Source organism: Eutrigla gurnardus, assembly GCF_963514095.1.
Source record: "Eutrigla gurnardus genome assembly, chromosome: 20".
NCBI classification, from domain to species: domain Eukaryota; kingdom Metazoa; phylum Chordata; class Actinopteri; order Perciformes; family Triglidae; genus Eutrigla; species Eutrigla gurnardus.
Genome location: NC_139931.1, coordinates 10,982,003 through 11,104,103, shown reverse-complemented (window position 1 = coordinate 11,104,103; position 122,101 = coordinate 10,982,003). Strand labels below are relative to the sequence as shown.

Below are 122,101 nucleotides of genomic sequence, written 5' to 3'. Positions count from 1 at the left end.
AGTCTACAAGCCATCTACCGGACACCCTCTATTGGTTAGCAACAAAAAGGGCTATTAGTTACATCCACTCAACCAAAGATATTCTCTTCTCTGCCCTTTCTTCCTCTTCTCACCAGCCCTGTTATCACCTGCCCTGCCTGGTTTAGAACAGTGATAGCCTTAACTACCCTTTTACAGGTAGAAACACCCATAACAAGGATGCTAACTTTTGTGCTTGACACATATTTTATGTCAGCTCACTATGAAAACGGCTGCAAAGTTGTGTGTGTGTGTGTGTGTGTTGTGAAAGCGGGGTGCACACATGTTTGTGCATATCTCAATTATTCACTTTGTTTAAATCTCTTAACAGAATGAAACATCAAGCTATAAAGGACTGGAAGATATAACAGTGTCTTGTGTTGAGTCGGCAGAGGGTGATCTCGGAGGAACAGATGTGTTGACAACTACTGGGGCAGCACTTTGGTACGAGCGAGGTGAGCAGAGCTCCCTGGTGATCCGTATCAACAGTTTGGCTGTCAAATGCCAAAGGCTTCACGAGATACAGGCAATCACACACAGTTTTCCAAAGCAAAGGGTCGAGTGCAGAGGTCAACAGCACATGGACAAGCAGTGTGAGTACTGTGTGAAGTTAACGTGCATATACACAATGTACAGACATCATGATCATCTACACAGCTGGGTCAGTGGTTTTCAAAAAGTCCTTGATAGTCAAGATGTGTTCTATCTGTCTCGGCATCAGTGAGCTCCGTTCCTCGTTTTTATTCCGAGTTAAGGAGCGTCTAGCATTGAAGTGGAGCTGTGGGGCGGAGGAAGAACTCCCCCTAACTACTGTTCGGCTGTCCTGTGTTCCAGCACAGTTTGTGTTTATGAAATGCTAGCACAGCCCTGTGTGGCTGTCCAGTTGAGAGACGAGGGAATAGTGAAAAATGGAAACGGAGGATGGTAGTCGGAAGCAGACCACAGCAGGAATGAAGTGATGGCAGGGAGAGCCACCGAATCAGTTGGAGGTGTCTGAGTGGACGCTGCCAGGAGGACCGGGAGGAGAGGTGACCGAGGGGGGGTTGGTGGTGTCCTGCCAGCTGTTAGCCTGCAAACATTCAGGGAAAAGAGTATTCTGCATGAAGGAGTTTCATCATTATTAATTACTCTAGATCAGCTATATTTTTGCCGACTATTCAAATGATGCAGCTTCCAGATAGCTCACTGATTAGGGCTCGCCGTTCTTTTTTAGAGCAACAAAAGCCGCAGAAGAGAGGCAAATTGGATTTGGCTCGGCACTTGCTGTTCAAAGATGTCGAGGCTCGTCGTTACATCACCCAAAGCTAAAACTCGGCTACATTTGCTTTTAAAGTATAATAACCACGAATGTTTTGAACCGTTGTCCAACAACATTTCAATGACAATATTTCAAGGTGCAGATTGGATCTCATAATTGTTCAAATATGTGTTATTTGTACCATAGAGATACATTTTGAGCATATTCAAGGCGACTATCCTGGCTACCAACTGCAAACATTCATCAGGTACATAAAATAAGGTATTTTTAGTTGGTACTCACATCCAGGCGATGATGGGTGTAGAGGCCACTACCCGACAGCTCCTCATAGCCGCCCGTCAGGTGTGTAGCACGGTGCAGGGTATCCACCTGTCAAAGACAAAACATACCCACAAATCTCAACACTACATTTGGACAGTTTTTTTTGTTTTTAACAACCACAGACTGAACAGAGCCACAAACTTATACTGAATGCCGGTCAGAGCTGGTCTGTATTACTGACCCACTTCCTGCTTGTGAACTAGTTTCACTAGTTTTTAACGTAACAACTCTCCATTAAACAACGTCTGCTCCAATTGCCATGAAAGACTGCAACTAAAGCCTTTGTTTATTATGAAATTCCTATATTATATTATTATATTTTGCCTTACAGCAGAAATCTGTGGACTCTTCCAGAAAAACAAAACTGCGTTCAGTGACAGACAACAATCAGTTGTTGGCAAGGACAGTTCAGTTTGAGGAAATGTCTTCTTTGTCTACCTAGGGGTAAGGACATATGGAGAGATGGGATCAAGGAAAGTGAGGAAAGGGCAGGGAAAAACAAGGACTAGAAGGGCAGGTGACTGTTGAAGGAAGGTGCAGGAGAACCTAGAGGTAGAGAAACTGACGTTTAATCAGAGGGGTTGTTGGTTCAATCCACAGATATTCCAGCTCTATGACAAGATTCCTCAGGAAGGCCCTGATATCCCTAAACTGCTCCTGGGGTTCGGTGTTGAGTCTGACCCTGTGCTCTCAAGAAATACATATGAATGGGACGATGTGTACATATAAATATAGTAGGATATGCAACAAAAACTGGCATTATTCCTCTTGAGTGAAGCCAAGCTCTTCAGGGCTCACTGTACAGAGCAAAGACGGGTCAGTTGGATTGTGTGTTGTTGGGGGAGGAGTTGATGGGGGTCAAAGGTGAAGTCAGGATGGGATCTGAGGAGAGGTCGAGTTCAAAAGGAGCTACGCTAAGGGTAGGTATCGAGGGACTCTGGGTAGGTGGGATAACAGCATTGAGGTCAACTCTGCAGCTGTCCTCAGTGCATACCTGCGGCTGTAGAGAGGGGGCGATGTTGAGACCCTCCCCGTTGAGGGAATGCAGGCTGAGGTAGGCATCGCCTGTGTGAGACAAACTGTATGACCCCGGTGACCCTGCAGGCAATATATATAGCCAATATCCAATCAGCTCAACCACAGTGCCATGGGGTCAAAAGGTCAGCACTGGTCATGGACATTGACTGAAAGAAGTAGATTTTAATAACCAGCTTCATTATGCGGGGCAATGTTCTGAGCCAGCATATTGTGAATGGATAATTTTACAAACCTTGAAGCCTGGCTTCTCTTTAGCATACATAGCATCTGCACACACCAACTGTTTATTGTGTGCCAGTTGGAAAATAAAACCATTAAAATATAAAGTAAAACAAAATCACAAATCTGTTCCCATGAGTTGGTGGTGTTTGTCTGTAATCATGGGCTACAATAAGTCAGGGCTGGATTGCAGTGGATGAAAGGAGGCGTTTCTTTCCGACAGCAGGATTCATTGCATGTGTTGTGGTCTGCTTTAACCACGTTTGAATCCCTTGAATCAGAAAATTCTTGTTGGAAACTCACGTTTACAAAAGAAAAACTGTGTGTGAGTACAAATTTACATAGAGATATCCAGTAACTGATTACATTGTATCTGACCATAGAAGTCGAGTCATATTGCATTCTTAGCATGCATCTCACCCTAACGGTTTGGAATTAAGGTTAATACCAACACTATTTTGTGCATTTTTCACCAGTCAAAAGATCATGGTATGAACTGAACAATTAACTATGGTCAATTGCACACATCTGCATATTCAGTGATTTGTGCTATACTACCTCTTACTATTTTGACCCATTTATAAAATGCCATTTCTCACACAGACAGCTTCGAGTTTGTCACTAAATTGGCTGTCCAAAGTGGTTGCCATTTATTTTGAGAAGGGGAAGGCTAAGGACTTAATTCAAAACGTCTGAATGGGCACCTACCTGGTCCAATCGAGGTTATTATTACTGTGTGCCATGTGTTGAGTAATTATTTAAAAATAAGACTATGTAATACATAGATGCAAAGATAAAAGTAACACGCACAAAGCAATTCAATAAATAATGAATGGGGACGATTTGTAGAAAGAAATGATCAGAGATGGACAGAAAGCACCTGAAGCAGACATCAGATGAGTCCCTCTTACCGACACCATGAATATCAGTTCCACAACATTTTTAAGTTTTGGAAAATATGTTAGGAAAGCACACACAAAACAGCACAAGATAAAAGCAAATCACAGACTAAGGCAACCAACACTGCACAACCCTCAGCCGTCTGATCCTAAACAACTGTCCTTCACACCATCTTTACATGACAGAAAACCAAATGAGCTACAATCAACTTGAAATCTTAAACATTTGAGAAAATATGGCTAGGATACAATACAATCAAATGCTTCCTGTAAAATATTGGAGATTAACTAGGTCACAAATGTCCAAATAAATTTTCTTCTTTCTTAGATTTTATTTGATGTTATGATTGAGACAAATTATGCTGCCAGAATGTGAAAGTGGGCACTACCCTTAACAGCTGGCCTGCAGCAGCAGTACAGAATGAGTAAAGCTTCTCTCTAGGTTTCTTATTATACACAAGTATATTATTTACTGTGTTGGCCAATTATTTGACATGAACACTCTGAACAGTGCGGACAGTTGGCCGAGAGCTCACTTGCAGTGTACAGTGTGGCATTTCCTTTAAACAAGTCAGTCCTTCATACAGTCATAGTGTATTTCAATGGGGTTCAAGTTGTGGATCTGAAGTCTGTTAATGAGAAGGGACAGGGCTCGTTAATAGACAAGATGGAGCAAGTACCTGAGTTGGGCGTTGCCGGAGAGTTAGCCTGGCTAGCCTGCGCAGACACATTGGCAGCATCCACCGCTGTCTTAACTGCGTAGAGGTTTGCTTCCTCCTGGAACTTACCGATGTTCTTCTTGTAGCGTATTCTCTTGTTGCCAAACCAATTAGAGACCTGAAGAACAGATGAATGTCAGCTATGTGGATTCCATTATCTGTCAGTATATTCCGTATATTTCCCCCCCTTATAAACATAAAAAAAAACATGACAATGTCCTTTTGCAATCACCTGAGACACAGTGATCCCACACTTTTTGGCCAGTTCCTCCTTGGCTTCCTCACTAGGGTAAGGGTTTGACAAGTGGGAGTAGAAATACTCGTTCAGCACCTCTGTAGCTTGCTTGTTGAAGTTGCGCCTCTTACGTCTGCCACACAGAGAGAAAGGATAATGACCAACATGCTTGCAGTCTGACAATGTCAACAAGCTGAGATCACTTCAGCCCTCAAGAAAATAACACACACACACACACACACACACAAAGAGAGAGAGAGAGACAGACCTGGCGTCAAGGAAGCGTGAGCGGAGAATCATGACGGCCTCACAGGTGCTCTGTTTGAGCTGCATCTGAATGGAGCTGAACTTGCGATGGATGATGGCCACCATGCGCTCAATCTCTTTGGGAGAGATGGGCCGTGTGCGAGACTGCTCTCTCAGCAGGTTCATTACATGGTTGGTGAACTCACTGCAGGCCTGGACCAAGGAGAGAGAGACGGGAGTTGAACACTACTGTAAAAAGATAGCCCAAGCACAGATTCTATCCTATCCTGTGTCGTGACAGATTTGATGATGACATGCCTCAGCTGTCCGACTCCTGTCAATGATGCCTCATCTTTTCTTTCTCTTTTTTTTGAGACAATAAGGGTAACATCAGGATACTCTCTTTGTGAGTTTGTAGTAGCATTGGATCCATAAAATACAGTCTTCAGCAGTGGTTCTCAAACACTGCAGCAGCTAATAATATTAATGAATATATCACCAAACACTGAGTGTTGCATAGCTGGAATAAAATCATTAGTTTACTGTACATTTCCTTTTATGATGACGATTGTTAACTGGCTGACAAACCCACATACGTTTATCTCTCCCACTGACTGGCATACATGTATGTAACATGTTCATGATTGTGGCTAACAGTATATCTTCAAGCAGTTAGGACAGTTCTGCACACACCTGCTCGTACTTCTCCAGCTCAGAGTGATAGATCTGGCGAATCTGGGCGAGCTTGGCTCTGTAGTCGGAGTGTTCAATGCTGCTGTCAGTAGGTGAGCCCCCTGCTGCTGCTGCAGCTGCAGCCGCTGCAGCCGATCCTCCACCCTTCTCTGGTCCTGACACACCCTCTGCTAGCAACATGTTGTCCAACCGCATGATCTGGGGATCTGGGGGGTCCTCCTCCTGCACACCTCGTATACTCAGCACTGGACAGAAGAAGGGAAAAAGTATAGGAGTTTGTCAGTCACCTGTTTAGAAAAAGCCTGCCCAAACTATTCTAGAGCTGAAAAAAAACCTGTTGGTCAAAATGTTTTTGAAAATTGACAGACCACACATTTCCCTTCAAGGAGAAGGTGAATACTGTGGGTTCTAGGGATGCTTTGGAAGACACTTTATCACTGCTAAAATTCAAAGAAGTGCAGCCCTGTCAAAATCCAGTCAAGTGTCTCCCCTGAGTCATTGCTATGAGTGCCTGGCTGAATTCTCAATGAGCCCAAACTTCCTCCAAATCAACAGCAGAGGGCAGTGTGGTCCCTCTGTGGCAGGCTGCCAAAGATAAGGGCATGAGGCATGGGACCAGTAATGGGAGTGCATGTGCTGTCACTATGAGCCCCAGTGGCCATAAGTATAGTTATCAGTTGCTGCTCTCCACCACTGCATTATACCAGGACCTCTGTCAGCCTGCAGCCATGCTCTCATCTCTCTCTCACACACACACACTCTCTCTCTCTCTCACACACACACACACACACGCACACACACTCTCTCTCACACACACACACAACACACACACTCTCTCTCTCTCTCACACACACTCACACACAACACACACAAAAGTTTATAACAGAAGCCGATCTTTTCAGAGCCTGAAGCTTTTAACACCTTTTGCTTTTCAATCATTCAACTTCAGAAAGTAAGAGAAGAAACTGGGGATCACAATTCAGTCTTGGGCATACTACGTATTAACTACATTTATTTTGTCAACTGTAATCATGATATGAGACGTGCAGTACCTATACAGAAATTAAAATAACGGGGGATATTAGACATCGACAGAAAATTAAACATTCTCAACCAACTATTTTGATAATTGATTAATTGTTGCCGATATTATTTAAGCCAAAATGCTCAACATTCATCGCTGTAAACTGAATATCTTTGAGTTTTGGGCTGTCACACAGATTAAGCAATTTGAAGACGTCTCTGAGCAATTGTGTTGGGCATTTCTGTTATTTGTTTAAAAGATTGTGGCTTAAACAACAACTAAAAACAAGCAAATTAATTGATAATTAATTGATCATTTGCTGCAGCCACAATAGTGTGTCCACAGGTGTTGTAGTATGTTGATTTTTAAAACTGGAGAGTAAATGAATGAGGATTTTGAAGGGAGACGCCAACAATATGGATGACAAGATTAATCCCAGTGGAACTAGGCTAGGTGGTTATCCTCGTTCCGGATTACGCTAGTTACTCAAAGCTCATCATCAAAGGTTAGGGGGTGCACGAACTCACAGCTTCTCTTGTTAGCGCAAGTTACATATTGATTATTTACATTGTTGTCATAGTAGTCCCAAAGACTTGGACGCTGAAAAAAGGAAAGAGTTTTCAGCCGTTGAGCAGTCAGAGCTGACAAATGAGCAGAGCTGTACTGTAGCACTAACAGATGTGAAAGAAATGAGGACAAAAACAGTTTTGCTTAAAGTTTCCAAGTAGTGTGGAGAAGAGGAGTTTTTTGCTTTTTCAAACATCATTTGATAAATGAGTCTGTTCCACCATTTAAGGCCTCTCATAGCAAACTGTCCAACTTTCCCTCCCCTTTTTTCTTGTTCCTTCTTGCCTTTTTTCTTTCCCTCCGCTTAGGTCTCCTCTCTCTCCAAGGCACATTCCTGCTCTGCTGCTCCCCCATCTCAGGGCTCAGGAATGCAGCAGACCCAGCCGCCTGAACTAATGACCCTGATTCGCCCATCTCTTTCCCTCCTCTTTTTCTTTCCTTTCAGTCATTCACAAACAATCTCTGTAGTTCCTATCAGATAACCTAAAGATAATTTATTGATCCCGAGGTATTCGTTTTGTACCTGTTGCATCTACATGACTATTTGGATACTTTGCCCATGCACTAATGGCAGTTAAAGCTTTGTGTGTACTGACAAAATGTTGCCCATTCCACCAAGGACAGAGCCAGTTGTATGAACTTATGCGTCGGGGTGATCTTTACTGTACATTCGCTAAAAAGTACAACTGACCTATAGTGAAGAGGGCAACTGTGGCTCTCAAAGCTTTTCACCTCTCACCCCTCCCTTTTGCCCCCACTCCTCATTATGGCCCCCAGCTGTAGCCTAATGCCCCTACATTCCCCTAATTACTCCAATTAAGCTGTGATTACCCACAATTGCATTCATGCACAGTCTAGTGGCCTAGTGGCATTATAGCAGCTGCTGAGATGACTTAAGAGACTGCACAGAAAAAGACCATATGACATGGGCGCAGGTTAAAACAGTCTGAGCATCACAAACCAACAATGAGACCCTGACAAATACAAATAATAAAATCTGCATGTCTGAGAGCTGGCTGGCTGTTTTGCCAACATTTAAGCAGCGCTTCCTTTTGATCAAATAGCTCCTGAAATCGCCACTGGGCTGGTTATGTTACGGAGAAACTAAAAGTCAGAGTGCTGTAAGTAATGATACATAAAATTTGCTTTTTTTTTTTTTTTTTTTTAATAAGAAGACAGCTTAGGGCCCACAGCCTGCATCCACAGCTCTTAGAAATCACACCATTATGCACACGTTACCGCCCTAGCTGGGCTGTGTGGCATTGAGAGACGGAGCGAGCAACACATACTATGAAATATTCAGGGTATCCAGCTGGGCTTTCGCTGCATACATAATCATTCTCATTTCTGCACAGCCAATGTGGAAACAGTGTGTGCTGTGCAGACACAACACACAATATATGAAGTGGTGCAGGTAAGGGTGAACAACCTTACCAATAGTGTAGTGCTGTACATTAACTGTAATGCCTTCCACACATAGGAATAGATAAGACTTAAACGCAGTCAGTATATCATTGCTCAGCTCACAACACAAGCTTTATCCTTGTCTGTCTTTTCCCTCGCTAGCATCCCCTTTTTCACTCTGTCTCCCCCCAACACACATCCCCTCCCCCCTCTCCCTTTCAGCCCACCCCTACCCACCTCCCCCAGTGCCCCCCCACCCTCCCTCTGTTCTCCATTTCAGTCGAGTTCTCCATGTGAGCCGCAATCCCTCATGCTGTCAGCCCCCCCCCCTCTCCCTCTCTCTGTAGACAGACAGGATTAGCATTTTAATTGCATCAGCTCCCTTGGGTATTCTCAGCCTTTCACTGGGAGAGAGCAAGGGAGTGGGAGAGAGAGGATAGAGAAGGGAAAAAAAGGGGGAAAAAGGTAAGAGAGAGAGAGAGCGAGGGTAGAAGGAGAACCAAGGAGAATTGAAAAAAGGAGTCACAGGAGAAGATATGTGTGCGAGAGAGGAAGAGACAGAGAGAGAGAGAGAGAGGGAGGGAGGGAGAGAGGCTACAGAAATATACGGATTCCAGAGTACAGACGTGCCAGAGAGCGAAAAAGCCAGAAAGAGTGAAAAGATAGGACTGTGAAAACAGTTTTTCCTTTCATTACAGACAGAGAATTCAGATAAAGAGAATGGGCCAAAGAAAGATGGTTTTCACAATGAAAATACGCTCCATGAATATGCAAATTTGCCTCACAAAAACAAATTTCAACTGCAGCTCGAGAGATATGATGGGTAAAACCCTGTATAAGAATTAAAACTGTTTGCGCGTGAGGGCAAAACAAATTATTTGCAACCCTTAAAAAAAAAAAAAAAATCATCCACACCCCTATATTGTTGTTGTAAAACAGGAACAATCTCTATTCAGACGAGCGTTTTAGCGCTGTTTCAGAGTAGTATGACATATATAACATAATTTAACTGTACAAGCATAGACAAAAAGGCTGGCAACACTTGTAATTAATCAACTATGTTGAAATTAACCTCGAGCAGTAGTCGAGTCTGATGTTTATGTGGGTAATGAATCAGGAAGGGACACCGAGTTATCTTTTTCCAAAGGTCTCCATTTCTGCACGTCCAAACTAAAACACAACCCTGAAGTTTTCAAACTAAATATTTGTAGTATTGCACTCTCACATTTAAATGAACAGAGCACTGCTCATTATTGTTGTACCATGTTATACTATATTCCTGCAAATGTACATTTTTCTAAAGTCGGGACCTGGCAATTCAGATTTTTGCTGATGTTTAAAGAGGTCTAATTCCATTTCTAATATATATTTGACCTTGTTATGAAAACATCTTCAAACTACATTTATTTCAGTTTCTCATCAAAAAATAAATTGAACAAGATTAGATTTGAACACATCATGAAAATGTTATAAATCACCTTTGCCCCAATATTAATTTTTGCTGTATAGAGCTTGAACGTATCATAGTGCAAGTCAATGAACCCTCTGTTAACGTTAGCTGTTCACTTATAAACAGGACTGTGCAAGAGAGAGACTCCATGCTGGCGGCTGACGAGCCGGTCACTACGATTACTCTGAGTAGCATGCATTAACCATAAGACTACCATAAGATTCCATAAGATTCTGATTAAGTTAGTTGCTTTCACTTTGCCAATGTGCAGCATACCTGTTTATAAACAACTATTTGCTTCAAAATAAGACCTAAAAGAAGATAATTCTCCTCTTCTTCTCCTCTGAACTGCAGCAGCAACATTGAGGAAAGATTTTCACAGGCTGTTGCTGCAGGCCACACATTCAGCAACATGACAGCTCCACAAAAATTAAGCCAAAACATCTTGATCGCCCCTTGGTGGATGTCTGTTAGTTAAGGATTTGATATCCAGCTGCGTTTGCTATCGTCTATCTTGAAATTGTCAATATAGAAGTTAACCTTGTTTGTTGTTGGAGGGCAAATTGTGATCGAGACTACTATTCAATCAAGAGCAGCCCTAGTGGAAGTGTGACGCAACCCAAACCCGACACCACTTAATATTCATTTTATTTTTCCATGTTCTTATATTGGATCAGTTTGACTTCCACTATGCAGAAAACAGTGATGAGTGGCTTTAGAGAAGAGCGAGCAGTTTCATCAAATTCCTTGACCTTTAAGTCCATGCAGTGAAATACAAACTTTCACATTCATTTTGGCCCATTAGTCACCCAGTAAAGACTAAATGTAAAATCATATGCTCATATAATGCTTGTCAACTTTCACAAACAAGTTCCTCTGTGCATATAGTAATTTGATTGACCATACCATTCAGTAAGCGCTAGGGTGAATACAATTCTGCCTTGATCAAGTTGAAGAATATGGCATTAAAAATGAATTATTCTCTGATGGGCTTTTTGCCAAATGGATATTGGGTAAAACTAAATGTTAACTGCAAATTCACATTAAAAAAAGGGTGTACCCCATTCTTCTAAAATGGTGTTATTGTGTGGAGTACAGTCTACTTAATGAGACTAATCCATATGTCCATTCCTTCTTTAAGCAGCTCACGCTAATCAGCATCTGTTTGGGTAGTCCACAAGAGTCCTGTTGCCACACACACACACACACACACACACACACACACACACACACACACACACACACACACACACACACACACACACACACACACACACACACACACACACACACACACACACACACACACACACACACACACACACACACACACACACGATTAAGGTGTGAATTGGAGAACTCACACCTTGGGCAAACACAACACTTCAGTCCAACACATCATTAATCAGCCCTTAATTAACTAAAGAGAGAGGCTTGGACACTCAAGCGATGACTATGTGTACCCCCTTTGAATGGTCATACACAAACACACACACACACTAAAACACACACAAACACTAATGAGGGATGGATCTATTTGGGTTGTGACTTAATTTGCACAGATAGATGGCAATAAAGGATCTACACTGTCTCATTTATATGCTGCATAGTATGCAAATATTTCGATAGCCATTCAATAGGTTTTTGCAAAAGTGTCCTGAAAAGCAAATAAAAGCAAACATATATTTAAGTTAATGATAATGCTTAAAATAATTTTCCTGATACTAATAGTAGTATTTTCATATATAGTGCCCGCCCAGGAAATGTGAAAATAGAAATCAAGCGCCAACAAAGCTCATCATATAAATTGAAAAATACTAATCAAAACGTAACTTAAACCCCCTAAAATAATACAGTAAACTCAAAACGTCAATAGTCATATTTTGTGCATTTGTATTGTTAAAACTATGGGCTTGTGAGCAAAAGGTAGCACAAAATCTGGCTTCAGTCACAAACGTTTGGGTAGGACTTTGCATTATTATCTGGATGAGTTTGTGAGTCAAATAATACACTAGCATTCGCTCATAGCTTGTATTCACATATAATCTTACGAATGTTCAATTTGGGGGAAACCATCAGACTGACTAGTAATGGACCACACAGATATGTTTAGCGACTAAGAAACAGAAGATCTTGTTCAAGAAAATAATTTGCTGACAATATGGCACATGAACTAAACGTCGAGCACTCGTAACAACATCTCCAACATGATACACCCAGTCTAGTACAGTTCTGCTCACGGAGAAAAAACGAAGAGATGTGAAAAGAAAGAATTTGAAATGTCACAAGAGGAAGAGGAGGATGACGAAGAGCACCTAAGCAGGAGGCTTGTTAAAGCACTGCTAGGATCTTCCCCCAGTCAACTCTCATCAGGCCAGCTGCCTCCTGTGCTCATTAGCACAGACTCTTAAGGAGCTCCTAAAGACTTTGTGAAAAATGAACGCTCATTTGAGAGGTCGTTAATTTGCACTGTTATGCAAATTAGGTGGCAATTAAGCGATAGATCAGAAGAGCAGTGCCCATTTATAACAAGTGAACAAGCATTATGACACAGTCAGATGGTGCCAGAGAGAGCTGAGGCTACATAGTTAGTCTGCACAGGTCCAGCGTACCAGCTTAGTATGGAATAAAATCACTGTCTATAATGTCTGGCTGGTCCAGATAACAATTTACCAGTGGTTTTACAGGGTATCTTTAACTGGCTTTGCTAACCCGTACACATGTATGAATGTACATATTACAAACTGATGGAAACCCAAACTAATCATCTTCTCAGAATATGGATTTATTCAAGATTAGCAAACAGTACTATTACATAAAGCCATCCATCTATACTGATGAAGAGTGTCACAAGTTTAAAATAAGCATGGGCTTCCCAGTATCTATAATAACCCCAAGCATAGCGCTAATCTTGGGGTTGCTAACCCCTCCTCCCTGGCCCTGACTTTTCCATTTCTCCCCTGCATGTATGACATGGTGTGAAATATACAAACATACATCTGGGACAGCAGTGTGCACTACTGCAAAGGGGTGGAAGGCTCCCATCAATTGTAATTAATCCTTAATTAGTCAGGATTAGGCGCTAGGCTCCAACACTCTCCCACCCCACCGCCACCAAACTAATGCAATCCAGCTGAGACCACATTTACATATCTTTAATTAAAGAGATGCCGGCTTCTTTTAAGAGCAAAGCCTAAAAACAGTGCGAGAGGCCTGGACATGCTGAGAGGGAGGGCAGATGAGATGAAGAGTTAGGAGTCCACCCTGTGGGTGATACTTGACCACTACTGATGGGTCACTCATAAATAGCACTTCATTGTGTCACTTGTGCCAGTTACATTTCAGCAATGTCTACCAATATGTATGCATGGCCATGTCTTGCTGGGTTTTATTTGTTGCCCTTTATAATTTGCTGTAACCCCAAATAATTATGTTCTTTTTACTTTCAGTTTATGTCACTTTTTTAAAACACATTGCCAGTTTTAAATATCAGGCAAATGGCAAAATGCTTGATCGATGTTGACCCATGTTTACTAACTCCTCTTCCAATAAAAACCTAACCCTAAACACCCTAACCTAACACACAACAAAATTGACATTTACCCAAATATAACCATGCAATTTATTAACATGTTTGGCCACTATTAAAGATTTGATGATCAGTTATGCATATCCCTGTGATATACTTAGTGAAGGCAGTCAAATTACTGCTCTTGGTGAATAATGGCCAAAATCATGCTGAAGCAGTCTTTAAGGTGAATAATTCCACTGAGTTTTTACCATCCAAGAACAAACTCCAGACAGCAGTTTCCCGTGTCAATACAGATAGGTCCGATTCCTAGAGGAATAATACCACATGGGGAAATCAGTTGGCCCACACACCATTAGGCCTAGGCTGAAGGTTGGGGTGCTCTGCCTCCCCACTTTGAGTTGGGTGGTGGGGGGTGGTGGTGTGTCTGTCAGGGCCAGGGGTCTGTGTGATATTAGCCGTCTGCCAATCTGGCTTGGGGAATGGACACCGAGTAATTACTCCTGCTCTTACTGCCTCATCAATCTCCCTGTATCGCTCCTGCACCCCCCAACACACACTATCTTTTTTCGTTCTCTTCGGCAAAGGGGTCGGGGAAAGAGAAAAGAAAAAAACGATTGAGTGGCAGGACAGCACAAAAACAACAGAGAATCCTGAAAAAACAATGAGATAATCCAGCACCACTGCAGAGTGGGTGTAAATATAAAACTGACTCTTTAAAAATAGAAAAGCAAAGGATTTGACCAAGTGAAAAGGTGACGTGGCTGTACAAAAGGTGGATGGCCTATTCTTGTTTTAAACCCAAGTGATAGTAAAACTGGCAGTGACGGTTTGGTAGCTTCACATAGGTCAAATTTCTACCAGAAACTATTTTTATCTTGTAACTGCTCTTTGCTTAAAAGGCAATGTATGCTTTGCCTCATAAAAATATAATAAGACTTCCCACAGGTTCCTAACAACTCATAAAAATTTTATGGCTCTGTTCCAAATTGGGCTCTTTGAAAACTAATAATAATTAAGTTGCTTTAATGAGGCATGTGATTCACTAGACTTCATGTACTGTAGTCTGACAGAGTCCATGGAATACAAACATCTAAATCAATCATGATGCCCCCCCCCCCACCCCACAAAATTAAAAAAGAAAAAAATAATCACAAATTGTGCGCTACCAACAGGCTAACACCAATGTGTGATGTTGTGCTGTCAACATTCATGCATGGCCTCTAAAATAAAGATACACATTTAAATGAGATTTTAAGTGTTTGCTCTGGCTGTGAATTAACACATGGCAACCACGTGTGACTTTTAATGGTGTTTTGTTACCATTTTTTACAAAGACGTGATGCTGTAATTCAATTAACAAGCAACTGTGACCATTTCGTAGGTGAAATGTTTTTACTCACAAAATTGAGTGCTGTGAATGCCAAGGTACGGTAATAATGTGATTGAGGAACTTAGAAGCTTTTCAAAAAAAGAGGTAGGATTGTACATCTCTGGACAGTCAAATTGATGTCAATTACTTTTTTACTGAATTATTTGTTAGTATAATAACTATTTTAAGATATAATAACTAAACAGGAGAAGCTTTTATATTAAATGCAACCAGAAATAGCAATGGAAAAACAGAAACCAGAGAGCGAATCCATAGATTTGGCTAAATCTCACCATTCATCCATCTTGTCAAAACATTAATAGGATGTGATGATGGGTCGTCAGCTAACCGCCTTGCCAACATACTAGCTAAGTGCTGCTGGCTTTGCTGGCAGGCTCCGACTGTGAGATTTGGGTGGTTGTAGGTGTTTACAAAATTTTCCATCCAAGATAGTTAATATTACAGTCAACTGAAAAAAACATTACAGGAATCATGTTCATTTTCAACCAAATAGCTCATGATTTGAAGATCCACGCAATGTATGCGCTCTAATAAAATCTCCAACTCAGAGGATGGAGAGAGAAGGGACTTGGCCTTTGGTGGAGGCAGACAGCAAATACCCAGTGCCCCAGACACATTGTTAGGACACTGGCACAACTGGGCACCTAAAAGAGCAATCAACTGGCTGAACTTAACATCACACTGGCTACAGGCCATCAGGATATCCTTGTTGGCAAACCCTCACCATTGTTGCTGAGGGATACATGGCTTCTATGAGTGGTGGTGTACAGTTACACACACACACAGAGACTGGCACATTAACTCAATAATAAAAGGTGACACCGGGTTAGCCATTTCAGTCTTAAATAGCCATGGTGCTCACTAGTTTACCACTATTTACACACAGCCAATTAGCTGCATTATCCCACAGAGCTGTTTATCAGACAGCTTATCAAGATGAGTGGCAAATGTTGGGGGTGTGACGTGTCCACGTGAGGGGGAGGAGACTCACAACACACTTTGCCATCTCCAAGCTAAAATAAAAAAAACTGCTTTGCTTTAATTCTACTTTAAAAAAAACTTTTTTTTTACTTTCATTTAAAACCTGACCAAAAATAAACAACAGGGAATGTTCAGGCTTGAAAGAGGGACCGGAGCAGGGTGGCAGAACAGAGTGAGTGACAGATCCACTGCTGTCATGTGTATAGCACAAGGAATGCATAAAAGTAAGGAGAAATGCCTCAAACATGCCCAAACTTAATGAAAAACTTCTGAGAGTAACTGCAGTGGCTTGTGAGAGATTTTGGCATAAGCTGTCCCATTGCACCAAGAGCTATTTTTACAGCAAATACCCATGAGAGCGAGGGAGAACAGAACTGAGTTGAAGCAAAGCCACTAGCTCTTAACTTTGATCATTTCCCGTCTCTCTCCGAGTGCTTTAATTTCTTTTTGGAGTGTATCTTTAATAAAGTATTAACAAGAATCACATTTCACGCAGATGGAGGTCATGTTTAACGTGGGAGCTCAGGACAACGCAGGCACTGTTGTAAAATGGGGGGTGTTTTTTGGGGGGGTGGGGGGGCACTGGCATTTGCGCAGAACATTTCCTTTACAATGAAAACAATCTAACCAACTGCAGCACTCAGAGGAATTCACCTCCCATCCCCCACACCCCACCTCCCCTCCTCCACTAGCACCATTACATTACCATATCAAAGCCCCGAGTTCAGAGCAAGTCTTCTCTTTCAAGAATGGGAGCGAGGCAGAGGGAGGGAGGGGGAGAGGACAAGACCGAGGCAGTAGGAGTAGACCCAAGACCGAGTTCGCTTTTATCCTTTTTCGGTGTGTGTATGTGCGCAAGAAAGACCCGAGTGTGTATGCGAGTGTGTGCCGACACAAGTGCATGTTTGTTAGCGGAAAAAGACTGCAGAAAATCTGTAGAGATACTAGAGGACTACTGATTGGGTCTTCCACAAGCTGCACTGAAGAGAAGTCAATTCACATTCCAGAGGCACATAATGGGGCCTGCAGGGGGTCTGATGGAGTAGCAGAGAAATGCCAAAGCAGGTACACAGTGCAGTAAGGAGGGCACTACGTGGCAGATGGCCAGCAGAGTACAGGCAACGCCAAAGATCTCCACAGCTTGGTTGGCATAGTCATCTCGTCTATGAATCCTTTCTTAACCTTCATCTATGAATTCTGTTTTTCTGCTCAGCGTACTGTAAGAGTTCTCACATACCCTCTCTCTAGTTTGCTGGGAGACTAAATGTGAAAATCAAAGTGAATGGCATTAGGGTAAATAAGCCCACTGGTTGCCTGGGAAACAGTGTACCCTGCCCCACTCACTCAAGCCTAGCCTTTACTTTTGTCCAATCACTGGAGAGCAATAATACATTATTGACAGAGGGCCACAACAGGCAGCAGTGCAGCATTTTCAAATTCTATTTGAACAAGGGAGGTTTGCTGTTAGAAGATACACAAGGCAAGTGAAAGAGAGAAAAGCACACCGAAAGACAAGAACGGAGAGAGACCTGCAGAGGGAGAGGATTTAAAAACGCAGCCCATTTACACTACCATAACCATCAATCTGCCATCCGTCCCAGGCCTGCGTCTTTGAACCACACTAGAATCTGTCAGATAGCTGACTTGAATAGCTAAGAAGATGGGAATAAGTAGCATGTTGCCTGGAATAATTGTATTAATAAAGGGCAAATCTGATATATTCACATTCATTTCTCAATCATTATTTGTTAAGACAATGTTAGAATAGTTTCTTGTTGCTTTGAATGGAGGTACATCATTGATATGCATATCAATGTATTTCCAATACACAATTACCCAACACTTTGAGAGGTAGCTGTTTTAACAGTGTTGGAGGAAAGAAAATGTGTCTTTGTACTGAAATAGCATAACAGTTTCACTGTAAAGCAATAACCCCTGTGGAGTTTAACATATCTGCCTGCTGTCAACGAGCTGTGCATGAACTTTCTTTTGGAATCAGATTTTTTTTTTGGGGGGGGTAATGCAACCATTAATGTATATTTAGAATGATCTTGGACTATAGCATGCAAACTACATGCAGCTAAATCAGTCCTATAACAATTACAATCAATATTCAATCAATAGAGTTCTCTGCAAGGCCATTTAAAAAAGTAAGTTGGTGCCAGGGAAAATGGAACAAAGGCACACTACATCTCAACACTAGGTTACAGCCTGTGCAGACTGGAGAACACAAAGAGAGCGAGTGAAGTAGAAACTCACCCGTCTTCTCTTTGATCTCACAGAGAACGCTGAAGAGGGCTGGCTTCATTCTGTGACAGTTCAGGGCATGCTTCCTGTAAGAGAGAAGAGGGAATAAGAGAGGGAGAGAGCAAGGAGGATTACGATAAACAGACCTCCATCTCAAGTCATTCCATATCCTCCCCCATAAAAACAGGTAGAAGAGCTGTATGTATTATGCATACAGCATGTCAAGAGTGTAGTGCAACACAGCAGGACAGAGCCACGTTGTTTAAAGGTATTTTCAATAGGCAAATGCCAGTGTCGGTGCAGAAACATCCCCGATGCGTAAATCGGAACTAGCAAGAGTAATGTTGTCATTCGAATGCTATGCACTGTGAGATAGGTAATGATGCCAAACCTCAAGGTCATCATTACTGAGCACCATATTCCGATGTTAATACAGAGTAATCTAGTTTCTACCACTTACTGAAATGACTTGTTCCATAAAAGTAGATGGGGAGTTGATAGTTGAGAGGATTCGGATTAAGTTGCAATTTTAATTTAATCAGAGACGTTCTCTTTATTGCTAAACAGGCTAATAACAATTAAAAGAAGAAACTTCTACAGTTCACTCTAATCAAATCTATATATATTTCCTGCTAATCCACATCCATGCACCCACACACACCCATACAGCTTATCAGTGTATTAAAGCGTGTAAAACTGGAATGCTGTAACAAAGCCCTGTTCCCAATAGAACCCTAAATTACTTGACAATATAGTGTCTAAGATTAACTACTGTACGAACAGTGGACACCAATTAGATCAGAGATAGGCAGTGATAAGTAGTACATACAGAACTGCATTTTAAAACAGATGTTTTTCAAATTCTAAAATGAATGAATGGCAAAAATAACATGTAAACATGTAACTAAACATGCAATACAAGCATATTACACCCGTGTAGTCTATAATATTACATTGTTGTGATTGTCAGAGAGGTGCTGTTCAACTCTACAGTATGTGTGTGCCCAAAGTTACAGTGCTGTTGTATCATCTTTTTAAAAATGTTTATGTAATTTTGTGCACCCCTTGCATTTTCATGACTAGTTCCACATATAAAGAAAACAAGGATATTTAAGTTTTCTATGGAAAGTTTTTCAAGTCACAACAGGCATCACTTTTTGCCAAAATAGATGTTGTCAGTGGCAACAACGTAGGCCTAAATGTGTAATTGGAAAAAGTGCAACATACAGTTAGGTGAAAAACAAAACCAGCATGAGGCCGCCGTTTCTGATGAGCATGAATTGGGAAACATGAAACAAGAAATAACCTGAAGTCACCCCGAAATAAAGATATTTTCCAAATAACATGACTAATAACACAGTAAAAACAACCACAGATGAACATGATTTGGCTACACCTGACCTCAACACCAATTCCAGTTGTGAATGTCCACTGCAGTATTAATGAGGGGACTGTGGGCAAATAGTGCGCCTACTGTATGCCACGAAAGACTGTCTTTCTGTGAGAATATTCTGTGAGGCACTATAATGTAAAGAGTATGTGTCTAGCATTAAATGTCATTTTGTCCACCAATTCTGTCACTGCTGGATTGAGTTGGGGGAGGGCTGCCTTCAGCATGGAGGGTATGAGCAGGAGGGGGAGAAGGAGGTGCTCATGCGGTCCTGTACTGACCTGTGCTGGAAGTTGAGTGGCAGGCCACCCCCTGCCATGCCCCCCCCTGCTCTCCCTCCCTCTGTGGGGTCGTCTGATCCACCCCAATGCGCCGGCGATTCTTCTGGCCAGCATCTGAACATATGGCGACAGGGTGAGAGGATGAGGGTGGATGGTGCGCAGGAAGTGTACTCTGCAACACCGAGTTCTTGCGCTGTCCTGACCACTCCCCATCCCAACACACTGCCACCCTACACGACAGGGACGTCATGCTCACATGTGAGCCACCACACATTAACTTGTAGACCAGGGCCGAGGAAAATATTGACGTGTGGGTGACAAACTTGATCAGTGTTAAGTATGATGAAGATATATACATTTTAAGTCATACCAACGGATACATATTATTTATAGCAAACTATGTGTAGTCAAGTAGTCTGGTTTTGTCCTTCTACCTGAAGTAAACATGAGAAGCAAATTAGCAAACAGCCTAATATTCCACACTTAGCATCAGCTAATGCTACAAATATACTGTTCGGGAGATGAATATTTTAGTCTCAAAATTGCCTGAAATGATTATATACATACTATTCACATGACAGCAGTAAGGAATGGAGCTCTACATGTCACACAATTTGTACCCAGTGAAATTTCAGCAGGCTGCATTTTTTAGTATTAGTCCTGCACATATATGGTGTGAAGAGGACAGCGCCGAGTGGGAGTTTAAATCAATACAAGCATACAGCAAGGACACCTCTGGCACGTCCGAAGCAGCCACACCTTCAGTTAGTTTTTCAGAATAGCCTGTTTAAATCTAAGTACGAACCCAGTATGATTTCATATACTCTAATTGGACCTTTAAATCCGAATCATTTAAATTTACATTATCTGTTGGACCATAGTACACTCTTTTATAAATGGTATTCACAAATCATGAAGGGAAAAAAAAGACTGGGAGAAGATGAAAAATAATAAATATTGCAAGCAAAACTATTTGCATTTGTCAGTAAAATAAGGCCTCATTAAGTCCTCGAAGTTGTAATGAAGAAAAGGTAATATCCCAGTGTTCATAGGCTGCTGGTATAGTATCATCCCTCCCCCTCACCACCATCTCATTAATAGAAACTCGATTTGCGGACAGCTGCACTCGCGTACACATTATAGGAGAATTGATTGCACCCAGCACACAATGAAAAGGATGAACACCAGGGAGGGAGGGAGTGAAAGAGGAGTGAATTAATTAAGAGAACCAGGTGGTCAAATGTTGGGTGGAAAATCACTAGCTAATGACACATCACACTGTGGCCAGAGTCTTGCAGTGGACGCTTGTCTATTGTTGAAATGCTGTCGCTACATCTGAAATTGCCTGTATGCTCCTGGAGCCACATGGCAAATGAGTGTGGGTCAGTCGCCCACTGCAATGCATACTTCTCAAAAAATAATCATAGACAGAATACCTCAAACTTTAAGTGACAAGTCACATGAATGGATGATCCCTGTCATCACATACAGCATCGAGCTGATATGTGGGACAATTGGGTAATCCTTACCCTTACCTTAATTTATCCGCTCATTTGCATTTCAATGACTAGTGTTATCGACACTCATTTGATGTGGAGAGGCATTTCGGAAACATGTTGTTATAATTAGACAAATCTAATTTGCCATAGTCTGAATAGTAATTTGTGAAAGCTTTGGCAACCTGACCAGAATGCCTAGTTTCACGAATAGCTCTGATGCGAGTAAACTTAAAAACATGCCTAAAAACATAACCAATCTCAGAAAGATTTGTATGTACTGTTGACTTTCTTCTTGGTAGTTTTGATAATTATTGTAAATAGTAATCTGTGTTCCAAAAGGGATATTGTCCTGTAAGCCAATGGGAAGACAACTAAAGTCATGAAATGTAAAGGATGGGGTTTTTTGATGCATGGGGTTAATGAAAGCTTTGGGGAAAAAATTACTACTGCTGTGGCCTAAACGAAACTGTTATTGTTCTTTTTTTAACCATGCATTCAAATACAGAATCACTGTTGGGCAAGTGGTTGTGTACATTTTAGACGGCAACCATTGTCACAGACTCAATAGGGAATTCAAACTTTTTTTAATTTAACACTCCATCGATACACCAATTAAGATTAACATAATCGCCCCCTTTTTCAAACAAGCGAGCGTGTTTACAACCTACAAAAACACAATAAAGCACGATTTGAAGTAACAAAGAACCTCCTTCCAAAACTACAACAGCCCTGTAATGTGGGTGTTAAAGTTATTCTTAATATAAATGCATTAGATCGGCAACGGATTACTATGTAACGCGAAGTTGCGTTAATGCTGCAAATTATGCACTGCCTTATATTTACGTGAACGTTTCACAGAAAAGCTTGAGAAAATAAAGACACAGAGAAAGCACTTTAGCTAAGCTATCATGTGTGGAAAATGGCTCTTCGTCTGTCTTACCTGGCCTGTGCTTCGTCCAGGCTTTCGTCGGTTATGGCCATTATTTGCTGTAGGATATCCCCTATGTCTTGTTGAGGTTGGCCGAGCGACTGCTGTTTCCTGACCGAGTCTGGGTCACCGACGTCGGCTTGTGCTAGTCCACCGAGTCCGGTGAGACCCGTCATCATCCTGGTCTGGTCATCCATACTTTCAAAGAAAACTCGCCGTTTTCCTCAGTCGAAGAATACACACAAATAGCTAGCCTGTTAGCTAGCCAGCAAAGTATTTTCTACGACAAATCATACAACACTTCTTTATGTACCCGACCGCAGCGACGAGGAAATAGTTATGGACCGTTGTCATAAAACAGATCGCACAAACACGCTTTACATTCGCTTGTGTTTTTTCTTCCTTCAAGTCAATAAACGCGGCCAGGCTAATGTTAGCTAACCACCGAGTGAAAAGCAGCTAGGTTAGTAGCCGTAGCCCAGCAGAAAAGCAGCAGGGACACACATGCACAGACTGTGTGAGCTCGCCAACAGCGCCTCGCACATTTTCGAATTTAAAAAATTTGAAAACGAAAAAATCATTGCAACAGACAGCACACTCTTGTCCAAAAAATAAAACTCGCCGATTTAAAACAAAAAACAAAAAATGAAATAAGACAGGAATGCAGCGACGAAGCGTTCGGACCGTCTAGCTCCAATCAGAAATCTCCTACCAAAACAGACTACGGTTTGCCATTGTTGTTGATGTCGCGCGAGGATGTGGGACGTTCTTCTGGGCTGCGCGAGGAGTGTGCGTCGCGTTGACCATTGAACTCGTAGCACCACAGGAGCGCGAGCTTGCGGGTGGGCTAATCGTTAAGACTACTATAAGAAAAGCTGCTAATAAAGATTATACATGTCCATAATAGCTGGTGCACCAAATATTAATTTAGTAACATAGGGCTCCAGACCATGTAACTGTATTATTCCTCCAGGTGATGAGATGCTCCTCTTGTATGGCCTTTACAAATGGATAGCCCCTTACGTCATCAGCATCCTTTGCTTGTCCTATTATAATTGGTTCAAACCATTTTCCTCGTGAATATAAGGTGAAATCACGTACTAAAATCATTTTCTAAACAAAACTTTGAAGCTTATTCGTGTAGGCATTTAAAGGATGAGGATGGTGAGCTAATGAGATGTACATACATTAAAAAACGTGTAATAAAACCAAGGTGTTAAAGCGTCTGCCATTGCACGCATGCTTTAAATGTGTGTATGAGAAAGTGCACAGGTGTATGACTCTAACAAGCTACAACAGCATGTCCTTACACAGAAGTAAATGTGTTAAATGGAAAGGGGGGAAAGGGAGTATACTGATTTGGTCTCTGGGAGTTCGTGTTAATACATACGTTGTACCTAAAAAGTTAATGCACTGATATCCCTATGTGTGGGCAAATTGTTGCAATCTCAAAGCAAAATAGTCCAACCTAAGAATGTCATTTTGTCATAAACCCCCAATGAATGAAACATCCCATCAGTTTTCAGTATGAAAATGTTGACAGCACAGATTGAAAACAAGTGTCCTTGTTTTTTGCAAACTGGGCAATTCTGCTGTAGTTTATCACTCAGATCAGAGAGACAGCTTTCCAAGACGAATGGCTGGCTGAATGAATGTGGAGGAGAGCTGCAGCAAGCCTTGCTGTACTGAGAAGAGATGATGGGTGTGCATGAGGGAGTAGGCCCAAACTGGCAGTGGTTTATGCTGACTCTCCACACATCCATCTACCACAATCTGTAGCTAATCAATCTAAAGTTAGAGACAACAAGAATAGAGAATACAGCAAACCTAAACAGTAATTGTTTTTTGCATGTGCATATATACCAGTCACAACTCAGGTTTCTTGGTAGTCAAAACAAGCAGTGGATTTTAACGCCTTTAAATGTTACCCCTACCACAACCAAACCTCCAATCTTATTAACATCAGGCATTTAAGCAGAAAAACTAAATGTTCATATGTAACATCACAAAGAACCCTGCTTTTCTTTCTAATAATAATATTCCTGGAGAGCCAGGTCATACTCGAGGCACCTTTATCCAAATGTGTAGCACTACGTCCAAATCAAACACTTTAGGAATTACTTCTAAATTGTAATTTACACAAGCCGTTGTAGTTGTTTATTGCAACGGTATACCATGCAATATCTGAGCTGCAGGGTTTATCAACCAACCCCATAGGCAGTCTCACTGTCATAAGAGGCCTACCCTTAAAAGTAAAAAGAGGGTCAGTGGCTTTGTAAACTTTTTACCTTTTATTGTTGGTGATTCATTTAAGGATAATTTCTTTGAAACTTCTATTCATTTGGATGCTAAAGCTGCCCTCCTCTCACCCCACAAGCATCAAGCCTCATTTTCATCTAAATAAGAATCGATCTTTCCTGCTGTGCACCATCCTCCCTTACTCACAACTCTCACGGTCACAACCCCGCTTGTCTTCTCTGTACTTGTCCCTGTGGTCTTTAGTCACTCCCTTGAATACAATCAAGTCAAATTCAGCATACTCCATGGTGGCAACCATAACTGCAGAGCACAGAAAGTCATTCACTTTTATTTATTGTTGACAACTGACAAAAGGGTGTTTCTTCATGTTATAATCATCAGAGAAAAAATAAGTATGAACATTAATGAGTGAATGGGTCCAGGAGATAGGAGTATTAGTGAACAAAGGTTTGACTGACTGGTACAATGTCAAAGCTTCGTTCTGCATCGGTGACCCAGCCAAATGCAAGAGATGGGGGTGAGTCACTGTGGGGGAGGGGCCTCCTCCTGAATGGTCAGGGGACACCGCTGAAGTGAAATAGATGAAGCACCGAAACAGAGTAAATGTGACCGAGGACGAGCATGTAAAAAGGACTGTAAATAAACTTGACTGTAGATCATATTCCTTATGCATTTAATTCTGTCTAGTTCATTATTTTCCGTTGTACAAGTTCATTTCAATTTAAAAATGGCCACTTTTCAGAATATTTATACAATAAGTTATCAGACCACTTCAATTTTTCACAACATCCAATGACTTTAAGTTGTTAAGCAAGTCAGTATACATTTGAATATTTCTGTTTCGCGTATATACAATATCCTTGTTTTGAAGGATGTTGTCCTTAATCCCTAACAGCTGGCAGTTTGGTCTAAACAGTTTTAGGTTTTACAGGTAGAATCCACTTAATAAAGGCCTAGCAGGAAAATACACTCTGGCAATTAATATTAAATAGCCAGCCACTGCCACCTGCTGGTCAATCACATGGATTACTTGAAGTAACTCTATTACGAGTCCTGCTTGACACAGAAAACATAAATTTAGAGCTGCAATAACGAGACTGAGCAAGAAATTGTATGATCCCAAATCACATAACAGCAGATATACGACAAATTACACATATATGAGCTTTATATACAAGTTAAAGAGTCATGGTCCATTAGATGATTGATTGCTTGGGCTTGCCTCCTGCCAGTGACTATGTAGTTGCAGAGGATAAAGGTGCTGACATTAGGTTTCTGATGAGGTCAGGCGAATGACCCTGGAATCCTGCGTCTGCCGCTGGTAGGAAAAAAACAAATTAAAAGTTGTTACGTCAACTTCATTGTTTATTCAATTGAAAAGATTTTTAAAAACAAATAAAACCATTACCCAATCGGCCACTTGTCTCTTTCACCAGTAACTGTGACTGCTCCTTGATGGACAGAAGCTCTCGAACCATCTTACTCTGAGTGTCCATCTATGAACATAAAAATAAGGAATAACTGATTATGTAACATTGTCAAGTAGATGTGAATTTGTCACATAAAATTAAAGCGGTTTCCCTTTTTTTGTGGACAGCACTTAAGCTGCCTATAAATCATTAGCATCTGCTTTGTTTCATCACTTTCACTGCTGCCAGTTTATATGTTTATTATATAAGAATGATGTAGTAATAAAGAAAAACCTTAAATATTTCGGCTTTTGCTAAAATACTCATAAATTCTACTATGAATACATTTGATATTTTTTAAGTAATGATATAAAAGTCTTATTTCCAACATACAATCATTGCCATAGTGTGAAGCATGGGCTGTTGTCTACAGAGGAGGCTGTGGTAGTCAGGTTTACTCTGTATGAAATGGTACTGTGAGGACTGGGCTACAGATGAAACATCTAATGAGGCGCCTCCTTCTTGGCCCTGCTCCACTTTCCTGCAACAAAAGGGCACATTATTGATACATAATTGAGAAGATAATTTTGACAGTCTCTCACTACAGTATTTCTCAATGGTTGTTCACATGTTCACCTTTCCAATTCCTCTGCTTTACTCCGGTGTTTGTTCAAAAGTGCCTCCCAAGATTCACTTTCAGCCTTGAGCCTAAAACACAACACAGGCCGTTTAAATAATGTGGTAGGTCAGTGTGTTTTTAAGTTTGAATGTATAGTTTGTATGAATACTTTGTATGTGCTTTAACGATATTAAGAAAAACATGCCTATTGATGGCTTTTTGGACCTTTTCCATGGCTTTTTGCACTACAGGATCACTAGAACTGAGAGCAAAGAACAGAGGTAAAAATCCAGTATAAAACATACATTTGTATATCAAAACAAAACAATTTAGAAAATGCATGCAGGGAAATGAATACATAAAAAACAGCTACAACACCTGGCTGCTCGAACAGGGAGTTGACGACCCCCTGGTTCATCGCATATGCTTTTGGCCACATGTCCCCACTCTTTCTGAATGTGCTCAACTGCACCAAGGAAGACACAGAACATGGATAATGAATTAACTTGTACTGAATATAATGACAGCATTCCAGGTTAAATAAAGAGACTCCCATGAAATATGTACCACATGATGCAGTGCAAGCACTAACCTTGTTTTTGAAAAGACTCTAATGAGCCATTCGGCACTGACTGCAGCAAGTTTTGAGTTCTTTCTATTGCCAGCTAGAGACAAAGCAGAGGTGGTTAGACAGAGATGCATTCATTTTAGTTCAGAAGTACTTTATTTGGACATCTTATGTACAGTAGGTAGGTACTCTGAATTAAACCATAACATCTGATACATCTCTAAAGTTGTATATTTCAATTTAAGTGTTTCTCTTATAATGCCAATTTTATTGCATTGCAAAAGCTATAGTTATTACTTGCAATCCAGTAAGTGTGCCTTCTCAAAAAGGTTTCAGTGATGTACCATTTATTTGTTCAACACGAACTGGTTCCATTTTTAATCCATTATCTTTCCTAATATTTTCAGTTAAGTAGAAAAAGATCTTCATCTCAAATAGCCAACACCGGGTAGATGACAATTAACCCACTGTGTGCTCATTTACTTATTCACATTTAGCCACAATTAATTTACTGTCATACTCATGACCCCTCAACACTCACCCTCATTGAAGCCTCCATCAACTTCTCAAGCCTCTCTGGCTGCGATAAGGATGCACTTATGCTCCTGCACAAAACTACAATGGACATATAAACAGGAAAACACATTTGAGAAACAAACTATACACTTCGATAACCCATGATTATTCTTGGCTGATTAAAAGAGTAACGTTACTAGAAAGCCAGACATCTCACCCTGACGTTGGTTGGGAAGGGCAGGGAGAGAGCGTCGTGTTATGGTAGCTCTCCTCCAGGATTTCCTCCGTACAGTGGGGTAGACAGAAGGACCTGAAGGTCCCTCCTTCATTTCTTTCTGCGTTTCCATTTTGTCCGTCTCCGACTGTCCTTCCCCTGCATCTGCCGTCTGTGTGGTGGGTGACAGGGGGACGGGACGGGGAGACTTGTTCGGGGGAGATGCACCGGGGCTTGTGGAGGAGCATCTTTTAGATGTCCGTTTCATAGAGTTGACCTTGGCAGATCGAACAAAGAGCACAGTACAGTGACACTAACGTGTAACACGATTAGCGCATGGGTAGATAATTAGCAGAGACTTTGTTACTTGTTGACTAGCTTAAACTGCCTTACCTCGTTCTGGGTAAAGTTGTCTGCAATGGCGACACTTCCGCAACTGCAAGAACAATTGATGATTTTATAAGCCAACGTCAATGTTACGTTACGTTAATAGAATTTCAGTCAAATACATTATTTCATATTTTCAGTTGACTGTACGTTAACGTTACTACACTGTTTGGCTGACGCGTTTATAACCGTTAAGCACTGCAGACCACGTCAATAATTTACTTCGGAACAAGCAAAACAGGCGGCTTTAATCTTTTCCCCCAGTATCCGCAAAAGTTTTATGTAAAATACGTTCTTTCAGCGGCAAAAGAATAATACAAACCCTTCTTGTCCATCTTCCGAATGTTTATCCGCCATTTTTTCTTTCAAATACTTTTCTTCACAACGCGCGCCCAACAAGCCAAACCCTTCTGAACTAAGCACCATGGGAAATGTAGTTTAATTGTAACAAGCGAACAAGCTACAAAGGCAAAGAGCCTCTGTGCGGGCAATAACGTACGCTGTAGTTGTATGAGAAGATCTTCGAGTTTCGACAAAATCTTCCCATCATGTTTAGCTTTCTGGAAAACAGATGAAAGAAACTATCCTTGAGACATATATAAAACATCATGTGGCCGTCACCCATTGTATTTGGAGCATGATTATCTACAAATCTGTGTAGGTCAGACCGCTGGCTATTTGTAATAGCTTGTTTCTTTTTTTTTGCAATATAGCATAGTTATCTGCCACTTGAAGTTCAGTCATGAATAATGACCTAAAACGTCCCTTCTTTTACACTACTTGTCATTCATGTGTGTTCCCCTTATCATGTCTAACCAACACTTACACAAGCTTTCCAGGGAACCAAACACATATATTGACACATGCAATGCCCGAGTTCATTTCTTATCTTATCCGTTTCATTTCATTCATTTTGAATGGATGTACTGTATATGTATATATATTTTTGTTTTGTTCCTTTTAGATTAAATGTTTTGTTTAACAATTCACAAGAAATCCGGTGATACAATGTTTGGCTACTAGTTCTTGCATGCTTGGAACATTACTTGATTATATGTCTACTAAATCTTTTCCGGGAAAATCCATGTTTACATTGCGCTAGTTTGTTCAACAAACAAAGGTTTATGTAAGTTCATATTAAAAGATAAACAGCTTAATATAGCTGTGACCATCATGTTTGGTAGTTGATCAGTTGGTAAATAAACACAACATTTACAAGCTTCGATAAGCTTTTCTTCAATCAACCGACTCTTAATGACAGGGTATGTTTGTTTGTTTTTGCCAGTTTAATGGTTCCCCTGATTACTTTTTCCTTACCGACTTATGGGGACAGCAGCATAGTTCATGACCAGCTGGACAGCTCAGCCTTTCCATATGCAGACACATTAGTACTTGACAAAACACTTGGCAGACCTCATAATTTGTATCTGTAAGTCTTTATAAGTCTGTTAGAGATGTTTTCACTTTTTACAAAATCAAGGAGAGGAATCAAAAAACCCAAAACACTTTTGCAATTCTCTTAGAGAATGTCCTTTCTGTGTTCCTGTATTTTTCACTCTGGCTGGCACACAGTCTCCCACTCCACTAAATACTGCTGTCTTTGTGTCCTTGCGTAGGAGTGGGGGGGGACAGATCAAGAAAGAGAGAAATGTAGAAAAAAAATCATGTTATGAAGAAAAGAGAAAAATAATTGAAAATAAGAGCTAATGAAAATGCAGAAACACAGATGGTTAGGGAGGGGCAGGGCGAAGGTAGGGACAGACAGAATGTACAGTACTGCACGCCATGACTGTCTCAGCTGTCTTGTGTATGTCAAAACAGCTTTAAATCACTTCCTCCTACAAAGTCTTCTCTCCCTTTACAGTTTGGTTGGTAAGGGCAGCGGTCGCTGTTGGCACTGAGTTCAAGAAGGCAGCCTGAGAGTTCCTTTGCCCAACAGGAACTGCAGAACACGGTCCACCAGCAGAGCGGCAACAAAGTCCACCACCAGAACCTGGGCAATGATTAATTTGAACTGCAAGGAAGTAAACGGATAGCATGTTACTTGTTGAAGTACATAATTATTACAAGATTATTTCAATACATGGTCAAATAATGTCAGCTCACCTCAGTTGGAATATCTACAAGAGCAAACTGTTCGTTAAATTCTGGTGAGGAACCAGTAAGAAGTCCCACAATGGCTAACCCTGACAGAGCGATGCTCCATAGTAGTGGTCGGTTCTCGCTGAGAGACTCCATGAAGGGGTGACCCTTTTGGACACAAGAAATTCTGTGAGTTTGTATATAAATAGTGCAGAGACAACAAATACTTATGTCATTAAGAATGAAGTACCTTGTAGTTAATGGCAAAGGTGGCCATCTGCATGGCCATGGACATTATATACACGGTGCTGTTAATCAGACTGGGTTCAAACTCTTTATATAGATCTGCAAACTTCTCCTCTCTGCGAAAGAACGAGTGAAATGTTATTATAATGTATTAATGTAAGGTTTTTAATGTAAATATTTAACTTGCTCTCCCGCTCTTTCATTCCGTCTTTCTGTGAATTACCTGGGCGGACTTCTGCTTTGTGCCTCTTTGTAAAGAAACACCAGACTACAGAAGTGAACAGCAAACTGCAGCAGTACAGTCAGCACCGTATACAGGTTGAAGATGTTTGGTAAGGGCCGCTCTCGAGACAACGTTTTCAGTGGCTGTGTAAACGGGGAAAAACAAAAAATTCATTGGTGTCATTGTAGAAGAAAAACATTCAGTAAAGACGACCTTGCTAGGAGAACAATCAATCAGCAATATGACATAAACTCTCACCTTTGATCTAGAGATGAAGAGGAAGCATCCAGCCAAGAGCAAGCCCTGTAGGGTCGCCTGGAAATCGCTGAACTTGACCCCCTCGAGGTAGAGTACAGACTGGCTGTAGGCCAGCACCAAGGCATTGAGAGCGAGGATCTTGAACATCTGGAGTGTTGTCACCAAAGTGCAACGGCCTTGCTTTATTACATGGCAGACTGGGAGAGAGGAAGAGTTTCAGAGGAGGGGAGCAGCTTCATGTTCAGATATTTAACTGTGTCAACAGCTGAAATCATAAACGTGTGTTACTCACTGCACTGTATGGAGGAGAGTTTCGAGGTGAAGGGGGCAGCAATGGAAGCATCCCCCAGTTTCACTACTTGTACCTGATCCTCTTCAAGTTCCCGTAAGACTTGACTGATCCTCTCCTGTTACGGAATAAAGAATGATGTTTAGACCAGTACACTACAATTCTATTATTTCAACAAAAGGTACATCTATGCATTATTTTTATGTTGGTAACTGGGTTATGTGCTGCATTCACTGGTCTGGCAGTGAACATCAATTCGTTGCAGTCACCGGAAGTAATTAAACTATTCCCTTAAGCATCACGAAGGAGGTCCTTCTTGAAGAAACACACCTTTTGTGCTGCAAGCTGCTCTTCTCTCTGGGCCATCACCCTCTGCCTGGCAGCCCGAGAACTCAGTTTGCCTCCTGAACTGACAGGTGGTAAAGGTCTGGGTTCTGCTGGGGGTGCCTCCTTTTCTCTCCCCCGTTTCTTTCTTTCGGGCATGCGCTCAGGGGCGTTGGCTAACAGAGCAACACCTGAGGAAAGATTATCATCCTTACACACTGTTGGGGTCATACATAGCGACACATAGTTTCAGTCTTTATGGTTGATAAATCTTACCTATGTGGGCATGTTTGAGAGCTCCAACATCATTAGTGCCATCACCGCACATCAGTGTCACATAACCCAGCCCCTTTAGACTTGTGATGACAAATTCCTGAAACAAAACAGGAAATTATTAAAGCTAATAGTTTCCACACAACCCTCGATGCCCACCCTTAGATTTTTATATTGCTCCATACAGAACCATCAATATGTCATAATCAACGTACTAATTACCCATATATTTCCCAAAATGTGTTTCAACATCCCTCAGAGAAATTTCCCTAGTGTTTCTTCCAATTACGTGCCAGACAAAATGAGTGGTGTCCCCTACTGAGACTATATCTACCTCTGCTTCATCTGTGAAGTATATAACCGTGTTATTGGTGAACAAAGAAGCCTTTGCTCTTTGACAAAAAACCCACCATCTGACACTGACTATTGATGTTTGAGATAGCTAAACATCTAATGGTATCTTATCTGTAGTTTATAAACCTCAACATGATGGCTTGTTGATTTTTGGGACCTACCTTCTGTTTTGGACTGACACGGGCAAACACTTGTATGTGAGGCAAGAGGGCGTGGAGTAGCCGGGGATCGCAGCTCAGTCTGGCTAGCCCCTCCCCTGTTACACACAAATCAAACTGGCCCACAAACGAGGGAACGGAGGGAGGAGGCAGTGGTACGTGCACACTGCCATCAATGGACTCCCACTGCCACTCACCTGTGGAAAAAATATAACATCAGAGGTAAATTATTCTGTGCTTTGTCCATATCCTTATTCAAAAGTTATAGACCTAGAGTGACATCGACCATGGGTTTCTCAAGTTGTTGCGACACTCAATGTGGGTGGCTCCAGCTGTCACAATCTTGGCAGTGATGACACAGCGTAGCTCTCAACTAATCCAAAAATGGGCAAAGAGGTGGATTGTCGTTGGAGCTGAGGTTAGCTTGGGTGACAAAGAATACCGCTAGCAGCCAGCGACTAGTATGGGACTCCCCTGTCTGTCAAAATGGCCACGTCCATTACATCTTACGGTTTTCATGAATGGAAATATAGACGAGGCTGCAGACACATTTCTGCTGTAAATGTTGGTATATAAGCATGAGGTCTATGTGGATTGAGTCACTTTTGGAGCCAGCTTCATGTGGCCATTTCAGGGTTTGCAGTTTTGGGCATTTTCACAATGGTGAGTTTGCAGCAAAACACCAGCTACAAATGGATTACTACAAGGAATATTTATGCCTTTTAGGCACGACCACTATTATGGACATCGTTCTCCACTGGCTTACTTAAATTATATGTAATTCTGTAAAATGATGACTTGTCTTACCCTGACTCGGGCCTGGCTGCAATACAAGTGTGTGTTCTTTCTGGATGAAGTGGAGCTCTCTTGCTACATGGCATGCCGTTAATGGGTTGTCGCCTGTGATCATCACAACCTGATGAAAGAAAAGGGAGAGAAATTATCCATCTTAAAGCCATGCTTTTTGAGTGTGTATGCAAACTTGTGTTTTGTCATCTTATTTACATGATGAGATGCCTCCTGGATCTCTCTGATGACTGCCTTGCTGTCGCTCTTGAGGGGGCAGGACACAACCATGAACCCGGCGAAATGCAAGTCACACTCCAGAGCATCTCGACTTATCTCCCGGACCTATGAGACCCAAAAAGATCCATCTCAGTTTGTAACTAAATCTATTCTCATCAGACAATCGGATATAATCTCAAATAAGAACCTGCTGATGACTGAGGTGTCCTATCTCTTTGCAACCCAAGGCCAGCACTCTGGCTCCTTCCCGCGACATTTCCTTGTGGACGTCGTCATAATTTGCCGGGCATTCTGCAAACTAGAATCACAGACACATTAGAGCACCAGTAGGTACACTTGATTAGGCTAGACTAAACCATGCATGCATTAAGGACATGTACCATTCCTCGGAGTGTCTCTGGAGCTCCCTTGACGGTTGAAATGTAGCAGAGTTCAGTAGAGCCAAGTTTCTCATAAGAGGCCAGGACTGACATCCTCTTCAGAGCGCTGGCAAAGTGGAAGCGCTGGTGGATCTTAAGTCCCTGGGTTTTGATGCCTCGTGGGAATACCTTTTCATCTGGTCAAACAGCGAGAAAGACACGTAAGTGCTGTGCTATTAAGCAAAGAAACCTAAATGTTAACATCTACATTAACATGCAAAGCATTTGAAATACAGCATTACTTGAAGATGCACTGGTCAAACAACACCACCAAGTTGAACACAGCAGACTTGGTGCAACATGAAAATGTATACCACAGAAACAAATGCAAATTTGAGACAGTATGTAGCACAACACATTACTTGTGTTTACTGGAAGTCATTTCCCTGTACCTTTAGTGAGGGTCCAGTCAGCGGCAGTCAGCATGGCCTTCTCAAGTGGATCTCCGACTAGCTGCCCATCATCAAGAGTGACCAGTGAGTGACAGGTGGCCACCACCCGATGTGTCTCCACTGGGATCTCAGATATAGGCATCACCTCCTTTCCTTCTCTGTCATAAACACACACACAAATCAATACCCTCCACTCCACACAGTGCAAATGCATGTAAATATATACTAACATATCAAAGCATATCATACTATATATTATATTATATACACGTGTGTGTGTGTGCTTCGGAAATTAAGATGTTTAAAGTAGAACACAGAGAATGGTTAGCAGGATTTACCTGAGGCCTGCTACTCCTCGTACCACCAGACTGTCACTGGTCAGTGTTCCCGTTTTGTCAAAACAGCAAACTTCCACTTTCCCTGCAAATGGTATCCTGAATGGTTCTGTGCAGAATACATCTATGCAGGGGTAGAAAAACATTTATTAAAATTAATCATTGCTGCTACAAGCTTTTAATTATAAGCTGCTTGTCCAAGTCTTGATATCTATTCTATACACATGCCGGATAGTAGCACACACAGACATACAAAGTTTAGCCAGGGCGATAAGTGACGTGTTGACAGCCAGGGAAAGCTCTATGGGGAGTTCAGGTGGAACCACCGAAGTGAGGATGAGCGTGCACTCCAGAAACAGTTTGTAGCGGTTCCTGCTGGCATCCTTAGTCCCTGAGAGAGCGATACAAAGCACACATATAGTATTTAGATATTACTTATGCACTCATATCCAGATCACCTTGACTATGATAATGTCTGTGTTCAATAAATATTACATCTTAATGACTTGATTTATTGCAATTCACCTTCTAGCCACACATAAAGGGCTGCAGCAATGGCAAACACAAGGAGGAAGAGGATGAAGATGAAAGTCTCCAGATTGTTTGCCGTCACCCTCTTCACACCAAAGAGGATGGTCCGCAGCAGTTTACCCTGGAGTCAAGTTTTAACACACAATCAGTACACTTTTCACAGCTGTCTCATTATATTGTAAAAACAAGAAAATTCAATACAAGGAAAAAGTGAATGTAGTAATAAAGATACACTCAGAAACGTCCTCACCTGAGAGGTGTAGAATCCTGTTCTTAGTACGTAGGCCACACAGCCGTTGTCTACAGCTACATATAAAGGAGAAGGTTAATGGGCTTGCCTCTTGATCTGATGATGAAGATGGGCAATAGATGCACTATTCAATTTGCTAACACAACAGCCAGAATATGTTGTTGGTAACAGATAAAAGAAGAGAGGAATTAGCGCTTACGTTTAAGCCCAGCACTAGCCTTTAAAGGGGGGCTATGTTGGACCACTTTTGTCCCCCCAGAGATGACGTGGAGTCGAGAGTCTATCTGAACATCCAAAATTCGCTCTGGGTCCAAGTCCTCCACTGGCTCCTGCACACTCCAAATTGTAAGCAGTAATAATGATACCCCACAACAGTCCCATTCCACTTAGAAGGCACTCTTAGGCCCTCAAATAATGTTATAATGTCTTTATTAGTTTGCCTCTCACCTTCATCTGGGGGACCGACTCTCCAGTCAACATGGCCTCATCCACAATGCAACGTCCCCTGAGGAGCAGCACATCACACGGTACCAAGTTGTCCTGGGGCGAACGCCCTGTGAAACACAGAATACGCATTTTAAACACACAATAACAGAAATCGTAAAAAATGTTGACAGGACATTTACCTATTGAGACAATGTCACCCGGCACAAGCTCATCACTTGAAATAGGTCTCCACTTCCTGTTGCGATATACCTGGCACAATATACATCAAATGAATTAGGGATGCTTTAAATACAATGGAAACACCCTGTAGACAGTGAATTTTCAGATGCAAGACAAAATATTGGTAATTATAACATTTTACACACTACATTTTAAACTTGATCAAGCCTACCTGGATCATGTAAGGCTTGTTTCCCATACGGCGGATCTCAGACATATTCCTCATTTGCTGCTGGACCAGGGAGGCCTCGAACGCCACCAGCATGAACAGTGTGAAAACACTGTAGTACCAGTACTCATCCAGACACCACAACCCCACGCAGAACACCTGATGGATGGCAAACAATCAATAACTTCACATGGAAACAGATAAGATGAAGATGGTCAACAATATAATATCTTAAGCCATTAAACAAGTAAAGAAGTATAAAGTACATTTTGCATTCACACACGCATACCTGGAAAACAAAAAAGGGAGCTGTGGCCCTCTCTCTGAAAAGCTCCAGGAAATCTGGCACAATCATCTCAGCACGATTGGTGCCGTAGCGCTTTTCTGCAGCTCTGAGTTCGGCTTCCTCCTGGTAGCCACGCCAGGACTGAAATTTGCCCATTGGATTGTTTATGGGGAATGCAATTGGAAGGAAACATTTCTTCTCGTTGTGGTCAAATATGTAACGGATCTTTTGAAACTCAAAAGATAATATCTTCTCCCCATTCTCATCCTGTTGGTCATAAAAAAAGAAGGACATACAATGTTTATAACGGCGTTCATTCAAGATAGAGCAATTCTTTTTTTCTTCGATTTCTCCATGAACACAAAAGATGGTTGGGGAACAAGTCCAATGACAAATAAAATGCTTACACTAAAGCCATGCCAAACCAATCACTGGATAGGATTGGCAAAAGCTGATTTTACACAACTAGCAAATGTTGTGTGCCAAAATATGAACTTTGCAGACAGAGAATGTGAGATGTGGGACATGTTTCTACTTAATACAACTTGGAGCATCCTGAAAGTAAATGTGTTAACTGACCTGGTCCCATTGTAGTGCCACAAGCTCTGCAGAACCGTTGTTGGGGGTGGGTATGACTTTTGCCAGTGTAGCCTTGTTTGGGTCTGGTTCCTGTGAATACAAAAGAACAGGTGACGAATTCACACACTGTGGCAGGTCATTATTATTTTTGGTATAGCTGTGTGCCTCTTGAACTTAAATCCTCTCAAGTAAGACTTGCCCGGACACACAGCTGCTTGGTCAATATTATTCAGGCACATACTTAAAGAATCCTTCACTTATACTGAAAAATTGTACATATTCATGTTATTGATAAAAATCTGTTTAAATGTTTTGTAGGATCTAGGCTCTTACACAATTGCTAACTCACAAACTTGCGTAATATGTCGATTACCAACTGTCACTATAACGACATTGAGGTTCAATTTAAATATTGGGTAAATTTGCAGTACAGAGCTACTACTCCCAGCAAGATAATCTCATGAAATTGTCTGGCATGCAAGTTAAAAATTAGACTTTAACTTTCAATTACAATACAAAAATAGACTCTGAAAAGGTGAGCAATTGGGTTTCCATTTACATTAGTGATTTCCCCTAGGCAGGAAGAAATTATAGCAATCTTCCTTCTACAAGCGATATGGGAAAACATTGGGAAAACATTGTTGTTATAACCTATGTTTACCTTGGAACAAGTGAGCCAACAGTGCGCGTGCACGGACCAATAACCAGAGAGCGCTGTGAGGACGTGCGCGATCCCGATAGCGGCTAGCGACAGGAGGCCTGCCTCCGGATACTCGGACGCACCATACACTCCTAACCACACGTACAGCCAGCCTGGGTAGAGAACCGCCAGAAACGGGAGTACTGTGCCGTGTAGTAGCCGGGGCCTGCGTCTGTATAGCGTCACCGAGCTCACCAGCTCGTCGCCGGTCCCGCTGTCATGCTGGTTGTGGTTAACAGACGGGGCCATTTGCAGCTCACCCGGTCCCTGGATCCCGTCAGCAGCCATACTCCCCTCTTTCTCGGCGTCGTTCATTGTACGTTACTCACACCACTGCCCCCCTCTATCATCCACCACCCCCCGGCGTGCTGTAGCCGGTAAAAACACGATTCTACACACAGCGCGGTGCTCAATCCAGCCTTCTGAGCCCGTTAACTGAATCACTAGTTCTCCGACCGTAGCTTCCGCATACGTAAACACGCAACGACACGTAAGGTTGGCTTGGCACAGTATGACTAGAGTCCTTAAGAGTCTCTTAAGGACTCTAAGTATGACTGAACCGGTAAAAAAACTGACAAAATCAAATCTGCCACACAGTTAAATCGAGTGGTTTAAGTTAAAGTTAATGCAACACGCGAATACATAGGTTTGTTTGATAAAATATCGATTTAAATTGTTGTTAAATGCTTCAATTATACGATTAGGTGGCTATCGCTTTAATAAATGCGTCGTCATCGCGGGGGAGGAGCTAGAAGAGATTGGCACAAATCTGAACCAATCACATTAAACAACTATTTCAGAACGCTGCATTTCCAGCCAATCAGATAGTAAGGGGTACAATCACGGCGTAGTTGCCGCACAGACATGGCTCCACATGGAAGTACTGGTGCTATAACCTTCTTCGTTTGAGACACGCGTAACACGAGCACCATGTAAGACTTTTAAATATGGTTCCTCATATCAGCATTACATTTACTACGTTGTCTTGTCTAGGGAAGTAGGTACGGACAGTAAAGAGGTCGATGCATACTGTAAACAAAGACGTTTTCTACTTTGAATGAGGCTGCATCCTTCACAAAACTGTTGTTGATTGAGCAAGTTTATCAGGTTGCTGTTCGATAGCTTATTGGAGTTGTTTTATAATCACTGATTGATGTATATGCATCTGTCACCTTCCAGGCAGGCTGCTATGGATATCACGGCAAAGTATTGCCATAAGGAAATGGAGGCATATGGGTCATGTGTGGCCTCCAACCCATCAACATGGCAGTTAAAATGTCATGAACTGAAGCTGAAGGTCGCACAGTGCACATCATCACAGTAAGCCAACATACTTACATTAAATTCACTCCTATTTTCCTCAACATTGTTACACTCAAAGTACATTTCTATATTTGTAGTATTATTGTTATTATTATTATTAATTATAAACATTGTTATTTTATTATTTATAGCCCAGTGATCCAGAAGATCAGACAGGATTGTTCTACAGAATTTGTAGCGTTTGAGCGCTGTCTAAAAGAAAACCAGGGCCAACCTACCTCCTGCTCATCACACGTTGCTCGCTTTCTGGCCTGTGCAGAGACAGTAGACCTCAGTGGAGTAGGTAAGTCCGAGCTGGAATCAGCCACACACAACTCAAAGTCACATAATAATAGTTGTGAAGAGAAATCTTTTGTTTTTTAAGAGAGGGATAGGAACATGCAGAGTATTATATCTCCTCACTTGTCTGTTGAAGAATGGGGTCACACTGAATAGTTTTTGCATGCTGGTAATTCAGACTTGCAGCAGTTAAGTACTGATCATCTTAAAAAATGTTCATGTTCCTTTTCTTTTCCCAGCCACAGATCCGGTACCCCAGCCATCGTAGCATTCGGACATCTTCCAACACCTTGAGAATACTCCTGTCTTAACAGCACAAATGGATTGGTTTTGTATCATGTGTCCCAGCCATGTTAGTGTATGTACTGTGACTGTTAGGATATCTGTTTCCCTCTGTGTGACTTACTGTGACTGATTGTCTTACTTTGACAAAGACATAAATTAATGCAACACTGCTGTAATTACTGCATCATTTTTCTCATACTCCATGTACGTGTTGTAATCATGTGAAAATAACATTTATACCTGCCCGTATGTAGAAAGTCTCTTTATATTTTCCGGATTTCTATTGAATTATGTCTTTAAAATTTGACGTCAGACTTGAGTTACACATCCGGTGTGGTCATCGTCTGTTGTTTTCTGTTGCTTATATCTGTCCCTCCCACCCTTGCCCTCTCCAGGTCTGAGTCAAAGTCAAATATTAAACAGGAATGTACCACTCCCACACAAACTATCCTGACTACTCAGTGACTGAGAAACTGGGAGTCTGGGAAGAAAGGAGAAGTAGGAGGCTGTCCACTTCTAATCAGCAGGACTACTGAGAGAAACAGAGGGAGGATATTGAGTTATGAGCCCTGTGACCACTAAGCAGAACAGACCTTTTCTGGTTCAATTATTAAAGCTTTGAAGAGGAGGGGAACAAATTCCTTTCTTTTCATGTGTAATATCTTCGTTTTTTTTACCAGATGAGAAACTAATCAGTGCATCATCATTTATCTTCTGTATAACAATAAGGCAAGCACACTTCAAAGATGAAACCGCAGATTGTATTGAAGATACGGCAACATTACATTCAAAGCACATCACCTGGCAGTCACTGAACAAAAAAAAAAAATCAGAACTCACCTAATACCACACAAATAAGTTACATTCACAAAAATATCACTGTAAAAATACAATGAGTCAGTGATCAGAGTCGAACATAATGTCATGAAAGAATGTCACAAGCTGTAGCCGATCACTAAATGAAACGAGTATCACCCTAGTCCTATTTTATTCTGCACCACATTGTGAGTCTGATCCTGTTGCGCTCTGCACTAGCTATCCAACTTCAGTTTGGAGGCTATTTCTTTAGACCTACTTTGTGACACATAAATATCATGCTACAATTTAAATATTTGCTGATTATCACAGAAGAAGGTACAAAATATCTACCTAATATCTAATTTGAGATGTTTGAGAAAGAATTTATTACAGAAATTGACTACAACAATTAATTGTAACACAATCATACTCACGTTTACATTTGAGAGCACATTATAATGTGCCCATTGTCCTAACTTTTGGGCATTTTATATCTATTGGTTGTCATTTACTGCACTGCTTCTTAGTGATTACATTATAAAAGAAGGGAAAGCTAAAGAAAATAATGACTTATATAACCCTGTTTCCGCATAAGGCTCCTCAAATGACCCTGTAGTGTTGTCTAAAATGCGAAAAGAAAAAATGATTTTATTTTTTGGTCCATATTTATACTTGTCATGCATTATCAAAAACCAAGAATGAAGTTTGAAATTACTATTTTACAGAGTTTCATCCTCTTCGCAATCTGCATCCTTGAAGTCACTGGGCAAGTTTCATTTTAATCCTATCCAGCACAATATCCTGAGTTATAGCTCAGGTTACATAAACATACACACTAACCTGAGAGCAAAATTGTACTCCAATCCATATACACTATTGTATATACGCTGCAGTCTTCCACGCACAATAACTAATCACGAGTCCTGTCAAAAAAAGTTATGCAATATTCTAATTTAATTCAGACTCTTAGCTGCTCTTAAAGCCTACCATAGACTCCCAATTTATGTAACATGATTGATGAACTTACTTTCAACAACCAGTTATCTGTAAATCATGATATACATATTAATATCTTTGATAAGTGTCTTTTGTTTGTCGTTTTTGTTTTGTCAGAAAGTGCCATGAAACGTGTTTCATTGAACATTACATAAATACAACAGAAATAATTGAGGTCTTTTTCTTTTACATATCTTGGACATTTACAGTGTTTGAATTTTCCAGCATGTGATTCTTATCAAAGAAATATGGTTGGAACATGACGATTAATCTGCTGCAAAGTGATAGTGTGACTATGTCTGGCTTTGTGATTGTTTTGGCCTGATTAAAGCTCAGAAGTATGTTTGGGTGTAGGCTGTTACATGGAGAGTGGTCCCACAGGCATGTTGATGGACAGACTCCATTAGCTGCATCTCTGAGGTGAAGGGTGGAGCACAAGTGGCAAGGGTGAGAGTTTATGGTTTAAGGGTCAGGAGGTGAAGTAGGAGTTCTGCATGGAGTAGAGGCGGTCAATGGGGTTTCCCACTCGCCCTGGCAAGAGACCGCCGTCCCCTGTTGCCAAGAGGCAGTCTCCAAGGTGACCGAGGCTTCCATCGCTGTCCAGGTCATGGAACACAGTCTCTGACTCTGCGTTAAAAAAAGAGAGTGTACACAGCTGGAGTTGAACAGTCTTTAATTACCACCAGAGAGTACAGAATAAAGTGAAAATAAGCACTCATTTAACTCAAAACTCAAAAGTTAATTGAAATAGACATTGAGTCACTCTCCGTATTTTAATCTCAGCCTTTTCCACTCTTTCAAACTTTAATAAAAAAAATGTCCTTTGAACATCTGCCTGTCGACTATTGCAACATGATGCCACTCTCAGAAAATCACAAGAACATATAGGGCAGCGCTTTTGTTTGACTATAGGGTATAAAGCTCTGTTAAACTCAGTGGTTTGGAAGAAGGCTGACATTTACAGTACTTTAACTACTTAACTTACTGGATGCTCCCATGACTTTTAGTTGCTGTTTGGACAGTGGGGAAAATACAAATATTACATTTTAAAATTGCAGTTTGACCTCCTGTCTTACCATAGGAGTGGAGCTGCTCGCTGTTAAGCTGGGGCGGTGTAAGCCCATGTCGAAAGGGTTCTCCTCCATAGATGTTGGGGTCCAGAGTGAGTAGCTGCTGACGTGGCAGAGAGGGATATCCCAGCATCCCATCCATGCCATGGGTGCTAGAGCCATCTGTGTAGAGATGATCATTCCTTAAGTCATACAATGCCATAGCTTATTCTTCTATTCTTCTTGGTTCTGCATTGGCGCTTTAAGCTCTTACCCTCACTGTCGTCATTGCTCTGGCGGCCCCCTCTACTCGGTCCTCTCCTGGTCCCTCCCAGCTGCTCCTGTTCCTGCTGCTGCTGCTGTTGCTGTTGCTGCCTGCGAGCTATCTTTTTCATCTGAGGCACAAAAACAATGTCTGTATCATTTTTTCTCTCTGTGTTAATCCGTGAGACAGACCATGTCCTCAGGAAATGTGTAAAATCTAACCTTGGCTCTCTGGTTTTGAAACCACACCTGCACAACCCGCACCGTCAGCCCAGTCTCAGCAGCCAGTGTCTCTCTCACCTGCAGATCACCGTTTTTCATTGTTTTTAAAATACAACCTTTACAGCGTCGAGCACAAGTTGAGATGAATTGCTATGCAGACTGACGATGCCCAAGGACAATAAAGTTTGCAAGGCAGGGGAGTATTCTCTGGCACAGACTTCCATTGATAAAACAAGCAGGTCCACCCACCTTGCGGCAAGGCTTAGCAGACACTTCAAAGGAGGCCTTAAAAGCACGGCGCTGCTGTGTGGTCAAGATGGTGCGTGGTCGTTTTGAACGCTTGTGCTCCTTGCCTTCATCACCACCTTTCCCACCACCAGAGCCACCTCCACCATCCTCATCTTCACTTTTTACTGAGCAAGGTAAGCAGACAACAAAACAGTTAGAACAGCCCACACAGGAGAAGGTATATTTTCATTCATCCATAAATGAAAATTAAGCACTGAAGTGAGAAGAAAATGTTTCTCAAGTGTTCAATGCTACATTGTTCCAGCTGCTTCTGACTATCATCAGAAGTTCAGATACTTCTGCAAGGCTTACAAAACATAAGTAAATTATTATTTTAAAATAGAGGTAATATTAGTGCTCGATATCTAACAATGTTTTTAAAATGTTTTATGATGCTCAAGGCATTTGTGTTACAGTAGTCCAGATGATTGAGTCAATAAGTGCCTGAGATGCATATTTTCTGCATACATATATGTATATATTTATGTATACAGAAGAGCGAAATTCAAATCAAATCTGGTCCAGGCAAAGCAGCCTCGCAACAAACCTACTGTACCTGATTCGGTTGGTGTGGGACTAATAGCAGCCAGCATTTCTCTCTCCTTCTCATAGTCCATGCGGCAGAGCAGCTGGCCTTCTTTCAGCACAAACTCATCACCTCTTTGCAGCCGGCGTTCACACTCGCAGCAGGTGAAGCAGCCCAGGTGGTACACCTGGCCTAGCACGCGCATTATTAGCTCTGAGCGTCCAATCACCTGCAGGCAGGCGCTGCACTTCCTTACAAACAACCTGAAGGTGCACAGAAAGACACACATATGGGCTTGTATGTAAATAATTCCATGAACTGTAAATAACGGTGATGTGGGAGTGCAGAAAAAAGAACAGCGAGGTAATTAAAGATGGAGGCACAGTCACAGAGCTCCGACACACGTACCCTCAACTTAAACGATTCTGGGAATTAGCATAGTCTCTTAATTAAAGGTCATATGAACATTACCCAATTCACACAGCAACAAGGTGAACATCTGCTGAGAGGAATAACAGTAGTCGGCATCATTGTATTTTCTTTTCTTATTACAGTAGGTGGCAGTAGTAAGCTTAAGATAAGAGCTGCCTGTTGAGAGTCTTTCCCTTTTAAATCCTTCCATGTGGAGATCTGTTTGAAGAGCTAAACTTCAGTCTATCCATATCCCATCCCACCCACAATCTTGAAGTGCTTATTTAACTCTATAAAGCTTAATACAGAGTCTTTCTCGGGTCCATCGCGTTTCCCCGTGACCACTTTTTCTCCTTTTGTCCCGCTGTCTCTCCTCCTGTGAGATGTTATAACCCTTCAATCTCTGTCCTGCCTCACCATCTCTTCACATCCCTATTTCCATTCACAGGCCTAAGTCTCTGCCATTAAATTCCTCTCAAATCCCTGCTCTCACATGCACTTGGTTTCCTCCCCCTACCTCCCCAGTGTTCTGCCAGCAATCCCAGTTCTCCCTCACGCCCTCCAAGCCTGCCTCCCCAGTTCACTGAAACTAATAAAGACAGGATTAATTAGATTGTTGTTTAAACAGTGCGATGGCCAGACAGACGCTGTAAACTCATAACCAGGGATTGGGGATAGCATGGGGTTAATCTCTCTCCTCTCACTTATGCACACTAAAACACACTTACACACACAAACATAGACACTCACACACACACAGGCGTGCATACAGAGATTTGCACCCACCCCACCCACTGAGTAGCTGACATTTGACTAGTAACCCATGTTTCACTCTCACCCATGGTCATGGCGGTGGTGCGAAGTTGCAGTCAGGAATCAGAATATCAATATAACAGGAAGAGTTACAGGTAGTCAGAGCGTAAGTTTAAGAAAGAGAAAGGTCAGCGGGTGCAGAAACAGCACCGAGAACAAAACACAAACCTGGACAAGAGGGAAGGGAGGACGAGAGAGAGGGGAGTGGACAGGGGGAGGAAGGGACAAAGGCAGAAGTGTTGACGCTCCCTGACTGAGTGATAGGAAGGTGTTGCTGCCCAAATCTGGAGTGTAAAGAATGAGCCAGGTCTGCACATTAGAGCTCCTAATCTGTGATTCTGTCCCAAACGCAGCTGCTACGGCTAATCTTTCTCAATCCATCTGCCAAACGCTCCCCAAATTCCCCAAATGACATTGTCGCTAGTTTAACATCATAACGCGAACACAAGTGTCCCTATAAACAACCCACAGCTCTGTTGTCACATGGTCTTGTATTAAATTTAAGGTCACTCAATGTATTTTTCTTACGGATAATATGCGGCATCAACATAATCTACAAAGGAGAGAAATCACCACCTTGCTCTTGCAGCGTCACCCTCCATCCAAACAGACACTTCAACACCTTAAATGCTTCCTTTCACTGTGAACAAAATGCAACAGAACAGTATTGTCACAGGATTGCTTGACATAAGACTGATGATGTTGGTGGTTAAGTCCCACACTCCCTAATCGGGGTGTACACAGCACGGCAGGAATTTACTCAACATGGCAAATGAAGACAACTTGGGGCAACCGCCACAGAGGGGGGTCTGTAAGTAGATCAGTCTAATCCCTCTAATAGAAGTATCATTCACACCGGCCCTGACCAGGGTGTAGCTTCCAATAAATCACTTGCATCTTCTGTCGGTTAAAAACACGTGAATTTAGTGGATTTAGGTTCCACACCAAATGTATACTCACTTTTTCTTCTCTATTCTCTAAACCTTCTATTCAGAGATTTTATCAAAATAGATTGGCACATGTTATGCTTTTTGTGTCATATTTCTGGCATTTGTTTATGATTATATATTTTGTTTACAACACAATATGAAGGTAAAATTCAAAAATAATTATGCATTTAAGACAATCCAATTTTGATTATGTTATGGAATCACAATAAATACATGTTTTTAAAGTTTGAATATCACTAATCAGGCATATTTTTGCTCAGGAATCGGTTGAAAAAATATTTCCAACACTGATGATCACTTATGTCTTGCTTTTCAATTTCCACAATCACAAAAGTGTAAATGAATTTTAACAGCTGAGGTGTGAAGGTAAGACCAGCTTTAAACAAATCTATCAGAAAATATTTTTGAAAGAAGACTTTGCTTTGGATTTAGAGGGCTTTCCTTTAATGAAGAGATGTGTGTAATATTCATGATATGTACAGAAGTGTGAGTGCAGACAGAAGACTGCTGTCTGCTTATGAGCTTGTGATGTACAGAACCTCAGGAGCTTTGGCTGCGGGCACCTTTATGTTTAGTGCCATGGATTTCTGAGGGGTTAGGGGGCACAACTAATTACAAGCTCACTGATTATGAGATCAACTACAGAGTGGCAGAAAAAGGTGATGTGCTGTGAGTGTTGGGTGGTTATAATCAGCCCTTTCCTTCTTGCTTTATTGTAGATCCTACGCATACAAACAGAATAACAGAATCTTCATCATCTCCCTAAGCTGCGTCATGTGGCATTGTTTTGCCTGTGAGCTCTGACAAGCACAACATTGTGTGGACCGCAACCACAATCATTCCATAAATATGTATGTGTCTTAGAGCGATTACAGTTGTTGTGCTTGCTTTCATAATTGATGAATATTTATATAGGTAGTTTGCCTTGTATTGCATAGGGTTGTATCAGTAGGCAAGCCCAGAAGACCCTAACTTGGGCTAGATTATAATGGCTGGAGTAAAGATCTAACTGCCCTCACCCTTTTTGATTCCTAACCTGTTGGTAAAATGTATTTCTCTCTCTAAACAAATTATTCATGTTCTGGCTTGTGATTCCCACATACAGTATGTTCTACATTTGAAATGACCATGTGTGTCACACAAATGGGTGTTTACACATTCACTGAAAATGAAGGCACATCCAAGGATTCATGTGATGGGTGCAGAGAGAACCATTTATATGCAACAATCTTACTTTTAAGTTGTATTCTGTTTAGTATCCATTTCTAATATGTGTGTGTGTGTGTGTGTGTGTGTGTGTGTGTAAGGGTGTGTGTGTGTAGATGTGTGTGCGCGCACTTTCGGCGGATATTGCTCTGTGAAGCAAAATGGCTCAGAGCCAGGGTTCAGTAATCACATCATCTCCTTTTATTAAATCTCCCTGCACTGCTTCTGTGTTATTAAAATCTCCCAGCATTCCCCACGATACTCGCTACCTCTGCCACCACTCACTCACACTCACACAAATACACACACGTGTGTTTATATATATATATATATAGTACAGTCACAGTGAGCCACACACAGGCATAGGTATACATACAGTCACATGCGTGCATAAACACAAATATGCACAGTTTGTGTGAACACAGATAAGGTGCTGAGGTACAAACATCAATAAAACACTGACAGATGCTGACATGTGTGCACCGTATCCGTCATTGCATCAATAAAGTAACATCATAAGTTGTCCTCTTTCTCGATGGATGCTCTCCAAAATGTGTAAAAGCAATGTAATAGTTGTTTTAGTCACCATGAGGGCCTGCGATGTATGAAATATCTGCACAAACCCCCATCCGATCTCGCAGTTATACAGTTACATGTCATGACTCCCACTGTAAACCGTACACATTGGTAATAAGACCAGCTCTACATGAGAGCTACACTGATGCCTGTAACAGTCAGGCTCTAATGTAATGTACCTGTGTAAAGTAACAACAAAAAAGCTGCATGGTGTGCATGGTCTGCGTGATATGTGCATGCAAGCTACACCTGATGCCACCAAGAATGAATGCTATGTGTGAGGATATGGATGTGTGTTTGAGTGCGTGAGTGAGTGGGCGTGTGTGTGTGTGTGTGTGTGTGTGTGTGTGTGTGTGTGTGTGTGTGTGTGTGTGTGTGTGTGTGTGTGTGTGTGTGTGTGTGTGTTAGTTTAGATAAAACAGTTAATCCCCAGGCCACCAGAACGCAATATCCTGTCTGCCCGTTTCTCATTTCCTGTCTGTCTCTGGCGGAGTGGGAAGCAGTGGGGAGGGGGTGGCGGGGGACAGCGGGACCCGTTGCCCCAGAAACAGGAGATACAGCCGGTCGATTTGAGAAAAGTCTACGCCGATCTCCCTATCTCTCCCTCTCTGGTGCGACCCCCTATTCTCTCTCTCTTTTTTCCTCTCCCTCTCTGCTTTTATTATCTCAGATTTAATAAAGCCAAGGCGAGCAGCTTGTTCTGCCATGAAACATTTATTAGCTGTCTGTTATAAAATTGTTGTGGGGGAGGAAAGATGATGGGGTCTCATCTCACATTATGCAAAAACAGTGGCAATATCACCCCCTTCTCACACGCACACATACACATGCACCCAGACTAAATCGGCTGCATCCCTTCCTAAAAATCTCAGGCACCCATAGTCTTTAACTTGTCCATTTCGAACCCTTTCTCCATCATCAATGTTTTTCCATTTATACCCTTAAACACCACAAAATCAAAACACCCCCCCCCCCCCCCCGTCCGCCTTCTTCTCCTCTGGCAAACCTCCAACCATCAACTGTTGAGCTGCAGGTTCAGAGCTGTTGTTTTAGAACCACATGCATGTATCATGTGTAGCCTCCCACTGGGATTGTATGTACAGTCGTGTCCGTCAGTCAACCACAAACTTTACTTCCACCTGCAGCAAAAAAATGAAAATATTTTCTCACTTTCCTCGGATGATTTCTATGCAGATAGTTTTGGATCAATTTGCTTGGATTTGTAGAATTTGTGCTGCTGCACAAAAGATGATATTTAATTAAAAAAAACCTTCTCTTGAATTCTAGAGACGAGATATCAAAACATGACAAAACCAAAACTATCAGCTTGGTTTGATAAAAATAAGAAGGGGGTCAATTATGTTATTTTAAATGTAAATGGCTTCCATATTCACACTAAATATATTAAAAGTAACTATATGGCACTGACTCATTAACCAGAGTTGAGGTGATCGCTGGTGGGGATAAGGGCTTGTTGTCCTCTGACGTGTCATTGCATAATTCTTTGTAATAGCATTTCCCTGCAGTCTAGTGTCAGGCCTGTCATCACAGGACAGCCACAGAATGCTGGGTAATTAGCACTGTACCCAATCAGCCTCCCCACCATCCTCCTCCCATTCCCATCCCGAGACACAAAGAGGCGCTGAGGGAGGGGAGGCGATTAAGAGAAAACAAGGGATAAACGGGGAGATAAACTGTTTGGTGTCATCACTGCCATCAATCTCAACGAGAAGGAAATGAGGTTTGGAATAGAGAAATATTATTACAAAGCAGACAGTGATGAACGAGGTAACGGATAGAGAAACGGTGGCTGGGGGTACAGGTTTGGAGGGGAGAGCGGGGGTAGAAGATGCTGTTCCTATCCTCAGCCTCAGACGTTCACTCACATAAAGCACTGTAACTTGAGAGGATATAGCAGTGTTAGTCTCATGTTTAGCTACCTGGTCAGCAGAGGGAGATTCCATAACTGTGGCGGCGGGGTCTCTCTCTCTCTGCAGAGACAGGGTCTGTAGATCTAGATGTACTCCCAGTGCCCTCCACCCCACAGAGTGAGGTATTAAACCCCGGGTTTAGTGAATATCCACCCTGGTGACCTGTTTTTCACACGGCTGAAGCTGCCTTTATGGGGTTTACAAGGGGGCTTGCAGGCTCCGCGCAGCCAGACTCCCCTCTATTCTGTCTGGGCTCAGCCCTATTGACCAGGGGACACTGGCCTTATACTGCTCGGTTTGGCACGGGACCTTAATGTTGAGCTAGTGTGGAAAAGACAACGACTCTGTTAATGTGTAGGATACTAAGCATGGTAAACAATATTCATGCATATCTGTCTCTTTATCAGGTGGTTTCTTTAGTTTCACTTTGTGCTTTTCTTTCAAAATAAATACAGTTAATCTATAGAAAATGCTCCTCATACTTCATGTTTCTGACGTAGTAAATGTTTTCCATCCCAATTTGTATTATTCCGTCTATTTTACAGATAGAAAAAAGTATGCATTGCACTAGCGCTTAAAAACATCCTGATGGTAAGTGTGGAAGGAAGCTTTGCCACAAAATTATTCTAAAGCTTCGTGATGAACATCTGCTCCATAACAGGATGGAGTTCCAGAGAATTTCTCGAGGTTTCAAAAACAAAAATAAATCCACAAGAAAAATCCACAAGATGCACTTGAGTTTATCGTGTCTAAATCCCCTCATTTCCATAACAGATTGAGACCAGGGGATCTCAGAACTGAAGGCATACCTCCTGTTTTATTACAGAGATAACAAGCGGGAGTAGGCTGAGCACTAATTTATTGCAAGAAGTTTCAGAGACTGAACTTGAATTTGACTCACAACTGAACCTATATTCTATATATGCCTGAACATTTTGGTGATGTGTTTCACTCTGAAAAGACGACTGTTACGTTGAAACCTGACATTGGGCATCAGCAGTGGTCAATATATATTTCAAATATCCTTTGAAAACATTAAACATGCAAATGTTGAATAAACTTTTGCCTCTAAGGCAGATTAGCCCACATGATCCAGGCGGGGGGGATGGGTCACATTTCAAAATTGGATTTGTCTTCTCATTTAAATTGACATCTACAGGCGTTTATTTGTTCCTCCTCAGTCGAATAGATTATTTAAACAAAGAAATTTGAGATGTATCCCCCAAAACAAATTTTGTATTTATTTCTATATCTCACCATTTAATTTTAGGACTACTAACTACAGAAGACAAGCACATGCAAACAAATGCATGGGGTAACAGTACTATACAGTGTGGATTTTATGTAGAGTCGGGGAGGAGAGTTCTTCCTGTGGGCCGGTCAGGTGATGTAATCAAAGCAAAGGATAAATTTAAAAAAACAAGCCAGAGATACTGCATGAGGGCGAGATGGAAAATAGCCAAATTTGAGCAAGAAAAGCAAGCAAGATGTCATCTTACAATGCATCTAGACATTTATACACATTCTTTACCCAACCATCTCTGTGTAGACATCACGGACATCTGCCTCTTTCAACCAGCCAAACCAAGCTACAAATATAGGGTTAAAAGAAATATAATTGTATGAATTCCCCCTAAAATGATTCCAAATTCTTGGACATTATCTGTTACAATGCACACACCTGCTCTAGATGGGGGGTGTAGTAGTGTCGGGCGCTGATGGACAGACTGCAGGGAAAACAAGGAGACATTGTTGCTGATCTGCTGAAGGTCACAGGCTGTGTTGTGTGCCAAGTCTGGCACCAACACAACAAGGCAACTATCCATATGCAATGTATATACGGGACTAAATCAACACCGCAGTGAATGAGTGGCTGAAAATCTGGATCCACAATTACAGTCGTTACACGAGGGCAGCAAATACGCCTTTTCATTCCATCACTGAAAATCCAGAAAAAATGTATGATAAGCTATTGCCTCCATGTTTCCCACTCATATTTGAGATAAACACACAAAGGGACTTTCATCAGCCAGTTCCTCTCTCTCTCTCCAGTCATTCTCTCTCTCTCTCTCTCTCTCCCCCCTCTCTCTCTTTCTCTCTCTCCTCCAGATGTCAGGTACAGTGGGAGAGTCTGTGCTGCTGGATGCCGTCTGACACTTTTCAAAACAATGATAACAAGTTATAGGCTCGTCCTTCAGCTGTCTACCCATAGAGCTCCCACCGCACTGACCGCGGCACACACCAAACCACGAAAGGAAAAGGCTGAGACACACACACACACACACACAAATATTAACTGTGTGCATGAAACAGCACTATTACGTGCTGTTTATTCAAGGAGATTTTAACAATATGGAAATTGTCCTATGAATCCAGATCCATGAAACTCAGTCCAAAAAAATGAGCATTAAAGAATTACTCTTGAAACCTTAATTGTCCCTCAAATCCCCTTAAGAAGCCTTAAAGATGGATGAACCCTGTTTACACTCTCTGTCAGCACCATGTATTACTACAACAATGTGTTACAGAAATGTTTCATATTCACTCAGTCAAGTTTTGATAATTGAATTTTGATGTTTTGTATTTTTCAGACTTGAGCCGAACATGCAATAACTTTTAAAAGCCATCTTGTTTGTAGTGCTGGATTTGTGGGGTTTAACATATATTTACAATGCAAGATACTTTTTGTTAAATATAGCTATGGTTTATTAAACAAATGTCAGCAGAACACTCTTATTGCCTGTTTTTTGTGGTTGTTTTTTCCCTTATCAAATCAGATGAGTGCAATATTATAACTAATTCGTGTAAGGGTCACTTTTTTGTCCTCGTGTACGTAATGAAGTTTTTTTTTGAGCAGGTTAACTTAACTTTTTTAGTTTTTTAATTAGTAGGTTTAGTTTCTTTGTGTGTTGTTGTTATGTATTTTCACATTAAGCTTTTACTTCAACATGAAAAACCCAGAAATAGAAGTGGGTGAGAAATAATGCATCTGCAAAATGAAAAAAAGACTACAGGACATATTATTAAGTCTAGTTTCTTCAACCTGCAGAAGGTGATTTAACTGATCTGAGGGCATGTGCAGCTTTTATTGCATTATTACTTTGAGAGGACTTCACTATACAATAAATAACCGATCAATCACTGATCATTATGAACCCTACTTCCGAGTGTGCACGTGTGCTCTTACTTTTCATAGTCGTGCTTGCAGTACAGCAGGCGGTCCCTGCAGTAACAGGTCCCGGTTAGCGCGCTCAAACACACGGCGCACTTGACGCAGGTCTCGTGCCAGGAGCGTTCGTTCACGCGCAGCAGGAAGCGGTCGGCGATGGGAGACTCGCAGCCGGCACACACTTCTCCCCCTCCCCTGTACTCCGGACCTGAAGGGAGCGTATCAATGCGTGGAGAGAAGGACAGAGGCAGGGCCGAAGATTTAAAGTGTCCCCAATGCAAACTCACCCCATCAGGAAATCTCCCTCCAAATATGCCTCATGGCCATCTGTAAAACCGTATACTGTTGCACTAGTGTTTTTAGTAATAGGACACAAATGCGTCATTTGACACACAGCAACATGCTGTCCCCTCATTACGCAATCGTTATCAAGTTGTAAAAAGTCCCTAGAACAGTTTAATTGATCAATAGTTGTTGTGCACTGTAGGCTATTCTTTACTGTTTAAATATATAATTCTTATTGGACTATTGGAAAAATATTCTGTGATGATTACTTTACTCCATTGTGAGTGTGTGTGTGTGTGTGTGTGTGTGTGTGTGTGTGTGTGTGTGTGTGTGTGTGTGTGTGTGTGTGTGTGTGTGTGTGTGTGTATAATTTGTTTAAATCACAGCAACTAGACATATTTTTCTTCTATGGTGTCCCTTATATCCCGATAATATTTCTTTGCCCTGATAGTGAATTGTATTATACTTATTTTTTCCTAATACACGCAAACACAACATTCCTATAGGAATTTATATTATATATGATATATCCTGCTAATGTTTGGTGATAATATCTGACGCTTCATTGTGAGTTTAATTCGTTTGGGCCTCATGGAGCAAATTGTCATTGAACTCACCAAATGGCGTTGAGGATGGAGGCTGCTGCTGACAGGGCGGCGGGCTTTCCTCTGTTTTCATCCCTTCTCTCCTTCCCTCAGTGTGATCGCTACAGAAATACAAAGAAAATGTATCACTTCTCAGCAGGGTCACTGCAATAAACACATTTGAAAATGAGGGAAATGACGAGGCAAAAATATGGGCTGATGCACGCAGACTTACTGTGTAAGTATGAAAATATGTTAGTATTTTTAAGGCGAAATTTTAAGTTACCACAATAAAGATCCAGAATTAGACTGAATTTGTGCGCGTGCACACACACCCACGCATATTGATAATACAAAAAAAGAAAACATAAAAAAACGACAGATACACTTGTGGTGATTTAATAAAAATAAAAATAAAAGGAATCTAAAATTAATTATTAATTATTTTTTGGTTATAGCTTATAGGTTATAGCTACTTCAGGGGCCTAAATCTAGTCATCAGATATTGTAAGAGCAAATGTCAACCTTTAATGTTACTCAGCGTTCAAAGCAAAAATTGCGGTTTATATGTAAATTGTGAGAATACCACCATATTCTTCAAAATCATCCGTTTCCTTTTAAACATTGTTATTATAATTTTTGAAAACACGTTATGTTTGAAAATGTAAGACCAAAGTTGAATTATATTAGATTCAGATTCTAAATTGTAGCCTACAATTGTTTGATAAATGGGTAAAAATGGAGTTCTGTAGAAGAAACATTAAAAGATGGTGACGGCATTTTGTACCAAGGTTATCTTTAAAAGTCGACAAATCCACAAATCGACAAAATAAACTGTATTTAATTTCTCTAGGCCTACTTGAATGTAGATTGCATGCCGTGGCCTTATTAGACGGTAGTATTTATTTTATTACGATAATAAAATTAAAAGGTTTATCATACTTCTAGTCGACTATCCAATTGGATATTAAATTATGTTAAAGATTTTTGTGATATTTGCAAAGAATCATAATTTTCATAATGATTACTTTAGGGTTCGACAGTCAGCATGTACAATCCATTCAATACAGAATAAGCTATTGAATATCGGATAATTGCCCAAGTGCCTCAGAAAATTAAGTAATGAAATAAAAGAAATGAATTATGTAAATACAGCTAATCTGATTGGACGTTTTTGCCTAATTGCGAGTTGAATACATATCGGCATCAATAATTACATGTTAAGACTTACAGCCTGACACTCTGATAATGATTACCAAAAATAAAAATGTTGAAAAGACATCATTAACTTAACTGCAGGTCACCTGGAGCTATAATTAGAGGGATATAAATGCCATGTAGTATTAGGATCAATACGTTGTTGTGTCAAGTTGATGTCAAAAAGTGCACTTGTGGATGTGAGACTGATATTCAAAGAAACAACAAGAGGCTTTCACTTGAGCAGAGAAATCTGTTTGTTATGATACAGTTTAGTTTAAAGTCAGTCCCACCCTCGTGCTGTGAAATGTAAAAAAACAAAGTGGAGACGTTACGTGTCTGTTTTGGTCCAACAATAAGATGCGAGTATTCATACAAGCTGTAATAATTAAATATTTTCCACGATAAGCATCTGATATTGCTCCACCGTTCTCTGCCGTTTGTTTGGATCAACAAACCAATTAAAGATGATAATTTATCAGATGGCAATATCATTGTGACATCCTTTTCTTTTTACGTTGTTTAGCCTACATATTTAAAATAATAATAATAATACTTGAGGCGCTGCTGCAAGAACAAGAGACACGTCAAACCAAGCAACAACATCATGTGGAAATCACAAGTCCGCCGTCACTGACAACCTGTTCTTGAGTTACGGAGTCCTACCTTGAGGTGAAACACACTCCTCCTGAAATCTCGGTCGGCAACATTAAAAACCTGGAGAAACTGTCGGCCGGTAAACGAACACACGCGTTCACAGATCGTTCGCCTGTATCTCACAGTCCCGCGCGCATGTTGCCTGACGGTAAAAATCCAAAGACCATGATGACCCAAAACTATTGTCTATTGTCTCTCGCCCGTTTTCTCCGCCAGTCGTGTCTGCGCTCCGACGTGTTTTGTGCGTAAAAAGGCGCAGAGGGAGGAGGTGGACAGACAGGGAGGGAGGGAGAAGGTGCGGGAGATGATGAGGGGAATATGAGCGATGATGCAGCCTATTGATAACTCAGATGAGTTGACGATCTTTTGCTTTTGTGTTCAAGGTAAGACAGAGACTTTAAAGGACGCAGTTGATGCATGGAAATACTTGCTGTGTTACATTAGATATCCCTCCATATGGAAAAACATCGTAACGCAAGTATTTTATACTTAAACTACCGGATTCTTGAGACATATTATCAAAAAGACAAATGAAAATGAGAACTGTAATTTCAATCAAAGGCTAATTCCATTTATCAAACAAGGTCGCCTCACTTTATATGCAATTGCATTCTGAACTAAAAAAAAGGACTAAAATGCCGATTTGTGGAAGCAGGAAAATTGATATCGCAAACATGCAATTAAATATAAGTGGTTTATTGCCCGTTATCTATTGTGCCGGGCACGTTTTACACACACTAGGAGAACAGCGCCCCCTTGTGTCAACACGGAAATGGTGCACGTGTTAAGATGACTACTATGACACCAATGAAGGCATATCTTTCTTTTTTTTTATCTGGAGCCCGAATACACAATTAACAAAAACACACAAATAGAATAATGTTTAAAATACAACACGCAATATAATTTGTATTCAGCTATGTTTCATTATAGTTTGTTCAGGACAAATCCAGAGTCTTGATATGTGCGAGTTTGCTTCTCTTGGTCTTGGTCTTGGTTGTTACATTCAGATGCAAAAGGAATATTGGAAAGAGGTGAACCCCTCTTGTCGGGTCTGTGATTTAGACAGCTGGACAGTCAACAGATCAAAATCTTAAAGAGGATTAGTCATGATAAGGCTGTGGCATCCAAGTGAGCATCAGGTCTGAACTTTTCAGTTGTTTAACTCCTTAAAGAGTGACTCGAATGTGAGTTTGATACATTTTATTTTAAGGTAACTGAACCTTTATCTGAGTAATTTACAGTTACATTTCTGTGTAAAATATGGGAGCTTTATTCACGATGAACTGCATGAATATTGATAGTCGTTAGGAGATATTGTATTCCAGTGAACAAACTGGAGATTTCTATCCTTCCTCAGACAAAGAGCTGCTCGTCCTTCCCCGAGTGGCTGCGTCTCAGCTTCAGGCCAGACAGGATCTTATGTGCTGGTGAGGTCAGGCTGTGTTCAACAGGAAGTTTCTTTGGTGACTGACACAGTGCCTGACTATGTTCAGCACTCTGTCTGGGTTTGGACAGGTTTATGTTCTGACCAATTTGAGACCCAGATGCCACCTCCTGAGAAGACTCCAGTGTTGTACTGGATGATGTCGCTGATGTCAATATTGAATCCAGTCCCAGCATGTACTGCACGACCTCGCGGGGACTCAGTGGGATATCCACTTTATTCTCTGTGGCAACGGTGGACTGGTGGGTCTGGTGGGTGTTCTCATAGATGATGCCTGAGTTTTGGGAGAGTCTCTGTGTCCCTGGCTCTGGAGAAGAGCTGCGGCTGCTGTCTGCACTACCTGGATCTCCCCTCGCTGGGGTTGCAGATTGCCTGGCTGCACGAACGGTTGGGTGTGGGAGTCTTATGCCTGGGTTGTAATGCCGGTAATACTTCACAGGCTGTCTGGTGAAGCGATAGTATGGCTGGGTCCCCAAATCAGAGTCTGGTTCCCCCAACGGCTCGCACTGAGGATCGCTCGATGCCCCTCTCATAGCCAGGACTGAGGCAGAAGAGGGAGAACAAGCATGTGATTCATAACACTAATACAAACACAGGTTATTGGTAATAATAAACTTGGGTTTCCCAGTATGTTTCAGGGAACTGAAACACCATGACTGACTTAAGGTTAAATGTTTGTCTGAACACTGTAGTGTATACTGGAACTATCGTGCACTGACATGAAAGTGATTAACGGAAGTTCAAAGATAATTTGACAATTCTGTGTTTGATATAATCACGTGTCTAGCTGTGAATAGAAACCTTGGAGCTGCTTAGTGTTGTAGCCATGGAAAACTACTGCAAGAGCAAAGCAAGCAAAGGAGAGGTAAAACCTTCAGACTTAGCTAAACAATCCGACTCACATAGTTTTACAGATGAATACAATTAGATGGCGTCTGTAAAAAAAAAATGGAAGGAAGTCTTCTTTCTAGAAATAACTGGAGGAAACAAATAAAAAGAGGAACTAGAACAGACCCTTGACGCACTCTGCACCAACTGCATCTGGTGCTTAGAAGATGCAGAGTAACTGTTTGCTGTTTGCTGTCTGTGAGCAAAAAAGTACAACTTGGGAGCTGTATGTGTAATACCTACAACATGTAGGTATTACACATGTTTTCTTCAAGCCTACAAGACCTCCAAAAGGATGAATTAAAACATGTCCTCAAGCAGCAAATGTACAATATGGCACAATAGTCTTTAACTCGTTATACAAACACCTAAATACCCAGCATCTACAAACTACATGAGATATCAACACCACGAATTAAACTCTATCATTATGGTGTTGACCTATTTTACTCAGGAGTAACTGCTCTATCACTACATCCCGCCTACCTGCTCTCTCATTGGCTTCAGGGCTGAGCTGGTCCACTGCCTCATTGGATGAAGACTTGTCAGATATATAACCCTCGCTTGAATCTCTCTTGATTGTTCGACTCTGTTGGAATGACACAAGTTGAGTGGTGGATTTCTGCAAGTGTTTATACAGACCACATCTAAACCTGAAATGCTACAGCTCTATGTGCTAGTGATTCCTAGTGGGAAAGCCCCTTTCATTACTACTGGATGATTCTGCCCCTTTTAAGTCAGGTGCAAATTTAAACATGGTACTGGGCATTCAAAACTATGAGATTGCTCCCAGTATCCACCTTTTTAATTCACTTGAAGGACGGATCATTATAAGTTTGGGCCTTTAAACCATCTGGTACTGCCATCATAAATGTCTTCATTTGTTCATAAGCAATAGCAGTGAAATGTCCACATAGTATAGCGTGACAGAAGGCTAGCGGGAGACCAGAGGGCAGGAGAGATGCAGCAGCAGCAGCAGCAGCAGCAGCAGCAACGTGTTAATCCTGCTAGAATGAACATGGGGTTAAGGTGCCAGGTGTTGAGGTAAATTAAACAGGAAAAGTAGCTCAGGTAAAAACTCACTCCAGCAATGTGCGTAAGCCAAGCAACTGCTACTGATCCTTATTTAAACTGAAGCAGTCAAATGCTACTATTCAAAGATGTTCCATTTGGGTAACAATCCTACATGTTTGAATACGGGTTAATGGTTTCGTCACTGCAGTACTTACTTCTAGTGAGTGTTGCCGCTCTGTGGAGGAGGTTTTATGTTCCGAGCCGACTTGAACTTCCCCTTCCAGGGCACAGGAAGCTCTGGGAGGGGTGTCTGGAAGAGGTGCAGTGGGGGGCGGGGGAGGGGGCGTGCTGGGTCTCTCCTGAAGGCCGAAAATCTGGTCGTGGTGTGTGATGAGGAACTCAACAAGTACAGCCTGGAAACTAGTCTCCAGCAGGGCATTCATTGACATGTCTGTAGACACAAGAGGGCGCAATAGCGTTGGCCCAAACACGATGCCCAAATTGCTAGGGGACATCTTGTTCTCGCAGTTCTCTGAAACTCTGTGAAGATGGAGAGCAGGCAAATTCAAGATTCATGAAAATTCAAGAAAAATCTACTGAGAGGGTCGAGTAAAATGCAACTACAGAGGTCCGTGACCCGGCTGCATGCTCACTTTTGCAGGTGAGACATCATGTGCTGCAAGGTGTTGTAACAACAGGCAGGGAGTTTCTGTAGTAGCTTTTGTAGGTCCTGAATGATGTCCATTATCCCGTTAGTGTCTGATGTCGGCTCCTTTTCACTCAGGTACTGAATGGTCTTTCCAATGGCAAGGAAATTATTGTACAGGTCGTAGGTTAGTAACGGCTCTGGGAGCTGCAAGAGAGAGAGGAATAGAGCGGTTACTCACTTATATCAAGTCCGACACCAACTTTTCTTATAATCAGCCTAATTCATCCAGTGAATTTCATTGTACCTCATGGAAGAAGTGCTTAAGGATCGAGGTGATGTCATGCGGTGAAGGGTCAGAGAGGTCCACCTGCTCCTTTTGCAACTCAAAAGCCTGACAGAGCTTCAGGATGCGGGGTTTGGACCCACTGACACGATAAACCCCCTCAAAGAAAAACAAAAGCAGAAAACTGTTTCCACAACTGTCAACTCGAGAGTCTTTCTTCTACATTTCGGCCACCGATGGTAAACAATACCTGGACTGAAAGAGCTCGACTCTCAATCTCAGACGTGCAGAGAAGCACAACAAAGGGCACCTCGTCTGGCCTGTCACGAGACAGTATAGAAAGGTCCACTCCGAATACAGTCCCCTTCCTGTTGTCACACTCTAGCTGACACACCTCCATACATTTCCTGTGCAACGCCAATCCGCACTGAAGGTGGGACAAGAACAGGACAGAAGACATTAGCAATCTTCATTCAATCATTAATTTTCTGCAGTTCTTCTCAAAATGCCCCGTTACTGTTCATCGCTCCTATTTCATACCTCCTCACATTCGACCCCGTTGACAACAATGTAGTTTTCACACTGCTTGCATTTGACCATCTTGCTCTTCATCTTCCTGAGTCGATGTGTCAGTGCAGCCCGTGAAGGCATGCGCACTTTGACTGGCTGACCATCGATGTAGTCTGAAGGGAGAGGGAGAGAATGGAGTCACGCTGCTTCATTCCCATTACAGAGGCATAAAAAGGGAATAACAAACCTGATTCTGAGGCCGTATCCCGCTCGTCCATGTCGTCCGATGACACTGTCAAAGTCGATGCGGTTTTAGGCAGCCTCCTATTAGTGTGAGCTTCAATTATGCATTCCCGCAGAGCAGAGACACAGTAAAGGGGAGAGCAAACATGTTTATTCTTGAAATGTTCATATGCACGTGAAAGAAAAAGTTCAGGAACCAAATGCAGGCTTGTGCTTACCAGGGCTGGACAGAGATTCTAAACTGCCTCCAAAACTCTCACTGTCACTGTAGCCTGTTCTCCCTGAAGTGCACCGAAACACACACAAAAGCAAACATTAAATTAAAGCAGATCGTTTATGTAATCGTGGTGGAATCATCGGGAGGGCTTACTGCCATCGCTGTGCCGTCTGAAAGGGCTATCGTCTGTCATAGGTGAAGAGTCCTGCAGAGAGCTGACAGTGTTGCTGGTTTTTCGTCTGTTCCTTTCAAATAAAAAGGGATGGTGACAATCATTTCATGGATAACGAGTTAGTAAAAGTGCATACAAACTATGATTTTATATAAAGCTACATGATATCCTCAGAAAACACCACCATCAAAGTAACAGCAGAGACAGCCATTGGCCATTGGTTTACTTTACCCTTTGCCTTGAGGATAATATTCCTGGAAGGTAAAGACTTGGAGAGGTTGTTCGGGGCGACGCTTGCTGAGGATGTAGAGCAGGTAGGGTTCGCCAGGCTCCAGGGACCTGCATGTCAACTCAAGGTTGTGGTAGCCGAGGGGAACAGGCTCCGTCTGCTGCCGCTGGTAGTAAAACATGTTGACTGTGGCCTGATGCAGACAGGAGACATGATGGAGGAGATACATTTACTGTGCTCGTTTCCTTTCAAATGAAGAACACAAAAGCAAAATGCTGTTTTTGATGCTTGTAGAAATACTACACGAGAATGTTCTGTTTTATTCCATTATAGAAGCTAAGTTGCAAATCATCATGATATTAAAGCAAATGCATTGTTTTATTCAGAATGGTTTCTTTCATTATAATACATGTGTCATCTTACACACAAAGGAAAATGCTTCAGGCATTGTAACTTATCTGCCGAAGCGGTAGCTTCCTTAGCTGATGCTACTATTAATATTCATATAATGGCCCTAGTCATTTTGATTTACTCTGTGACTAAAATAGATGCATGGCATCACTACTACATGTCCTATTTTTATACGACGGCCACTTTTAACCTAGTATGCTTAGCGACTGCTGCAGTGAACGCTCTATCTAGAATCTAGCTGACAGGAAGACAGATGCGTAGTTTCCTCGATTTCATACGAACCTCCTTGAGCACAGTGTCTCCCTGACAGATGAGCTTGCGAATGTGGGAAATAATTCTCTCTTTGACCTTTACTAACTCATCCTGGTGGATCTTGGCATCACTCACACACTGTCTGTACAGAAGCTCTGCCTCCATCACCTGGAGGACACAGAGAGAAGACCTGAGATATGCTAAACCGTCACAAATCTGCATAAATATCTACTCTTCAATTGTATTGTTAAACAAAATGATAACATAACACAACAGTATTTATTCAGTACTATACTGTAGTAGAACTGCTCTCTACAGACAATATTAAGGAAGTGCATTAAGGGGACATTCACTTTAGTCTGGGCTTCATCCTTGGACTTCCGCCTCTTATCCAGTGTTTTCATTCCAGCTATGTCATCTACAGCTTTAGCGGAGACAGCTTTAGCCTTTTCTAGCTCATCACAGCGCTGGAAGTATAGCTGACGAGCCTTTTTAAAAGCTGTCAGTGCTTCATTCTGAAATCATGCAAGGGAGACACACAAAAGGGGAAAAAAAACGGAGATGAGGTGATTTTTCTTGTGTGAGCCATTTGCAGTGTAACACGTTTTAAGCAGAAATTGACAAGGTCATACGAAGGTTAGCTTTAGATTCTTGTTCAGGCAGTCTGTTGGAATGTCAGCCATAAACAACATGTCCTTATTCACTTACCATCCTCCGTTGCTCTTTCGCCCACTGCTCCTTAAACTCTCTGCGCCACTTGTCAATCTCATTCCTCTTGGCGGCCAAGGCCTTTGGGAAAGAGATGCTGAATTAAACACAAAGTCGTAGCTACATATCTGCCTCTAAAAGGCAGAGAAGACTCATTCAAATGCAAACTTTGTGCGTGGATTTCCATACTTGGTGACAGCGGTTTTGCAGCAGTTCTGAAGTCTTTCTGGAAGTCAAACTGTTCTTGATGTCTTGCTCTAGCGCCATTGTGTAGACGTACTGAAGGGGCATCATTTCCTACAAAGGCAAGAACAACTCTAGACAGCTTTTCTATAGTATACTGTATATTGATGAGGGGTAACATGACAATTCTACTGCAGGGTCGAAATAATTCCAATTAGACATTGTGATAATCACTAAAACGTTTGCTTTGCTACACATTCAATAAACAATCATAGCCATACCTGCTGCCAAACATTAGCTTTTGCTCCTTCAGCTGTCTTGATGACATTTTTTGCAAATTCTTGTTCTGTCAAAAAAAAAAAAGAAAAAAAAGAAATTCAGATCAGGATACTGGAACAGCATTATTGTTTTCAATGTTCGTGTCTGGATCTGTGTAATGGTCTGTAGAAAATCTGAGTGCTCTGAAACATTAAGGGTCATAACTTGACTCTGGCAATGGTTCTTGATGTGACTGCTCTTTTTTTTAAATGGACACTATACTGATGCTATTAGGGATCTCACAATATTGCTCTATTATGTGTAATCCACAGTAGCTCCACCCAGCATTACTCATCTATTGCTGTTGCCTAACACGGTCCTCGCACAGCTGAGCAGGAGGACTCTCCTGCTTTGATAGCTGCCAATAGACTTTCATGCTGGACAGTCTGGACACTGAGCACCTGTGCAGGCTGGTACGAGGGTAATCAGGGTCTATGCACTCCAGACGCACCCCGTCTCCTTTATTACCCTGCTCTGCCCTGCTAATCTGCCCTCTAATCCCTTCTCTCTGTATGTAGAGTGTCACTGAGGTGATTGCACCACCTGCAGATGCCCTCACAGAGAAATAATACAGACAGACTATGGCAGGTTACAACATGGTGTTCTACCAAGCAGATCAACCCACTTACATGCGTAAAGTACTGCTTCTTTATTGATTGGCAATATGAAGCAAGGCTCTGCTCTCCTGAGACCTTCTAGGGTATGTGGGTGTCTCTTGGCCTTGTTTCTGGTGCTAATTACAGTTCCAAATTAAATCAATACACAACAGCTCGAACCCTATAGTCAATGCATGGCAGATAAGAGGATTTCATGCACTGGATTCTCTGTCATTTGCATTTTATAATCACTGCATCACATCTGTAGACTAAGCTACAGTTTTCCTTTTCTCACCCAAGCTGATTCTCTTTTCCATCCAGGTCAGGAGGTCTTTGGCGTAGCGGCACCACATCTTGGTGTACTGCAGCGCCGTCTCCACTCCATCATCACACCGGCAGAGGGCCAGGTCTGCTTCCTGGGCTGAGAGGGGGTACATCATCATCACTGCAGGCTCCAGACACTTGGAGCCAGACCCAGGGGGATCACGCAGTGTCCATCGGGCTACACACCAACAGTCTCAAAGGAATCACCTGTGTACGCTAAAGTGAAGTCCCCTCAGCTACGACGATACAAAAATGTCCCTTAAAAAAATGGTAGACACAAACCCAAAACAGGAAGCAATGATTGCATATGGCAAGTCATAGCTGCATCCTCACAATCCAGGTCCTGTGGTTTCCTGTAAGTTTCAGCACAGTGTGCATATCTCTTGCATGTAAGCACAATGGATGCTTACTGTTGATGTTAGCAAAAACCTAAAATTCAAAGTCTTCCAGTAGACAGTCATGGGGGATGTGACCAGAGAGAGGAAGGTTTCTATGGACCAAAGACAAAGCTTTAACTCAATAACTTCCCTGCTCTCACTTCTTCCTCTCTCTGCCTGACTCCTCCCTCTCACACCTGTTCACTTCTAGTCAGCAACAAAGAGGCGAGCTGAGCGGTAATGGCAGATTCACCACCGCCACCACCGCCACTCAGTGCCAGCCTGCAGTATCAGCTACCATCATGTCAATGCTTTGCTGTGGTCAGGCAGGCAGGGCGTTGATATGACAACCACTCTGGTTCTTCCTCTCTGACTCACGCAAACACAGAGCAGACGATGTATGCCTGACAATCACGTGGTTTCTCGAGCGTGCCCCTTCACCACTTTCTTTTTTTTCCTCTTTCTCTACGCGCTCCAATTCCAGCACAACATTTCCAAATAAATGTCAAAATCTATTACAACACATCTTCATTTTCTGCGGTCGTCAAAGGTGAGAGCAACAAATGCACTCCGGGAGCTTCTTCTCATGGTCCATAGTGCAGTACTAAAGTTTTTAACTGAGCAAGCATGGATCCCCCAAAATAGAGTGAGAACTTCTTTGTCAATTTCCTGACTCAGAAATGCAGATTTTATTTTGGTCTGTTGGACGCCAAATCCAGTTCAAGTGGTGTAATAATCCAAGCAGGGTGACATTTTCCTCCCCGTCTTCAAGAAAAATCCACAAGGAAGATCAGAACAGGCAATTCCAGAAGAATGGTGGATTTCTGGCCAGATTGTGTGCCAAGGTTGACCTCGCTTAGCCTTTCCTCTCTGTGTTTTGTTTCAGGAAGAGCACTGAGAATGTCAAAAATCAGTCTCCAAGCAGATTCTGTGCAGCCCCGTGGCGATAGCCTCATGCACTTGGCGTGGGGATTATCCTAGTCAGTTCCAGAATGCAAAGTGACAAGGCTTTAGAGGTTTACCTCCTGGTGTGTGACCGAGCGGGGAGGGGGGGGGGGGGGGGTCCTGTCCCAATCAATGGGAACACGTTAAAATCAGATTGCCAAAGAGCATGTTAGTCATGTGCTTGGTGGGAATTTCCTTTCCAATTCATTTTCCACATTCCAAATGTAATTCGATCAGATGACATTAAATGCACCCGTACGCAAATGAATTGGTATTTTTGAAGATTGGCAGGAGGAAATAAATGGGACATTAAACTGGACACAGCATCGGTGAAATTGTTCATTGGGTTCAGATTGGTTTGGGCTTGACGCCAAAAGAAGATATTAAAAAGACAGCTACAGTGAGAGATGTGTATGTCCACTGTGTTCTTTAAACACTGTCTCCTCTGTAATCCCTAATCTCTTACTGTGTGCTGTGAGCTGTAGTTGAGGCAGACTGAAGTTGGAGTACATGGCAGTAACAGTGTTGTCCCTTTCTCTGTCTTCCCTGTATTTACTGCAACAGCCTGCATGACAATAAAACCGGCTTTTTTTTTTTTGGTAGACCACTCTGTCTTCCGCTAGTGTCAGAGGTAAAAATAAATAAATAAATAAATAAAAAAAAACTGATAGCAGCTGTCTCCTGCTTTAAGCCGGTTCCTTTATCCTAATCTTGTTACAACAGGGCAATTACAACTCATGGCTAATTATAAGAAAACAAGTAAAGATTGAAGAAAATACTCCATTAAATGTCACAACTGACAGCAGCTCCTGCACATCATCACTCATGAGCTCCGGGGACGTGGATGGCAGTCTCAGGGCGGTCTATGTTAAGGTAAGTTGGTCATTAAAACCAGTGACCTTAAGAGGCTTTAATTCACACTGGTGGCAACACACAGCACAGAGGAGCATTTTATTGATTCCCAGTGAGCAGAGCTTCACAGTTCATTCCGACCGCACCGACGGCCACACACAGGAGACACACACACCAGTCCCTCTTCCTCACAAACAAATCATACCTGGTTGGTTTCCATCAGCTTCAATGGCCTCAACGCGGATCTGTGGGCCAAAAAAAAGTATTTTCAAGACTCAATAATTCTCCTGAAAAACACCTATATGTATCCTGTGGGTGGTTTCCTAAAATAAATCAATAAAAAACAATATGAACAATGCTTCATTTTGAGTCTCTATTCCTTACCAATGCATCTTGTTGCTCTGTGAGATCTGCGTTTTCTGTAGAGACGGGCTCTGATAGGGACTGGTCAGTGTCTGCCAGCACATCCTCCCCTTCACTGAAGATAAAAAAATATTTGAAAACATACACAGTCAAATAGGCTCAGCGTTTGTTGAGGGACAAACACTCCATTTACCTGCAGCTATCTGCCAGATTTAACTGCACGCGTTGTCGCTGATCACACACAAATACCATGTGCATCTTAAGGTACATTTATTTATACACTTTTTCCAGTTTACTTTACTGCAGTGCAACTTCACAGCAAAGGTGTGATGTTTGTGCAGATGTGCTCGTAAAGGAGGAGTTCCCAGTGGTTTCAGTGATTGTCACAAAACTAGATTAAGATAGACGCAACATTATAAAGATGATAAACTTATTGCCAGTGCATGAAATAATAATTGTGACTTTGACTTGACATATATATCTGAACAGTTTCATCCTGTATGGTTTCCTTTGATCAGCCAAGCTTAGCATCTTTGAATGACGCCTCACTAACCATTGTGTTTTTTTCCATCGCGGCATTCAGATCAAACAGAACAAAGCTCAGTGATGCAGAAGACGAGACAAACACGTGGTAGCCACCATTTCATTTGTGTATTATACTTACGAAGAAATTAAAAACAAATCAAGATTATCAAAGTCTCTGAAGATCTCACTGTATCGCTTGGTTTCAGTTTTATGGTGCACCTTCTTCACATCTGAAATGAGAAATGAAGAAGGAACATGCATGATAACATGATTTTTGACACTATTTTTGTCATTCAAGAGAAATATGTAGGTTGGGTTGATGAATCAGCCATGTAGCTCTGACTTGTCCCTTGACGTGTTGCTGTTGTGGTTATTGAAGAATAACCACATCAACTCTTCTTAGCTGCTCAACAAAAAGGCATCGGCTAAACGCCTCATGCACAACGTAACAAACTTCAAGAGAAAAACATCAAAAACAAGCATGAAGATAAATGATGTGCTAAAAAAAGAGGATTATTAAAAAAAAAGTAGAAGTCATATCTAACAGCATTTCATTAACATTTCTGACAAAAACAGCTCTTGACCTGAATGTGAACTCAAATATAATGTGCATGGTGCGTTATGATGAAGCCTCAATCTATTGTAATCTCTCTATTTAATGTTTCACCTTTGGGCATACCAAAAAGTTCTACAACAGATGCAACAAATGAGAAAAAGCAATCGTGCTCACTCAGAGACGTCTCCTATTTGGTCAACCACATCCTGCTTGCAATTTGTGTCACATCCCATAATGAACATAGAGTCCTTGCTTTGCAACTAAGATGTCTCAGCAAAACTAGACATTTTCTTCTTAAACAGAGACAAACTCTTGACTGCTTTTGTTAAAGTCTCAATGGGGAAAGTTCCTGATGTTTCTAGGACACCACTCTCAAAGATATCCGAAGTTAATATTCTATTCTGTTGTTTTTTTTTTTAAAGATTAAGACGGCCACATCTTGATAAATAAAAATACAGAAGTCACATAAAAAGACAGAACAAGAATTTGTCAAAAATAGAAGTAGAGTCCAGGAAGTTCACCAAGACTCCTTTGACTAGGACGTCACACAGCATGAACAAAGGCATATCCATCGTCCATACACCCGTATGTATTACCCATGTCATAATGGCATCATCAGCACATTTCCAGCACAGCAAGAGCATATTCATCGATTTTAAAACAATAACAAAGGTACAAATTAACAAAAAAAAGTATATAGCATGAGTTACATATAGAATTTATGACGTGAAAGATGACACTTCCTCAAAAAAAACAACACATTCTTTGTACATACCTGTGGCTTCCAAGAAATCTTTGTTTGGCACTTGATCTTCTTCCATTTCTACACTATCCCCACAGGAGCCAGACGCTACAAACGACACTCACACATCATCTGCCCCTAAAGGTCACACTGCAAGGCACAGGAAAGAACAGTTCAGCTGGGGGGGGGGGGGGCAGGAAATCTGCACTGCAATATGTACACACGCTAAATCATGAGCATGCGGCTCTGAGCTCGCTGCCGTTTAATGCTCTCAAAATGATCTTCCTCTGGTAGAATGGAGGTTGGCCAATCTTTACAGCCCCATGGGAAGAGGAAGTGTATCGAGCTGTCACTGTAGGCCCCACCCACGCTATCACACCACAACGAGTGAGAAGGTGTCACTGTGTTAAGATTGGGTTGTTTTAGTAAAAGAGATTGGACCTCAGTAGACGTGGAAGTGGAAACAGTCTGGATAGCGTGTATGTTTTGACAGATTACAGATATGTGATATTCATAACAGACATTTGACCTTGATATTGGCAGGTATTGATGTAATAAAATAGTTTATACTTCTGCTATACTGTATCTATCTCCCTGGTAATATCAAGTGTTTCTTCACTAATGAACAAAAGTCAGTGAAATGATGACACCTTGAGGGTAACTGAGATAAAACAAGTGAGGGCAAAATCACCCATATGTGCTTTTTGACATTAAGTTACTGTAACAGAGGCACCCCATTTAAATGACTAAAACTATCACAATAAAACATGAACATTTTATGTCACAATGTGTATATTTGTTCTAAAGGAAAACGTTGTGAAGTGAAGTGGTTCCTCATCTTTTGTTTGTTCCCACTATCTTGTAACTGGCTACAGCGTTCTGTCAAGTTAAAGTTTCACAAACAACATTAAGTCACGCCAGCACAATGCAATATCAGAGTAATCACAAATGTAACTTTTTCTTTTTTCAAAAATAACACATTTTATTTATTGTTGGCACAAAGCACCACTAACATCTCTGTGCAAGATCCACCGTTTAACGATAAAAATCAGCTTCCTGGCAGATTTAGTGCAGCTATGAGGCAAAACCATAGAATAAATACATGATCCATAACATGTAAGATGATACAATCTTTATGTTGTTTATGTTCTCTTTTGCAGGGGCCTTTCATCAAGTCTTTCTCACTCAGATTGCTCAAATTCTTAACTAAGGTTGATGAAGAGGTGGAGACTAATGTGTGTTGGGTGGGTTATTTTCAGGGAACATTAAGGGCATTTATAACCACGTTCCTCCCAACAGTGTACAGTGGTTTGTCCTGTCGACAACCATGTCAACAGTGGTTTGGTGACGAGGGACTCAGGAATAATGAACAGCATTGGTATATTAGTAAATCTATGATTCTGAACTGGCTGCTACTTGAGTGTTTTGTTGATTTGGTAAAGCTCTACTGCAAGCAAGTGTTGGATAACGGTAATTCAAAACATCCATATGAAGGACAAAATACTTTACAAAGCAACAGACGAATGAATTTAGACTGATTAAGGGTGGATTAAAGACATGAATGTCTGCGAAAGTTTGGATTTTTAAACAAAGCATTTCACAGTGTGAACTCAAACGAGGACAAAGTAAACTGCCCGATGGCTGAAATGTAACAGTCCAATTGTATCCTTTGCTAATATATAGGTTAAGTTCTGTATGACAGACGGATGTTGGGTACTGCAAATGCCACGCCAAATGGCAAGTCTAGTGCCTTTAAAAAGTAAAAACTACACACGTGACAGCAAACACAAGACACACCTGATCCCTTTCTAACTCGTCAAATCTGGATAAATCTAATCTTTTTACAAACTCTGATGTCACATCCCCGCTGTGATGCAAAATCAAAAGTATCAAAAGAAGAAACATTATTTAAAAAAAACTAAGGTGGTCTGTGAAATCTAGCAAGGCTCTCATTCAGTTCCTCTCATAGCTCGTCCCGAGCTGTACTGTCCAACGGCGACTGGAGCACATCGGAGTTCTGGGCTTCGGTGCTGAGCTCGGCCTGCTCCCCAGTTTTTCCGGAACGTGCTCTGTCCCAGTCTGTACGGACCTTGTCGTTGTCCCACACTGTGGAGGTCTCGGTGTCGCTGATGTAGCCGTGGTCGCCCGTGTAGTGAGTCGGATACACGAGAAGAGGCTCGGCTGAAAATGCATTCAGGTCCCTGGTTTTAAACTGTTTCATATAATCGGACCTGTGGAGGAGAAGGTAGTGTCAAGAAAAACTACAAAAAGAGGCAAAACTCCTGAGCAGAAATATATGTTATGTGTGTGTATTACTTACACAGGGTGTTTATTGTACATGATAGGAAGGAACTCGTCCACTGGCAAAATCCTCTTAAGTGGTTCTGCTTTCAAAAGCTTCTCTGCACCTTGTAGTGATATCATATAGCCTAGTGTCCAATACGAATAGTCTGCTTCCACTAGGTTGTGTATATTTGGAACTGCTTTCTCTGGGTGATCCACCTGCATTCTCTTCCGACCAATATAACTGCAAGGAGGAAATAGGAAGTGTGTGAGAAGCAAGTTTAAACTACTCAAGGCATTGTGACGGAAGTGCAAACTCACATGAGATCCCAGTCCAGTCCCTCCTCCTCCACCTCCTTCATCAAATTCATCAGGCGACGTTTGAAGAAGATCTCGAAGCGCAGGTCGTCTTCAATCACCAGAGTCGTGTCTAGGCGTCGCTCCACAATCTGAGGAGGGACGCGGATTTATGAATCGATAACCTACCTGCCTGGTTCACAACCATTCAAATGCTTTGCTTCTGGGGGTTCACCTCTTTCCAGATGTTGTAGTGGGAAAGGAAGCAGCCCAGTTCTCCCTTTGTCAGTGGGCGACCGTGATATGGGTCATTGTATCCAGGCAGCATGCTGATGCCCATGGTATGAATTTCACTCATATTTATCGCCCTGAAATAGAGAGAAGAAACAATGAGACCAAATGGTGATAAAAAGGATGGACAGTTCTAAATAAATGTAATCATGAAAGTCAACTTACTTTCCATCTACAGCTGCAGTGACCTTACAAGTAATGGCCTGCTCGTTTAATGCGCTCAGCATGCGTTCGCGGCGGTCACTCCGCCTCTGCAGGTTTATCATGAACACCTGCACATGGGCAACAGTGGAGCCAGTCAATGTAATAAGTGATTTCTCAGAGCGGCGGGAGGCATTCAGCACAGAAACGGATAGAGGGCCATTTTTTGCAGACTCCATCTTCGCATCACTCCATACTCACCTCATCAAAGCCCAGTTTGTCAGCTTGTTTTCTAGGAACGCCTATGAATTTGGAAGGCAGCACTGGGGGATTTCGCACTACACAGTGAGAGGGAAGATGGACGCACAAATGGTATAAATGATCTATAGAAACCCATGCTGATAGTTATAGTTAGATAAAGAAGCAAGAAATAGAAGCTCATGGGGAAAAAAAAGGGAGTCGGCGATAAAGCCCACAGTCTGAATGCAAGATACTCACCATTAACCTCCATCACGGAGTGCGAGAAGCTCTCGGTTTCGTCTTGCAAAGTATTGTGGGATCGCAGTGGCACAGGGAAGTAACCGTAGGTCTCTTTATTGCATACAAACATTTGAACATCTGTAGAGAGCAGAGGGTGCAAATGTTTTCTCATTGTGAACTCACACATGGTTGAAAAAGGCAAATGTGTCGATAAAAGCACTGAGCGGTAAAATACCTGCCATCCGAGCAGAGAATGCAAACACGATGATGTCATCGAAAGCCCAGCTGTATTCTGGGTGGGGCGGGTGAAAGGCCAGCTGCCTGGACGCCTCTTTCCTGAGGTCTATCAGGAAGGTGGAGTGGACCATGGGAACTGCAAAGCAGCCCTTACGCAACTGCTTTCTTATGGGTATGTAGGCAGGAGTGCGCTTATAGTAACCCTGAAGAGGATTTAAGAGAATTCATTTAAATCAAACACGGTCCAATCCACTAGCAACACAACACACAACACAAGCAAGCATGGACACCCAATCACCAGCACAGTACCTGGGAGGTCATTCCACACCAGAAGTTTGAGTAGGCTGCACGGGAATCAAGCATGGGAGCAATGATGGTCTTGTTCTCTATCATGAGCTTCCAGAGTACATCGGGATTGGTGAGGAGGTTATCACAGTCCGCCAACTACACACAGAGAAGGGAGATAAACTGTTAAAATATGTTGGGGGATAGTCAAGGAAGAGTGCCACTCAGGAATCTGCATAAAAAATGCTGAGCAGGTCATGGGGGTTAAACGGAGCACTAAAACTGAAGTGCTGAAGAAAACCCCTAGACTTTAATTATGTTTTCAAGGGAGAAGTCAAAGCCTTTCCCAAAATTTGTAGCACAAAATTATTGCAATTCTGGATGTACTTTGCTTCGAAATTATACCCCACTGAAGCTCGACAATGTCGGGCTAAGCGGGGGAATGCAAATAGAAACGTGCAGCATTTTAAGATATGGTTGATGTCGAGTCAAACCCTGTGTCAGCGCAAGGTTCCAGATGAACCAGACCAGATAAACTTTAACCACAAGAGACAAAAATATAACTGGGTCGATTTTCCACGCTCTCCCCAGTGCTTAAATTACCACTTTTGACACAAATCTGCACTTCTGCTGCCGTTACTGAGCAATAAAGATCTGGACAGAAGCATCGGCTCTGTTTAAAATGGAAAATGTTTCAGTATTTGTCTGCTTTCTTTTTGTGCCAGTAAAGTACTTTAGCTGACCTACCATAAAGTAGTCCGCCCACATCTCACGAGCCGACTCCAGAGCTACTTGCCGAAGCTTCATAACGTGCTCATAACGGAGGTCTGTCCACTGCTTCGGACCGTCTTCATCCTGGTAACGTCTATGAGAGACATTTGCATACAAATCAGACTGATTTTACCTTTAAGAAACACAACATTTCACCAGAAACTCTAGTAGGTTACTAACTTGGGTTCCTCTTTTGGCCTCCACTCCACATAATGGTAAAGGCTCTGCATCTTGACAAGCCAGTCACGTAGAATGGCTGTGGTGTTGTCCATGTTATGATCAGTCGCAACCCTGTAAATGGACAACAAACGCAAATTATTACAATTGACTGTTTGATAGGTTCATCACATTAACATAACATCACCTAGAGTCCGACTGGAGCCCAGCTAGCTGAAAGACAACACCACGACTACTCGAGTAACAATAGTCCAGTGTTCACCTCGTGTAAACTCATTGTCTGCAGTTGTGGGAACTGACACAAGTGTTACTGAAACCAAAGTCACAAAACAAAAACAAAAGGTTATATCGAGGATATATAACGTAGGGCAGCATATCACACTTTAAGAAATGAGGAATTAAGGAAATATAATGAGGAAACTATACCACATTCAATAAACAGAATTGCAGAAGTAAATCTTTTGTCTTCAGTAGCTTAAAAAAAGAAGGAAATTGTTCCAACTGGTTCGTGTTGTATATAAGTTAGATATCTCGCATGTTTGAGCCAATTCTGCAATTCTTGAGCGACATTTTAATCTCTTTTTCTCAAGAAAGTGAGAAATCGTGCCCAAAAAACAACATCCAAAGCTTCCCTTCCTTTAGATCAACAGTCTTCGCTGGAAAAAAAGAACATCTGTGCCACAGCCGACTGTGTTATTTGCTGAGAACGACGACTGCCAAGCCGGGTTCTGTAGACAGATTTCACATGGATCTGTGAGAACACAGCAGCTCCTTGATAAAAGGTTTCATCCCTCACTCATGCTGTCCATCCCTCCAAACTCTTTACAAATGTTCCCTTCATGTTTAGCTCAAATAAATCGTTGACAGAACGGCGTAGATCGACGCACCACTGGAGCAGCGAGCGGTGCTTCAGTTGCATCTGCATCCAAATCGTTGCTCTTCCAGAGCAGAAATGCAGGGTACATTGCAGATTCCAAAGAATTACTTTGACAGATTGGTTCTGAGGTTTTGGCATTCTTACGAGCAGCTGCAAAATGCTTCAGCAAAAAAGCATACAGCGTGGAGATGTTTACAACATCTCGCAACCGTTTCATATTACAGCTGTTGCTGAATGTGCTTGCAGAACATGTCTAAACAAAACTGTCCTTACCTTAACCCTATTTACATTAGAGTTTTGTGGCCACCAAACATAAAAGGAGTACTCATGTATAGCCCCCAAAATAAAGGGGGAAATGTTCCTTGAGGTTTCAAGATGGTGAGTGAAAAGAATACCTCTCCGAGCCCTCCAGGCAGTCATGCAAACTGCTCAGCTCTGAGGGGATAGACAGGGGTGGGCTGTTGGAGCATGCTGTTATTATGTGTGAAACACCTCCCTTTCACTTCCCTGAACTCTGCCTGCACACGGTAGACAGCTGTTTAATGGTCTATAACATCCATTTGCACTCCCACAAAAATAATTGCTTCAGAATGAACAGTTTGTCACAACTGACAAATAGGGTGCAACGGCGTTAGCCCTGGGAGTGAATGTTAAAGGATGCACAACGCTAAGCCGGAGCTTTTCTCAACTCTCCTTTATAGAGGATGAACATGAATTACACAAAATGTCCTTAAGAGGGTAAAAACAGAATGCAGTAATAGTTACAATTTCAACAAAACTCTTCACAGATGGGAGCTTAAGCTTTATAAGATGGATATCTTGGGGCTATAAAATGTATCTGGACCCTGACATGATGATCAAGTATGGGGAGTCAACCACTCCACGGAATCACAGGCCTAACCGTGTGTGTCTGTATCAGGTACAATCAGTCACTGTGTTAGGATCCGTGTTAATGATACAGCACCCCTCGTGGCCAGAGCAGTCCCCTCCCCTCCACGTATACAGATCAATGCATGGCCACTTTAATGTGACCAGATGTGCTCACCTCTGTCCGCCTGGCGACCTAATAACGGTTACTGTAAATCATGATCATAGCTGGTTTGACGTCAGTTGTCTCGTTGTTTTCCTGCTTTTTGAGACCTTTTATTTTCGGACACTTTTACCACTCGGAGTGATTGTTACAACTGTTATGACTCACTATCTGCTTACTATCTCGCGATAAAAAAGGATATCTCTTAGTATGAACTTACCACAAAGCCATGCGCTCCTTGGGATAGTTGAGACGCTCGATAGTTCCCAGGAAGTAGGGCAACGAATGCTCGGAGTTTCTGCAGATGAGGGCGAGCAGGATTCGGGGAGCGAGGAGCGGAGACTCGGGGCTCCAGCGCTCCTCCGCGAAATATCCGCGAGCAGGAGCGCAGCCGGACAGCAGCAAGGCGAGCAGGGCGAGTCCGTGCATTATGACGATAAGTTAAATATAGATGTATGTATTTAAAAAACCTGGGGATGCGGCTCGTAATGAGACACTGCTATGGAAAAGTTGCCTCTTCACTTTGTGCAGTCATCGTAAAAAAAAAAAGCCAAATCTGTGCAGCTCCTGATGTGACAACGCCGCAAAGTTGGGCATTAAAGGGGTGGGGTGTGCTCTTAAAGGGGACGGACGAGCGAGCGAGAATGCACAGCAAACACAAAAAGGCAAATGTCCCTTTCTTTGACATTTTATTTCTCTAAATTGATCAAAACATATATGTTACAGTTGTTTATGAGATGCACCCGAGTTCCGAATGAGTGCTGATTTTCAAAAGGTGCGACTTTATTGGACATGTTTTTATTAAAATGATACAACTTGGAGCTTAGAATCAGAAAAAAAAACATAGTTTTCAGTGTATTAATGAGGTGACTGTTTTATAAATATCCAATTTCCTAAACTTCACAGGTGAGAAACTTTTTAGATCCCCTCCAAATGCATTAAAATTGCTCCATCTTTGAAAAAACCACAGTATGTGTGTTGCTGCATGTTTCAACTTTCCTCATCACGTTTGTACTTTGCACAGTTTAGACCGTGATATGCTTCTAGTGTTTAATCTAGTAAGCACAACTACTGAACATTATTTTGCAACAAGCAAAACACATGTTTGAGTGGAGGGGGACATTAAACATCACTTGAATAAAGCTTAACCTCTGACACGCATACTAACCAATATCCAATAAGCGCTAAATCTTCTGCTGAGAATGATAACAGTGCCCTCGTTTTTTTCCTCCTAGTCCTATCTCACAATCTCAACTACATAAACCAATTGCACTGTCACGTGAAAGTAGGAATGTTCTGCACTACCAGCTTCTACTTTAAGTTTTCACACCATGGTTGCTGGAAAGCTCTAGAGTTTGGCCCCTGAGCCAAACCTCTCTACCTGGATAGTTAAGGAGGCAGCTGCGGGGTCATCGACAAGCCAGAACAGCTCGCCGTTAGTCGGGACAACACGGGCCGCGGGAAACGCTGGGCCGTCTCTACCCTCCAGCACTTCCTGTAAGAAAAATGGTCACTGTGTTACAATACAGCTGCATTGTTACATAACTCTGTAGTATAAAGAACATTCCTGCCTGTTGGTCATAAAATGGCTGATCAGATTACTCTTGTTTATAGTTATCTTTAATTATTTTTAATCCTGGGACTATTATCTACTAGTCCCAGGCCATTTGTAACTGCTGAGTCATGTAATGAAACATGCAGAGCCCCCCCAACATCATATTTAATGTGTCTTGTATCTAAGCCCTAGACTGACAATATTCATTGTGTCACGGAAACAGGAGGGTTTTAAATGTGATATCTGATGCAAGACTGTAAATATTACCTTCAAAACGGGTGCTTTGCTTCCTCCTGTTGACACAAAAGCCACGCAGCGGGCAGAGTTCACCACTGGAAAGGTCATAGTTACACGCTGCGGCGGTGGTTTGGGAGAGTCGCTGATGGGGGCCACAATCTTCTTTGTTTCCTGAATAGGAGGTACACCCAAACACAGTTGTCTACCGCGTGTAATGTATCCAGTCGCCAAAAAAAAGTGCCAGTGTGAGAACCACAACCCAAGGCCATCAAATATGACACAACACGAGGAACAATGCCGCACATATGTGTAACAAGGGATGACAGCGTGGACCACAAACTCCAAGTTGTGCTTGAAATAAAACCTATAAATGATCCGTACATGGTCATGGGAGTGTCTTAAAAAGAGCAGGAAAAACACATTTTTCTTCTCCACTGGAAAATCAGGCACCACAACAAAGAGTAAACCCAGAAATGCCTCCAGACACTGATCCCTCATTTATTTCATCAACCTCATAAGTCTGAGAGTGCAATGTGGAGACTTTTACAGACATTACACACGCCGCTAAAGACTCACTAAAGTGTGGCCCTCACCTCCAGCAGAGGGTGATCTGGGAAGAGGGAACAGGTGTGTCCGTCTGGCCCCATACCCAGCAGTAACAGGTCAAACACTGGGATGTCGTCACCAGGGAAGGCCTGTGTTTGAAAGTAGGAAAACAATACTGTAAACATTCTGCAAAAATGATATTTTGGAGCCAGAAATGACCACAGAACAGTAAAGTGGAGTGCACCTCTTTCAGTTTGCTGGTATAATCCTCAGCACACTCGTTGACTGGCAGAGAGGAGTCTATGGTTAGGATACCACTGTCTGGGATGTTGACCTTGGAAAACAACTGACTCTGGAACACAAAAAGGGGTTACATTTGACCCAAAAGAACGCCATGATGCATGCAAACACACACACACTCCTGATCAGATACCTTGTACAGCCCGTAGGTGCTCTCGGGGTCATCAAAGGGAACCAGTCGCTCGTCACAGAAGCCGACCACCCATTTGCTGCAGTCCAGCTCTGACAGGGCGGGCAGCTCTTTGCCGAGCATGGACACGAGGCTCCCTCCGGAGAGGCCCAGGGTGAACCTGCCCCGAGAGGCAATGGCCTTCTCAGCCCGAGATGTCACCAGCTGGGCCAGCACAGGACCAAGCTCCGCCGAGGAGGGGAAGACCACGACTCTTCTGCCAGCCATGAGAGAGCTGTCTGAATAGAGCAATTAACTACTGGAGAGTACACAGAGAGAGAGAGGGGGAAAACAGGTTTGAGCAATATACAAGGAAGTCAGTTACAACACTGTTTTGTAAGTCCTCATGATGTAAAAAATCTCTTAAACTCCTACTTGTAAAAGTGTTTTGACTAGTTTGATACTGTTCTGTAGTCAGACTGGGGATGTGCAAAGACTGGAGGTAAAAAGCTACAAACGCCAGCAATTTAGCATATTGTATTAAGCTAGTTTCAGAAACATTCAAGAGAAGCGAGGCTCACTTCTCAAACAAATCTAACATTTTTAGCTCTTAAACAACAGCTTTCCGGGTGGAAAGACAGGCGTTTTCTTACTTAGAGGGGAATCTCAACTGCAGGTTGTCAGGAGGAGGATTTTCAGTCGGCAAACGTAATTCGACGCACTACTTCCTGAAACGTATTTTCACCAGCCAATCATATTCTGGAGGTTGAGACCGCACTGCATTCTGGTCAGTGTGGTTCTCGACTAAACAGACGATTTTATCGACTGACAAGTCAACAACGAGCAATAAACTAAACATCTCAGAAGATTTGCACACAACATCGATGGACGCTGAATCAATAACAACGAAGCCGCGTCAATATTACGATATCGATATTACAGGTTTGTGTACAGTTGCTATACGTCCTCCTCGCCGCTAGGTGGACGTATTGTATCCGTTTCATCCACTCGAGTTTTGAAGAAACACACTCGCGTTCCTTGCGGGCGTGCACACACGACTCTTCTCGCGTAATACGTCGTAACCACATGTAACAGTGAACACGAGACCTCACAACTGCATCAAACATCGTCCGTGTGCATTTGGCGCGCTACGGACGGCCAAAAGACCATGTCGGTGGTCTTCTCCTTCCAGGCGCAGCTCGTCTCCATCATGGACGCGCTGTCCAAAACAGCGGTGATGGAAATAAGCAAGCTGGTCGAGATCGAGTCGAAGATGCTGAAGATCGAGATCACCAGAGGGCGGAACGAGATCTCCTCTCTCACGGAGAAGCTGCAGCTGATGGAGAAACTGCTGTATATCGCGCAGGGGAGCAGGACGCAGGACGCAGCGGTGAGGGACGCTTCAGAGGACGGGATAGTGGAGCCGAGACCTGCCATAAAAAGGTTTGTTGATTCCTGTAATAGTTAATGCATCTCCACCGGGAATCCTGGCAGTCCGCCTGGGGTGTTTAATCTAACTTTATTGCATCCCAGTGAAAGTCCGTGGGGAAACACAAGCTCCCCCACCGAGATGAGCGAATGGCATCTCCAGGGTGAAGAACACGCCATAGTCGAAGTGAGTCATATCACCTACTATATCACTATATATGTCACTACTGTTTCCTTAATTTGTAACAAGTGTGCATCATATTCTGTTCTCTCACTAGCTTCTCTCACCAAACCCAGCCAAGGAGCAGCCTGAACTGATAGTGGTAAAAGAAGAGCCGTGTGAGGTAGACAACACTGAGTGTGAACAAGAAAGCAAGCGTGAAAAAAGTGAGTATTAAATATGAATGTTTGGTTGCACAGCAATGCGTTTAAAGCTCCAGCAACACTTGTGGGGTAAATAGGGTCAATGATACTCACAATTGGAATGTCTTCATATGGTGTCAACAGGACGGGAAACATTCACGGACACCCAGAAGAGTTCAGTAGTGACGCAGTGTCCCAAACCCGTGGCAGAACGTCAGCAGCCTCTGTTTACTGACAGCTTTGTGACCATGAGCAGCCACTCCTTCGTTGGACCAGGGAGGAGGGAAACGCTGTGGAATCCACAGCTTACACCTGCACACGCAAACCAAGCGGCTGGGAAAAACCTGGCTCCAATCGTTGCCTCCCAAAGCCTAAGTGTGCTCAGGAATATGAAGCTTCATAACTTGAGGAGTTCAGCCGCTAAGAGGATTGGCTGCTTGCAGTGTGGCAAGAGCTTCAGATGCTTTAGCCAACTTGAAATACACCAGAGAAGTCACACAGGAGAGAAACCATTCAGGTGCACGCTGTGTGGAAAGAGATACGCGCAAAAAGGGCATTTGTACACACACCAGCGCACGCACACCGGAGAGAAGCCCTACCGCTGTCCTATTTGTGGAAAGGGCTTTATCCAGAAATGCACTCTTGATATGCATCAGCGCACACACACCGGAGAAAAACCTTTTGTCTGTATCAAATGTGGCAAGGGCTTTACAAAGAACTGCAATCTCAAAAAACACCTGGCAGTACATCTAGATCCTGGTTTGAACATGTATGGGAGTGAATCTAGTGTGCCGACATTTAGTGGGACATTCATAAATGGAACTACATGAAACGACCAGCAAAACATTACTTCTACGACTGTTTGATCAGAATATTTTGTGCAAAATAAAGTTGTTTTTGCTCCAGAGTTGAGCGTGTATCACCTGCTTTTACTATGCAAATGTTCAAATGTGATGAAGTGTGTGTGTTTGATCTGCTATTTACCTTTCATATACTGGTATCTGAGTTTTATCTTGTGCTGCAGTATAAATAATACACACAGGTTACTAATAAATAATTAACTACTTTGATTCATAGTTGTTGATGTCTAATTACTAAAAAAAAAAAAAAAAAAATCGACGATCAAAAACCAAAATAACGCCATTGAGCAAGGCACTACTCCAGTGGAGCAGCTCAGGAGTCAGAGCATGGATCTTCCTCACTGGAAACACTGACACAAAGGAGAAATCTATGGCATCTATTTATGAGGGAGCATAAGTAAATCCCATCCAAAGGCATTGTGGGATACAGATGGCGAACGCTTTGAATCAGTGTTTAGAAGTTGGGATATGTCTTTAGGCTGGCCTCACTTGATTTGTGGCCCCTGGGTGTTGTAGTTCCTCGCTGTGGCCACTGGAGGGCAGAAACACCCCTGATATCAAATGACATCTAGCCGGAAGTGTGGTGTCCACGCTGCAAAACTGAACAGTAATGTTCATACAGTAGTGCTTGTGTTTTACATTTGCAGTTCCACCATGTGGCCGTTAGAGGGCAGTAAACATTCATATAGTCTATGGTAAATACAAATCAGCGGGGCTGTGTCAACAAAGGGTCTAATTCGTGTATTATGTATTATTAATAATACACGATAGCATAAACGTGACGTAACATACCACTCCAAGTGTAGCAGAATAATGTATAAAAAATATTTCTGTGTTGCCTTCAGGTGTCCCTCGTAAACGTTTCTACGCGAGCATACCGTTTTCCCACAATCCCTTGCGGCACAGCTGTACCAAACTGTCTCTGGCTATATGACATATTAGATATAGGGAGCAACGCCGCCGCGCCGAGTAAAAACCCGTAAACATTTCTAAATATCCGCCCTCCCCGTCGAGATGATGTGCGACACCACGAACCGAAGTTTCCGGGCGCAGTTAGCCGCCGTCCTGGATAAGCTAACGAAGACGGCTCTGGCCGAAATCGGCAACCTCGCCGACGAATGCTCCTCCGTCCTTCACCACGAGATCTCCGTGCACAAGACGGAGAACGAGGCGCTGAGGAAGAGGTGCTACTTGCTGGAGGTCCAGCTGAGAGCGACGAGGGAGGCGCAGACGTACGCGGCTCATGACAGCGTCAGCCGGCGACACCCCGCAGGTCAGAACGGTCCCAAAAACCTGGACGGGCAGCCTGGTTTATTTGCGTTATAGCAGGCTAGTTAGCTTCACAGCAGACTACAGCTACCTTCACTCAATTTAAAGTGGAGGTCTGCGCGTCCGGTCTAAATGAATGAACTCAAACAATGCTGCTCTGAGTGTTGTGTGACCTTGGGGTGTCATAATGTCACGTCTGCTTCTTCTTCCAGGACAGCAGCAGTCTGCCCCGGCCATCGAGGGAGTCTTTGGGAAGGACTGGTGCATGGATCTGTGGAGAGAAGATAAACAACCCTCTCTGAGAAAAGAGCCGGTGGAGCCTGCTGCTATGACGAGCATGGGGGCGCAGGTCAGTGAGTCATCCACACACTGGGTTTGTCTGATGGTTGTTGTGTTTAAGGCGGTTTGTGTCTCTCGTCTTGTTGGCAGGCGATAGACTTAATGGAGAGAGAACCTGAGCTCATCTTTGTCAAAGAGGAGATTTACGACGATCATCCCATTGGCCAGCAGATGAGGCTCACAGACAACAGAAAAGGTAAGTTTGGATTAAATATTGAACAAGATCAAATCGTTTTACTCCAACGGCTTCTGTGATTTAACTGGGTTTGTTGTCATTTGACAGTTGTTGGGGTTTTTGACGAGGACAGCATGCTTCATAGATCCGTTGACGAGCTGCAGCTTCACTCTGGGGAATTAAACAGCTTCCCTATGGCGTCTGACAGTCAAACGCAACGCACGCAGCCCACCATTATGGACAAGCTGATAGAAGATGCAACGATGAGCACTCTGGTCGACAACGCCAACGCTCCTTCAGCCGCCGCCGCCCACTACTCAGACTACACGAACCACATCCACATGAACGCGTCCAAAGAGTCGAGAGCCATGAAGCCAACGAAACGGTTCGATTGCTTATTCTGCGGGAAGGTCTTCAACTATTTGAGCAGTCTAAAAGTCCACATAAGGCGACACTCCGGCGAGAAGCCGTTCAGCTGCTCGGTTTGCGGGAAGCGGTTTGCCCAGAAAACCTACCTGAAACTGCACCAGCGCGTGCACTCGGGGGAGAAGCCTTACAGCTGTCCAGACTGTGGCAAAAGCTTTTCCCAGAAAAGCTCTCTGAACATACATCTCCGAACACACACAGGTGAAAAGCCCTATAGCTGTGTGGATTGTGGGAAATGTTACGCATACAAGTACGGTTTAAATCACCATCAGTGTTTCAACTGACCGATCAAACCACATGGTTATTGTTAAGAAGTACCTCCGAATACAACCGCTACTTCTACTAAAGTGCTGTCTGTGTTGCTCAACATTGAAATACCCTTCCAATTTATATCAAAAGGCTTATTTTATAGCCTGTGTGGTTAATGGTGCTGCTGTAGGATCTTAGTTTGATGTGTTTTGAGCTTTTATTGTGAAGAGAAATGCTTCGGCAGCCAAACAAGGGGAGTGAGAATCTCGTGCACCGTTTGAAGTAGTGGGATTTGGTCTACTTGATTGCTCAGCGGATTCATTGTTAAATTTGTGATGCGGACCTTTAACGTCGATATCAGGTGTCACAGATCAGGTGAGACGCATTTGCTGCTTGCATTCAATGCAGGGTGTTCGTCCAATCTATGACAAAAAATAATACTAATAATAAACTTCCATCTTATACAGTGTACATTGTCATATGGTTGGGGTAACATACATACCTCAGTGTCATTACATGCCACATTTCTGTGTCAAATAATGCTTACAAGTGCTCCATTGTTCACGCACACGGAACGTAAACCTTCAAAACTACCTCATCACAACTACGTCGGAAGTTAAACGACTCCCTCGGTTTGCTTTACATTTCACGTATGCCAGGCCTCCTGTCTTGATATTTAAGCGGACACAAAGTTGGTCGGTCCGTCTCTTCGACAGCTGCTTGAAGTGTTGCCCGCTTACGTCACATTCAACCGGAGGTCCACAAATGGTTTAAATGGTGTTCTGATTTTTAAATAAATGTGTTAGTATGAGAGAGTCCTAGTTGTGTCGTCAATGTAGAGTTAATCCATGTTTTTCTTCCTCAATGTGAACGAAACGTGTCTAAGAGAAATCATATTTTATTCTGAACTGTCATCGCACCTAAAGAATCTGTATTACGCACCTATTTTGTGGTTATTGCCCCCCCCCCACCCCCCTTTACTCACACCTGCATGCCCCTTACAGAGCCACATCGGATGTACATCGCTCAGATTGTCAAAGTTGAACTAGTCCATCGCAATTTCCGTTTAAAAATATTTAAAAAAATAAGTTCCATCAAATAAGTTTAATCAGATAAACAGTCACGTTATCGTAAGGACAGATAAGACAACTTAAAAACTGACTCTTAACGCTGATATAAACTTAATTAAAAAACCCTCAACACTAACATGAAGACATGCATTCAGATAAATGAAGCTATTGTCCGTGTATCACAATCAGGGTTTAGAACGGTGTCTCCCAGCATTCCTGTGTGCCATCATATGATGGTTGAGGTTGACCTTCTGTGTGAACGTCTTCCCACATTTGACACAGCAGAACGGTTTCTCTCCAGTATGGATACGAAGGTGACATTTCAGATTGCCTTTCTGGGTGAACCTTTTCCCACAAATGCTGCATCTGTGCGGTTTCTCTCCCGTGTGGACAACGTAGTGGATCCGCAGAGCCGACTGGTTCGCGAAGACCTTCCTGCACAGCTTGCACGACTTGCCGACCATCCGGGGGGAAGCTGGAGACGTGCAGATGTGCGAGTTGAACTTCTTCCTGTACGCGAACTGCCGCTTACAGATGTTGCAGAAGTTTGACTTGTGGCCCTTTGTGTGGAGTGTCAGAGTTCCCTTGTGGAAGAATGTCATGCCACATATTTTACATGCAAACACATTCAAGTCACCAAGTGCATCTTTATCCAGAACAGTGCTGTTTTCAGAGTCGTCGGAGGGTAATGGTTGCTGTGTGTTGTGGGTGGATCCGCCTTCAGCAGTCGTTGTTGGCTCTTGGTGACTTTCTTCAACATACTGCACACCATCCTCCTCCTCTTCCTCCTCCTCCTCTTCTTCTTCTTCTTCAATTGGAATGATATGAGGGCTGAAGGCCTCATCTGTGTCATCGATGGATATCATCTTCATGGTCAGTTCTTCAATACTATCCGTACACAGAACCGGTTCCCCATCCGGTTCAAATGACGGGCTGCATGCGCTGCCATCGGCTGAGTAACCGACTAACGGTGGCTCTGGTTCCTCAGCCCAGCTTTCTTTGTGTTCTGTTGCATAAACATTAAAAGTAAGTTTTTAAAAGTATCTAAATCTGCTATTGTGTATAGTATTCACTCCTTCACTCTCTTACCTTCTGTTCCCTGCTGGCAGCTGCTGGCCGCGTCCTCCACATAACCCTTCTCCTCTTTGACCTCAGCCACAGTCATTTGGTTGGACAACGTTCCCACAGACTGTAATGATGGAAAAAGTCTGAACTGTCACTGTTAAATACAGGAAGAGTTTCCGTCACAGCAGTGATTTATGAGACGAGAGATGTAATGAGTAGCCGAGTAAACAACCAGTTATCATTTTGATAACTAACTCATTCTTTATGCCAGTAATCCAGGAACATGTAAAACCTTCTGTCTTCATTACAATGTTTTAAATTAAATATCTGGAGTTTGGAATATATATATATATATATATATATATATATATATATATATATATATATATATATATATATATATATATATAAAATGTGTTTTATAGATCAAAGTTGGAGGATTCCCTTTCATGATTTATTGATCTGTCAAAATAACAATTGTTAGGTTCAGCCTTGCATATTCATATTCTATTATTATGATGCCTTCAATAAACAAAATTACTTTACATATTCATAAATGACATGTTTTAGACTTTTACCAGGGCATCTATACACATGTGATGCTTTTCAATGTGCATTAGCAGAGTTTTGCTTTTGCAATAGTAGGAACTTTGATAATTATTCTTAAGTCTGTATACTTCTGATTTAAACCTGCAGTGTGTTTATTGGTCAAGAAGACCATGACGTCAGCAAACAATGTGTGTGTAACCCTTCCTCTCACCTTCTCAGCGCACCGAGGTGTTGGTGGGGAGTCTCCCTCCAGGCTGCACAGGTCTCTGCTCCACAGGTCCATACACCAATCACTTCCAAAGACCCCCTCTATGGTGGGAGACCCAGACGCTGAGGACAAGTCAAACAATAACCGTGCAGCAAAGAAAAAAACACACATCAGTAAACACGGAAACAACGCAGCCGACCTCTGTTCAAATCATCTGAGCTTTCACTGTGAAACAGAAGTACCATGGGCGTCCCCGTCTTTGTGGCAGACGGTTTGTACACCCACACTGCGATAACCTTTACACAAACCGGAGGCGTCGCTGCTCGTCAGCTCGCCCTCCAGACTGTTTAATTTATCCGTCAGCGCGGAGTTATCCGCCAGGAGCTGGGAGAAGCCCAGCCGGAGCTCGGCCATGTCCTCGTCCACCAGCTTGCAGACCTGGGTCAGGGCAGACCGGGCCATCGTCTCCATGATGGAGGAGAGCTGCGAGTGGAAACAGTGGCGGCTCGTCATCGTCGGTGATGGCCGTAGCGAACCCTCTTCACCGGCTAACTGATAACAAACGGCCAGAAACCCGACCAAGAAGCGACACTGTGACGTTAGCCGCAAGCTAGGTGGAGCTAACGGTACGCGCAGAGCGGGACCTAAATAAACGTTGCAACCGTGACGCGTTTCCGGCGGATGTAACCGGTCAGCTGCGCTTTTATCAATAAGGCTTCCTGGTTCGCCAATGAAACAGATGTGTGTTGTTCTCGCTTCATACGGACCGTGTTGTTTTGAACCCGTAGGTTTTTTCGGCGGACGGGATCCGGTCCAGGCGCAGCTGCGAACATGAACACGGAGAAGGACTTCTCGCCTCTGACGCCCAACATCGTCCGCGCTCTGAACGACAAGCTGTACGAGAAAAGGAAAGTCGCGGCTCTAGAAATTGAGAAGCTGGTGCGGGAGTTTGTGGCTCAGAACAACTCCACTCAAATCAGACATGTGATCCAGATCCTGGCCTCGGAGTTTGCGCTTTCCCAGCACCCCCACAGCCGTAAGGGGGGTCTCATTGGACTGGCAGCCTGCTCGATCGCCCTCGGCAAGGACTCTGGTCTGTATCTGAAGGAGCTTATCGAGCCTGTGCTCACGTGCTTTAATGACTCAGACAGCCGTCTGCGCTACTACGCCTGCGAGGCCCTCTATAACATAGTCAAGGTGGCCAGGGGAGCCGTGCTGCCCCACTTCAACCTGCTCTTTGATGGTCTCAGCAAGCTCGCAGCAGACCCAGACCCCAATGTGAAGAGCGGGTCTGAGCTACTGGACAGACTGCTGAAAGACATTGTGACAGAGAGTAACAAGTTCGACTTGGTGGCGTTTGTCCCCCTGCTCAGAGAGAGGATCTACTCCAATAATCAATATGCGCGGCAGTTTATTATTTCCTGGATCCACGTTCTGGAGTCTGTGCCAGATATCAATCTGTTGGACTACCTCCCCGAGATCCTGGACGGGCTCTTCCAGATCCTGGGAGACAACAGCAAGGAGATCCGCAGGACGTGCGAGGTGGTGCTGGGAGAGTTTCTGAAGGAGATCAAGAAGACGCCCTCCAGTGTGAAATTTGCGGAGATGGCTAACATCCTGGTCATCCACTGCCAGGTCGCAGACGAGACAAAACTCACAAACGACCTGATCCAGCTGACGGCCATGACCTGGATGAGAGAGTTCATCCAGCTCGCAGGCAGAGCGGTTCTCCCGTACTCCTCTGGCATCCTGACTGCAGTGCTGCCTTGCCTTTCCTACGACGACAGAAAGAAGAACACCAAAGAAGCCGCCAGTGCCTGTAATCACAGTCTGATGAAGCTGGTGACCCCAGAGGATGATGAGGACGAGGAAGAGGAGAAAAGTGGAAGCACGGGGTCGCCGTCCGTGGAAAACAGCCAGGTTAAGACGGAGGTAGACGGCAACGACATGCTGAATGCATCACAAGAATCCGTCGGTTTCAGTAACATCAGCTTCTTCACTCCAGCGAGCGTCGACAGGACCCCGGTAACTCTGGACCTGGACGGCATTGTTCAGGTTTTGGACCGGCATCTCCACGACTCCTCCACTGGCATGATGACCCGTATAGCCGTGCTCAAATGGCTCTACCACCTCTACATCAAGACACCGCGCAAAATGTTCCGCCACACCGACAGTCTGTTTCCCATGCTGCTGAAAACGCTGTCTGACGAGTCGGATGAGGTGATATTGAAAGACCTGGAAGTCTTGGCTGAGATTGCATCGTCTCCCGCTGGCCAAACGGACCAAGTCGGCTCCTGCGACAGCGCCGACGGCAAACTGGAGCTCAAGGTCCCAGAGAGCGCCAAGACGGGGCAGCAGCCCAGCACGGGGTCCAAATCGGTGGACTCGTCCCCCTCCACTCCCAGCATGAACTCCTATTTTTACAAGTTCATGATCAACCTGCTGAAACGCTTCAGTCTGGAGAGGAAGCTCCTGGAGAACAGAGGGGCCTTCATTATCAGGCAGCTCTGTCTCTTGCTTCACGCGGAGAACATCTTCCACTCCATGGCCGACATCCTGCTGAAGGAGGAGGACCTGAAGTTCGCCTCCACCATGGTCCAGACCCTCAACACCATCCTGCTCACCTCGGCCGAGCTCTTCCAGTTACGCAACCAGCTGAAAGACCTGCGCACTCAGGAGAGCTGCGCTCTGTTTTGCTGCCTGTACCGCTCCTGGTGCCACAACCCCGTGGCCACCGTGTCGCTCTGTTTCCTCACGCAGAACTACAAACACGCCTACGATCTCATCCAGAAGTTCGGCGATCTGGAGGTGACGGTGGACTTCCTGATGGAGGTCGACAAGCTGGTGCAGCTCATCGAAAGCCCCATCTTCACCTACCTGCGGCTGCAGCTCCTGGACGTGGAGAACAACCCTTACCTGATAAAGGCGCTGTACGGGCTGCTGATGCTGCTGCCACAGAGCCAGGCCTTCCAGCTGCTCTCCCACCGCTTGCAGTGTGTCCCCAACCCGGAGCTCATGAGGACTGTGGACGAGTCCAAGTACATGGACTCCAAACAGCAAGTGGTCTCCAAACGTGGCTCGCACTCTCAGGTGGATTACAATGAGCTGCTGCAGCATTTCGACCGCGTTCAGAGCAAACACCTGGAGGTCCGACATCAGCGATCTGGACGCGCGTCCGATCACCCAGACAGGAAGCTGATATGAAGTTCTTGCGACCCCTGGGTATTGAGGACAGAGATGATGGTATATATATATATAAAGTTCTGGAAAATATGAAGATGTTGAAGCCAAAAAGTATTAAGTAACATTCAAACTGTCTTATGAGAGCACTGGATATACAGTTTAAAAGAAACACTGATTTGTTTGTAAATTGAGCGTTGTGTAACATGGGGGGGCATTTTAAACACAAAACACATTTAATACACTTGAGTTTACACAAGCAAATTCATAGTTAATGTTGTGAAGATTTGGCAAATGTACGGTCTCATAAATCATAATTAGTGGTGGTTGTAACAATATCCTGAGTTTCCATCACGCCGTCAGCAGCTGAGATATTTTCCAGCTAAATGTAATGTTCACAGTGTTTCAAGTGAATCTGACATGCGTTTCAGTGTTAAATAGCACATTTCCGCCATTTAATGTCCATGTGAACGGCTGTGTTTTCACGGTGTATCTTGTTGAGCATGCGTTCAGGGTTGCCTTAATCTCTTGTCAGCCACATAAGAGTTCTCACATGTGGAGTATGAGCCCGGCTCAACGGAGATTTAAAACTTGGGAGGCCATGGATGAATGAACTCTAGCATAAATTCTGAGTTGGTCCATGTCTTTGCACCTCATTTCTTTATTAGTGCAGCTGATCACAAATGTCTGTCTCCAGCTTTTAATTCCTGTCATGTATTATTCAGTAAATATGTATTTCTTCTTGTACAGTGTCTGTCTTGCATTCTTGAACAGATTCACTTGTTATTGCCATGTGGAAATCAATAAAATGGACTATGTTATTAAAGATGTACTATTTTTCCTTATGTTAAACGATACTGATGTCAGAAGTAGTAGTTTAGAGGAAAGCAGCAGACTGCGACTTTTTCTATCTACATTATATCCTGTAGCCTAAAAAAAAAAAAATCATATAGTTAATATTTTGCATAAGGTTTATTTAAGCTCATAAAAAGTCCATTCCCTCAATTCATGTCTTAAAATGGTGTAAATGCACCCAGCTAACTTTCCCCATACATTTCCATTGTGACGAGCTGGGAATACAGACATGACTCTTGCAGCAAGAGAACATTAACCACTGCTTTGAATCTTTTAGCCGTTTAAATGCTTTTAAACCTTAAAAATAGACCATGCAAAATGTGATCAATACTGACATTACATATGCAAGTAAATTGTTTTATAGTAGACCAAGCCAATGCTGTTACAGTAACCAAAGGCAGTTTCCTTTAAAGACGAGCATAAAAAAAATAATTTAAATCAAAAGATATAAATAATTAAATTTCGCAAGAGTACCTGCACTGGTATCCAGTTTAGTGGCAAGGTAGCATCTCGATTCATGGTGAAACTAGAGGAGCTCGGCCTCTCTCCTGCTGCAGGACACCCATGGTACATGCTGTACTTTCAGAGGGAATGTAGGTTTTACTGTGGAGACCCATCAGTGCTGCATTGAGTTTCACAGATGGAGGTCGAGGTCTCATATCAGGACGTGGACGATTCCTGCTGCTCTCTGTGTGGGGAAATCTTCCTGGCTCCATTGGTCCTCTGCTGTGTTACTTGTGGGCATAGCTTTTGTAACTGCTGTTTGGAGGAGTTCTGGATTCAACATGGCTTTAAAGAGTGTCCTCTCTGCTGTAAAGAGAACCACGGACTTCCACATAAGTCATGTGAAGCACATGGAGAGAGACTGCTTCTCCTTTGTGTCGCTGATCTGGAGGCCGTCTGCTTTACGTGCCACACATCAGGCCTGCACACGAATCACAGAGTTTTTCCCATAAAGGAGGCATTCAAGGATCACAAGGTAAGCTGAAGGGGGGAAAAAGGGGGGGAAAAGTGAGCAGACTTAATATATAGATCTTCACGACGGATTTAAACATATTTAGAGTAGACAATAATCATTCCTAGCCTTTAAAAAATGTTTTGTGACATGACAAAATGTTAAAATATTAAAAATTAGACCTAGAAAACGGTTACAATCTTGCAATGAAACTCTCACAGGAAACTTCCGTTTTGCAACTAAGGATTCTGTGCTTTTCCCTAGGGGCTCAGTAGAGTGTGGACACTAAAACTGTCTGTCAGCCTCTTTTTCTGTGTTCGACTCTGTACGAGATGCCTGCATGCACACAGCAACAACATCCATCTGTCTTTTGCCCAATTAATTTAGCCGTTGTCATTTAGAAACTTCAGTTTAATAAATTCTAACAAAGTGCTCATTTGATGATTAAAAAAAAAATCAACTGACACATTACCAAATTTGAAACAGCTACTGATTTACTTTAACCAGTACAGTTTTTCAACCACGACTTTAAACTACAGCATGAAATATTTAAAACACTGACATGAGGAAGATATCCTTCCAGTGGCCGACATGCAGAGCCACTTCTAATTTTAGCAGCCTCCCTCAAGTAGCTAATACATTAATTCGGAGGCTCCGAAAGAAAAGCTGACCATCACGCCGGGGCACTGGATCAGAATGTAAATTCAATTTTCTCCAAAACGCGAGTAATTGCATTTATGAACATGAGCGAGCACGAGACACACGTGGGCTGGTGGATCTGAAACAAAACGCATACAAGATTAGAACTTAATCCAATAAGTCAAATTGGTTCTCACGTGTCCATTTTAGAGAATAAAATACATTTTGCCGTTTTTACCACCATGGACAATGGCTTAGAACTTAAGTGTGATAAACTCCTCTTACCAGAACTGCCATCCCATGTGAAGGTGGACGATAGTGAACAGTCTTTAACTGCAATCAGGTGAACTTAATCAGCTAAATGAGGGGTCACGATGGGTGAAAACAAGAGCCAATCACTGAAGGGATCTTTACTCCAGTATGTTTGCTCCAGATACATACCTGCATGGCTTAAAGCCGACTCTGAATCTTAACAAGGTGTGATTTTAGAGCTCCCATACAGTGAATTACATGCAACAGTTTGAGCAGCGCTGCTCTGCACAGTGTTTCCTCATGGCAGGACTGTATTCCCTTTCTATCTCCATCTACACACTCTCATGCTATTTTTGGCACTGCTGCATTTATTTGAGTAAACTAACACCCACAATAAAATACTGGATTACAGCACGCAGAAGGTCAACTTACTGACAGATTCTTTAGAAATTAACAAATTAACCTTTGAGACCACCATGCTACTGTGTGAACACATTATTTGCCCTTAAAAACTCTGACAAATGACTGTTTTTTGTTTCATGCCAGACGGGCAATTTGACTCTATATTTTATAAATAACCATGCGTCAATACTTAAAAAGCTGTTGCCCAAAGTTAAACTGAAACATTCCAATGGTCAGCAAGAGGAGCATTAGTTTACCCACATACCTTCAGTCCAAATCATCTACCTCCGTCTATCTATATCCTCCCAGTCTTTTTTGGGATGTTGTTTCCCCGTGAACTCCTGCATTGCACTGTGACAGGTTGTTTTAACAGAATTAGTTGAGGTCATTATAGCTTTCCATAAACTCCTCTGTCATCACTGGGTTTATCAGGATACTCTTGGCTCTTATCTGCATAGAAACAGTCTCTTAAATGTTAAGCCGTTACTTTCTTTCCTTTTTTTTTTTTTTTTGTGGTGGTGTGGTGTTTATTTGAGAAGGCGCGATGTGCGTACTCAACACAGCATAACACGGGGTATGCCTTTTGGAGCTGGTATCAACACTTATTTCTGAGGTCAAGCTGAGGTAACCTTCCAGAGTCATGGGAGGGGCCTCCAATCCTGCCTCCTCATCAAAGCCCCGTGAAGAAGAATGGCCACCAGACGTGCTCGCCTTGATGATGACCTTTCCTGTCCGATTTGTGGACATATTCTCAGTCAGCCCGTGGCGCTCACTTGCAGACACAGATTCTGTAAAGCCTGTCTGAAAGACAGCTGGAAGACACAAAGCAGCGGGGATTCAAACAGCTGTCCCCTGTGCTGGCGCCGATCCTCCATGGAGCAGATCGTGGTGAGCACCGTGCTGGAGAAGTCCTGTGAATCCTTCAAGCAGGACAGAAGCAAGAATGACCCAGAGGCTTGTAAGGAGCACGGAGAAACGCTCACACTGTTCTGTTTGGAGGACTTGGAGCCGATCTGTGGTGTGTGTGGGAAAGAAGCTGCACACGCTGGGCACAGGCTCTATCCCATTGGGGAAGGCGCTCATGACTGTAAGGTGAGTTAATGTTACAGGGTTGATCACCCCCAATATTGAAAATGGTGGCACATTTTCATTGTTTGAGCTGCATATCTTCAGCATCAGCAACCAAATAGGTCTTCCTCTGCTTTACTGCTGATGATGAAATGCTGAAAACATCTGTTTAAATATCCGTCACGTTGTTGAAGATGATTCACTTAAATTTGACAAACACAAGTAATTAGCTTGACTGGTTTATTTTGCAAATTTACAAACTAAATCGCAATGGCTACCCATCCTTCAACAAACCGAAGACGTGGTTCTTTGCAACTGGACATTATTTTGATTTACAGCTCGTCAGTATTTTGACAATACATTGTGTTGTTTTTTTCATTGTATTTATACCTTTGTGCTTCCCCAGGCCTGGTATACTGATATGTGTGAAGGTGTTTGGCAGAGTTCATTCACATTCTAATAATAGATTTATATTTTTGGTTTGCCGTTGCCGTTCGGGGTCCGAGAGGGCTGAAACTTGATTCCCACAAGGTTTCTGCGACACTACATTCATTCTACTCCTGCCCTCATAAGCCTCCTCTTGGGAACAGAAAATATTGAATTTGAAATGAATCGATTGTTGCCATACCGTCTTGATTCGAAGCTGCATGAGCTCAACTTTGGTATTAACGGGGGATTAGATGCTCTCCCATAGATTTGCACCTTTAATTTGATGCTGCTGCATTGTGCAGCTTTACGTGTAATGCTGCCGTGGAAGAGTATGTGGCAGCTGAAAGCCCCGCATTGTGCTGACAGCTGGGCCATCTGCCAGACTGACCTTGTTTTAAAGTGTTGATGCCCTGTCGCTGACTTTTCAGGAGGAACTGAAGAGTGCGTTGCTGCCTTTGAAGGAGAAGTTGCAGCTGTACAAGAAGGTGAAAACGGCCTGCGAGGAAATGGCAGAACATGTCAAGGTACCGTCGGTTTCCATCAGTGCATCATCTTACTTTTAATGTACTAGAAGGCCAAGATGTGGAGGCAATGATTACCCATCAAGCATATCCTTTTCCCAGAACCAGGCTGAACACACTGAAACACAGATCAAAGAGGAATTTGAAGCTCTTCACGATTTCCTGAAGGAGCAGGAGGCTGCCAGACTTTCTGCTTTACAGGCCGAGAGGGATGAGAAGAATCTGATGGCTGAACGGAGGTTTGAGGAGATGAGTAATGAAATTACAGCTCTCTCCAACACCATCAGATTAGTGGAACAGGAGATCAGATCTCAAGATATCCCATTTCTTAAGGTAGATAAGATGCTCGAGATGCCGCTGCAGACAATTTGAATAATAATTAACCAGAAATGGTCTGAAGTTGTTTTTCTTCTATTTTGTTTTCAGAATTACAAGGAAACAATAAGGAGGTAAGTGTTAACGCCACATCTAGGATCCAGCTAAGAACATTTTTAGGATGACAGACACGATCCTCAACAACTAACTGCTTGAACCTCTTTTCAGAACCTGGCAGACTTCTGTGGACCCACAAATGATTTCCGGTGCTCTGATTGACGTGGCCAAACATTTGGGCTCTCTGAAATATAAAGTGTGGGAGAAGATGAAGAGCGTAATTAAATATAGTGAGTCCCTCAAACAATAACCAGTCAGGTTTCATGGACCAGCTCTTTTCCTGCCACATAATTAACTTGTACCTCGTCTTTTCTCTCAAGATCCGGTGATTCTGGATCCAAACACAGCAGCTAGCTGCTTCATCCTCTCAGAGGATCTCACAGTTGTCCAGAACTCTACCCAGATTTTCAAGCTGCCAGACAATCCCGAACGCTTTGACATCAGTGCCGAGATGCTGGCTGCCGAGGGCTACACCTCTGGACGCCACACGTGGGACGTGGAAGTGAAGGACAACACCTACTGGGTGGTGGGAGTAGCCAGCGCGTCCATCAACAGGAAGGGCAAGCACGTCCTGACACCAGCAGAGGGATTCTGGACTATAAGGTTTCGGAATGGAGAGCACAAGGCCTGCACAGCACCATGGGAGCCGCTGAACATGACTAAGAAACCAGAAGTGATCAGAATGATTCTAGACATGGACAGAGGCAAGGTGACCTTTTATGACCCTGGAGAGAGAACGCCACTCTACACCTTCACAGACGTCATAACACCGGCAGCCTTTCCCTACTTTTGCTCTGCCTGCAAAGAGCATCCACTGAAAATCCTCCCCACGAGGATACTGGTGTCAGTGGAATAATTCAATGACATTGTTTGTATAAAACCATCCGATGAAAGAAATTAAGGGCTGCTCAGGTTTGATATTTTTGATTATACATTGTCACAAAAGGAAGAAAAAAAAAAGGCAGCTCTAATTTTTTTTTTTTTTTTTGGATGAAGGACATGAAACAAACTCGGACGTGATTTAAAATATTTTATTTCTGTTACAACAAAAAGAAAATGTAGTCTGGGAGATCTGAAACTGGAAACAGCTTCAACACCAATATATTACCACACTGATAAGATTTGTTACATTAAATGACACAATCGTCTGAGCTCCTTTCCAAGGAAAGCATAAAAAAAATTGAAACCCGGATGTTGCTTCATATAAGGCACATACAGTTACAACTTTTGTGTATTTTGAAGCGGGTGTTGTTCAGCGGTTCAAACAAGTGAGTTAAACTAAATTAGTTTAGTTTTGCAATAAAAAAAAGACTATGGTTAGTGTTTTATCTAGTAGCCACATGTACTACATGTTGAAGTCTGGCCTTTCAGCCTCATCCAAACACACGTCAGTAACTCCATAGCTTCACTCTCAAGTATTGCTTAAACCTACCTACAATAATCCTTGCAGCATATTTCATAAACGGAAAATAGGCCTGTAACAGACTTTGACTTGATGCTACTCCTCGCTAGCCTAATCACTGTATTGTAAAATGTATCCCATTTCGAATGGGTTACGGGAGAAAACCACACTATGTGCGGTGATGCTCAAAAGGCATTTTGAGGTGTTCATTTAATAGTTAAAAACAAGGTATTAAAAGGGAATAAATGCCCTCATATTAGGTCCTGGTGTGTTACTCATACAGTGTTAAAACATCATCTGTAACAATACTCTGCCTATGTGAGTAATCCTCTCAACTCTGTTCCCTGAAAGGTTAAAATCCAGGCAGGTGATGCACCAAGACTGATCCTGACACCAGTGCTTGCGTACGTTATCCTCTCTTTAACTAGGCACCATGACTGCTCTGCTACGGCCTCTATGTCATAGAGACATCCTTCCCTCTGCTATAGCAGCGTATAGCTCCTCGTCTACAGCCCCATAACATCCAGCTCTGGAGTTCAAAAAGAAGATCTGGTCAGTGGTGAGACGTGGGTCGTATCCCTCCCTCTGCAGCCTGGTTTTCTGGATTTTAAATGTACCTATGCAGGAATGTGGGGGACACATGAAATAGGTTATGATTTCTGATTTGTTGATATGAAATCTTCTGTGATGGTTAACATTTTATGAAGTGAATACGTGAAAAGTTGCAGCTAGTTGGAAATCTACAAGAGCAAAACTCTGATGTCCGAGTGCAATTGAATGCAGCAAGAGATGATGCCCCGCCCCTAGACTCCACAGGGTTACAGAAGTAGTCCCTGTGACGTCAGAAATTGGTTTGTGGACTGCCGTTTTGAAACCTTGAGTTCGGCTCAGAAGTGACACGAGAGGATGAAGACCAAAATGTTACAATTAACTTTCATTAACTGACTACACACTTAGGGTAAAAAGCTCCATGACAAAAACAGGGACCTGGCGACCTGTTTTGTTTTGTTTGTCGTTTCTGTTTTGTAATAGTAACTTCTCTTTTGTTGTGTGAAGGACTGATTAAACCTGACTAAAGCAACATATTCACCGGTGCTTACGAGTGTTTCCTGATTGCTTGCAGCTATACCAACATCTCTCAAACTGCTCATTCTGCAGATAAACGTCCACATTTTAGATCAGAGCAACATACAGATGCACCACGTTTAAAACATTAAAATGTAATGGAAATAAAACAATCCATTGATTCTAATGCCACGTTCGGCTATTTCTGTTCAGTGCTTTACTCGTCATATTTTGAGTTAAAACGTCATCACTCTGGAGGCTTTTCCAAGCAACTATTGTGTGTGATTGTTTGCCAATAAATCAGCATATACATATATTTGCCATTAAATATTCTATGCCACCCTCTCACCGGATGAACATTTCTCTAGATCTGCCACTAACCTGTGGTGTCCACATGTGGGGAGATTCGCAGGAACACGGGCCGTGCATATGAAGGAAGAGATTGCTGGACTTTCTGCAAGAACCCGTTGCAGTCAAATCTTCCTGCAGGGTCTGCAATGGCAGCCATGCCTGCCTTACCTTCCACACCTGGTATGACGTCGGATGGAGATAAATGCGTGTCAAGTGGTGACCAAATCAGTCAAAAATAAATGATTTGTAAGAATACAAAGTAAACCCATCACCTGGCACCGCCACGCCGTACACAGCCACATCAGTCTGACCCAGAAGACCGCTGAGAACGCCCTCTACCTCGGTGGTGGAGACATTTTCTCCACGCCAGCGGAACGTGTCTCCACCGCGGTCACGGAAGTACATGTAACCCATGTCGTCCATCACCAGCACATCACCTAGGGTAGACATATTGATCTCATAATAATTCAAAAACCTAACATCAGGCTAAACAATCAACAACAACACCTTATCCCTACTGAGCACTGAAAAAGGAAGCCCTGGCAATCCGTTACTGCCCTTATTTTTAGGCTCTGTTCATCTTCAACACTTACAAGACACATTACACACTTTTATACAGAGCACTGCAGGCTGTGTTGAGTCGATATGATGATGCAATATAAATATGTATTTTGAAATAAAAGCATTGTCAACCTGATAAATATGCAGAATCATTTTTCTTGAAGACATTGTGAGCAATCTTCTTCCTTGTAGCATCCTGGTTGGCGTAGCCATCAAAACGCCGTAATGGGTCCTGTTGGTTAATACGACCCACCAAAAGCCCTGGCTCCCCTGCAAGACATGGAGGAGTCTAAGGAGGCGCTTTTGGAAGATCAAGACAGTTGAACAATGTCATACTACAAAAACAGTAATGAAGTATTAGTATTAGTTACCAGGGCGGCAAGGCACACAGAGCCCCCGGTTGTCACGAACCAGCTCCATGCTGTCCTCGTCCACCCTCACCAGGCGGATTGGGTACACGTTGGGGAGAATGCGACTGTTGAATCCACAGGCTCCCACCTGGCAGGACAGAGTTCTGATAAATACACATTTTTATCAGTGAAAAACACACAATTTACACAGCCATCTGACCTTGCCATCCATGTTGGCAATGCTGCAGTTGCACTCAGTTGCTCCGTAGAACTCGCCAATCTGCTTCACCCCAAAACGCTCTGTGAAGGCCTCCCACACACTGGGGCGCAACCCGTTTCCAACGGCCAGCCGAACTTTGTGGCCTTTCTCTGACGGCCGTACTGGCTGAGACAGGAGGTAGCGACAGATCTCCCCTATATACTGCACTACCTACAACAGGAGAGCAGTGTTGTTATTGTGGCTTGTTGGCAAAACTCATGTTTTACAGCTATTGATCTCATCAAATATTGCACTTCTCTATTTTTTCTAAGCATAAGCTCTTACAGTGCAGTTGTACTTAATGCAATCTTCCCAGAAGCGGCTGGCAGAGAATTTCTTCTTCACTACCACAGTGAGGCCGTGGATCAGACACTGACCGACCCCCATGATATTACCTGGCAAGAAGAGGAAGCCAACACTTAAAAGGGGGAAACTGTATTCATCAAGAGCTGGAGCCTGTCATCACATACCTGCTGAGTGATAGAGAGGCAGGCAGTCATAGATGACGTCCACAGGACTCATGCGAAAGGCAAAATACCCAAAAGCGGCAATTCTGTAGTAGCTGTCGAGGGAACACAGGAGAGATTCTCAGACATCTATCATTAGTTGGAGAACAACTCTGGGGTCTGATGCTTTTTTGTGAGTAACGTACCGACTGTGCACCACAATGGCAGCCTTGGGCATTCCCGTGGTCCCAGAGGTGTAAATATAAAAGAGACGGTCTGCAGGAAAAAAAATACAAAAGCGCATTACAATTGCATGCCGTAAGTTTAAGATCCATACAGGTGTCTTCTCAGCCACTGTAATGAATGACAGAAAAAAAAGTCTTCCAGGCAAACACCTCTGGTTTGTTAGGTAGGGTACATGTTTGGCTCACATCTTAATGCACACTTTTATGTTCATTCATCCCAGACAGATTTCTCATTTTTGGGGGGGATGTGGTTTGTTATTCAGACAGTACACAGCTCAACAAGTGATTCATAGCTACTCCAGACAGCTGTCCAGAGAAAAATGTCAATATCCGTCTCGAAAGGCAATATGACTCATAACTCAGAAAGTTCTGCACAGCCAAGTATTTGCCTCATCACTCTTGAGTCAAATGATTATTGGAAAGCAATTTAAGTTTGGAAACTAGACAACAGGGTGAGAAAAATGGGTTACTGCATACTTTTGGAATTCAGAATAGAGCAAAAAAAGTTTTCAACCAAAAACACTATAAGGAAGTAGTTTGGAGAGGTAAAAAGTAGTATGTTTAGTAAAAAGTAAAATACTAATTGACGTAAAGATAAAGTTGAATTCAGTGACAGATGAGATACTCACCGTTCATGCCTTTGGGGGGAACACAAGGTGAAGGGGAATGTTTAGGTGAAGAGGCCAACATCGGGTCCAGAGGTTGCGCACCTAGTCGGGCCATATGTTCAGCACTAAGGTCCCCGGTACTAAACCGAACCATGGACTGGGAGTTGGAGGAACTGATCTCCAACATGGCTGACATTCAAGAAGAGATGGGGAGAGAGGACACCAGTCTGGTTAGTTCAAGCTCTCTAGTTTGAATAACTAGTAGTGTCAAAAAAATGTGATATTGTGAGTGAAATTAAAGGAATTATATGCTGTAACAACACGACTTCATCGATTGCTTTTTGTATGAGGTCAAACTAATTTTACTTCCATATCCGAATCCATGATGCCTATAAAAAGCAGAGCAACATCGGAGGAACAAATGGATTGTTGATCGATTCATGAAAACATTCACCGTAAATGTAGTCACACACGCACAGAAAAACCACAGAGACAAAAGAACAAAGTGTATTATAAGAGAGGACAAACAGACTGGGATGTTAACCAACTTCAATGAAAGGAGGCATAGGAGGAGTTTCACTGCCAATGTGATCCCCACCAGCATGTCCTGACCCCATGACAAGCTGGAGATGCAGTCATTACCAGTTTATACTCCGCACACAAAAAATGTTGACCACCTCACATATCACACAAAATGTTCATTTTAATAGCCTAATCATGTGCATGTTTAAATAATTTGTTGAAAAGAGCTATGTTATGCTGTAAAACTTTTGTATAACCCTTCATAGATACTGAATTCAAACCTGATTTCTTGATTGGTTTGTCCTACCTTGTTTAACACATTCTTACCATCAGCAAGCTCTGCTCCGAACACGACAGCCCGTGACCCCGACACCCCGATACAGTGCAGGAGGGAATCCCGGCGAAGGTTGAAGTTGATGAGAGCAGCTTCCACCCCCACCTTGGCCAACCCCAGCCAAAGCGCCACCTGTAACGGCCTGCTTTCCATGAAGAGGGCCACCACATCCCCCGGGACCCATCCCTGACCTCTCGCCCAGTGGCCCACTGCGTTGGACAGCTCGTCCAGCTGGGTGAACGTCCATGTTTCCCCTGTGGCCTCATAGATCAGCGCCGGTTTATTTGGGTGCCGTTTTACAGTCCGGGCAAATATGGAAGGAATGTTACTCCCATTGCGCATGTAGCGCCACAGAGCCATCTTCACTCTCAACAGCACATAGAGGCCACTGGTGAGGATCAGAGACAAGGAGGGAAGAGGTTAGTAAGGATGGAAACCCAAGCGCTACATCTGAACTTTACTTCATCTAACTTACTTGAGGTCTCTTTTGGCTGTTCGTGCTGCAATGTAGAAGTACTTCCAGCTTCTCGTGCCAAGATAAACCCCAAGGCCCGCTGCCAGACTCCAGGACCAGGACACCCCGAAGAGACGCAGCAGTCCCATGGACCCCAGGGAGGCTGAGACACTCGCCACATTGTGCATTCTTGTCGTGGTGGGAAATGGGAGAAAGATGTGCTTTTAGGATGGAGTTGGCATTCAAGCATTCAAGCCCAAAGCCTATAGGGGTTTCACTGTGGTACAGGCTGGCACAAACAAGTGCCCCATCTTTGTTTTAAGACAATAGCTCAAACAAGTAGCCTACGTAAAAAAAAACCTGAGCAGGGATAGTTATCACACATCAACGTACACATGACTCCACCCAACAACGTCTACTCAAACGTCATATCTAACGTTAACAGTCACATTCACGCACGTTAACTTACCTACGAGTCACCCGACTGGAGCGATGTCACCTTTCACCCGATGACCCCGCCGCCACTCGACACCGCTGGGTGATTACTGTTCGCGGAAAGTACCGAGTGTTCAAATCTTCCTCCGGACGAGAGCGTCGACAAGACTCACGATGTCGTGTTTTCAAGCGAACCAGGAGTGGTTTGTTTCAAAAGTGTTACAGCAGTTTTACAGTTTACGTCAGTGCGGCTGTAACTGACGTTAAGTAAGCTAGTAGCAATTTACATTCGGACGATTTTTTGGAAATACGTCTAACGTCCGTGAGCGAGTCCTGTAAGCTAACATCTACGGGGGAGAGTTCATAATTTATGCCCGAAATGCAAAATTGAGCGAAAAACTGAATGAGGGCAATGAGATGCGGAGCGAATCGGACTACTTTCTGTTCTCCATGTTGAATAGAGACTCTGCCAGAGAAGCGCCGCCCATCCCGGGTGTGAAGGCTTCGCGAGCGGCTCAGCCATTGGTTAGAGTCGGCGCCTCTCACGTTTTTCTAAAATTTGATTGGACGATACTAACTCCGCCCAATTGCTCATCCACCAGTTTTGCAGGTGGCTGCTTGACAGAAGCACCGGCACAGACTACTAAGTAAATGTTGGGAAATGTTGGGAAAGTCTGATTCAGTCTCTTTATTCACAACGCTGCATTGTAGACGCGTGGCTCGCTGAATATGCGCCTCACTGAACCCTTTTGAAAAATAACACATTTTACCCCCACAACACACAATATAAATCATTTATTTCAGTCCATAAGAGGAAAAATCCAAGAGCAACATGGTCATTGCAGACTGAAAGCTGGTCTGTGTGTGTCTGTACAGGACCTATTTACTGTCTCTCTGGGTCTCTGTGTGTAGAAAGCACAACAAACTCTGACAAGCACTGCCTTCCTCAGTAAGATGTAAACCCAAGGGTCCAAGATCTGATTCCAGGAGGCGATACGCAAGCCCACAAGAATGAACCTGTCTTGCTCGTTGGTTGGGGTTCTTTGGTCGAAATGCATCACAAGAATGTGGATCTGTATTGAAAAAGACACACAGAATCACAAATGAAGTATAGCTGTTACTTTAACATCGACATTTATCTTAAAATATCTGAACACTAAAAGGTGGAATGGATCTATAAACAGATTCTGCAATCTGAAAGAGTAGTACTCACAAGAAACGGGCTCCAGCACACACAGGAAACCACAGTGATCACCGCCAGTTGCACCATCATCTCCACATCCAACGAACAAAATGAAGAGGAAGATGTGGGCGAAAAACGACAAGTGCAACGACATGCTGATTTTGTATTGGCGTTGTGGGACTTCATTCTGGCCTTCAGCAATGACAGACCACTCAGGATGTTGCAGAGCAGGGAAAGAGTGAGTGCAGCGAGGCCCAGACAGGAGAAGGCCAGAACTAGGCTGGTGTCAGCTGTAGACTGCGGACCATGGATAGGCAAGAAACACCATGTCCCAGGTGACTGGGTAGTGTAGGTGCCCACAGCAAATAAAGGTAGAACTGCCAGCACAAGCGCCAGAGAGGACATAAATAATACAACTCGCCACACATGACCCAATGTGATCATAGAGGCATGGAAAAAGGGCTGGGTGATGGCCACACAGCGCTCCACTGCCATGGCACAACCCAGTAGCAAAGGGCATAAGCCAAAAAACACCATGGTCGCCCCAAAAATCTGACAGAATTCTTTGGTGGGCTTGCCAGCCTGTATTTTATACCTCTGACCCATGTGCAGATACAAAGCAAAGGCGCCTGGGATCACATGACCTGCAAGGTCAGCCAAAAGCAACGCCGATGTCAGTAGCAGAAATGGCGCTTTGGATTGGCGGCGGAACAGGACACGGGACTTAATCAGGATGCCCAGAGCCGTCAGGTTGGATATGGCTCCAAATACCATAGTGAAGCAGGACAACCCTATACTTGAAGATTTGACGACTGGCCAAGTGCTGCTGTTCAGCCAGGGACTGGGCTGTTCAGAGGAGTTGATCTTCAGGCTCTGGTGGAGGATGGACGGCGTAGAAGAGTTGGAAAATGAAGCCATGAGTATAGACGGTGTCCTCATCTTTAGGGTCATCTACAGAGAAACACAGGCAAGTTAAAACACATCCAATCGTTCAAACAAAGCCACTGAGGGATGCTCTTTAGCAAATGTCATCATTTTCTGCTGTCTAAAATGTGTTTCAAGTAATTTATATGCAGCAGAATAGAGAAGTCTTAAGTGCAAACTTGTGTTCTAATGAATGCTATGATACATGCGTCCTTAGGCCACTAATAGACTGATTACAACAAGTGGTCTGCCAGTGACACATAGGATTTAGAGCTTAATTAAATGAGCCACTTCTGCACAGGCAATAATACAGAGGAATGGATGAAACACTGCCCTTCTAGTATTATAATTCAGGTGACAGTGGGTGGACAGATTTGTAGTGAGACACATGACCAGACCAGGTTTAAATACAGAACATACCACGGAGCCAAGTGGAAACCCAGAGGACAGCATTGTCCAACCTTTTAACGAACTTTACTGACATTTGTGGTGTGGAAATGTAGGGAACTTGTGTAATTTCTGCAGATTTTATTTGGTTTGCAAAACTCCCACCAGACATTGTGTATTCCTGTTTCACAAAATGTTCTTCTGCTTCATCACATTTCTTTTCACCCAATCTCTCACTTGCCATTAACCTACCTTATTTATCTTTTGCTCCACAACTCTTCACTTGGCTGGTACCCTTCCTCCATTACTCCGTTTCACAGTGTTTTGGTTTTGATTCCATCAGTGTCCCTCGCCTTATCTGTGTTGGAAAAACAGAGTGTAGTATTTATAATGTGGGATAACTGAGAATCACAAATCTATATTTAAGTCTCCAAAGAAACCAAAACTATAGTGATACTAAACTCTTGGATGATTTTAAACCGCAGACTTGCAACTGGCAACAACAGACTTGATATTTGATATCATTAAATTTTAACCGGCAGGATGTGCATTAGCAATTTTCATCCTATTGTGATACATCACACATGCATTAGACACAATACTTGATATTTGTAACAGGTTAATTGACTCAGCCTTTTCACAGGGGGGCCAACAATGAGAGTATGGTGCATTGATAGAAATCTTAGAAAGAGCCCTCCAGTGGCAAAATGTTCTGGGAGTGTGCATATAAGAAAACATCTTTATCTTCATCTTCATATAAGAAAACAGCAAGAAAATAAAAAACTGCAGCTGGAATCGATCCGGTTCTTTTCCATCCTTGTAGGACAGCATGGCTGATAGAATCATTTGAATCCTTAAACGTGTCTGCTTTAATGAGGTTGTCAACTTGTTTTATCTTCTCTCTTTTTTATGGGAAAAAAATATCCACAAAGTATTTTTGTTTTTGCGTTTCTTCGAACCATTGTCTTACTTCATCAACAGTCTGTGTACCTATACACAGAGAGACGTGTTTTCCCTGGAGTGGGTGAGGAATTTAGAGGAACTACATGATTAAAAGGAATCCAGGGGTTATGTTGAGGATTTGGAGGATGTTATATGAAAAAAAATTGTCTTGTCGGCCATGATATAATTTACCATGGCAATTGTACAGACAGATATGGGATGCTGTCTGAAATATGTCTTGTTTAATTCTTATCTTACTGTGTAAATGGAAAAAAAACATGTCTTGGGCATAATGAAGGAATGCCCAGCTGACATCGGGATAGTGCCCCTTCTGCATTATCCACATCTCAAATCAGGATGACTCAATCTCTCATTAACTACTCACGGCTCTCATCGACAACCACTTATTTGCTTCCAGAGGAGACTATGCTAAGCATGATATCTATTAAGTAAATTGCCATGAAAAGGTTATGAAAAATAAATGAAACTTACCTTCAGATGTCTCTGGATGAAGACTTAATTATTTGGGGCGGCTCAGAGCAAATGAGAGAGGACGGATATGTCCCCCTTGTCCACAGAGCTGCCTGATTTGACGCGTTCACTACTAATCACTATTGTTCCGAATAATTTGCTCTCATATTCCTCCCTGTCTTCTCCTCTGCCTCTCTGAGAGAGTCTCGTTCTCCCTGGTCTGGCTTTCTCTCAGCTATTTTATCTCTACATGCCGGATCTGCATTTTCCGCCCTCTTTCCCCCCCTCTGGATGTGGTCCTTCCATCTATTCATCTTCTCTGCTGATCCTTAGTACCAGAGGGGATCTCAGCCATTACTTCCATGTTGGAGTATTGATCCAGCACTAGCTGAATAATTCAACAGTAAAATAAAGTCAGGTATTGCAAAAAAAAAAAAAGCGTCAATGATTGCTATATTCCCCTCAAAGCAGAAAGATATTTGAGTTTCTTATCCATGCTTATCACCCTGTCAGTCCCATAAACATACAGTAAGCACAGGCCGGCATCAAAGGAGATTGAAAGAGCGTGATGATGATTATGTGCCTCAAGGGTTTCTGCTATACTCTCACAAATGCATCAAAGATGCATCAGCAGACTCTACCAAGATTTGTAGTGTTAAAGAGGGAATACTCAGTTTGATCTAAAAAGTCATAAAGTACAATTTGTTTACCAAGTACCAATTTGAAGACTTCACAGTTGTCTTTGGGGCCATCATGTCCGTATCTCACACAAACAGGAAGGAACGGGAGATAATCGTCTATTTCCTCTGTATGGATAAGTGTTTCTAGTGAGCTTTAAATTAACAAGCCAGATAAGTGTACCAACAGTTAGCAAAGGTAAGAGAGTGTCAGACATGAAGTAACAAATGAAGAAAATATCATTTTATAGGTTTGGTTTGCTCTTGTTGTTATTTCTGCTAAATGTGGCCTAAAGAACTATAAAGTTAAAGATGTGCTGGCCAGCGGTGGGAAAATCTTAACATGGAGCCCTTAAACATGAGGTAAATCAAAATATTTATTTAATTTTAAGCTTCCAGGAGAGGCGTGAAGTATCAAAAAACAAGAAATATAAATCAGAAATACAGAAGAAAACATGATTATTTTGATTAAATATCGATCACAAATTCCAAATTTGTGCTAAAACCAGTGCTTACAACAGTACTAATAACTAAGTACTAATGGACAATAATAACATAAATTATCTTTAAACGTTCAAGTTTTGAAATAAAGTAAATAAAAAAACTCTTTTGATATAATTAGATACAACACATTTAACATGTTACAGCATGCTGAATGGAGCAGGAATGCAGCCACTTATTGTAGTACAGCAATATAAACACACATATACTTTACATTTAAAATATATTTCTGTCTCATTTCTTTTTGTTGGAAATATTCAGATAATACTATGGTGGACGAGTTCTACAAAAATTCTTGCTTCAGAAATGTCTGTCAGATTGTCTAGTTGAATAAAGTACCTGGATGACATGACAAGCCATATTAGATGATAAAACAAGTCTTTGTAACATTATTTATCACATGATATTTTGGTCCAGTCCATTATTTTTTTAAACCTTTTGATAAATATTCAAATAAAAAAAGTATTGGCATGAAAGTAAAGCACACTATGTGCTTTAATCGAGGATTCTCTTAACATTCAGTTTTTGAAAACCGTATAACCGACAGTCACTGTCATTTCTCATTTGGACATAAATCCTTAGCTATTTATTAAATTATAACTGTGAACAGTTCGGTTTTAAATAGCTTATAACACAAAAACATAACAACAAAAATGTGAAGAACATCAAGAGAAGGATACTCTTTACAACATTGTGCAGTGAAGCAAACTGTGCATTGACCAGAAATGGCAGGGAAGCAGATGGCCGCAAGTCTGTGATCCAAGTCTTCAGGAAATAAATCAGCAATTGCTCCTGCGTCCCTGTTTAGCTCCTCAGATGCGAGTCCTGGGTGCTCTTGGACGCCTGAGGGGAGCGACACGCTGATCAGTCACAACAGACACTTTCCATACTCTTTCATTATCAGGAAAACGCTGTAGTTTGACACACTTCACTTCACATCTCCTATAACACCTCATCATCTTCAAACCCTGAAAGAATTATGCGTTTGCTTTTGGAAGATTTCCAATGACCTTAACCTCATTTAGCCTCTTAAGCAATCTCATTACAGATCAAATGTTAAGCTATGCTGTCCACATCCGTACTTAACGTTTGATTTTAATGAACTGTGTTTGGTCAGTGAACTAAGCTGCCATTAATCTGTTATTTAACAGTAAGTAAATGCAATTATTTTACAATTATTAATACAATTATTTTCTAATCTGCTTTAGGCAGTGTTTTATGAATATGATAGCTTAATAAACGAGAAATAGATATCATACTGCATCACATTGAATTTGTTGATTTGTATGATGAAATGAGTGTGGACTGCACATTTATTAGATAATACAGTTTAACTTCACCGTTATTCCACCTGAATCAGAGACATGGCAGTGAAATATATATGACTTACATTAGCGTTGCTGGTATGTGAGTAACTGATGTTTGAGTAGCTCTCCTTCCTGGGTGCACAGAATCTGGACAGGATGTTCCCATATTCATCTCTCACCTAAATACAGGAAGACCTCATTGAGTTTTGACACCAGCAAAACCAGCAGAGCCTGTTCTATTGTTTTTTAGAGGAACTTGGCCGACCTGTTTGGAAAGCAGACAGTGCATGACGAAGAGCATAACGCCCTGAAAGCTGCCAAAGATGGTGAACAGGTAAGACACGATTATTGTGCCCCCCTCAAACTGGAAACAGCCAAAGATCCACATGGTGCCCAACAAACACAGCTGAGCCACTGCAGTAATGGTGAACGCCCTGCAGGAGGCAACAAAGATACACACAGGTGAAATCTGCACATTATATATTGGGGGGAAGTCTGAATATAGAAAATGTGCAGTTCCACTTGTCAAACATATGCTCTCTTATTTATATTCATACAGCATATGGCCTGATTATTGTTGGCAGCTTGTAACTCACTTTATTTTCTGCAGATTGTCCAGGTCAGGGTTTAAACTTGAGAACTTCTGTGCCAACTTCCACACAGTGATGAGAAAGAAGAAAATGTTCACCTGAAAGGCGACAGATGATAGCACCACAGTCAATTTTAGGGATCATTTTTCATCCTCCAATAAATCTCATCCTACTTACAATGATGATGATGCAGGCAGGGCCAAAGAAACTCCAAATGAAGTCCAGATTTAACCAACAACTGCAATGCATATTGAGAATGTATTGAGCAGACTAAATGGCAACATAACCTCAGATTCAGGTATGAATTAAAACATGAGCAGGATGAGTTGGGGGGGGGGGGGGACTTACTGTCTCTCGGTGCCATATCCTTTGGCATTAACCAAGGCAGAGATAGTGACAATAACAGCTGGGACTCCGTAGCCACCTGCCATCATGTAGAGGGTTTTCAAATTGGCGTTAAAGACCAGGACTACCATCCTGAAGAGTTGTATGCCCTCCAGACACATCCAGCAAAATGCTGCCAGGAAGAAGAAATGCAGCAGCCCTGCTACCACTGCACAGCCAACCTAATGCAGCGGGGGGGAGACATTTAGATCACAATGACAACAGGGAAAAAGGACAAAGGATGGGGAGAAAGAAAAAGGGAGAAACTACCTGCTTGTTTATAAACCTACAGCACCTACATAAATCATTCAGTAGCTGTGTTGTTACTTATGTATATGTATTTTGACTGTGCAAGCTGTTGCAGAAATATTTCACATTTACCCGGCTCTCTGTACGAGAGATGCCTGCGAGGAAGATGGCGGTGGCGACGAAGAGGCTGATGCAGAGGTGCAGGTGGATTGTGGTCCTTGAGCTTTTGATGGATCGAATTAACGAGAACGTCAGGATGCAGATGAACAGGCAAATTAGGGAAAGGGACAGACCCAGCCAGGTGATCAGCTGCAACACAAAGTTATCCTGTTGAGAGAGAGAGGGGGGTGGGGGAGATGGGGTTTACATTACAGTACACAGACATGTACCGAGGTTATGACTAGAGACGTTTTGATTTGTTTCATCATGTATGTAACATAAGAGTGTTAACCTCTATCTCATAAAGCGCCATTAGCACGGCAAAGCTGCTCAGATGGTTGCAGGAACACACGGTGTATTCAGGCGTGGACTCCACCACACTGCAGCCACGGGCAGACCACGACCCTCCGTCCTCCGTGGAGTCCCAGAACACACAGGTGTGGTCGGATTTGTTTGTCTGGGAAACCAGATAAAAATAAAGACACATATAGAAGTAGTATTTTTCTCTGCAGAGATAGATTGTTATTCTTAATGGAAAACTAGATGCTACCTTTTCGAGGTGGTGGATAGTCAGTTTGACTGGCTGTGAGAGGTGGCTTGTGTTTCTGTTACTGACAGAGACAGTCGTGACTTTAGAGTTGATCTTAAAGCGGTGGTCCTCTCGCGGTTTCATCCCACTGAAGAAGCCCTCTGCAGAGTCTTCCAGGTTTGCGTAGCTCAGCAAGGACACTGTTGTGAAGCCTTTCACAATCACAGAAGAAAAATCACTAGATTAGGCGAACATTCATCACATTCATCTCCATCTTAATGAAACAGGTTGAAAACGTGTTGATTACAGGTATGACTGTTACCAGGGTATGAGGAGTAATCTCCAGCAGCTGTCTCCAACAGGATGTCCAGCTGAGCTTGGTTAGATGATAAAGTCACAGCTCCCTGGGGTAAGTCAGCCCCCTTCTCTACCAGCAGCTCCAGCTCTGGACCCACAGAGATCCATTTTTATCAACATTCATTGCTTGTCTGTTAATACTGTAGATGATGCAAAATAGACCACGTAGCAGCTGTTAAAACATCTAAATATCAACATCTTCATACCTGTGTGAGTGGAAGACCTTGTTGTCCCGGGGGGCTTAATGAAAGGTCCTATGAGCTTCAGCATGCTCTCCACTATGCTCAGAAAGGTGGAGACTTTCCTGTTATCATTGAAGGCTCCGCTGGACAAGAGCTTGTCGATCACAGACAACAGTTTCTACAGCCACAGGAGAGGAGGGGGAGAGTGAGAAACAGGAGACGGAGTCAGACTGAGGCAGACATTCTGGCTGCATACCACCTCAGGTCAACATAAACAGTCTACACAGAACTCCATGTGACAGAGCCTGAAGAGGGCAGAACATCCTATTTCTGTGCTTGTTCTGAGGAACTGGAAGCATTTTTTTTTTTTGCAAAATCAAATAGCATTTCAATCAATTTATGTGCAGAAATACCTTGAGTAGGTCCTCTCCATCCAGCTCTGTTGGAATCTCGTTTTCTGTAAGGTCCAGACAGCTTTTTTTCAACTGCATCATGAGATCACGTGCCACGTGAAATTTCTAGGAGAGCGTTTTGGCGAGAACAAAACAGCAGTATGAAGCAATACATATTTTTAATCCATAGTTGTGATTAAATCGGTTGTTGTGTCATTACCTCTTGCAGTTTGGTCACATCTTTGAACACATCGCAGTTTAACGCTGAGGAAACATGAGGTTTTGTTCAGTTAAATGTGCATGACAATGACCATATAAGGATATCTAGACTCATGAAGAGGTTCAGTGTATATATTTACAGAGAAAACACTGGTTTCAATGATGAATGCTGGAAAATTTTGAGCTTTGCAGTGTTTTTACCGGTGCAGCGAGACCCTTTGTTGCCATAGTTAGTGAACCCTGCGTGGCATGCACAGTTATGGCCGCCGGCTCCGCGGTGACAGGTTCCATTTCCGCAGATTGTCTTATCAATCACACATATGTCTTAAATGGACATAAATCATGGAGAGTTTCAGTCTGCGCTAATGGAAAAATAAATATCCTGGTCCACCCTATCCAAAATGGTGCTTGATTTTAACGACAATGCATAGAACACATAAAGCAAGCCTGGACAGAACCAAATAACAGAGACCTAACTCACTTAGAAGTCAGAATTCAAATCAATTATTTAAACTTTGAGTTCCATTTTTTTTTCGTGGAGCACTTTTCTCGAAAGATCACGACATCATGACCATGTTATCAGATGAAACAACATCTACAGTTACATCTGAATCACGTGAATGAATATTTTATGAAACGATGTGAGACTCATTATTAGATACAATTACTTGTAAAACGAGGAGCATTTTGCAGCATCACGTCTCATAGCCCTCACCTTCACATTGCTCATGATTGCTGGAGAAGTTAGATTCTCCAGATTTCAGTGCAAAGCCAGCGTTGCAGACACAGTGATGACTGCCTGGTGTGTTGATGCACGCTGCATTTTGACCACAAAAACTTTGTTCTTCACATTCATCAATATCTGTATGAGTGAGAACAGGACATATAAGAACAGCGGAGGAAGGAAACCACCACTGAACCACCAATGTTCTCTCAGCTTGAACACTAGAAATATACACAGTACATACATAAACATACATACAGGGTACATGGTAAGCATCTTACCTTTACATGTAACGTTGTCACCATTACGAAAACTTTCCGACCCAGTAGTGGAAATGTATCCGACGTCACAAATGCAGGAATAATGTGGAATTGCGTTAAAACATTTGGCATTAGGTCCACAGATGCCTTCGAAGCACTCGTTGACATCTTAAAGCAAAGAAATCAGGACTTTTAAGTTTAAACTGCGACTGCAGCAGTCAAGCATTGAATCAACGTGCAAGATGTTGTATGTACCTAAACATGTTGCAGATGTTCCAGCTGAAAAATTTGCAACCCCCGACGACGATGTAAAACCATCAGCACATTGGCAGTAGAAGCTGCCGATGGTGTTGAGGCAGACTGTGTTATTTCCACATGGCCCATCATCATCAGGATAGTCCTCATCAACAGCACACTCATCGAAATCTTAACCAACGAAGCATACATGTGGAAAAATGGATGTGAATAGGACTCTTAAAAACTCAAAAATAAAGTTAGGTGATATTACATTTCAGATTCAATTTGAACCCATTATTTGATGTCACATCACTCACTCTGCAGTTTTTGGGCATTTTTAAATGCCAAGATGATAATTGCACCCATCCCACAACATTTTTTTTCATGGTATGTTAAAATAGGGTTGTTTTTCCTACCAATGCATGCTTGCTTCACAAGATTAAATCCTGGAGGGCATGTCTTCGACGGAACCACGACGAGGGAGAGGTACAGAGCTGAAAATCAAGCAGGCGACAAGTTTAATACTCTCAGCGTTCAGCTGCCCATGTTAGATCTACACTAACCACTTTATTTGAATTGCAGCTATGCAAATATCTTGCTATGCTATATGCAGCTACAGTGACATTAGGGATCAGTTTGACCACATTAAGAATCTCAGAAGTGTTTTGCGAAAAGGTAGATTCCCTCATTTTCTAGCCTCACTTCCTCAGATTGTTCTCACAGCACCTGCACCATAATTCAACACATGGGTGTCGCTGCTTCCTATGTATGAGGAAACATCAGCCGGCATGGCACAAGCACAAAAAAAGCATTACATCCTCAGACTGTACGGGCACGCACTCAGTCCTCTGAGGTCGCCTGAATGACACCAGATGAGTGTAATGTACACTCAGCACATGGAAAAGGGAAGAAAGAATCCAGTTACTCCCATCCCCCCATTATCAGTTTATACAATGATTTTAGATTCATTAAAAGTAGCGGTTAATGAATTGTTAATTAGTGTTTAATAGTGGCCTCTAGCCATGCTGGAGGAAACATTCTACATAATGTAGAGCCAACAAGTGTTTTGAGATACAATTTCTGTTCCTCTATCATGAAGAAAATCACGATTGCATTCATATCCTGGCAACAGCATAGTAACAACCAAAACAGTGGTTCACTTCGCTTGCAATCTTGACATGATAGCACGCTTCAGTCGTCCGCTCAAGTTGTCATCTCTCAATGTTGTGTTGTCTCATGGCAACACGTAGTTTCTGTTTCCTGTGTGACTGGGGCCACTATGAGGCGACAAGCAACGTGAGCGCTGCGTGATGAGGTCACAGTGTATAAATATCACTTTAAAAGCAGAAGAACAGCGGTCCTCTGTGCAGTGGGGCCCAGATAGTGAGTTGATTGAAGAGAAGTTGCTGTGTTCAGCATCACTCTCCTTCATTCGACCTCTTTCCCACATTCAGGCTCTGACTGCTGCAGACAGGCTCGCATTAATGGAGAGCTGTGGCGGTTTGAGTCACTCATTATTATACTTTCTGTCGGTGAGACTCGCTGGCAGATTTTAAAGTTGTTAAACAGTAAAAAGACATGACATTTAGAAATAATATTATATTACTTTTTTTTTAATTTTGTCTTGTCTATTTTGTTAAATTAATTTTGTTTTTGTTTTTGTTAGTTTCTCTGTGAAGCACTTTGGTCGACATCTGTTTTTTAAATTTACAAATCTGACATTTATTCACTTTTTTAAAATTAATATTTTTAATGACAGCAGGCAGTGTGTCAAATACAAAAAGTGTCAAACATGACCAGTTTTTTTAATCTAAAGTGTGATGGAAAAACAGAAGACAGAAGGTTTACAGGCAAATCCAACCAGTTCATTTCCCTCTTTGCAGCACAGAAAATATCCAAACTTTCATAACAGATGATTTTCCATCCCAACTTGTGTGCAAATGGATGACAGATGTGACTCACCCAGTATCAGGAGGTTCCACCTGCCCGTCATGGTGAAGAGAGAAACACTGTCCAGATATCTATAAGTAAAGCGGGGAACTCTCTACATTTAGATGGTGCCGGTCTGTCTCTCTTGTTGTCTCTTCAACACGTTGCCCCACTTGTTTCTGTAACTTACAAAATATAAAAAAGGAAGAAAAAAAAACCATCCAAAAGTCAAGCTAATGGATGTGGGAAAAGTAGGTTCGGTATATGCTGATACCAGCAACTAAAAAATATAAAAATAAGTGCTGGAATCAGTTGTCTCTCAAGTCATGAGGTGACCTCTCGTCTGTCTCTTTCTCCCGTTTGAATCGTCATCTGCTCTAACTAATGAGGTGACATGCTGAGATGACTAGTTTTTCTGGGGAGGGGTTTCTCTCTCTCTCTCTCGCTCTGTCACTCTCTCCCTCTGAGTCATGTCTTTGACACAGAGGTTTGTAGAGGAGAGCAGGCAGAAGTTGCTGAAAGTAATCCCTGCTCTTGTCGGGGTGGGGTGACAGCGAGGGGAAATGGCTATGCCAGCCCTCTCGACTCGACTTCCATGACAGCAATGTGTTACTTATCAGTGTTTTTGCACAGGTGATTTCTCTCTCTCCCTGCCCATGCTCATCCGTCTGAATCGCTTCCCTCTGTTGGAGTCCAAGCTTAGGGACCAGACAGGGGGGGTCAAGAGTAGTTTACGACCGTGCTCTTAGCCCTCCCATAAACTCAACACACAGCCTGCTAACTATGGCGATGACATATATATAGAGAGAGCTTTTCCTTTGCGCTGCGACTGTTTGAGACAATGTAACAATGGTAAGCTTCGCTTGGAAAGAAGTGACAAAGAACAATGAATTTATATGTGTATATTTGATTCTCCATTGCCAGAAGGCAGACCAGCTGTGCTTCTTTTCAATTAAAGGGCAGAAGTAGCACATTTAACAGCAACGGAAAATAGTGCAAGCTATTTCAACAGCCTGTCACGTGAAAGCTTTGTCATTAAGAGGAAATACAATTCTAAGAAATTTACGTTTTTTTTTCTTCACGTTTTTGATCTCAGTGTCTCAGCTTCACACCTGCTTCACACAGCCTTACTTATGCAGACTTGTGTGGGTTATACCGGTGTGAGGATTAAAAAAAATCGGAGGAAATGACCACGCTCTACCCCGTGGAACAAAACAAATTGTTACCATTTCAGCAACTTTTCTTTTTTTACAGCTCACAGTGGCAAGGTCATTTCCAGGTCTGAACTCACTGTCCCGATTCTCACTGACAGGCAGTGTGATTATTCGATTATTTCACAAATCCTAAACAATGAGGTAGGCTTTGGGCTTTGTGGGTCTGGGAAAATGGAGGTGACAGACGACGGGCCCTTTAGGGACCGGCAGTGTAGAGCTGTGTTACAGAGCATGCTCACAGACGGACCTTGAAATGTACTGACATTAGCATGACCTATAAAGAACACCTTTCTGTAAATAAGCCTGTATTGTGTTCAATCTATTTTTTATGCAATCAATGAAACAAATCTTGTATTTTATAATGCTCACATTTAATATGTATTTATACAATATTTTAAGAAAAGTTGAAAAAGTTACCATCAAACACTGATAATATAATAATGCAACTTTTAGTCCTCAGGCTTTGGCACTTAGGTCATATTGGCGGATAAGTCTTAGCTTGGAGTAAAGACAAAATGAAAACACTTAAAAACAACTAAAGCTATTAAAATGTATATTCTGAAACCGAACATCAGAGCTGTTTTAAAGGGTGGCTATAACATGAAACACACTGTACATCTAAATGACTAAGACACAGACGTTTATGAAGAATTTGCATTAAGATTATATCAGTTTACCAAACACACAACCAAAGGAACAAAAAGTGGAACTTGAGTTAGATGGGGACTTCTCACTATTACAGTACATCATGTACGATGTCAGGGTTGCCCTGTTCTTTGGTGACATGCTGGCCACCGCATACAGAATCGACATTATAGTCAATGTCAGGCTCTGTGTAATGAAGGGAAGATGTTGTGATCGCCCCCCAAACCTAGGCAACGCTGAGCTTGATGAATCCTTGCCAAGAGTGATGAGGTCAGAGCCCTCTACCACCTCTGTACATGCTCTGTATTCAAATGATGAGTCTATTCTACTTGAGTTGGCGGATTGAACTACAGCGTTTAGTTGAATTCAAAGAGCGATTTTCAGCCAATCTGATCAGGGCAAGCGTCCAGGGCTTATCCTGTTATCTCACAACCTACTTCCTCTCACCAAGATAGTCTACATATAGAGTTTTGGATATTTTGTGTTGGCTGTGTTTGTTTTCGTCTTTGTTTCTTTCTGAATTCTCAAACAATGAGGAGGGGCCTCAATGTGGCCCAGCTGTCTCAACAACTTCCTGGACAAACCCTGGACAAAAAGGTCAGAGTGGAGACGGAGCAGTCTGGTCAGACCCCTCCATCTTGCCGAGACGACCGAGCCTTAGTCACCTCAAAACGTTCTATTTTCACAGAAAGCTGCAGTCTGAAGTGCAGCAATAAATATTTCCAAAGCGGCGGCACCGATGTGATGTAATCCTTGTGGCTGCGTCAGTGTGGAATAAGAGCTTCCTCCACTTGTGACGATGTTTGGTTGGATAGTGTTGCCCCACCGCACCATGTGTGAAACATTCACTATCGTGGGTGGCTGGTGGTTAAACCAAATGCTGGCCTTTTAATTCATCCACCACATAAGGGAGTTTGCTGGCATAGATGTTATCCTGCCAGCAAGTTTTTGTCTGGATTTAAGAAAACCCTCTTCTTCCTTCTTTCCCTGTGTAACGTTTGGAAACTATGAATGAGTTTAACTAAACCCTAAAGAAAGGTTTTACAGTCAAAATTATATTTCCCCTTTCCCCCCCACTTCTGTTTCCTCTCGAGTAAGGGGAAGGTACATTCAACAAAAAAGCCACTGCTAAACTTTTTTAACCACAGTGTGAACATCTAATAATATGTTAATATTTTAAGAAGTTAATTGTTATTGATTTTCAATTTCATCTTTTGTATGGAGTCAGACCATATCCCTTGTTATTTTTATTTGTATTGCAGACTGACATCTTCTAAGAGGGTCTTTGTTAATGTCAAGGTCAAAACTTATAACCAGAGTATTGTTACATGTTTTCTCAAATTATATCTTGTTCCATTTAATTGCTAATACTAGTGTTGATACCTTTCTAAATTAGGATTTTTTCTCACCTTGAATTCATGTTGTTGATTTCAAAGGGGGAATACAACTTATTATCAAGGCTAATATATTGAAGAGCATGATTTCACCCAGTAGCACTGTGACTGCATATCACAATGTTTCTACATGGATACATAAAACACGAAGATCCGTCTAATTTCTTCAGTCCTCCCTAGAGTTTTTAATCTGTTGATAGACATTCATAATGAGAATTCAACCTGAGTTACCTCACATTGTAGATTAACACTCGCTTGTGTACTTTGTTGTGTATTTTACAAACATCTCAAATGGTTTCAAGTGATTGGAAGTTCCAACATTAACTCAATATTGTCTGTATTTAATGTCTCAATATGTTCGAAATGACATTTCCCTTATTGGGCTGAAAAGAAGAGTTCACATGCGTATAGAGGAACTGTGCTCATGTCACTTTCAGTCGTTCACATCTTCAAGCTGAAGTGTTGCCAAAGTGTTTTCTCCACTGACAACGCAGCACAGGGGATGTTGTGTTGGTTGTTGTTGATCTTTGTTGCGTTTTGGAGATCTTTATAGAGGAACTGAAGCTTCCTCTAAAATAATATCACTGTAGCAAAGAGACGATATCATCAAGGGTGGAGAACGATGGCAGCTTTGTAATCTTCATGAAGTCATTTTTCTATTATACCCTCTTTCCATTTGATGGCTGGTGTGAAAAAAAAAGAAGAAGTGTGTAGTGACGCAGCAAAAACGAAAGAACAAGAAAAGAAGCTCACTGCCTGACATTTCTAGATGAAATAGATTTCAGGCACATCATCATATTATGTACTGTATAATTGAAGACTTTGACTTAAAGATGGAAAAACGGGCTGATTCGAAAGACAAACAAATGATCAATTATGAAAAAAACAGTTATAATGTCAGAAAGAATGATATCAAGCTCCGCTCCTGTGCTCACTAAAGAAAAGGAAGAAGAATCAACTATTTCTTTTGAGTAAGAACAAAGCTGCATATATTTAGCTCGAGCCAGTGCCAAAACAAAACTGTGTCAAAGTGAAACAGCATAGTCCGGTGGAGAAAAGTGGGTATTACACCATCACCTGATGTGATCCTTCTGAAAATGTAACTGCTTATGTTGGAAATACCGGACGTCCACTAGATGCAATTATCTCACTTATTGTATTGTAATCTTGTGGCAGTAATCCTTGCTTTTTAATTCTCACAATCTATAACTGTAGATGCAATAGTGCATCTATTGCATCAAGGGCAGTTTGTTTACCTTAAAAAATAATTAATCCGTAAAAAAAGTCTTCCTGGCGGTGCGGATTAGGATAGGCAGTTTCTCAGTAGAGCCCATAATAGGTGTAAGATAATATTCAGTGTTGAGAATCATTCTTATCAGGCGCAACGTGCAACAACAATTTACCTTCGTGTTATTGGGTTGGAAATTAAGGCGAGCCACTAACTCAGCAAATTCAGCAAGTTTAAAGAAAACTCTGAAAGATGCTGACTTTAGCATTTTGAACACGGTTTACATGTACAGTACCAAAGCCAGAGGGCCGCTCCAGGGAAAATGATCAAACCATGTTTTATGTTAACAGAAAAATACTTGCATTGCAATACCCTCATAACCTCCCAGGTCCAAAACTGAATATTTAGAGTGTATTGGTTTTAATCATATTGGACTGGATTATTCGATGGAAAGCAGAGAAATGCTCTCACACACACACACACACACACACGCACACACGCACACACGCACACACACACACACACACACACACACAATATCCTAGTTTCAGTTTGCAATTGCTTGTGCAATTAGAGGCAATAGAAATGCTCCCAATCTATAGCACCCTTGAGCACTTTATTTTAAGAAAAGCCTTGTTGAATGCAGACACTGTGAAGCCCTTTTGGGATATAACAGATAAAAACAGTAAAAGACATTCACTGACCACTAAAAATACTTATGTACAAATGTCTTTACGGTGCCTCCTTCTGCACTCTTTCTGTGCATGTAAGTGTTGAAATGTAGTCTGTTATCCAACATAAAAGAAAATCATGGCTAGCCCCAGCATGCTTTGAGTAGTTTTCTTTATTTAATCTTCAATTTTACTTTTTCTCCAGTAGCCTAATATTTTTACTCAAAGTATCGTACTATGCTGCAGAATCCATCCGATTGCAAAGGAAAAACAAAAGTCACATGAACTGGAACAGAAAAGGTGCCAAATCAGCAGCTGCTGCAGAGAGGAAGCCACCGCCGCAGGACGGCAGGGATCCAGAGAGGTGACACCCTGCACTCAGCTGTCACTCTGCAAGAGATAAATGCTCTAAATGTTTGTGTTCACTGGTGGAGTTCCAGAGGCTGCAAGGGGTGCAGGCCTAGCAGTTTGTGAACAACACAAAACAATGTCCAGGAATAGTAATTTTAGAAACAGTTCCTAGTGATTACATTAAATATGTACAATATCAGAGACTTCTATGTTCACTTAGGAACTCTTATAGGTGTGTACGACCTTTCTTCTGAGGAGTTTGCGGTGCACATGGCTGTTAGTGCCGCTCAGACAGGCGAGAACCTCACTGATAGATTCGTCATTATAGGAAAACCCAACAAAAATGTAAACCTTAAGTTATTTTATTTTTTACTTTACCACTTAGTTATGAGTCCTCAACAACCACCAGCATCTGAAAAATAGATATTTGACCTTTTCCACAATCCTTTTGACATAAACGCCTCCGTGTCAAGATTCTACATGAAAGACTGCCATCCTACTGCTTATAGAGAGCTGTGCAGAGTGGCAGATGCCCTTTTAATTCCCCACGGAGAGATTGAACTGGACTCGTCTAATTTGCTCCGAGGCTCACGGATGCCCTCTTGGAAATGGATGTGGATGCATTTTGAACCATCTTCCAATGCATTCTGGTCCAAATAATCAGTTCAGTCGGACCCCGAATTAGAGACAGGATGCAGATTTTATCCTGCCCCGCTGTCATTATCTGTCAGCCAAGGAGGGCTGACTTTTGTCACTCGCAGAAACAGTGAAGTCGTCTGGCTAGATAAAGTAATGTACAGCAAGTATCTGGATCCATATTCACACCTTAAGACCTCCTCGGGTCCTACAGAGTGACAGAGTGACAGTGCCTGGTTGCAAAATCGATATGTGGCCTTGGTGAACTTCATCCACAAGGACTTTGTATATCTCAGTGAGGCTGCACAGGCCTCTGAGGTGCTCAGACCTCCAACCATGTACATGGACCACTTCTCGTTGCCTCAGGCTCTGGCCAAACGCCTTCAATGCTTGGGCCGGTATAATGACATGCAGGAACTAATAGCCAGCCCTACTACAGTATAATTCTCCTGAAGAATGCATGCTGTAGAATTACATCAGATTACACTATGACAGGGAAAGAGCAATTTGGCATGGTACCTTGAGCTGGAACAATATATCTGAATGTTTTCGCTAAAAAATTAAGACAAAATAAGAGTCAGTCACATTGATTTCGTTGACAGAAAATGTATTTTGGTCATTTCATTTTCTCAAATCGTTCATAACGAGACGAAACACAACAATTTCCGATGCTGTTACTTTCCACACGCTCTGTTGATGTATGCTATTCATAAAAGTTTCATCAGTGCATTAGTTTGGATGAGTGCATTACGTTTGTATATCAGTAATCATGTTAGTGGTCACATTCCCAGACATTATAACGCCCCATAAAAGCTATCGCACCCTACTGCTGCACCCAAAGTTATGTGTAATGCATAGTTTATTGTATTGCATTATATTTGTGAAAATATCTCATAAAATACAGCGCATCTGAGGCTATTAGCCAGATTAGCTTTTTATGGTTAATAATTAATATATGTATTAGAGTTGAGCCGGATACTCGGCTGAAACGAGTATCCGGTACGGATAAAGCACTTTTGCCGAGTACGAGTATTATACGAGTAATACGAGTCAATATCTGTGCTCGGATTAAATAAAAATCCTCATTGGGTAGCTGACTGTGTCTGCGTCCTGTGACATGCTACAGCCCCTCCCCTACACACTCGCAGATGTGTTGTTGTGTCCGCTCTGATCACTCACACACAGAACAGCTCTCTGTCTCTCCCTCAGTCACTCAGGTTCGCGGGTCGTTTTCCGTTAATGTTTAGGGTTTCTTCAGCTTCAGGTTTGTTATTACTTAGGTTGGTACTTACTTATGAACTAGTAGAGTTCTGGTACTTCGTTCAGACGTGGTGCCGACTCGCGTTGCGTCTCTGCCTGTCGGAGATTTTTCTTTTTCTTTTTTTAACCGTCATCTGGCTGCCTGGCTCTAACACTTTCTTGCTGTATTTCGTGAAAAAATAAAGCTGGTAGTGGTATAAATATTGGAAATCAAGCTACACACACACACACAC

At 42.5% G+C, this 122,101-nt stretch overlaps 14 protein-coding genes across 17 annotated transcripts; 3 read left to right on the top strand and 11 right to left on the bottom strand.

The window, feature by feature from the left end:
• Positions 1–529: 529 nt before the first annotated feature.
• Positions 530–23,072, bottom strand: pbx4 (pre-B-cell leukemia transcription factor 4). 3 transcript variants are annotated; one of them, XM_084037358.1, is made up of 9 exons: positions 22,352–23,072; positions 18,254–18,327; positions 5,647–5,891; positions 4,976–5,166; positions 4,705–4,840; positions 4,434–4,590; positions 2,592–2,695; positions 1,559–1,645; positions 530–1,087 (listed from the first exon to the last, which is right to left on the bottom strand). In XM_084037358.1, exons 1-9 carry the CDS (start codon positions 22,534–22,536, stop codon positions 998–1,000), a joined length of 1,269 nt encoding a protein of 422 aa, XP_083893484.1. In that variant the 5' UTR covers positions 22,537–23,072; the 3' UTR covers positions 530–997. The 3 variants fall into 3 exon arrangements, with proteins under 3 accessions (XP_083893484.1, XP_083893482.1, XP_083893483.1); XM_084037356.1 differs by lacking the exon at positions 2,592–2,695 and adding an exon at positions 19,913–20,026 and having other exon boundaries at positions 22,352–23,065; XM_084037357.1 differs by lacking the exon at positions 2,592–2,695 and having other exon boundaries at positions 22,352–23,057.
• A 1,615-nt stretch (positions 23,073–24,687) lies between these two features.
• Positions 24,688–28,675, bottom strand: dsn1 (DSN1 component of MIS12 kinetochore complex). The gene is made up of 11 exons (XM_084036571.1): positions 28,634–28,675; positions 28,318–28,360; positions 27,928–28,201; positions 27,736–27,809; positions 27,219–27,291; positions 27,005–27,092; positions 26,832–26,888; positions 26,644–26,715; positions 26,401–26,548; positions 26,007–26,094; positions 24,688–25,916 (listed from the first exon to the last, which is right to left on the bottom strand). The coding sequence occupies exons 1-11, from the start codon at positions 28,666–28,668 to the stop codon at positions 25,834–25,836; spliced, it is 1,035 nt and encodes a 344-aa protein (XP_083892697.1). The 5' UTR covers positions 28,669–28,675; the 3' UTR covers positions 24,688–25,833.
• A 1,056-nt stretch (positions 28,676–29,731) lies between these two features.
• On the bottom strand, positions 29,732–38,318 carry atp13a1 (ATPase 13A1). Its single transcript, XM_084036784.1, has 25 exons — positions 37,833–38,318; positions 37,172–37,261; positions 36,596–36,859; positions 36,310–36,465; positions 36,098–36,167; positions 35,919–36,025; positions 35,671–35,800; positions 35,472–35,527; positions 35,216–35,342; positions 34,944–35,081; positions 34,694–34,814; positions 34,356–34,513; positions 33,925–34,100; positions 33,732–33,842; positions 33,524–33,649; positions 33,326–33,434; positions 32,522–32,715; positions 32,010–32,106; positions 31,740–31,924; positions 31,413–31,527; positions 31,121–31,317; positions 30,863–31,005; positions 30,644–30,755; positions 30,418–30,561; positions 29,732–30,325 (listed from the first exon to the last, which is right to left on the bottom strand). Exons 1-25 carry the CDS (start codon positions 38,184–38,186, stop codon positions 30,215–30,217), a joined length of 3,591 nt encoding a protein of 1,196 aa, XP_083892910.1. The 5' UTR covers positions 38,187–38,318; the 3' UTR covers positions 29,732–30,214.
• A 1,437-nt stretch (positions 38,319–39,755) lies between these two features.
• On the bottom strand, positions 39,756–56,352 carry lmx1al (LIM homeobox transcription factor 1, alpha-like). The gene is made up of 9 exons (XM_084037354.1): positions 55,690–56,352; positions 53,860–53,948; positions 52,976–53,165; positions 43,932–44,164; positions 43,337–43,500; positions 43,088–43,165; positions 42,876–42,996; positions 42,629–42,784; positions 39,756–42,179 (listed from the first exon to the last, which is right to left on the bottom strand). The coding sequence occupies exons 1-9, from the start codon at positions 55,731–55,733 to the stop codon at positions 42,022–42,024; spliced, it is 1,233 nt and encodes a 410-aa protein (XP_083893480.1). The 5' UTR covers positions 55,734–56,352; the 3' UTR covers positions 39,756–42,021.
• A 516-nt stretch (positions 56,353–56,868) lies between these two features.
• On the bottom strand, positions 56,869–68,721 carry gmip (GEM interacting protein). Its single transcript, XM_084037344.1, has 21 exons — positions 68,518–68,721; positions 67,326–67,416; positions 66,683–66,776; positions 66,504–66,543; positions 64,096–64,221; positions 63,168–63,232; positions 62,893–63,000; positions 62,704–62,784; positions 62,349–62,510; positions 62,026–62,163; positions 61,335–61,525; positions 61,085–61,176; positions 60,933–60,995; positions 60,719–60,808; positions 60,502–60,644; positions 60,212–60,388; positions 59,983–60,120; positions 59,683–59,882; positions 59,245–59,569; positions 58,502–58,604; positions 56,869–57,668 (listed from the first exon to the last, which is right to left on the bottom strand). The coding sequence occupies exons 1-21, from the start codon at positions 68,561–68,563 to the stop codon at positions 57,037–57,039; spliced, it is 3,105 nt and encodes a 1,034-aa protein (XP_083893470.1). The 5' UTR covers positions 68,564–68,721; the 3' UTR covers positions 56,869–57,036.
• A 734-nt stretch (positions 68,722–69,455) lies between these two features.
• On the bottom strand, positions 69,456–75,906 carry colgalt1a (collagen beta(1-O)galactosyltransferase 1a). Its single transcript, XM_084037352.1, has 12 exons — positions 75,574–75,906; positions 73,450–73,560; positions 73,246–73,363; positions 72,523–72,657; positions 72,212–72,416; positions 71,995–72,114; positions 71,758–71,834; positions 71,521–71,627; positions 71,300–71,432; positions 71,089–71,216; positions 70,805–71,011; positions 69,456–70,715 (listed from the first exon to the last, which is right to left on the bottom strand). The coding sequence occupies exons 1-12, from the start codon at positions 75,780–75,782 to the stop codon at positions 70,448–70,450; spliced, it is 1,818 nt and encodes a 605-aa protein (XP_083893478.1). The 5' UTR covers positions 75,783–75,906; the 3' UTR covers positions 69,456–70,447.
• A 127-nt stretch (positions 75,907–76,033) lies between these two features.
• Positions 76,034–78,852, bottom strand: pgls (6-phosphogluconolactonase). Its single transcript, XM_084037361.1, has 6 exons — positions 78,754–78,852; positions 78,125–78,419; positions 77,936–78,043; positions 77,739–77,840; positions 77,176–77,316; positions 76,034–76,848 (listed from the first exon to the last, which is right to left on the bottom strand). The coding sequence occupies exons 2-6, from the start codon at positions 78,386–78,388 to the stop codon at positions 76,702–76,704; spliced, it is 762 nt and encodes a 253-aa protein (XP_083893487.1). The 5' UTR covers positions 78,389–78,419; positions 78,754–78,852; the 3' UTR covers positions 76,034–76,701.
• Positions 78,853–79,126: 274 nt separating this feature from the next.
• Positions 79,127–84,043, top strand: LOC311031464 (uncharacterized protein). The gene is made up of 9 exons (XM_084037769.1): positions 79,127–79,543; positions 79,634–79,715; positions 79,807–79,915; positions 80,036–80,692; positions 81,597–81,676; positions 81,766–82,033; positions 82,233–82,369; positions 82,450–82,555; positions 82,643–84,043. Exons 1-9 carry the CDS (start codon positions 79,269–79,271, stop codon positions 83,242–83,244), a joined length of 2,316 nt encoding a protein of 771 aa, XP_083893895.1. The 5' UTR covers positions 79,127–79,268; the 3' UTR covers positions 83,245–84,043.
• Positions 84,044–84,265: 222 nt separating this feature from the next.
• LOC311031203 (uncharacterized protein) lies at positions 84,266–86,748 on the bottom strand. Its single transcript, XM_084037360.1, has 4 exons — positions 86,344–86,748; positions 86,105–86,223; positions 85,369–85,468; positions 84,266–85,285 (listed from the first exon to the last, which is right to left on the bottom strand). The coding sequence occupies exons 1-4, from the start codon at positions 86,612–86,614 to the stop codon at positions 84,465–84,467; spliced, it is 1,311 nt and encodes a 436-aa protein (XP_083893486.1). The 5' UTR covers positions 86,615–86,748; the 3' UTR covers positions 84,266–84,464.
• A 55-nt stretch (positions 86,749–86,803) lies between these two features.
• vac14 (vac14 homolog) lies at positions 86,804–90,093 on the top strand. The gene has a single exon (XM_084037346.1). It carries the CDS (start codon positions 86,933–86,935, stop codon positions 89,303–89,305), a length of 2,373 nt encoding a protein of 790 aa, XP_083893472.1. The 5' UTR covers positions 86,804–86,932; the 3' UTR covers positions 89,306–90,093.
• Positions 90,094–92,942: 2,849 nt separating this feature from the next.
• trim35-13 (tripartite motif containing 35-13) lies at positions 92,943–95,720 on the top strand. Its single transcript, XM_084037353.1, has 6 exons — positions 92,943–93,476; positions 94,310–94,405; positions 94,505–94,735; positions 94,829–94,851; positions 94,946–95,064; positions 95,155–95,720. The coding sequence occupies exons 1-6, from the start codon at positions 93,075–93,077 to the stop codon at positions 95,688–95,690; spliced, it is 1,407 nt and encodes a 468-aa protein (XP_083893479.1). The 5' UTR covers positions 92,943–93,074; the 3' UTR covers positions 95,691–95,720.
• A 128-nt stretch (positions 95,721–95,848) lies between these two features.
• On the bottom strand, positions 95,849–102,332 carry slc27a1a (solute carrier family 27 member 1a). The gene is made up of 13 exons (XM_084037350.1): positions 101,901–102,332; positions 101,453–101,620; positions 100,971–101,365; positions 100,143–100,310; positions 99,475–99,544; positions 99,293–99,384; positions 99,108–99,217; positions 98,784–98,993; positions 98,585–98,711; positions 98,346–98,483; positions 97,925–98,089; positions 97,683–97,829; positions 95,849–96,853 (listed from the first exon to the last, which is right to left on the bottom strand). The coding sequence occupies exons 2-13, from the start codon at positions 101,617–101,619 to the stop codon at positions 96,696–96,698; spliced, it is 1,947 nt and encodes a 648-aa protein (XP_083893476.1). The 5' UTR covers position 101,620; positions 101,901–102,332; the 3' UTR covers positions 95,849–96,695.
• Positions 102,333–102,539: 207 nt separating this feature from the next.
• Positions 102,540–106,029, bottom strand: ptger1c (prostaglandin E receptor 1c (subtype EP1)). Its single transcript, XM_084037355.1, has 4 exons — positions 105,795–106,029; positions 104,613–104,718; positions 103,080–104,000; positions 102,540–102,939 (listed from the first exon to the last, which is right to left on the bottom strand). Exons 3-4 carry the CDS (start codon positions 103,998–104,000, stop codon positions 102,703–102,705), a joined length of 1,158 nt encoding a protein of 385 aa, XP_083893481.1. The 5' UTR covers positions 104,613–104,718; positions 105,795–106,029; the 3' UTR covers positions 102,540–102,702.
• A 778-nt stretch (positions 106,030–106,807) lies between these two features.
• adgre5a (adhesion G protein-coupled receptor E5a) lies at positions 106,808–114,855 on the bottom strand. Of its 2 annotated transcripts, XM_084037347.1 has the most exons (19): positions 114,503–114,855; positions 112,957–113,034; positions 112,559–112,729; positions 112,325–112,471; positions 112,035–112,181; positions 111,521–111,643; positions 111,321–111,364; positions 111,122–111,226; positions 110,733–110,886; positions 110,492–110,614; positions 110,191–110,381; positions 109,933–110,097; positions 109,614–109,808; positions 109,197–109,414; positions 109,026–109,086; positions 108,855–108,946; positions 108,524–108,692; positions 108,342–108,437; positions 106,808–107,794 (listed from the first exon to the last, which is right to left on the bottom strand). In XM_084037347.1, exons 1-19 carry the CDS (start codon positions 114,531–114,533, stop codon positions 107,756–107,758), a joined length of 2,349 nt encoding a protein of 782 aa, XP_083893473.1. In that variant the 5' UTR covers positions 114,534–114,855; the 3' UTR covers positions 106,808–107,755. The 2 variants fall into 2 exon arrangements, with proteins under 2 accessions (XP_083893473.1, XP_083893474.1); XM_084037348.1 differs by lacking the exon at positions 111,521–111,643.
• Between the last annotated feature and the right edge of the window lie 7,246 nt (positions 114,856–122,101).

What these genes read in the sequence shown, in the direction of transcription:
- pbx4 (XM_084037358.1), bottom strand. Translation starts at nt 22,536, where the DNA reads ATGGATGACCAGACCAGGATGATGACGGGTCTCACCGGACTCGGTGGA. An exon ending in AGCTGGAGAAGTACGAGCAG is followed by an intron (nt 5,167 to 5,646) that starts GTGTGTGCAGAA and finishes TCCTTGGTCCAG; the next exon opens with GCCTGCAGTGAGTTCACCAA. An exon ending in GTGGGATCACTGTGTCTCAG is followed by an intron (nt 4,591 to 4,704) that starts GTGATTGCAAAA and finishes TCTGTTCTTCAG; the next exon opens with GTCTCTAATTGGTTTGGCAA.
- dsn1 (XM_084036571.1), bottom strand. Translation starts at nt 28,668, where the DNA reads ATGGCGGATAAACATTCGGAAGATGGACAAGAAGG. An exon ending in CCTTCCCAACCAACGTCAGG is followed by an intron (nt 27,810 to 27,927) that starts GTGAGATGTCTG and finishes TGTCCATTGTAG; the next exon opens with TTTTGTGCAGGAGCATAAGT. An exon ending in TTCACACTATGGCAATGATT is followed by an intron (nt 26,095 to 26,400) that starts GTATGTTGGAAA and finishes TTATGTTCATAG; the next exon opens with ATGGACACTCAGAGTAAGAT.
- atp13a1 (XM_084036784.1), bottom strand. Translation starts at nt 38,186, where the DNA reads ATGAACGACGCCGAGAAAGAGGGGAGTATGGCTGCTGACGGGATCCAG. An exon ending in AGTCGGTCCCCCAGATGAAG is followed by an intron (nt 35,801 to 35,918) that starts GTGAGAGGCAAA and finishes TGGAGTGTGCAG; the next exon opens with GAGCCAGTGGAGGACTTGGA. An exon ending in CAAAGCAGAAGTCCGCCCAG is followed by an intron (nt 30,756 to 30,862) that starts GTAATTCACAGA and finishes GTTCTTTCGCAG; the next exon opens with AGAGGAGAAGTTTGCAGATC.
- lmx1al (XM_084037354.1), bottom strand. Translation starts at nt 55,733, where the DNA reads ATGTTGCCGACCGAGATTTCAGGAGGAGTGTGTTTCACCTCAAG. An exon ending in TCCCACACCAACCGAATCAG is followed by an intron (nt 43,501 to 43,931) that starts GTACAGTAGGTT and finishes TACCTTGCTCAG; the next exon opens with TAAAAAGTGAAGATGAGGAT. An exon ending in CTGCTAAGCCTTGCCGCAAG is followed by an intron (nt 43,166 to 43,336) that starts GTGGGTGGACCT and finishes GGTGATCTGCAG; the next exon opens with GTGAGAGAGACACTGGCTGC.
- gmip (XM_084037344.1), bottom strand. Translation starts at nt 68,563, where the DNA reads ATGGAAGAAGATCAAGTGCCAAACAAAGATTTCTTGGAAGCCACAG. An exon ending in AGATTTCTTGGAAGCCACAG is followed by an intron (nt 67,417 to 68,517) that starts GTATGTACAAAG and finishes TTCTCATTTCAG; the next exon opens with ATGTGAAGAAGGTGCACCAT. An exon ending in TATTATCCTCAAGGCAAAGG is followed by an intron (nt 61,177 to 61,334) that starts GTAAAGTAAACC and finishes TTTATTTGAAAG; the next exon opens with GAACAGACGAAAAACCAGCA.
- colgalt1a (XM_084037352.1), bottom strand. Translation starts at nt 75,782, where the DNA reads ATGCACGGACTCGCCCTGCTCGCCTTGCTGCTGTCCGGCTGCGCTCCT. An exon ending in TGTGGGCGGACTACTTTATG is followed by an intron (nt 72,658 to 73,245) that starts GTAGGTCAGCTA and finishes CTCTGTGTGTAG; the next exon opens with TTGGCGGACTGTGATAACCT. An exon ending in ACAAACTGGGCTTTGATGAG is followed by an intron (nt 71,628 to 71,757) that starts GTGAGTATGGAG and finishes GCCCATGTGCAG; the next exon opens with GTGTTCATGATAAACCTGCA.
- pgls (XM_084037361.1), bottom strand. Translation starts at nt 78,388, where the DNA reads ATGGCTGGCAGAAGAGTCGTGGTCTTCCCCTCCTCGGCGGAGCTTGGT. An exon ending in GCACCTACGGGCTGTACAAG is followed by an intron (nt 78,044 to 78,124) that starts GTATCTGATCAG and finishes TTTGTGTTCCAG; the next exon opens with AGTCAGTTGTTTTCCAAGGT. An exon ending in CAGATCACCCTCTGCTGGAG is followed by an intron (nt 77,317 to 77,738) that starts GTGAGGGCCACA and finishes CCTCCTATTCAG; the next exon opens with GAAACAAAGAAGATTGTGGC.
- LOC311031464 (XM_084037769.1), top strand. Translation starts at nt 79,269, where the DNA reads ATGTCGGTGGTCTTCTCCTTCCAGGCGCAGCTCGTCTCCATCATGGAC. An exon ending in GCTGTACCAAACTGTCTCTG is followed by an intron (nt 81,677 to 81,765) that starts GCTATATGACAT and finishes CTCCCCGTCGAG; the next exon opens with ATGATGTGCGACACCACGAA. An exon ending in TGACGAGCATGGGGGCGCAG is followed by an intron (nt 82,370 to 82,449) that starts GTCAGTGAGTCA and finishes TCTTGTTGGCAG; the next exon opens with GCGATAGACTTAATGGAGAG.
- LOC311031203 (XM_084037360.1), bottom strand. Translation starts at nt 86,614, where the DNA reads ATGACGAGCCGCCACTGTTTCCACTCGCAGCTCTCCTCCATCATGGAG. An exon ending in CAAAGACGGGGACGCCCATG is followed by an intron (nt 86,224 to 86,343) that starts GTACTTCTGTTT and finishes ACTTGTCCTCAG; the next exon opens with CGTCTGGGTCTCCCACCATA. An exon ending in CACCTCGGTGCGCTGAGAAG is followed by an intron (nt 85,469 to 86,104) that starts GTGAGAGGAAGG and finishes CCATCATTACAG; the next exon opens with TCTGTGGGAACGTTGTCCAA.
- vac14 (XM_084037346.1), top strand. Translation starts at nt 86,933, where the DNA reads ATGAACACGGAGAAGGACTTCTCGCCTCTGACGCCCAACATCGTCCGC.
- trim35-13 (XM_084037353.1), top strand. Translation starts at nt 93,075, where the DNA reads ATGGCCACCAGACGTGCTCGCCTTGATGATGACCTTTCCTGTCCGATT. An exon ending in AAGGCGCTCATGACTGTAAG is followed by an intron (nt 93,477 to 94,309) that starts GTGAGTTAATGT and finishes CTGACTTTTCAG; the next exon opens with GAGGAACTGAAGAGTGCGTT. An exon ending in TACAAGGAAACAATAAGGAG is followed by an intron (nt 94,852 to 94,945) that starts GTAAGTGTTAAC and finishes ACCTCTTTTCAG; the next exon opens with AACCTGGCAGACTTCTGTGG.
- slc27a1a (XM_084037350.1), bottom strand. Translation starts at nt 101,619, where the DNA reads ATGCACAATGTGGCGAGTGTCTCAGCCTCCCTGGGGTCCATGGGACTG. An exon ending in CGGAGCAGAGCTTGCTGATG is followed by an intron (nt 100,311 to 100,970) that starts GTAAGAATGTGT and finishes CTTGAATGTCAG; the next exon opens with CCATGTTGGAGATCAGTTCC. An exon ending in GCCTCTCTATCACTCAGCAG is followed by an intron (nt 99,218 to 99,292) that starts GTATGTGATGAC and finishes TCTTCTTGCCAG; the next exon opens with GTAATATCATGGGGGTCGGT.
- ptger1c (XM_084037355.1), bottom strand. Translation starts at nt 104,000, where the DNA reads ATGACCCTAAAGATGAGGACACCGTCTATACTCATGGCTTCATTTTCC. An exon ending in TGTGCTGGAGCCCGTTTCTT is followed by an intron (nt 102,940 to 103,079) that starts GTGAGTACTACT and finishes TTTTCAATACAG; the next exon opens with ATCCACATTCTTGTGATGCA.
- adgre5a (XM_084037347.1), bottom strand. Translation starts at nt 114,533, where the DNA reads ATGACGGGCAGGTGGAACCTCCTGATACTGG. An exon ending in AACATCTGCAACATGTTTAG is followed by an intron (nt 112,472 to 112,558) that starts GTACATACAACA and finishes CTTTGCTTTAAG; the next exon opens with ATGTCAACGAGTGCTTCGAA. An exon ending in ACTGTCTGCTTTCCAAACAG is followed by an intron (nt 108,438 to 108,523) that starts GTCGGCCAAGTT and finishes TCCTGTATTTAG; the next exon opens with GTGAGAGATGAATATGGGAA.